The sequence below is a fragment of the Sus scrofa genome, chromosome 10 (assembly GCF_054392235.1).
Source record: "Sus scrofa isolate SSC_HxYL_T2T_F1_AM1 chromosome 10, Sscrofa_HxYL_maternal_Yorkshire_Landrace_v2.0, whole genome shotgun sequence".
Lineage (NCBI taxonomy): Eukaryota > Metazoa > Chordata > Mammalia > Artiodactyla > Suidae > Sus > Sus scrofa.
In genome coordinates, this window is record NC_139392.1 from 52,267,543 (window position 1) to 52,379,527 (window position 111,985).

Sequence of the window (111,985 nt, forward strand, 5' to 3'; positions counted from 1 at the left end):
CCGAGGACTGGCGGGGCGGGACCCTGGAGGGTGTGTCCTGGCAAGTTCAGACGTCGCGCGCTCCCGCGGAGCTTCGAACGCTTGTTGGCCCTTTTGGCAGAAAAAAAATACAAGAGCGGCGACCAATGGCGTGGCAGAAAGGACCCGCGCACAGATCCGGCTCCACCCCGCTCTGGCTGGAAAGGGGTCCAGGCCCGGCCATTGGCTCGAGCGACCTGTCACTCTCCGCCGCGACCAGCGGGCAGAGGCCTCGCGGTGATTGGCCCCGCCCAGGCGCGAAATGTAACGCGGGAAAAACTGGAGCAGGGACCCCGGCGGCAGGTTGTTATTTTCGGGGGCTCAGCGCCTCGCGTCCTGCTTTCCTGTCATCGCAACGCGGGCCGCCTGCTGCTTCCCGCGGCTGCAGCCTGCGTTGGGGTACGAAGAGCGGAGGACCGGCCTGACCCAGGGTTGGGGTCCAGCTCCGGCCGCCTGGTGCCAACCGAGCCGTTCCGCTCTTTCGTTGGCCGCGGCGCAGGAAGGTTCCAGGAAACGTCCGCCTGCCATGAGCCGGCGGGACTGAGAGCCGGCAACTCGGAGCAGCGCGGGCTAGCGGAGCGAAGGGCCAGACCCGAGCTCAGGGAGTGTGGCCCACGGCCGCTGGGGCTGCGGATCCGGGTCGGGCAATGATCCGGGGTGTGGAGGCGCCAATGGCGGACAACCCGCCGCAGCCGCCGCCCGTCATCTTCTGCCAGGACTCCCCGAAGCGGGTGCTGGTGTCGGTCATTAGGACGACCCCGATCAAGCCCACATGCGGCGGCGGAGGGGAGCCGGAGCCGCCGCCGCCTCTCATCCCCACCAGCCCTGGCTTCAGCGACTTCATGGTGTACCCGTGGCGCTGGGGTGAGAACGCGCACAACGTGACGCTCAGCCCCGGGGCTGCCGGGGGCGCCGCCTCGGCTGCCCTGCCTGCGGTCGCCGAGCACTCGGGGCTTCGGGGCCGGGGCGCGCCCCTGCCCACCCCCTCGGCCGCCGCCGCCTCGGGAGGTGAGGACGAGGAGGAAGCGAGCAGCCCGGACAGTGGCCACCTCAAGGTAAGCGGCACCGGCTGGCGGGGCGCGGGGCGGCGAGGGCCCGTTAACGGCGCGGCCGGACAGCCGGCAGCGCCCGCGGACTCGGCGGGTGGGGCGGGGCCGAGTTTAAAACGCGAGGTTGCTCCGCGGCGGCGGGGCGGGGGCGGGTGACAGGACGCTGACGTCACTGCCGCGCGCCAAAAAATTGCTCCTGGGGGCGGGGCTTCAGTCACATGACACCGGCCAGAGGGGGTGGGGAGGCCCAGTAGACCCGAAGCCACTGGTCCGCAGGTGCACTGGGTTGGCGCGCGGCCTGGGGTCGCGGAGTAACGCGGCCAAGTGGCTCTGCCAGTAGTACGGCAGTCCGCTTGGTCCGCTCTGGCGGAAGTGGGAGAGAAGGGCCGCGGGCCTTGAACTGTTCCTCTGGGTGAGGGAAGGGACAGGTTGCCCAGTTTCTGCTTCATCACCGCAGATACCCCGACCCTGCTAAAGATGCTTTGCTGAGATGGCCGAAGAAAAAGAGGGGATTTAGGGGATTCCTCCCCAGCGGGAATTGAGCCCTCGCTGTGTTGTTTCATGCATCCAGCGTACAACTTTGCTAGGTTCTGAGAGCACGCAGTGGAATGGGACGCTGTTGTCACAGACCTGGAATTGCTCGAAATCTTACCGGTTTAGAGCTGGGAAGGATGTGACTACCTGGTACAAACCTACAGTTAAGAAATCGGGCAACTGAGGCTTAGAGGGATTGGTGAAGGGAGCTCCCCAAGGTACACAGCTAGGTAGAGTGAGTGCTGGGATTATAGTGGAAGTTTTGTGACTCCTAGACCTGAGCGTGTTTTGGGAGAGTCTGTCTGCTGACATATACTTACCTCTATAGGCTGTAAGCTCAGGGAGTGCCGGGTTTATTTCTTTCTGGTGGACTTACTCGACTTTAATACCTTGCACTCTGTAAATGCTCAATAAATGTGCTCACTTAAGTATTTGTGTAATGAATGCTGCTAATATAAGGTTAATATTCAGGCTCAAATTTAAATGGCTGTATAAGATGAGCAGTTTGCTAAAGGTGAAAAACAAGTCATCTTGGAATAAGTACATCTATATACTGTATAAATTGAAACAAGTTAGGTTATCATTTTACACGCAAGAGCAAAGATGTTGAAACTCTGTTTGGAGCCCAGAGGAAATTGAGACACTTTGTTACTAATGTCATTGTTATTGAAGAAACAGAAAATTATAAAACCATGTGCCTGACACACTTCAACGCTGAAGCTGCACTTCAGTAAAAATTTGAAAGCACAAGCGTTAGAAATACTCATAATAGCGCTGTTTGTAAACACATTGTGCCTTCTCTAGGCAGTCCTTAGTGAGATGGCTGAGTATCCTAGATATTTTGTGTGTGTGTGTTAACGTATTTACATATTTAGTACTTAAAAAACCCCAACATAGTTGGCTATATAGTTGAGAGAATCTAAAATACATACATGCACAAATACTTGTGGAAGATTTTGCATCTATTATTCTTAATCATAACTGAATCTAATTTTGGGTTATCGAAGAAAATTAATGTTTCCACAGATAAGTGAACTCTATAGGTGTGTGTTTTTGTTTTTGGCCTGAAACAGGCTTATCGTCATACAAACCTTTTATAAAAGTTGCTTAATAATGCATGGATTTGAATTTTACTTCCACTTTGTCTACCTCTTTTCAGAGGTAAAACATACCTCAGATTCTGAAGAACATGTAAAAATGAAAAGGCTTTTATATATTTCACTTTTTTCCCCTCCCCACAGTCATTCATACTGTAACTGTTTCATGTTATTACATGGAATGATTTTAACTTGTCCTTTTATCCATGAGGCAGTCCAAGTACAGCTCCAAAAATTCATTCATTTAGCTTCTCCAGCTTGAGGGGGAAAGATCTGGAATATACCTTCATTTCAGGAAGTTTCCTAGTTTGATCTGTGATCCGTATATTCCAGACTGCAGATAGGGAGTTTCAGTAATTTGTTTTGCTTCTCTAAGGTGCTTGCAGTTCTCTATCTCCTTAAGCTTCATAGGCGAATCATGCTGATTGAGTCTGCTCACGTTTTAGGAAGAGGGGAGACACATTTGTAAAATAGATGCTGCCAGTAACATGCGTCCTTAACCCCCATCTCACTCCCTTCTCTAACCTGGGTTAAAGGCAATAGCTGTGGATTTGAAAACAACATTTTCATTCATTTACTCTCTATTTGTTCCCACTGCTCCCAAAGGAGGCGTTAACATTTAAGTCCTGCACACTTGGTGTCAGCTCTTGCATGTTTTCTTGTTGTTCTGGCCCAACACTGCCTCCCCTGCCTGAGGCAAGAACATCCATCATCTACCAACTTGTTTTGGCCCCTCATCAAAAGATTGTTTAGTAGTATTGGGATAATTGGGATGTAATTCTATATATTAGCACTATCTCTTCAAATTCTGGAAGGGAAGAGAGCAGGTCTCTTTTCCCTCTGCCATAAGATAGTCCAGGCCTCCACATCTTGTGCCTTTGTGCCCTCTACTCAGACTGCATATATGAGATTACTTCACTCTGGAGCCAGTGTGGCTTGGCTTCTCTGCATATCCTCAGGTACCATTCACCCTTCAGGACCTGCCAGCTGCCTTTTCCCCTTTCGATGACTGAACACTTTTCGATATATAGGCACATAGCCTTACAAATAGCTGATTAGTACAGAGCAGTTTTTGATCACCACCGTGTTTAAACATAACATCATGTTAACATGTTATATGAACGTAGTGGCCATCATTTATTATTTATTTCTTTGCAGAGCAAACTACCAGGCTCTGTAGGGTTGAGAGTTCTGAATTCTTTAATTTACCTTGTTTCTGAATTCTTTAATTGTGAATAATACTACCATATACTGGTAAGGCTTCACTAAGTGCATTCTTAGTGAGGGTTCTGAATTCTTTAATTTACCTTGTTTCCCTGATGAAAAAGGATGACTTAGAGTCTCCAAGATTAAGTTTAGGAGGCATCATATGATAAGTAGCGGAACTGATTGGAACCTTTAGAGCCCTTGCTCTTGATCTGCATATACATAATTGCTTCTGAGTATATCATGTGTGAGTTGCCTTGAGTGGTTTATTATTTTTTAAATATTAAGAAGATGCAAGTAGACTTATGAAATAGACGCATAACCACCTATATCTCAATTGAGATGCTTTGTGGGAATACGCACAGTATAATAGACAGATGCAAATTAAGACTTGGAAAGTTGTTCGGAGAGGTCAAGGTGGGGAACAGAGTTAGGAAGCAGCTATGTGAGCTGTAGGAAATTAGGATCTAAACCTGAGTTAATAAGGGAAATAAGATCATTTACTTTTTTTTTTGTCAAGGTGCCTCCCTCTGAGATCTATTTTTCTTTTCCCTCTAGGTTGTGTTTGTACACTTTATTTGAATTTTATTGCATAAAAAATGTGTCAAGGATTTTTCTTTTTTTTTAAATTAAGTTTGAATATAACTTTTCTGAAGCCTAGGTAAGTGTGTACATTGTTCTAAGTGGCTTGAGAAACAACTCAAATTTTATTAAATAACTTTTAAAACTGAAAAACTTTTATCAGGAAATGTTTTAGAGAACACTTTCAAAATCACTAACCTATCTTCTGGAGGTACTGAGATTGCATTCTTCAATGCAAATCTTTTTGACAATTTTAATCATTTTGCTTCTTTCTAGTAGCTAACTTTGCAGCAGTTGCCACATACTAGCAATAGGAGGTCACAGAATTTCTTTTTGACTTTTTTTATTAGCTGAAAGGTGTTCTCTAGTCATCTATTTGGGGTACTAGATGATGCTTTGCTTAATTTTCTTAGTTGAAAGAATGCACTTAGTGAAGTCTTACCAGTATATGGTTGTATTATATTGTATTTTTCAGCTCTTTCTTTCTCTTTTGGAAAATGTAAATATGTGGTTTGTAGCTGAAACAAGATCTTAGAGTTACTGGAAAGCAGTCAAATGGTTAAAAAAAGTTGTTTTTCAATTTTTCCCCCCACTATTAAGCATGCTTGTTAATGCTTTTTTAACCAGAAACAGAGAAAATAGTAATATATACTGTTAAAATTTTGATACTAGATAACTAATCAAGAAACAGAGAAAATAGTAATGGATACTGTTACAATTTTGATACTAGATAACTAATCGGTTATTTCAAATAGAGTCAACAGTATATTTTTATGTATTTAAAAAAATGTTAGGAAAATGATCCTTTCATGAAAGAGGAGTTGTTATCACTAAAGTTTTTAATTAACCTTATTGCATGTTCCATTTCTTTCTTAACAGACTCCATCACCTGTATTTTGAGAACAAAATTTAAAATTAATTCACGATAAAATCATAACCAGCAACATTTTATATAGCTACTGTGGAGAATTTATGAGAACTTTATCCCATCAACAAATGTTTATTAACAGTGTGCCTGAGTCAGTTAGCTTAGGCTAAAGCATGCTCCAGAATGCAACCTCAAAATCCCAATCAGCAAGGCTTGTGTTATGACATCCTTTGAAGGTTAGCAGCAGGTGTGCTCTGCATCCTGTTCATTCTGAGACCCAGAAGGAACATCCTCTTCCTGGGACATGGGGTTCTCAAGGCAGAGAGGAAAGAAATGGTAGAACCTCACGCTGGCTTTTGAAGGCTCAGAAGTCACACATGCAATTTCCATTCACATTTTATTGACTAAAGCAAGTTCTATGGCCAAGTTGACCTCACTGGGCCCACAGTGAGGGAGGGAGAGTGAATATTTTCACAATAGTACAATCCGTTACAGTGTTTTCCCACATTCTTTTTTCTTTTTTTCGTTTGTGAGAAGAAACATGTAACATAAGATTTGCAGTCTTAACCATTGTTAAGTATTAACTAAATGAACATTGTTGTGTAATAGAGCTCCAGAATTGTCTTGCGAAATTGAAACTCTATACCCATACACATGGAGCCCCCGCCCCCTTCTCCCTCTCTATGGCCCCTGGCAAACATCATTCTGCTTTCTATTTCTGAGAGTTTGACCGTTTTGGATAAGCAGGTAAGCAGGATCATGTAGTGTAGTATTTGTCTTTTTGTGACTGCCTTATTGCACTTAGGATAATGTCCTTGAGGTTCACCCATGTTATAGCATATGACAGAACTGCCTTCGTTTTTAAGGCTGAATCATATCACGTTTTTTTAATTCATGCTTTTTTTTTCTTTTCTTTTCTTTTTTTTTTTTTTTTTTTTTAGGGTTGTACTTGAGGCATGTGGAAGTTTCCAAGCTAGGGGTCAAATTGGAGCTGCAGCTGCTGGCCTGTGCCACAGTCACAGCAATGCCAGATCTGAGCCACATCGGCAACACCAGATCCTTAGCCCACTGAGCAAGGCCAGGGGTCGAACCTGCGTCCTCGTGGATACTAGTCAAGTTCATGATGGGAACTCCTCTTCATGCATCTGTCAGTGTTTAGGTTGCTTCTACCTCTTGGCTCTTGGGGGAAATAGATTTTAATGTCTAAGATTTAAAAAAATTTTTTTCTTTTTTTCCTTTTTTTTTTTTTTTTGGCCATACCCATGGCATACAGAAGTTTCCCGGGCCAGGGATCAAGTTTTTTATGGCATACGGGAGTTTCCCGGGCCAGGGATCAAATCCATGCCACAGCAGTGACAATGCCAGATCCTTAAGCCACCGAGTCACCAGGGAACTCCAGGATCTATGAAGTTTTAAAACTGACTTATCCTATAAGATAACTTATCCATGTTGAAATTGAGCTTTTCTTTCAAGGTGAAAATTGATTGAAGGGAATTTTGCTGAAGCTTATTATCAAGGTTTCAGGCTGATGTTTTTTAAGCTTTGGGAAGGCTTTAGGTTTTTGTGCTGAGAGCAGTAAAAGCATCTTTGGGTTTGGATGTAGTTGTACATGATCCTTTTGTGTTTTTTTTTCCTTATGATACTTTTATGATTTTTTTCCCATATAACTTGTATGTGTCAAAATTTAACTTACCTGGGAGTTCCCATCGTGGCTCAGTGATTAACGACTCCGACTAGGAACGATGAGGTTGCAGGTTCGATCCCTGGCCTTGCTCAGGGCGTTAAGGATCCGGTATTGCCATGAGCTGTAGTGTAGGTCGAAGACGCAGCTCGGATCTGGCCCTAGAAAAAGACAAAGAAACAAAACACAAAAACTTAGCTTATTTTAGACTAGTTTTAGATATATAGAACTGTTAAGACAGTATAGAGAGTTCCTGTAAACCACATAGCCAGTTCCCCCACTGCTAGCTGTGAGATGTTAGCAATGGGGGATGTTAGTGTGAGATGTTACATTTGTTATAATTAAGGGACCAAATTGACACATTATTATCAACTAAAGTCCATAGTATGTTTAGATTTATCTTTTCAAAATTGAGCTGAAATTCACATAGTATAAAATTAACCATCCTAGGGAGTTCCTGTTGTGGCACGAATCCGACTAGGAACCATGAGGTTTTGGGGTTGATCCCTGGTCTCACTCAGTGGGTTAAGGATCCCTGAGCTGTGGTGTAGGTTACACACACGGCTCAGGTCTGGCTTTGGCTCTGGTGTAGGCCAGTGGCTGCAGCTCCAATTAGACCCCTGGCCTGGGAACTTCCATATGCTGCGGGTACAGCCCTAAAAAAGGACAAAAGACAAAAGACAAAAAAAAATCTTAAAATATTACATTTATTAATTCACAGTGTGGTGAAATCACCTGTATCAAGTTCCAGAACATTTTCATCACCCCAAAAGAAAGTCCTGTATTCATTAAGTAGTTACTCTGTTTTCCCTTCTACAGGCAGTCTCTGAAATACACCATTCCATTTGCTGTCTTTATGGATTTACACATTCTGGACATTTCATTAGATAGAGGCATATAATATGTGGCTTTTTCTGTCTGGCTTCTACTTAGTGTACTGATTTTGAAGTTTATCCACCTTGTAGCATGTATCATTTCTATGGCTGAATAAATTTTGTTTATATATATTCCATTGTGAATGTATATGTACCTAAGTGTATAACATATATCACACTGTTAGACTTTTCTACAGTGACTAAACCACTTTATAGTCTTACTAGCAATGAATGAAGGTTCCTATTTCTCCACATTCTTGCCAAAAAAACCCCTTTTATTTCCCACTTATTTTCCTTTTCCTTTTCTTTTCTTTTTTTTTTTTTTTTTGGCTATAACATAGTTGGTGTGAAGTGGTATCTCTCTCTCTCTTTCTCTTTTTAAATTAAGGTCCCTCCCCCCACCCCTTAGGGCTTTACTGAGATATAATTGATCTCATTGTGGTTTTGATTTGCATTTCCCTAATGACTAATGCTGTTGAGCATCTTTTCATGGGCTTGATGGCCACTTGTATAACTTCTTTGGAGAAATGTATGTTCAAGTCCTTTACCCATTTTTAAATTGGGTTGTCTTTTTTTTATCGTGTTGTAAAAGTTCTTTATATATTCCGGATACTAGAACTTTATCTCTGATAGATGATTTGCAAATATTAGATCCCAGTCTGTTGTTTCTTGATAATGTCCTTTGACACACAGATGTTTTTAAAGTTAACCGCAGTTTATTGACTCTTTTGTTACTTATGTTTTTGGTGCCACATCTAAGAATCTACTGCCAAATCCAAGGTCATGAAGATTTATTCCTATTTCCTTTTAAGAGTTTTAAAGTTTCGGCTCTGACATTTTGGAATATGATGCATTTCGAGTTAATTTTTTGTATATTGTTTGAAGTACAGGTCCATTTTAGTTCTTTTGCAGGTAGAAATCCAGTACTTCAAAATTATTTGTTGATGAGCTGTTCTTGCCCCATTGAGTGGTCCACCCTTATTGAAAATCAGTTGACCATAGAATAAGATTTTTTTTCTTGATTCTCAATTTGTTTCATTGGCCTTTATGGCTTTCCTTATGCCAGTACCAGATTGTCTTAATTGCCATCGCTTTATAGTAAGCTTTATAATAGGGAAGCATGAGTCCTCCTGCTTTCTTCTTTTAAAATGTTGTTTTACCTATGTAGAGCCTCTTGTAGTTCATTGAGTAGAGGATTGCTTTTTACATTTTTGCAAAAAAGGCCTTTGGAATTTTAATAGGGATTGCATTGAAGACGTAAATCTTTGGGTAGCACTGGTATCTTATATTAAGCCTTCTAGTCCAAGAAATGTATCCCATAAGTTTTAATATGTTGTGTTTTTATTTTCATTTGTGTCAAAGTATTTTCTAACGTTCCATGTTATTTCTTCTTTAACCACTATTTGTTTAAGAGTGTGTTTAATTTCCACACATTTATGAACTTTCAGGTTGTTCATCTGTTACTGATGTATAGTTTCAGTCTGCTTGTGTAAGAGGTTTTGGATGATTTCAATCTCTTGAAATGTATGGATAATTGCTTTGTGGCCTAACATATGGTCTATTTTGGGGAATGTTCCATGTGCACTTGAGAAAAATGAATATTGTGCTGTTTCTGTGTGGAATGTTCTGTATATGTCTGTTAGGTACAGCTGGTTTATAGTGTTAAGTTTTCTGTGTCTTTGTTGGCCTGTCTGTCCTATCCGTTAGTTGAAAGTGAAAGTCTTGAGCTATTTTTGAACTCTTTCTCTTTTCAATTCTGCTTATTTTTGCTTCATACATTTTGAGGGCTCTGTTGTTAGGTGTGTATGTGTTTATAATTGTGATCTCTTTTTCTACCCTCTCACTTTTAAAACGTATTTGTGCTTTTGAATCTATAGTGAGTTTCTCATAGATAGAATATAGTTGGCTCATTAAAAAAAAAAATCCATTCTGACAATCTCTGCTTTTTACTTGTAGAAATTAATCTATATATTTAAAGTGTTTACTTATAAGGAAGAATTGCTGTCTTGTTGTTTTCTGTGTCTTATATGTTACATTTCTCAATTCTTCCATTATTGTCTTTTGGGTTTGATTTTTTTTTTTTTTTATAGTGTACCACTTTCTTTCCTTTCTTGTTTCCTTTTCTGTTTGTTTTTAGTGGTTACCCTGGAAATTTCAATTAGCTTCTTAAATGTAAAACAATCTATTTTGAGTTAATACCACCTTAGCTTCAGTTATACAAAAATTCTACTCCTGTACAGCTCTGTTCCTCTCCCTTTTTGTTACTGTTGTCACAGTTACATCTTATATTGTGTTCCCATTAACAAAAATTTATTAATTTTAAAATACATGTGGCATTTGTCTGTGTGTGTGTGTGTGTGCGTGTCTTTTTAGGACGGAACCGTGGCATATGGAGTTTCCCAAGCTAAGGGTGAATCGGAGCTATAGCCGCTGGCCTAGACCATAGTGCCAGCAATATGAGATCTGAGCTGCGTCTACAACCTACACCATAGCTCACGGCAATACTGAGAGAGGCCAGGGATCAAACCTACGTCCTTATGGGTGCTAGTCAGATTTGTTTCCTCTGAGCTGCGGTGGAAACTGCATTTGTCGTTTTTATAGGAAAGAAAAGAGGAGTTATAAACCCAAAATATGGTATTTCTGGCTTATGTAGTTACTTAGTGTTGTTTATTTCTTTGTGTGGCTTTGAGTTATTGTCCTGCGTCCTTTCATTTTTGCCTAAAGAACTACCTACCTTTAGATTTATTGTAGGGCAAGTCTGCTAGCAATGTACTCTCTTAGCTTTTATCTCTCTGGGAATGCTTAATTCCTTCCTCATTTTTGAAAGATAGTTTTGTTGACTATAAGATGACTGCTTGATTTTTTTTTTTTACCCCTTTCAGCACTTTAAATGTGTCTTCCCATTGATTTGTATTGTTTTTCCGAAAAAATCAGCTGTTAATCCTTGAGGATTCATATGTGCAGTGAGTGAACTGCTTCTCTCTTGCTGCTTTCTAGAGTCTCTCTTTGTCTTTGGATAGTTTGATTATGTCTCTGCATGTATTTCTCTTTGTGTTTATTCCCCATGAAGCTGACTGATGATCTTGGGTGTCTTAACAAATTTGGGAAGTTTGCAGCCATTATTTCTTCAAATGTTTTTGCTGCCCTTTTCGCTGTTGCCTGCTGGGTCTCCAGTTGTGTGCATGTTGGTATGCTCGATGCTGTGCTGTTCCTCCAAAATTCACACATTGAGGAGTTCCCGTCGTGGCACAGTGGAAACAAATCCAACTAGGAACCATGAGGTTGCAGGTTCGATCAATGGGTTAAGGATCTGGCATTGCTGTGAGCTGTGGTGTATGTTGTAGACACGGCTCATATCTGGCATTGCTGTGGCTGTGGTGTAGGCTGGCAGCTGTAGCTTTTATTGGACCCCTACCCTGGGAACCTCTATATGCCGCAAGTGCAAAAAAAAAAAAAAAAAAAAAAAAAAAGCCTAGCAAAAAACCCCAAAATTTGTGCATTGAGATCCTGACCCCTAAAGATGATGGTGTTAGGAGGTGGGGCCTTTGGGTCCATGGGGTGAAACCCTCATGAATGGAATTAGTGCCTTTATGAGGACACTGCAAACAGGTGCTGGCTGTGAACCAGAAAGTAGTCCTTCAGGTGACTGTGCCAGCACCTTGATCTCGGACTTCACAACTCTAGAGGTGTGAGAAATAAATTTCTGTTGTTCATGAGTTACCTCAATTGTGTTATTTTGTTATAGCATCCCAAATGGACCCATAAGACACTTGATGTCCTGTAGGTGTCTTAGGCCCTTTTAATTCCTTTCTCTTTCTGTCCCTCAGACTGGATAATTTCAGTTGACCTATTTGTTGATCCCTTCCTCCTGCCCATTCAAATCTCCCATTAAGACTCTGTAGTGATTTATTTTCATTTCAGTTTTGGGATTTTTTTACACCCAGAAATTCAAGACTGTTTTTTAAAAAAATATTCCAGTTAATATAGCGATGTGGCAGGTTAAGGATCCAGCATTGTTGCAGCTGTGGCGTAGGTTGCAGCTGTGGCTCAGATTCAGTCTCTGGTCTGGGATCTTCCATATGCTGTGGGTAGTGGCCGAAAATTTTTTTTTGTTTCTTTATTTACAGTCTCTGTTGAAATAGTGTTTTTCTGGTTTTCTTTTGTTTGTTCTTTGTCCATGGTTCCCATCACCTCTTTTAGCATGTTTAAGACAGTTTATTTAACATCTTTGTCTAGTAAGTCCAATGTTGGCTTCTTCATGGTCTGTGTCTATTCTCCTGTGTATAGGCTATAGTTTTGTCTTTGCATGCTTTGTAATGTTGTGTTGAAAACTGGATGTTTTGAATATTATAGTGTAGTAACTCTGGAAGTCAGATACTTCTCTTTCGTCAGGGTTTGCATTTGTTGTGTGCTATGGTTTGTGGCTTGTTGACTTTTTTTTTTTTGTCTTTTAGGGCCGCATTGGCAGCATATGGAGGTTCCCAGGCTAGGGGTCCATTTGGAGCTATAGCTGCCGACCTAGACCAGAGCCACAGCATCTCGGGATCTGAGCCACGTCTGTGACCTACACCACAGCCCACAGCAACACAAATCCTTAACCCACTGAGCTAGGCCAGGGATCGAACCCATGTCCTCATGGATGCTAGTTAGGTTTGTTTTGAGCCACGATGGGAACTCCAGTTTGGTGACTTTTCTAAACTGTTTTTCTAAGCTCTATTCTTTGTTGTGTTCATTCTCCGAAATCAGTTTCTTTAGCTTGTGGTCAGCTCCTATTTTGAGAGATTTCCCTGAATGCTTGGACAACTCCTCCTTCCCTGCAAAAAAAAAAAAAAAAAAAAAAAAAAAAAGAAGAAAAGGAGGAAAGAAAAGGGAAACTTTTTCTAACTGTGCAGAATGGCTCTGTGCTATGGCTTTTCATGTATGCTTAGTCAGACCACTGACAACTGTCTTGGCCTTCATTTCCTGCTTGTGTTGAGCCTAAAGATTAGCCAGAGGTGCAAGCTTAGGTTCTTTTCAAGTCTTTTATTTGTTTATTTTTTACTGAAGTATAGTTGATTTAAAATGGAGTTCCCATTGTGGCTCAGCAGTAATGAACCTCTGAGGATGTGGGTTCAATCTCTGGCCTTGCTCTGGGGATTAAGGATCCAGTGTTGCTGTGAGCTGTGATGTAGGTCACAGACACGGCTTGGATCTGATGTTGCTGTTGTTGTGGTGTAGGCTGGTGGCCACAGCTCTGATTCGACCCCTAGCTTGGGAACTTCCATGTGCTGCAAGTGTGGCCCTAAAAAAAAAAAAAAGGAAAAAAGAAAAAAAGCAAGCAAGAAAGAAAAAATAAAATGTTTCAGATGTACAACAAAGTGATTCAGTTTTATATATATGTATTTTATATACATACATACATACATATATTCCTTAGATTCTTGTCAATTATAGGTAATTATAAGGTATCAAATATAGTTCCCTGTGCCATACAGTAGTAGGTCCTTGTTCATCTAGTTTCTATATAGCGGTGCGTATCTTAAACTCAAATTCTCAATGTATCCCTCTCCCCTTCCCCCTTTTTCGGGTCTTTTCTGAGCATGCTTCCTGCCCTGGGCAAGTGTGTGGCTTCCTAAAGTCCCACGTTTAGGATATGTGGGCACTTTTAAATGCCCTAATTTCCCAAAGAAATTATCTCTCAAACTTTTCCTCCCAGGCTTTTGGTATGTCTATGTGCCTTAGTTGAAATCTTTTCCCCCAGGTGGCAGCAAGTCATTACTGGCCTATTCTCAAGGTTTTTGAGAGATGCCCTTTCATGTAGCTGCTTTTCTGCCCAGAGAGAGTTCTGAGTTAGGCCAAGAAAAGACAAGCCTCTTGCATTAGACCTTCAGGTAGCCCCCAGGCTGGTCAAAATAACACACACAGTTATTTCGGAATAAAGTCTTCTCCCTTCTGTCTTGAACCAGGGTCTAGGTTTCCACACTGAGAATGAAGGCAGTTGTCTTCAAAGACCACTGCAGGGAGGGAGAGGGCCAAGGGCAGTAAAAAGCACGACAAAGCTTTCCTTCTCTGTTATGTTGCCTTTTTCTTGATCGAGTGTTTGCTGTGTTGCTATAAATCTCTGATTAGTTTTTGGAGTTGTGGCAGAGCTGATTCTGACAGTTTTTGGCCAATTTTTCAGTGATCTGTGGAGGGATGGACCCTTAGAACTACCTATTGTGCCGTTTCAGTGATGTCACTCAGAAAGATTTTGTTTTATTTTATTTTATATTTATTTTGTCTTTTTAGGGCTGCACCTGGAGCATATGGACGTTCCCAGGCTAGGGGTTGAATCGGAGCTGTAGCTGCTGGCTTATATACTGCAGCCACAGCAATGCCAGATCTGAGCTCCATCGTTGAACTATACCACAGTTCACAGCAACGATGGATCCTTAACCCACAGATCGAGGCCATTGATGGAACCTGCATCCTTATGGTTGCTAGTCAGATTCGTTTCTGCTGAACCATGACAAGAACTCCCAAGAAAGGTTTTAAAAAAGTATTTACAAGCATACCTTGAAAATCTTGTGGGTTCAGTTGCAGACCGCTGCAAAAAAGCCAGTACTGCAGTAAAGCCAGTCACATGAATTTTTGGGCCATAAAAAATTATGTTTACACTATACTGTAGTCTCCTAAGTATGCAATAGCATTATGTCTTAAAACAAGATGTGCAGGAGTTCCCATTATGGCTCAGCGGTAATTTACCCGGCAAGTATCCACGAGGAGGCAGTTCCATCCCTGGCCTTGGTCAGTGGGTTAAAGATCCGGCGTTGCTATGAGCTGTGGTGAAGGTCACAGGTGTGGCTCAGATCTGGCGTTGCTGTGGCTGTGGTGTAGGCCGGCAGCTGTAGCTCTGATTTGATCCCGAGCCTGGGAACTTCTGTATGCAGTAGGTGCAGTACTTAAAAAAAAAGAAAAAAAAAAAAGTACTTACCTTAATTAAAAAACACCTTATTTCTCAAAAATGCACATCATCTAATAACACAGGGTTACCACAAATCTTCAATTTGTAAAAATGCAGTTTCTGCAAAGTACAATAAAGTGAAACCTCATAATAAATGAGGTATGCCTGTATGACATTTTGCTTTAATGAGTAGACTCCGAGAACTTATCTTTATTTTATACAAATTGTTAACAGGATGGAATCCGACGTGGCAGACCCAGAGCGGATACTGTACGGGATTTAATCAATGAAGGAGAGCATTCGTCCAGCAGAATCCGTTGTAACATCTGTAATAGGGTGTTTCCAAGGGAGAAATCGCTCCAGGCGCACAAAAGGACTCATACAGGTAGGTTGAGCAAATTTTAGAGAATCCCAAAAGTGATACTTTACTGAAAGCTCATTTGATGTTTGGGCCATTAATTTTTTAGTTTGCCTTGTCATTTCCTTATTGTAAAGTTTTTAAAACAGGTACTGTGTTGGTCAGTTTCTCTTTTGATGGGAGGAAGAATGGTTTTCTGATCATTGATATCATGTGACTTAGAAAGTTATCATGGTAATTAATGCAGTTGTCACAGGAATGTTACTACTAAATTTGGTATTTTACCTGATAGGCCCTTAAGCTGTCTAATTGCCAAAATGGAATTGTAGGCCAAATCCTAAATCAATAATTGTCAAGTTTTTAATAGAATTTCTAAATTCTTCTGTGTGCTATCAGAGTATTTAACCTAACCATTAAATCTAAGGTGAAGCATAATTTTTCAGAATTAAATGTATTATATAGGCAGCTATCCTAAGACTGTTATACGTCTTTATTTGTGGAGAAAAGTTATATTTGCATTTAAAATACTATACAGAGACCTATATATATGTCATATGGGTGTGTGTGTGTGTGTGTGTATAGAGAGAGAGAGAGACAGAGAGAGAGAGGCAGGGAGGGCCTTGTTCTTTCCATAGAGAATGCTGGCCCCAGAAGAAGGAGCCTAATAATTATGCCAAATAATTTATGGATGAGGAAATGGAAGCACCCAAGGAAACCAGTTACTGCTGACTTACAACTTCTCATACCATTAACTCTTGAACTACACTGGCCAGTATAATAGCACATGTGGCTACTGAGCACTTGAAATGTGGCCTGTCTAAATTGAGATAAGCAGTATGTGTAAAATATATTTAGGAGGGTAAACAATGACCCTGATAATTTTTTTTTTTTTTTTGCCTTTTCTAGAGCTGCTCCCACAGCATATGGAGGTTCCCAGGCTAGGGGTCCATTTGGAGCTGTGGCCACTGGCCTACACCAGAGCCACAGCAAGCCAGATCCAAGCCACGACTGTGACCTACACATGGCTCACGGCAACGCTGGATCGTTAACCACTGCGCCATGACGGGAACTCCATTTTTTTTGGATATTTATTATAAATTGAAATAAAATTTTAGATATATTGGGTTAAATAAAGTATATTATCAATTAACTTCCCCTGTTTCATTTACTTTGTTAATGTAACTACTAGAAGTGGTTCTCATTTCTATTTCTCTTGGGCATTATTGGTCTAGAACTTGTGCTTTTAACCCTTAGTCCCCTATTTGTTCCTCTATATTTGTTTCTTTTTATCTTTCAGTTTTTGAAAAGATACATTTTAATAACATGTTAGAATATCATTTTCTTAGCTAAATCCCTTTTTGGTCTTTTTAGGGCTGCCCCTGCGGCACACAGAAGCTCCCAGGCTAAGGGTTGAATTGGAGCTGTAGCTGCTGGCCTAAGAGCACAGCCATAGCAATGCCAGATCTGAGCCATGTCTGCAACCTACACCATTGCTCACAGCAATGCCAGATCCTTAACCCACTGAGTGAGGCCGGGGGTCAAACCCACATCCTCATGGATGCTAGTTGGGTCTGTTACTGCTGAGCCACAATGAGAACTCCTTGATTCATTATAAACTAAGGTGGCCAAGAGGTTTTGACTTTTGCGAATCTGATTTTTGAGAATTTTTATATTTTTTACAATCTACTTACTCTGAAATAACTCCAAGTAAGTGGTTCACAGCTGTAGAGTACATGTTGCCAGTGTAGATAACATTCAAGGCCAGACAGCATCATCAAAAGGTCCCAGTCCTGAATTAACCACTAACCCACTGTGTGTCACCCAGTACTTCCAGGCGTACCACGCAGTATACCCGGAACTGAGCCCAAGATCTCCATGGTATAGTTACGCTCTAATAGTGTATGCTTTTGAAAAGGTTTTCTCCTACTTTTTTCAATAACTGTATCCTATGTTTTATTCAGTTGTGTCCGACTGTCCCATTCATTTAGTGCATTTCTTTCTTTCTTTTTTTCTTTTTAAGTCGGCCATGGTATGCAGTGGCTTCATGTGGGATCTCAGTTCCCAGACCAGGGATAGCACCTTTGCCACAGCAGTGAAAGTGCTGAATCCTAACCACTAGACCACCAGGGAGCTCCTCATTTAGTACATTTCTAAATAATGAGGAATTTGTGGAAAACTCATTACTGTTCTTTGAATCATATTGGAAGAACGAGTGTATAATCCTTGAACAAAGAAAGTTTATTCAAAAAATAAGTTTGGGAGTTTCTGTTGTAGCTCAGTGGGTTACAAGAAATAGTTTAGTGGTTTCAAGAAATAAGTTTAGGAGTTTCTGTTGTAGCTTAGACCCACCATTGTCTCTCCCCTCAACATTGTTGTGAGGATGCAGGTTCGATCCCTGGCATCGCTCACTGGGTTAAGGATCCTGCATTGCTGCAAACTATGGTGTAGGTCACAGATGGCAGCTTGGAGCTTGTGTGACTGTGGCTGTGGCATAGGCTGGCGGCTATAGGTTTGATTTGATCCCTTGCCTGGGGACTTCCATATGTTGTAGGTGTGGCCTTAAGAAAAAAAAGAAATAAGTTTAATTATGATTGAACATCAACCTTTTCAAGTACTTGCTTGAGTTAGCCCTGTGTTGTGTATAGGAATTGAAATGGAGGACAAGGTGTTATGTATAAGAAGAGTACCACGGCAGTTCCTGTTGTGGCTCAGCTGTAATGAACCCAACGCGTAAGCACGAGGATGTGGGTTCGATCCCCGGCCTCACTCAGTGGGTTAAGGAACCAGCATTGCCATGAGCTGCGGTGTAGATCGTAGACATAGCTCGGATCTGGCATTGCTGTGGCTGTGATGTAGGCCAGTAGCTACAGCTCCAATTCGACCCCTAGCCTGGGAACCTCCATACGCCATGGGTGTGGCCCTAAAAAGACAAAAGAAAGAGAAGAGTATCATGATACATAAACAACATAGGATACCAAGTTAGCGAAGGGATATGTAGCTCAGTCATTTGGAGGTCAGGAGGAGGTAGAAGAAGTTTCACTGAGCGCCTTCTGGAGTGGAAAGATTTGAATGGGCAGAAAAGATAGGGATTTCAAGGAGCAGATGATGGGGTACTGCCTCATAGCCGGAATGACTCTCTAGGAGGAAAGTAAAGATAAATCCTGTCCCCTAACCCAGTAGCTACAGTGCATATATTAAGGGACCACTTAAAAGTCAGCAGAGGAGTTCCCATTGTGGCTCAATGGAAACGAATCTGACTAGCAGCCATGAGGACGCAGGTTCGATCCCTGGTCTTGCTCAGTGGGTTAAGGATCCAGTATTGCCTTCAGCTGTGGTGTAGGTTGCAGATGCAGGTTGAATCTGGTGTGGCTGTGGCTGTGGCATAGGCTGGCAGCTCTGAATCGACCCCTAGACTAGGAAACTCCAGGAGTACTGTGCAGGGAGAGAGACTAGAAGCCTGCTAGGTTTGGAACCAAAGGGCTTCCATTCTGACCAGGAGACATGGCAGTGAAAAAGCAGGAGTGGGAGACTTTTCAAAGAATCTGCAAGAGCTGACTGAATCGTGGGGAGCAAAAAATACAGGATAAGCCACAGATGATAACTTCAAGGATTTGAACCCGGGAACCTAAAAGACTCAAGGCCTAAAGCAATTATTGCTTCCAACTGAACAGCTGCTTGATTTCATGGGAGTGCTGTCCTTGGCACCTCTACCTGCAGCTCTGTAGGGGCTGTGACATGTTTTGTTGTTGTTCAGAGTCATGAATCTCTCTCCCTGCCCCTTGCCTTTCTCACTTTTATTGTCTCAGAAATAATGTATAACGTCCATCTGCTTAGGTGAGCGACCCTACCTGTGTGACTATCCAGACTGTGGAAAAGCCTTTGTTCAAAGTGGACAGCTCAAAACCCATCAGCGTCTTCACACCGGAGAGAAACCTTTTGTTTGTTCAGAAAATGGTATGATGTTAGGAGTTAAGTTTACGGGCTAACCTGTTGTGGGTTGAAAGTTAAAAAAATATCTTTTGCTTGCATTTTGGGGGGAGATTTTTCATGAAGATTTTATAGAGCCTCATCGTATGTTTTCTTCCTTGCTAACTGGGATCCATGCTCAATTTCTGGGAAGTGATTAATTTAAAAAAACTTATTTTTTAGATAAAAATCTTCAAGGGCAGTTAAAAATGCTATATCCAGTTTTGTCGTCAGTAAGAAAAAAAAAATCTGTAAAAGTAAACGTAGCCTTTAGAGTAGGCTTTTACTTTGGTTTTAAACTGTTAAACTGAAGGAAGCGCTTTATGTTCTAAATTTGCAGTACAGGAGGGGTGGCGGTGGGGTGGATTTTACCATCTCAACACTGCTGTCTTTAATAATTTCTTAACATTTTTCTTAAGTGTTTTTTTTTTTTTTAACCACACCTTCTTAAGATGTTTTTCTTATGTGTATCTTTACACTATTGTATTTGAAATACAATGTACTTTTGTTCTGTTGCTCCATGGTCTTCCTGCTATTGTCAGTTGCTACAAGTGTAGCATCTAGTGGATTTGCCTCAGCTCCTACACTGGTGATTGCCTCAATGTTAGATATGGAATATTTGCTTTAAAATTTGCTTGTTACGAAAGTGAGGGGGCATGTTTTCTTACTTAAAGCTTTGTTCACCCTTTGGGATGTTTTTAAATGGTAGATTCCAAGAATGAGATTCCCGAGTCAGAGGTTTTGAACATTTTCGTGACTTGTGCTAATAAATCACTTTCCAGTGGGCTGGAATGCATTTATTTACATGGTGATGACCAGGAGGTGAAAGAGCTGTCTTTACATTTCTCTCAGTAGCATTGATAATACCATGTTTAGGGTTCTATTTTTTTTCTTCTTCTCTGAGTTACAGAATGCTAAAACTCATCATCTTAATTGACTCTTCTGAAATACCAGTGAAGCTGAGTATTTTCCATCTCTGCTGATGTCCAGATTCTGATCAGTGTTTCCTTCTGTGTTTTGAAGGCTGCCTAAGCAGATTCACCCACGCAAACCGCCACTGTCCGAAGCATCCTTATGCCAGGCTGAAGCGAGAGGAGCCTACAGATGCTCTCAGTAAGCCCCAGGCTGTGGACAACCAGGCTGCCGCTGAGTGGTTGGCAAAGTAAGCCTCTGTTGCAGGATATTGCCCAGTGTAGGGGTTGATGTCGGGGGCTTTGACAGTTCTCTCAGTTTAAATAAATTGCTTTTATACACATTTTATAAAATAACTGGAAATGGCACTTTATTTCCTTAAACCCACAGAATTGTTGGGAGTTGTACTTGGATCTGTGGGTGATAGAAAACTATTATATGATATTAATTGGTCTGAGTGCCTAGACCACGGTTTATCTTAAAAGTAAGAGTTTACGCCACTTGAAAAGTATGTTGTATATGTATTGATTGTATTTTGTTTGTCATTAGTGCCAGCCCTCTTCATTTTCTTTATATTGGATTTAGATATGTGTTGATTATGATAGGGATAGAAACTATAGAGTCTCTTCTTTTTTTTATGATTTTTATTGTTTCCATTATAGTTGATTTATTGTGTTCTGTCAATTTCTACTGTACAGCAAAGTGACCCAGTCATACACATATATATTCTTTTTCTCACATTATCCTCCATCATGTTCCATCATAAGTGACTAGATATAGTTCCCTCTGCTGTACAGCAGGATCTCATTGCTAATCCATACCACATGCAATAGTTTGCATCTGTTAGCCCCAAACTCCTAGTCCATCCCACTCCCTCCCCTTCCCCCTTGGCAACCACAAATCTGTTCTCCAAACCCATGAGTTTCTTTTCTGTAGAAAGGTTCAATTGTGCCGTATATTAGATTCCAGATATAAGTGATACATATGGGATTTGTCTTTCTTTGACTTAACTTCACTTAGTATGAGAGTCTCTAGTTCCATCCATGTTGCTGCAAATGGCATTATTTTGTTCTTCTTTATGACTGAATAGTATTCCATTGTGTATATATACCACATCTTAATCCATTCATCTGTTGATGGACATTTGGGTTGTTTCCATGTCTTGGCTATTGTGAATAGTGCTGCAATGAACATATAGGTGCATGTATCTTTTTCAATGAAAGTTTCATCCGGATATATGCCCAGGAGTGGGATTGCTGAGTCATACAGTAGTTCTCTAGTTTTCTGAGGTACCTCTATACTGTTTTGCATAGTGGTTGTACCAATTTACATTTCCACCAGAAGTGTAGGACGGTACCCTTTTCTCCACACCCTCTCCAGTATTCATTAGAGTTTCTTCTAAAGTAAAATCCCCCAAAGCATCCAGTTTAGCTTTTTTTTTTTTTTTAAATGGCAACAAGGAGACTAGTATAAAACATTTTTCTCTAAGGATATTTTGAGTTAAGGAGTCATCTATTGCATACACACCAGCAACAGGTGACTGTACCACTCCCTAGCTTCACTGGCTTCCTCTGCACTTAGGATAAAGTCTAGAGTCCCTCACTTTGTGGATGCGGCTCTACCTCCCTCCAGCGATGTGACTGTCTCTGGCCACCTGGGCTCCTTGTCTCTCAACACCACTATCCGCTGTTTCCAGGCCTTTGTGTTCCCTTCCCTCTTCATTTAGCTCCTCTGCTCATTCTTCATTTCTTTCTTTCTTTTTTTGTCTTTTTGCCTTTTCTAGGGCCACTTCTGAGGCATATGGAGGTTCCCAGGCTAGGGGTCGAATCGGAGCTGTAGCCACCGGCCTACGCCAGGCCCACAGCAACGTGGGATCCGAGCCGCGTCTGCGACCTACACCACAGCTCACAGCAACTCGGATCCTTAACCCACTGAGCAAGGCCAGGGATTGAACCTGCAACCTCATGGTTCCTAGTCAGATTTGTTAACCACTGCGCCACGACGGGAACTCCCATTCTTCATTTCTTATTCAGGTTAAACATCACTTCAGGGAGTTCTTCCCTAGCCTGCCCACTACCCCCCCAAAACCAGAGAAGGTTATTAAACCCACTTGATAGATGCTTGTATAACAAAATGTATGTTCCTTCTCAAAACCTCCATCCCACATTTATTTATTTGCTCAGTGGCTGTCTTCCCTGGGGATGGTCAGCAGGGGTTATATTTGTCTGGAGCACTGCCTCGCTTCCTTCCTCCCTCTTTCTCCTGGTTGGCTCATTATCTTTCATTTTGCCCAATCCAGAAACGTATTAGTCATTCTTGTGTTTATTGTCTTTTCTTCCCATCTACTCACTGACTGACCTATGGATTCTACTTCCTTAACAACTCTCACATTCAACCACTTCAGTCTCCTCAGCACATTCTCCATGCTGCCGCCAGCGGGGTCTTTCTAAAATGCTAACATGATCCTCAGTATGAAGCCTAAGCCCTTTCTTGCAGCATTCTAAGCTTTTTGTTAGCTGATCTCTGCTGACCCTGCTAAACTCACCTTTTGCTTATTTTCTTTTTCTAGTTGTCCTTCAAGTCATACTGAACTGTTTGTATTTCTCTTTTTATGCTGCTGAGTGTTGTCAAAACTCTTCCAGTTTGAATAGTCTGGATTTCTTGAAATCTGGTAGTTGTATTATTTTTTTATATGTAAATTTAAAAACAGCTTTGTTGAAGTATAATTGGCACACAATACATCATTCACATTTAAAGTGTTTATACAAATTATTTTGATGCATTTTGACATATGTAGACACCTATGAAACCGTCATCACAGTCAAGCTAATGAGCATACCCATCACTGTCACAAGTTCCCTCAAGTCCCCCCCTCCCCGCCTTTTTTTGTCTTTTTGCCTTTTCTAGGGCTGCTCCCGCAGCATATGGAGGTTCCCAAGCTAGGGGTCGAATAGGAGCTGTAGCTGCCGGCCCACGCCAGAGACACAGCAATGCCAGATCTGAGCTGCGTCTGCAACCTACACCACAGCTCATGGCAACTCTGGATCCTTAACCCACTGAGCAAGGCCAGGGATCAAACCTGCAACCTCATGGTTCCTAATCGGATTCGTTAATCACTGAGCCACGAAGGGCACTCCCCTCATGTCCCTTTGTAATCCATTGTTCCCGCATCTCTTTGCCCTCCTCTCCAAGCAACACTGATCTACATTCTTTTTTTTTTTTTTTTAATTTAGGGCCATGCCTGTGGCATGTGGAAGTTTCCAGGCTGAGGGTTGAATTGGAGCTGCAGCTGCCAGCCTATACCACAGCCACAGCAACGCCAGATCCGAGCCACATCTACAACCTACACCACAGCTCATGGCAGCGCCGGATCCTTAACCCACTAAGTGAGGCCAGGGATCGAGCCCACATCCTCATGTATACTAGCTGGGTTTGTTACCCCTCAGCCACAGCTGGAACTCCTGATTTACTTTCTGTCACTATAGTTCAAATTTTCTAGAGTTTTATGCAAATGGAATCGTACAGTGTGTTCTCCTGTTTGTCTGGCTTCTTTCAGTCAACATAATTATTTTGAGAGTCTTCATGTTGTTGCATGTATCAGTTTATTCCTTTTTATTGCCGTGCAGTAATCTCTTGTATGGATGCACCTCCACTTGTTTACGCATTCACCTCTTGATGGGCCTTTAGGTCATTTTGGCTATTACAAATAAAGCTGCCATGAACATGAATATATAAGCCTTTGAATGGACATTTTTATAAATAACAGTACTGTCATTTAAATATACTTTTCTTTGGTTATCAAAAAGGTGGACCATCTGCATTTTCTCTTACAAATTATCAGTCGACTATAATAGAATAATGAGAGCACTCTGAAATTTTTGAGTAAGCTCTGTGTGTTCCCCATTTTAACCCATTTTTCACATTTTATGGGTTTAAACTTTCTCCTAGTTAACTCTGTGAGACACTCTCATCCATTTCCAGTTAGGATAAATAGTTTTCTAATGATTATTCTACTCTTTCTATAGTTTAATGACAAAACCATGAGATCAGAGAGTTGAGGAGGAGACCCAGAAGGGCCACTTGATTTTGGAAATCTGAACAAATCCTTCAACTTCCTGAACATGAAATGTTTTTCCTATGTTATAGGAAATACTTGTAATATATGTGAAATTCACTTTATAGCTTTATAAGCTGAAATACCTGAGATAAAATAACACTGTAGTAAAGACCCCTGTCCCTTCTTTTTCCTTTGTTGTCTTTTTAGGGCCGCACCTGCAGCATATAGAGGTTCCCAGGCTAGGGATGGAGCAGGAGCGGTAGCTGCTGGCCTATGCCACAGCCACAGTAACATCAGATCTGCAGGGCATCTGAGGCCTACACTACATATAGCTCACGGCAACACTGGATCCATAACCCACTGAGCGAGGCCAGGGATCCAACCTGCATCCTTATGGATACTAGTCAGATTCGTTTCCGCTGAGCTCCAAGGGGAACTCCCCCCCATGCCTGCCTTCCCTTTTTTTTTTTTAAAAAAAAGAAAAGTGGGAGTTCCTGTCGTGGCGCAGTGGTTAACGAATCCGAATAGGAACCATGAGGTTGCGGGTTCGGTCCCTGCCCTTGCTCAGTGGGTTAACGATCAGGCGTTGCCGTGAGCGGTGGTGTAGGTTGCAGACGCGGCTCGGATCCCGCGTCGCTGTGGCTCTGGCGTAGGCTGGTGGCTACAGCTCCGATTCAACCCCTAGCCTGGGAACCTCCATATGCCACAGGAGCGGCCCAAAGAAATAGCAAAAAGACAAAAAAAAGAAAAAAAAGAAAGAAAAGAAAAGTGAACATTGGCGAATGTTACATGTCCTATATAACCAATGTGGCTGCATTTCATACAGGTATTGGGAAACACGAGAGCAGCGTACCCCCACCTTAAAAGGAAAGCTGGTCCAGAAGGCCGATCAGGAGCAGCAAGACCCTCTGGAGTACCTTCAGTCTGATGGGGAAGATGACGAAAAAAGCGGTGCCCAGCGGCGGCTCCAGGAGCAGCGGGAGCGCCTGCACGGAGCCCTGGCTCTCATCGAGCTCGCCAACCTGACTGGAGCGCCACTCCGTCAGTAGCCTGAACACTGACTCTCCCACTGTACAAAAGTACTGCCCGGCGTACTTAAAAAGTAGATCCTTGGGCATAAGCTAAAGCACCTTATTTGCTTATCATAGGCTGCTATTCTGTAGAAATTTATGAAGAATGTCATTGCCCCAGAAGTTGGGGTGAGAGAGAATTGCACTTTTTTTGTACGGTCATGGATTTGTTGTAAAGTTTAAAGTATTTTGTAAATATGGGATTTCTAGTACAGGGTAGAATACTACATATTGTGGGAAGCTAGATTTTGCAAGTTTAAGGCATTCATTGGAAGCAGTTCTCACAGGAAGCACTTTCTGAGTAAGACACTTGTGTGGAGAAAAAAAAAAAGAGAGAGAGAGAGAACATGGTACATGTAGCCAAAGAAGGTTTAAATAGATTATTTATAAGATCATTTTAAACAATGTATAGTAGTATGTTTAACAATACTGTAAACACTGAAGCAAGCAAGAAAGTATAAGATATGTGTGTAAGATATATATTTTTAAATTGCAAAATAGTGTGCTAAAAATGGAAAACTGACTGTTTTGGAAGACTTTCTAACTTATGGACCTTGGAAGAAAATAGATATTTGAAGAGCTTGGTAAGATGGACAGCAGTTCAGCATTTTCAAAATTGGAGTTAAGTCAGCCTTATTTTATCTTTCTGAGGCTTTACAATTTGCTATGATGTTTCGGCTTGAAAGCACTTGTCATCCCTAGCTTGGTAACTTGGGAACTTTTGCACATTTCATATTTCTCATTTGCTGAAATTGAATGATTAATCTTGCAAAGTCTAGGTAATGTGGTAATTGGTTTTTTTTTTTTTTTTTTAATGTAATGGGCCCTGTAATGAGATTTGGCACTTGGATTTTAATTAATGAAAGGGACACCTACAGGGTTGTTTTGTAGTGAACTGTTGTAGATCTTTTGTTAGCAAACACTAAATTTAAATGTACTGCTTGTTTAGACTTATTAGCAAATGGAAGTCTGTCTATATTTTCAGTGCATAAAGCCACCTTCTAGCTTTACTTCAGAATAACATGTCAAGCTATTTTGTTTTCACTAAATTTAGCAATCAGTTAAACACTGCAGAAAATAGTAGCAACTCAAATAAGCAGGCTTCTGGAATAGTTTTAACTGCAAGTGTGTTAACTTGCTTCTGGAATAGTTTTAACTGCAAGTGTGTTAACTTGTGTGGTGGTTTTAAATCATTTTTTCCAAATAGATGAAGTTTTTGAACACCATTTTATGTACTGAAGCACGAATAGAAAAATCAACAGCAGAGTAGTTCACTTCCTTTACGTAGGCATAAACCTCCATCTTAGCTTTTGTTTTAAGCAGAAACTACATAACATGCATAGCATGGTAAGTTTAGATTGCTTAATTGGAGTAAACCTCAGAATAACAGAGGGAAATATGGCCTCTTCAGCGCCCTTTTTTCTTTTTTTTGGAATTGAAGTGGTAGCCTACAGATGTAGTTTAAACGTTATCTAAAATGTAGGCTTCTTTATCCAAATATCCCAATGTCTCGCAGTACACAGATAGTTTAAAAATATGTAGCCATGGGGGATGGGAGGTATATAAATTCTTGAAATGGAACTAAAGTGTGAAAGATGATAGTGACAAATAATGTGTATGATGAGGACATACTTTAAAAATGTAATTCCTCTGTACAGTAAATTACAAATCTTGAGGGTTTTTTTTTTTTTTTTTGTAATAAGAGAATTTATATTTGTAATGGTCTTAAGAATTTTGTCTGTAATCTGGTATATAGAATTTTAACATGGAGCACTTATGAGAAGCAGAGTAAGAGACTATAGCATCTGGATTTTCTTGTTTCAGTTTCAACATTTTTCTTTAAAATTTTTCCTCTCAAATATGACTTAAATGAATTATAAAAAAGCTTCCTCAGTCTTGGGAAATTTAAAATTTGATGAACTTACCTAGAGGACAGTTAAGAATTTTAAAAATAAAAATACTTGTCTATTCACAGAAAATAAAATTTAAGGACTTCAAAAGTAAGAAAGAGTATTTGTTTCTCCGGTCAGCTTTTGTCAACTATAATAGTTCTGTTCACAAACATTTTGTAATTTGTCACATTGGAAGTTTAAGAAATTATTGCAACTATTTGCTATGGAAATATTTAAAATGTTCTTTTTTTTGATATAAGCTATGTACTTGGACAAAAATACATTGGCATCTAAAATTTGGGGTGTGTTAAGACTTTTTTGTTTTAAAAATGTGGTTTACATTCAAATTTTTGAAGTGTTTATGCTTCATATGGCTAAGTTGTAGTTTGGCAGAGTTAACAGCATAAGAATAAACATGCTGTAAGTTTAAAAAATGCTTTGAATAAAAGTTTATTTTAATTTACAGTTTAAAGTACACATTCATTCTTAAACTCTTTCTAATTTATTTTCCTTTTATTTTTTTAATTTAATTTTTTTTTTTTTTTTTTTTTTTGGTCTTTTTGCTATTTCTTGGGCCGCTCCCGCAGCATATGGAGGTTCCCAGGCTAGGGGTCGAATCGGAGCTGTAGCCACTGGCCTACACCAGAGCCACAGCAACGTGGGATCTGATTTCTCTAATAATTAGTGATGTTGGGCATTTTTTCATGTGCCTGTTGGCCATCTGTATGTCTTTTTTAGAGAAATGTCTATTCAGTTCTTCTCCCCATTTCTCAATTGGGTTGTTGGGTTTTTTGGCTGTTGAGTTGTATAAGCTGTTTGTATATTTTGGAGGTTAAGCCCTTGTCAGTTGCATTGTTTGCAACTATTTTCTCCCATTCTGTAGGTTGTCTTTCTTTTTTTTTTTAAATGGTTTCCTTTGCTGTGTAAAAGCTTGTAAGTCTGATTAGCTCCCACTGGTTTATTTTTGGTTTTATGTCTATTGCCTTGGGCGACTCACCTAAGAAAACATTTGTATGGGTGATGTCTGAAAATGTTTTGCCTATATTCTCTTCTAGGAGTTTAATGGTGTATTTTGGTGCATTTTATATTTCATTCCAGTCTCATCCCAGGCATCTTTAGTTGAAACCATGGTGCGAATTCCTTTTCCTTATTTTAAAATCAGGGCCTTTTTTTGTTTTTCTTTTTACGGCCACACCTGCAGGATATGGAAGTTCCCATGTTGAATCAGAGCTTCAGCTGACACCTATGCCACAGCCACGGCAAGCAACATAGGATCCAAGCTGCATCTGCAAACTGTACCTTTGCTTGCAGCAATGCTGGAGTGAGGCCAGGGACTGAACCCACATCCTCGCAGAGACTATACTGGGTCCTTAACTCGCTGAGTCACAACAGGAACTCCAAATTATGACCTTGTAGACTCTAGTTATTCCTTTAACTTCTTCATCTGTTTCATTATTACAGTATTAAAAATGCTGGTGTTGATAAGGATTAAACTATTGCCAGCCCTAACTTAGATTTCATTTCACTTAGATTCAAGACGTGTTGAATCTGAGGTCACCCCCAGAGGATCCAGTCAGGGCCTGTTTACTTTTCTGAGTCAAGTAACTTGGTTTAATATTTTCATTAGCTATTTTTGGTAGATCGTTAGTTGTCCACACAGTGGCAAAGTTCAGCCCTTCCAGGCTTTGTGCAGAAGACTTCCACAAGCAACTCTTTAGTGTGAGTTGTGGTTTAAACAGTAAGGATGAGATTTTGACAGTGACTTAAGTTCCTAGAAGTATGTACACAGAAGCAAATTAAATACAAATATGATTAAGCCTATTGTTAAAAGTGATTTTAAAATACTGTCTTGCAGCCAAAACTTATTTGGAGGCTAACTGGAAACTTAGTTGATTCTTTTTGAGGAAATTTAGATTTTGGGTTTAACTTGAATATGAATTCATTTTCTATTTTAAATCAGTCTTATATGTATTTATTTGATTCCTGTTTTTGCGTTTTGTAGATTCTTCCTTTCTGGCTTTTTTACTGCTAGTTTTTTTTGTCAAAAGTTGTGCTTTCGTTCTTTTCAGTACTGAAAATGTTCTTGGTTGTTCAGTGCCTCCAATAGAAAACCATTGCATGGCTTCAATATGGTTAGGCTCAAATATATATTTAACTTGACATCTTTAGCTTTTCTAAAAAGCTAGAATTTCAGATTTTTAAAATTATTTAGGGAGTTCCTGTCATGGCATAGCAGAAACAAATCCGACTAGGAACCATGGGGTTGCGGGTTCAATCCCTGGCCTTGCTCAGTGGGTTAAGGATCCGGCATTGCCATGAGCAGTGGTGTAGGTCGCAGCCACTGCTCAGATCTGGTGTTGCTGTGGCTGTGGTGTAGGTCAGCAGCTACAGCTCTGATTAGACCCTTAGCCTGGGAACCTGCATATGCCACGGGAGCGGCCCTAAAAGGATAAAAGACAAAAAAAAAAAAAAATTAGAATGAAAATATGGGACAGTTAATTGAAAAAATTCTAGAGCAAGTAGATGCTGGTCAGAGTTAACACAAACAACAAACCTATCCTTAGATGTACCCATGTAGAAAAGAAATGGGCCCTCAGGGGGAGAACCTGCCATAAAGCACCCAGAGGCAAGAAACCTGGAGACTTTGCACCCATATCATCCCTAGGCATTTCGCAAAGATAAATGAAAGTATACATTCACACAAAAACTTGTACATGAATATTCATGGACCATCTTTGTTTTTTGGCAGTTCCTAACCTGGAAACAACCAATGCCCATCACATAATCACTGAGGAATGGATACACAAGTCGTGGTACTACTCAACAATGAAAAGACTCAAACCTGGCTGAGTCACTAAAATAATAAACTGAGCCAAAAAAGCCTTGAAAGACTACATGCTCATTTCCATGAAATTTCTGAACAGGCAAATTTAGTCTATGGTAACAGAAATCAGAATGAATTGAGGGGATCGATCGCCCTCAGTAGGACACAGTGCACTGGGGGAATGGAAGTGTTCTACGGTTTGGTTTTTTTTTTTTTTTTTTTGTATTTTGGGGGCCTCACCCAGGGCATATGGACGTTCCCAGGCTAGGGGTTGAATCGGAGCTGTATTTGCTAGCCTACACCACAGCCACAGCAACTGCCGGCACCTTAACCCACTGGGCGAGGCCAAGGATGAAACCCACATCCTCATGGTTGCTAGTCGGGGTTCGATAACCACGTAGGGAACTCAGATCTTTTTTGTTCTATGTTTTGACTTGGGTGGTTACATGGGTTACGCATTTGTCAAAACATCAAACTGTGGACTCGATTGCATTTCACTGTATGTACATTATACATTTAAAATTGTCAAAAAAAAAAAAAAAGACAAAAAAAGTCTTGATATTTCTCGCCAAGAGAGCAAAACGGTCTTTAACATTTCTCCCCAGTCTTTGGAGGAAGATGGGGTTTTTAAACTCTGCCAAACCCGTTTCTGTGCTCCTTTCAGACAAGCCATCATCAGAAAGTGGTGTTTTTGAGCCCGAACTCCAGCCAAACCCGCTCTTCTCCCTCCAGTAGCTTCGGGGCGACCGATGGGGCCGCGCTGGCGTGTGGGGTTCCCGCCGCAGCCCTTCCTGTTTCGGCCGCGGGCCGGGGGTGGGGACGGAACTGGGGCGGGGCGTCCCCAAGTGCGGTGGAGGCTGGCGGCCGCTGGACATGACGGCCGGCGGCCAGGCGGAGGGCTCGGGCGCTGATCCCGGCTCCGTGGGGCTGCCTTCCCGGGCGGCCAAGCTGCTGTCCGCGCTCTTCTATGGGACCTGCTCCTTCCTCCTCGTGCTGGTCAACAAGGCGCTGCTGACCACCTACCGGTGAGGCGGGAGCCAGAGGTCCGGGCGGGGTCCGCGGGGGTGCCCGGCTGCTCGGCGGCGACCCACCCCGGGGACCTTCCCGATCCGATGCCGCCCTGTCCCCGCAGGGCCTGGCAGGACACCCCGAGGTCCCCGAGCGGGGGAGTGCAGCCGGGCTGCCCCTGCCCTTGGTGCACTTGGGCCGCCCCCTGCGCAACCGACGGGCGGGGACAGCGAGCCGGGAGTGTCTCTGCTGACTCCTGCGCCGGCGTGGGTGGCTTTGTGCTTGGCACCTGGGCCATGTTTGCACCGGCCGGAACCTTCGCAGCGTTGCATAAACCGAACCACAGTCTAGCAAAGTCATTCCGCTGTCAGTGAGCGCGGACACAGGACCGCTTACTCCTGCAGGACCTTGCGCAGCGGCGCTTGTAGAGTTTTCACGAGCACTAGTGAGCTGAAACAAGTGATCTGAATGTGTTCTGTAAATGTGAACTATTCTTTGTACACATCGAGGTGTTCAACAATCAGAAGGGGCCCGGGTGGATAAGTTTATTTGCATTTGATCATTCAAAACGGGGGAAAACCAAAGTTCATATTTTAGACTTTTTTGATGAGTGTGCAGTAAACCAGGAAACTTGTGGTTCGTTGAACCTGTATGTAAAGACTAGAATATCCTGTTTAGTTATGCTTTCATTGTATCGGCATTGAAAGCCCTGTGGTTTTAGATCCAGCTCCCGCATTTAATAGCTATGCCTCTTGCGCCAGTCTCAGAGTCAGCGGTTTTTTTTTCAGATGTGAAAGTTGGATAATTACGATTATGTTAGTTACCTTCCAGAGCTCTGGCGTGAGCTATCATTAAGTGAGGGCTCTCTTTGTAAATGGTACTGTTGCTATAAGAATGTAAAATTAAAGTTTTATAAAGAACCCAAAGAGCCCTCAGAGAGTATCTTTGGCCTTCTTATTTTGTTTATGCTTGCAAAAGCTTCTATCCTGGAGTTCCTGTCGTGGCTCAGCAGAAAGGAATCTGACTAGCATCCATGAAGATGCAGGTTTGATCCCTGGCCTTGATCAGTGGGTTAAGGATCCGGCATTTCCATGAGCTGTGGTGTAGGTTGCAGATGTGCTCAGATCTGGCATTGCTGTGGCTATGGGTGTAGGCCAGTGGCTACAGCTCCAATTTAACTGCTAGCCTGGAAACCTTCATGTGCCACGGATGTGGCCCTAAAAAAAAAAAAAAAAAAAGCTGAGACCCACAGGAGCTTGGCTGGTTCCACCTCTAAACCTCTAACGGACATTTACTGAGCACCTGTTATGTGCCATGCTCATCACTGGTACCACGGAGGCAGCTGTGAAAACACGAAGCTCCCGTTCTGGAGATTCCACATCCCTGGTGGACTCAAAAAATAAACCAGTAGGCTCATGAATAAGGCGGGTGGTTTCAGGTGGAGTGGTTGGTGCTAGAGCGTTCCAGACAGAATGCTGGAGATATGCTGGAGAGGGCATGAGCTTGACATGCTGGAAGATCAGAGAGAGGGTCCCTGGCTGGAACCGAATGAACATGTGGGAGAGGGTAGGAGAGACAACAAGAAGATAGGCAGGAAAGGCAGAATCAGAGCCTTCCTTCAGTTAATAATATTGTATTAAGCCCTTGTTATGTGCCAGCACTGGGCAGATCCAAACCCCAAATGTCAGAGAGCATATATCCATCTTCCCAGAGCTTACATGGAGATTTTGAGTGAATCAGTAAATAAACTGGTAGAATTTATGTAACATCAGATGCAGCCATGTGTTCAGGAGACAAAAATAAGGAAAGGGAATTAGGGACTGTGAGCATGGGAAAGTATTGCCGTCTCAGTGTGATTGGTGAGGCTTCATTAAAGGAGGCGACATGTGAGCCAAGACTTGAGGAAGATAAGGGAGGAACATTCCAGGCATGGAGGAGTGAGGCGTACAGGTGGCACTGGTACTAGATAGGGTTCCAGAGTCATGGATTTCTAGATTGTGGAGAACCTCTGTGGCCATTGAAAAAGCTCTGAGGGAGATGAGAGCCAATGGAAAGTGTCCAGCAGAGGCGTGTGATCAAACTCACTCTCACCTGCTCTGTTGACAGCAGATATTGGGGGATCAGGGTGGAGGGAGGGAGACCACGATGGTATTTATTTATTTATTTATTTATTTATTTTTATTTATTTAGCTTTTTAGGGATGCACCCGTGGCACATGGAGGTTTGCAGGCTAGGGATTGAATTGGAGCTACAGCTGCCAGCCTACACCAGAGCCACAGCAACACGGGATCCGAGTTGCATTTGCAACCTACACCACAGCTCATGGCAATGCCGATCCTTATCCCACTGAGTGAGGCCAGGGATCGAACACACAACCTCATGGTTGCGAGTTGGATTCGTTTCCGCTGTGCCACAATGGGAACTCCAGATAGTTTTAATTTTAGTTTGCATGCAATTAGAAATCCCTTGGAAGGTTTCAGCATGGGTAGTGACATGACATCATTTGTATGATTAACAGGATTTTTTTGGCTCATGGGTGGGTGGAGAACTGATGGTACTGGAAGCAAGAAGAGGAGCTAGGAATTGATTGCGGTATTCTAGATAATTCTGAGTGATGGCTTGGACTGGGGTGGAGGGTAGCAGGGGCTATGGAGGGAAGCGATGGATTTGGGATATTTTCTGGTGATCCTATGGCTCTTGATAATCTTCACAAGGTCTCCTAGTGTGTTGCAGCATGCTTTCCAGTGTCCATGTGAAACACACACCTGCCTCAAAGAAACTGGAGTGAACACATACTCAAACCTGGCTCATTTAGTATATAAGGCAGGCAAATGAAAGAAAAAGAAAACAGGAGTTCCCACTGTGGCGCAGTAGAAACAAATCTGACTAGTATCCATGAGAATGAGGGTTCGATCCCTGGCCTTGTCCAGGGGATCGGGGATCCAGCATTGCCGTGAGCTGTGGTGTAGGTTGCAGATGTGGCTCAGATCCCAAGTTGCTGTGGCTGTGGCTGGCAGCTCCCATTCAACCCCTCTGTATCCTGAGAACTTCCATATGCCATGGGTTTAGCCCTAAAATGCAAAACAAAACAAAGCAAAAAACCCACAAACACCTACGTATAAAACAGGAGAATGCTATTAACAGAACTTTGGGGCGTGGTTGGGATTCTATCAATTGAAGTTTGAAGATAAGTCTCTACTTTCTGCACTTGACCGAGCAGTGTGCTCACTGATGACGACAATCTGTGCCTCCGAAAACATGTATTTTATTGTTGGAAGCAGAGACCAGTTAGTGGTTAAATGCTTCGAAGATGAAGGACAGTGTCCAACCAGAAAGAATGATATGAAACATCTCATGCTCTAGTCTTTCTGTCTTTAAAATTCTGGGTTCCATGGCTGAAGGAGGAAATCGAGTTTTTGTCTTAGTAAGGCAAAAACCCTTATTCCCTTATAAGTAAAATTTCCACATTTCTGTAATGTAATATACAATTGGAGGAGCTCAGAATGTGTTAGGAGCATGTTTTTAGTGACTTGGTTATAAGAATAAACCTTAGACATCTGATCCAAGCATTAGTTGTTTGAGATTAGAAAACGGGTTGCAGGATAGAGTTTCATATAGTTACCTAATTCTCAGGATTATGAGGATTATGGAAATGTAGCCCAGGAAATATTTTTTAAATTTTTATTCTTTATTTGTTTATTTATTTTTTTATTTATTGTCTTTTTAGGGCCATACCCGAGCTTATGGAGGTTCCCAGGCTGGGGTTGAATCGGAGCTGTAGCTGTTGACCTACGCCACAGCCACAGCCACGCCAGATACTTAACCCCCTGAGCAAGGCCAGGGATTGAACCTGCGTCCTCATGGGTACTAGTCAGCTTTGTCTCCACTGAGCCACAACAGGAACTCCAAATTTTTATTCTTTTTATATTTTATTTTTGGCTGTGCTTGCAGCATGTGGAAGTTCCCGGGCCAGGGACTGAACTTGCGCCACAGCAGTGACCCAAGCCACAGCAGTGACATCATGGGGTCCTACTTTTTTCTCTTCTGGTTTTTAGCAGATTGTGTCTGGTTGTGATATAAGACTGGGGGGGTCTTATTTATTAGTTTTCCTTCATTGAGATGCTAAATATACCTGGCTGGACAGAGAGGAGTCTTTTTGTGTGTGTGTGCTTTTTAGGGCTGCATCCGAGGCATAGAGAGGTTCCCAGGCTAGGGGTCTACGCCACAGCCCCAACAATGCCAGATCTGAGCTGTGTCTGAGACTTATACCACAGCTCATGGCAACACTGCATCCTTAATCCACTGAGTGAGGCCAGGGATTGAACCCGCAACCTCATGGTTCCTAGTTGGATTTGTTTCCACTGCACCATGATGGGAACTCCCAGAGAAGAGCCTTTGAAGGAACTGAACTGTAAGACTCTTTTGGGGGTGAGAGGGAGAAGCAAGAATCTGTGGCCACTCGGTTACGCTAGAGGTTTTTTGGAGTCCTGGTCTTCCTCTCCACCAGACACACTGAAGCCATCAGGACTTTGGGTTCCGTGGACTCAACCATCGAAGTTTACCTTGTCCCACTTTCTGGGGTCACTCCCAGGACTTCGGCTCAGCGTCACCCTGCCAGCAACTCCAGCCCCTGGGCAGGATGTCCACCTGGCTCATTTTTGTCACATTCGCCTTCCAGGCATCCATTCCTTCCTGGTCCAGCCAAAGAGCTGCTCTGGAAGCCACGTGACTCCTTTTCCACTCCTGCCTTAGCTGAGACTTGTCCTGAACAGCCTACCACCAGTATCTTCCCTTTAGTATTGAGCAGCTCTGACTATCCTGGGAGAAAAACCACTTCTGGGCTGGCTGGGTTGACATCATCATCATCATCATCATCATTATTATTATTATTTGTCTTTTAGGGCCGCCTCTTAGGTATATGGAGGTTCCCAGGCTAGGGGTCCAATCAGAGCTGTAGCTGCTGGCCTACACCACAGCCACAGCAACGCCAGATCTCAGCAGCATCTGTAACCTGCACCACAGCTCATGGCAACACTGGACAATGCTGCATCCTTAACCCACTGATCGAGGCCAGGGATCGAACCTGCATCCTCATGGTTGCTAGTCAGATTCATTTCCACTGAGCCACGACGAGAACTCCTGGGTTGACTCTTTTTTTAAAAAAAGAATTTATTTATTAATCAATTAATTAATTTGTTTTCTAGTCCTGGGTTGACTTTAAATTGATGATCACAAACCCCAACCGGCTCTACTCCCACCTGCTAAATTTCTTCTGGGGGCTGCTTTCCTTGTCTCAGAAAAGACTGCACGAGGTCTCTTTCACCCTGAAACCTCCCCCACCCCCACCTTCCACTCTCCTCTGGTACTTCATTGAGGAAATAGAAGCTGTCACCTGGGGCTCTCTTCATGCTCCTCCTGCTATGATGGAGGGAGCGTTTTGCTCCTGTGGATGGTCCAGCTCCCCTCTTCTGGGTGTACACTCTCCCTGCTCCTTTCATTAGCCTCTGTTCTGCATCAGCAGCTTCTATCAGCTTAAACCACGTTCAGGTTTCTCAAGTGAAAAATAACCCTCCCTTGATCCACGTGGCCATGCCTCTCTGTTCCTTTCAGAGCCACTCTTCAATGAGCTGTGTACCCTGCAAAGAGTTGTCTTCATTTCCTTGCATTCACTCCTGGAAGAATTCCATTTAAAAAATTGGGGGTTATTTTAAATACAGAAATGTACAAAGAAGACTCTAATACTTATCCATATTCCCACTACTTAGAATCAGTAGCTTTTTTTTTTTTGAGCCCATGCCTTGGCTCGCCCAAGCTGCTGCAGTGACAATGCCAGGTTCTTAACCTGCTCTGCCACAAGGGAACTCCTAGAATCAATATCTTGAATTTTTTCTCAATTTCATACTTAATTACTAGTGTATAGAAAAACATCTGATTTTTGTATATTTAATTTTTCTCCTGTAACACTGCTGAACTTTGTAATTAAATCTGTTTGGGGGACTTTTCAATGTGGGTTTTTTAGAGTTTTCTATATATAAAGTCATGTCATGTGAAATAGAGGTAGTTTTACACAATTGTATTTATCTTGTGTAATTCCTCTAGCTAGAACCTCTAGTATAATGTTAAATAGAAATAGGAAGAGTGTGGAGTTCCTGTGGTGGGTCAGTGGTTAACAAACCGACTAGCATCCGTGAGGACATGGGTTCGATCCCTGGCCTCGTTCAGTGGGTTAAAGATCCAGCATTGCTGTGGCTGTGGTGTGGGCCGGCAGCTACAGATCCAACTGGAACCCTAGCCGGGGAAACTCCATATGCCGTGGGCATGGCCCTAAAAAGACCAAAAAAAAAAGAAGAAAAAGTGATTCTGTTGTGATCATTATAAAGAAATCAAACAAAAGAAAAATAGTAAAATTTTAAAAATTACTATAATTGATATATTAGGCAATAACTTCAGACATCTTTTTAGATGGATGGATTGTAAACAGATGCATAGACTGTATTACTTTTTATATAAAATAACATTGTAGATGCTACTTATTTAATTTTTTTTCTTTTTTTGTCTTTTTTGAGGGCCTCACCCCCAGGCATAAGGAGGTTCCCAGGCTAGGGGTCTAATTGGAGCTGTAGCTGCCGGCCTACGCCAGAGACACAGCAACGCCAGATCTGAGCCCTGTCTGCAACCTACACCACAACTCACGGCAACACCAGATCCTTAACCCACTGAGCAAGGCCAGGGATCTCACCCTCAACCTCACAGTTCCTAGTCAGATTCGTTTCCTCTGCATCATGACAGGAACGCCTAAATTGTTTTCTTTAATCCAAAAAGGAGTTGGAAAGGGGGGGAGGACTTTCATTTAATTAACTTTTTTAAGGATCACCTAAGTCCCTCCACCACTTTTTATGATGAAAAGTTTCAACTACCCAGTAAAGTAGAGAAAGCGAAGTACAGCAAATCCCCATAAACATACTGGTGAGATTCAATACTTAATATTTTGATATATTTGCATTTTCCTGCCTGAATCATTGAATATAAGCCATGGACATCATAATTCTACACTCTGAAATATTTCAGCTTAGCTCTTTTGAAATGTGGATATTCTCCTACATAGATAGCATCATTTTTGCTCTTAACAAACTAAAGAATAATTTCCTAAAATAATCTAATGCCAAATCTATAATCATCCCCATTGTTCCCAAGATATTTTTATGGTTGTTTTGAATGTTTGAATCAAGATCCAGTCAAGCTTCATCTAAGGCGTACAGTTATGTTTTAGTTTAATCTAGAAAAGTCACCCATCCCATTTCTTCCCCCTGATACTGATTTTTGAAAAGCCTGGAGCAGATGTGTTGTAAAATCTCCCACATTATGAGTTGTGTGATTTATTTTTTGAAGTCTCACTTAACTTACTGTTTTTTAGTTTTCCCTCCCTCCCTCTCTCTCTCTTTCTTTCTTTTTCTTTCTTGCTACGGGTGCGGCATATGGAAGTTCCCAGGCTAGGGATTGAATCAGAGCTACAGCTGCCAGGTTATGCCACAGCCACGGCAACGGCAATGCGGGATCAAAGCTGCATCTGCAACCTACACAGCATCTGGTGCCAACGCTGGATCCTTAACCCTCTGAGTGGGGCCAGGGATCGAACCTGCATCTTCATAGATACTAGTTGGGTTTGTTTCCACTAAGCCACAATGGGAACTCCCACGGTCTGTTTTTTAACTGAAACTTAAATCTAAAGGCTTGGTTACATTCAGGTTAAACAGTTTTTGGCAAGACTGTAACCTGACCCTGTTGACAGGGTTGAACTTGAGTTCAACTTGTATCATATGAGGATTTGGCCCTTTATTAGTCAGACTGGCTGCCTGGAGGCTTACTGGAGGTGAGGACTGTAAGTTGCATATTCATATGAAACTTAGTTTTAACCAAATTGGAGAAAAGAGAAATGAATGTTCAGTGAAAAGAATTGTTGACTTTGAAATATATATTTCTTTAATTTCTGGTTGTATGTATGACCTGTGTGCTTCTGAATGATGACACTTGCCCGCTTCTTCCGTCTCCCCTTCTTTCCATGGCTTCTCTTAAAGTGTAGCATCCTGGAGTTCCCGTCGTGGCTCAGTGGTTAATGAATCCGACTGGGAACCATGAGGTTGTGGGTTCGATCCCTGGCCTTGCTCAGTGGGTTAAGGATCCAGCGTTGCTGTCAGCTGTGGTGTAGGTTGCAGACGTGCCTCGGATCCTGCATTGCTATGGCTCTAGCTGGTGTAGGCCAGCGGCTACAGCTCTGATTAGACCCCTAGCCTGGGAACCTCCATAGGCTGCAGGAGCAGCCCTAGAAAAGGCAAAAAGACAAAAATAAAATAAAATAATAAAAAAATAAAGCGTAGCATCCTTTTGTGTAATGATAATCCTACACTTGTTTGAATCTGTTCTTTTTGAAATGGGTGCAGTAAACAGCACCATCTTATCACCGTGTCTCCATTCCAGAGTTCATTATGATCTGACTCCTAATTGCTGGATTCCAGTGTGTGGTACTATTTTTATGGAGAGTTCATGGCTGCTCTATGAATCATGTTGAACATTCTTGGCAGATTTTATTTTTTTGGTAACAAATGTGCTTTTAGGTCTGGAGAGTTTATTTCCTTATTTTCCTCATGTCAAGGAGACGAATGTGCCTTTTATGTTTGAATTACTCTCTCTCTTTATTGAGTTCTTTAAACTGGGCACAACGATTCGCCCTCCATGGTGGTGTCTATCTATCTTCTATATCTGTTTATCTCTGAGAGTTTCACTGTGATGACCTCGTCTTGGCAATTCAATTTTCAGCAATGGCCATTTAGTTCTGTCTTGTGTCTAAATTATTCATGTGGCGGTTATGTCATTTCGATGCTCTGTTGGTTTCCGTAGATCTGTAGTCTCCCTTTTCACCTTATTTGATTGCTTGATGTCACTTGTGAGCTCGTGTGTTATTGCTATCGTCTTATTGTGGTGTTCTATGGTATTGCTATCATCTTTTTTTCGTTTTTTAAATTATAGTTGATTTACAATGTTCTGTCAATTTCTGCTGTACAGCAAAGTGACCCAGTTAAACATATATATATATATATATATATATATATATATATGTTTTTCCTACATTATCCTCCATCATGTTCCATCACAAGTGACTAGATATAGTTCCCTGTGCTATAGAGCAAGATTTCTTGCTAAGGTGTTCTGTAGCTGGAAGCAATCACAAAGGGTGGCTTTGCTCCCTGTGTTGCATTCTCTGAGTCTAGGCCAAGGTCCCTGTCTTCCTTCTGAAGCCTCTTATTGCTGTTTTACTATTTATGTTGTGGTCTTATTATTTTGCTTGATGTTGTGGGTTGTATCCCACCCCCACCCCCAGCCCGAGGGAGGGAGACTCGCAGATGCAGGGGAAGTGTTTTGGGGAGCGCTGCTCTGGGAATCCACTCCTCTAGGATGGGGAGTGAGGGAGGCAGGAAGAAGCGCAGGGAGAAGCTGGGCTGCGCTGCGGTCACAACAAAGCCTGAGCCCAAGGCATGGAGCAGAAAGGGCTCTAGAGTTGTCCTGAATTGGGATGAGGGGCCCTGGCCTTCAGACCCCTGCATAGATCAGTGCTTGGAACACAGGCTGCTCTCAGGGAAGGGGGATGCTATTGCCAAGGCAGCTTCCTTCCGCTGAGGATGCTCCTGAGCAACTGGGGATGTGAGTGCTTCCAGAAGGGGGTGTCTGGGTGGCACATCCAACATCCACTGGAGTTCATTTTATTCTCATGGTGGTACTGTCCAAACATTCATTTGGTTTTCTCTGAAAAGCTAAGTTGGTTTTCTAAATTTTTTATTTCTTAGGGCCATACTTGCGGCATATGGAAGTTCCCAGGCTAGGGGTCGCATTGGAGTGCAGCTATACTACAGCCATGGCATTGCCAGATCGGAGCAGCATCTGCGACCTACACCGCAGCTTGCGGCAACACCGAATCTTTAACCCACTGACTGAGGCCAGGGATCGAACCTGTGTCCTCATGGATGCTAGTTGGGTTCTTCACCCACTGAGCCACAGCTGGAGCTCTGGGTTGGTGGTTTTTTGTTTGTTTGTTTGTTTTGTTTTTTGTCTTTTTAGGGCCGTATCCTCGGCATATGGAAGTTCCCAGGCTAGGGATCAAATCAGAGCTGTAGCCACCAGCCTACGCCACAGACACTGCAACGCCAGATCTGAGCTGCATCTGCAACCTTCACCACAGCTCATGGCAAAGCCGGATCGTCTAACCCACTGAGCAAAGCCAAGGATCGAACCTGCGTCCTCTTGTATATTAGTCTGCTTGTTACCACTGAGCCATGATGGGAACTCCCGTGTTGGTATTTTATTCTCTTCTTACCCTATGTGAAATGGGTATGTTTCCCTCTGACACACAGATAGAGAGTGGAAGTGGTGTTGTTGCTGGTGGTGGTTTTTTGGTGATATTCCTCCTTTCTTAGTAGCCCAAGTGAATGGCCGGGAACCAGTGAAGGGTTGGACAATGAGTGAGCCTGGTGGAAGGATGAGCAGCCTTGTTAAGTGTGGTATGAGATAGGAGTTAAGATTCTGTCCTGGGAGTTCCCGTCCTGGCTCAGTGGTTAACGAATCTGACGAGCATCCATGAGGATGTAGGTTCGATCCCTGGCCTCGCTCAGTGGGTTAAGGATCTGGTGTTGCTGTGAGCTGTGGTGTAGGTTGCAGATGTGACTCGGATCTGGCATTGCTGTGGCTGTGGTGTAGGCCGGTGGCTGTAGGTCTGATTGGACTCCTAGCCTGGGAACCTCCATATGTTGCAGGTGCGGCCATAAAAAAAAGCAAAAAAAAAAAAAAAAAAAGATTCTGTCCTGTTACCCAATGCCATTTGTTGAAAGACCATCTTTTCCTTAACGTTACATCATCATTGTCATGAATCAAGTGTCTATATGTGTGTATCTGTCCCTATCTCTCTTCTGGTCCGTTGTGAAAATACCACACTCTCTCATTTATTGTAACTTTAGCAAGAATCCTAGTATCCAGTAGAATCATTCCTTTAACGTTGTTTTTCTTCCAGATAACCTTAGATAATATTTGCTTTTTGCCTCTCCATTCAGGTTTAGGATCAGCTTGTCAGTTTCCACGAAATACCTGTTGGTATTTTTACAGAGATTAATTTGATGTGATAGATCAGTTTGTGGATAATGATTCACTACAATATTGGTTCTCATTCATGAACTTTATTTAGGACTTCCTTAATTTTATTTATTTATTTTTATTTATTTTTTTTCTTAATTTTAAAATATTGATATATAGTTTCCTTCCCTCCCTTCCTTCCTTCCATCCATCCTCTCTTTCTCTCTCTCTTTCTTCTTTTTTTTTTGCTTTTTAGGGCTGCACCTGTGGCATATGGAAGTTCCCAGGCTAGGGGTCCAATTGGCGCTGCAGCTGCCAGCCTCTCCACCACAGCCACAGCAATAAAGGATCTAGCCCCTCTGTGACCTACACCACAGCTCACAGCAACACTGGATCCTTAACCCACTGAGCCAGGCCAGAGAATGAACCCGAGTCCTCATGGATTCTAGTCAGGTTCATTACTGCTGAGCCACAATGGGAACTCCGTATATACAGTTTTCTATGTAGAGGTATTTCTTGAAATCTTTTATTAGCTTTGTACCCGGGTTTATTATTTAAAAAGAAACAACAGTGTAATAAGTCTCCATGTAGCCATCATCCAGATTTATCAACTTTCTTATGTTTGTATTGCTCCTCCTCTCAATCCCAGCATCTTCCCCCCGGGTTATTTTGAAGCAAATCAAAAATATATCACCTAAGCATTTCAATATGTATTTCTAAAAGACAAGGACTTCTGTTTTGTTTTGTTTTTTTTTTTAAAAAAACTGCTCCAGTATCATTTCACACCTAAAAAAGTAAAAATAATTCCTTATTAGCATAAAATATCTAGTCGGTGTTATTCGGTGTTTTGGGGGTGCTATTATAAATAATGTCTTTAAACTCTTTTGTGTTCTTTGTGTCTTGCTTATATATAGACATAGAAATTATTTTTCCATATGTTCCTCTTGTATATAATAACATTGCTAATTTATTTCCAGATTACTTTTGGTTTTCTACATACCCAGTTGTGTTGTTTGTTAATATAGTGACAGTCTGCCTCACGGGGCAATAGAACTTTGCCAGTGTTAGCAATGATCAGTTTGAAAAATGGAAAAGAAATGCACAAATGAAAAGTGAACAAATTTTATGTTTTCAGTAAGACTGAAAAAAAAAGTCTAAAGAGGCCTTTTTAATCCCTCGTGGCATTATGTGTTACATAATATCTTCAGATTTTTATCAGTTGCTAAAATTATTTGTTATTCTATATTCTTTGTAGTTTCCCATCGCCAATTGTTCTTGGAATTGGACAGGTAAGTGAAAAAAAAATTAACTTCTTTTTTGTTTTGTTGTGTTTTGTTTTTGTTTTTGGGGGGGCTGCACCTGCAGCATATGGAGGTTCCCAGGCTAGGGGTCCAATTGGAGCTGTAGCTGCCAGCCTACATCACAGCCACAGCAATGCCAGATCCAAGCCAAGTCTGCAACCTACACCGCAGCTCACAGCAACACCGGATCGTTAACTCACTGAGCAAGGCCAGGGATCTAACTTTCGTCCTCCTGGATGATAGTCAGATTCATTTCTGCTGAGTCACGATGGGAACTCCTACAATTTAATTACTCTAAAGCAAGAGAGCAGCAGACTGAAAGCCCTCAAGATCAGCTGGGTAACAAATGTGTGTGCACAGTTTAAACCTCTGTGCCTGAGAGGAAAGGGGTTGGAGAGATGAGGCGATGTCCTCTAGGAATCAAGGAAATCTAATTTTTACATTAAATCTCTCAATTTGTACGTGGTAGCAACACATTCATATTTTCATGAAACTCTCTACGTCTCCCCCCCCCAAAAAAAACATATTTACGGTTTCCTTCTTAAAGTTTGTGATGTTTGTTCTCAAGTGTAATGATAAACATAGATAAACTTTCAGGGGGTTCCCGTTATGGTGCAGAGGAAACGAATCCGACTAGGAACCATGAGGTTGCGGGTTCGATCCCTGGCCTAGCTCAGTAGGTTAAGGATCCAGCGTTGCCGTGAGCTATGGTATGGGTTGCAGATGAGGCTCTGTCCTGGCATTGCTGTGGCTGTGGTGTAGGCAGGCAGCTGCAGCTCTGATTGGACCCCTAGCCTGGGAACCTCCATATGCCATGAGTGCAGCCCTAGAAAAGACAAAAAAACAAAAAAACAAAAAAACCCAAAAAAACAAAAACAAACAAACACCAAACAAAAAAAAAACGAGAAAAACTTTCAGACCAACCCTATTTGGCTGTTACTGAAATTTTCCATTCATATAAATTTGTGACTTGTTGACTTTTTTGAACTTATGTTGGTGATTTCTAGTAGACAAGTGATAACAGGCACCATAGATTTTTTTGTTTTTCCTTTAGTTTATAAGGAGAAAAACTTAAAATTATGAAAATTATTTGTTAACTAAATTTTAAACTGTGAGTCTGGAATTTATATGGTTAAACATTGTTCTGGTTAAATGTTTTGCTAATAAGTTACTCTTCGTACATCATTTTAGGGAGAAAAAATAATGAGGAAACGATATATTTCCTTAAGGTCAGCAAATATATATCATTATGGATCAGTGTGAAAATATGTAGACAAAAGTACTTTAAAAGATCCGAAAATATGTGGTAATGTGCCCTTTGTAATGCACAAGACAAATAAACTCACTGGCTTGTACTCAAGGTAAAAGCCTTTCTGATTTGTAATTTGTGGGGGAAGAAGCCAGAAGACCTAATTTTAAAAGCCTGAGAGTTTCCATTGTGGCTCAATGAGTTAATGACTTGACGTTGTCTCTGTGGAGATGCAGGTTTGATCCCTGGCCTCACTCGGTGGGTTAAAGATCCAGCATTGCTGCAAGCTGCAGCTGTAGGTCCCATACGCAGCTGGGATCCTCTGTTGCTAGGGCTGTGGCTCTGATTGGACCCCTAGCCTGGGAATTTCCATATGCTACAGGTGCAGCTATAAAAAAGGAAAAAAAAGTCTGATTTACAAAATATTTTAAATAAATATAACATATTTAAATAAATATTTTGGAGTTCCCGTCGTGGCTCAGTGGTTAACGAATGGGACTAGTATCCATGAGGATGGGGGTTTGCTCCCTGGCCTCGCTCAGTGGGTTAAGGATCCTGTGTTGCTGTGAGCTCTGGTGTAGGTCGCAGATGCAGCTCAGCTCATGCGTTGCTGTGGCTGTGATGTAGGCCAGTAGCTACAGCTCCAATTCGACCCCTAGCCTGGGAACCTCCATATGCCGCAGGTGTGGCCCTAAAAAGACAAAAGACAATAAATAAACAAACAAATAAATATTTTAAATAAACAGAAATGTTGGTTCATTTCTGTAGGTATTATAAAGTAAGTCATATATAAAGACTTCAATTCTAATTCAGGGTGGGCTTGAGTTATATGAATCTATCATATGTATTAAATTTGTACACTCAGGCTCAAGGCTTAGGGTGATAGTCCTGTTGAAGGAGTCTTTAAATTTTTGCATCCTAATGTGGAGAAAGTGAGTAAATTCTAAAATTTGTGTAGGAAGATCATATTCAAATTTTTTATTAATGCTATGGAGTATTTCTGATATACATCATACATGGTGTACTCCAGATTAATATCTTTTAAATAAGACATTTTTGCAATACTGGCTAGATTGGAGAGAAAAAGAAACACCTTTAAAATTCTTTTCTCTTAATTTATCTTTTTTTTTGTTGTTTATTTCTTTTTGTTTTTTGTTTTTTTGTCTTTTTGCTTTTTCTGGGGCCAAACCCAGGGCATATGGAGGTTCCCAGGCTAGGGGTCAAATCGGAGCTGTAGCCGCTAGCCTACACCACAGCCACAGCAACGCATGAGCTGAGCTGCATCTGTGACCTACACCACAGCTCATGGCAACACCGGATCCTTAACCCCACTGAGCGAGGCTAGGGATCGAATCTGCAACCTCATAGTTCCTAGTCGGATTCGTTAACCACTGAGCCATGATGGGAACTCCTTAATTTGTCTTCTGTATTATAGAAATATTCGACTTTACAAAATATGTTTATGTGTGAAGTTTGCCCCTCCCAACCCACACACTTATGTTATGGGGAAGGTGACCATATGCTTAGTACCTGGGAAGAATGGTCCAGGATCAACAAGTGGCCTCACTGACTGTGGTCACTCTGGCCAGTTTTGGGGACACTGTTCCTTTTTCCCTCTGTTGTCATTCCTTGAGTCCCTTGAGATAACATGTGTATGTGTGAGTCTACTTGACTTTTTGCCTATAGTTCTGATGTAATCCGTACAGTGGCAAGAAAAATAATTTTAATATTTCAAGGAATAATAATTTTTTGGAACCTTAGAAAATAGATTTTTCAGATATACTTGTCTTTTTTGGCTGTGCCTTCCACACATGGAAGTTCCTGGACCAGGGATTGAACCCGTGCCACAGCAGTGACCCAGGCACTGTAGTGACACTGGATCCTTAACTCACTGTACCACAAGGGAACTCCAGATATACTTCTTTTTGATGAATCTCTTTTCTTTTGATGATGTGTTTGTACCCCAAGCAGTCTTTCCAGGTATTTTGCTAACATTTTCCTCTCCCTTTTTCTTTAGATGGCAGTTACCATAATGATACTGTATGTGTCCAAGCTAAATAAAATAATTCACTTCCCTGATTTTGACAAGAAAATTCCTATAAAGGTATGTGATGAAAAGTACATATGGCTATGATGGAATATGGAAAAATACTGTAGAAATTACAAGTTAATCTTAGAGCACAGGTCCATTTCTATCCCTACTGTGCTTCCTGCTGGCACTGGGTAGAAACAACTTCATAAAGATTTTATATCATTCAGTTGTCCATTCATATAACATAATAATAGTAAAAGTGCATGCTTGATAGTGGACATTAAATAAATACTATGTGTCTTCTGAAACGGTAAAGCCTTCTAACAGGAATTGGTGAGCTCATTTGGTCAAGGGCCAGATGGTAAATACTTAGGCTTTGTGGTCGCAACCATCTCTGTTGCAAATATTCAGCTCTGCCACTGCACCAAGAAATTAGATGATACAACAGCTATAGATATAAATGTAGATGTAAATGAATTGGTATAGTTGTGTTCTAATAAAACTTTATTTACATAAATGAAAGATGGGCTAGATTTATCTCTTGGGCTCTCCCAGTTTGCTGATCCCTGCTTTAAGTTTTTGTTTTTAGCTTGGATTGATAAAAGCTGTAAGTGGAATGAAGAATAAATACAATTTGATATATGTAGTTTCTTTCTTTCTTTCTTTTTTTTTTTTCCATGATGGAACTAGAAACACAGACCTCCCATTCTTTCCTGGGATTGTGAAGTGGAACTAACTTTTATTGAACAGCTGCTGGGTGCCAGGCATGAGGCCAGGCATTTAGTTCCTAGAGCAATCCTATATGACAGGTGGATTAAATGGACCATGGTGACATTTTTGGATTTAGGGAGGTTAAATCAAACTGCAGTTCCTTGAGGGTGAGGACCTCACCTGGCGTGTTCCCTGGTATGTCTTTAAGGCCTGGAAAAAATGCTGGCATCCAGCTCTGGGTTATTCAACAGGCTAATTAATCACATGCTTAAGCACCCATAATCAGGGACATCTACAAAAAGAGAAAAACAAAATATCGAATTATAGGAAAGATATTAACCCAATCATCATAAGAATGCTTACACTTAGTTTATTGATATATTATGATTATTATACACTTTATTTATTTTTTAATTTTTTTGTCTTTTTGCCTTTTCTAGGGCTGCTCCTGCGGCATATGGAGGTTCCTAGGCTAGGGGTCCAATCGGAGCTGTAGCCACCGGCCTACACCAGAGCCACAGCAACGCCAGATCCGAGCTGCGTCTGTGACCTGACCTACACCACAGCGCACAGCAACACCGATCCTTAACCCACTGAGCAAGGCCAGGGATCGAACCCGAAACCTCATGGTTCCTAGTCAGATTCATTAACCACTGAGCCATGATGGGAACTCCCACACTTTAAACACTTTTAAAGTGTGAGAGTTCCCTGGTGGCCTAGTGGTTTAAGACCCTGTATTGTCACTGCTGTGGCTCAGGTAACTGCTGTGTCACGGCTTTGATCCCTGGCCCAGGAATTTCTGCATGCTGTGGGTGCAGCCAAAAAAAATTGTGAAATATGATCTAGACAACGGGAAAAAGGTGTCATACACGAATGTATAGTTGAACAAATAATTATGCTTGTAATTATTATGTAGGTCATGAGGTAGGAATCACGAAATCTTCCTTACCCACTATTTTGACTCCTGTAGTAATAATTTTCTTGCTTTCTTTGTAAGTTTTCTAAATTCGTATATATCCCTGAATTATGTAGTTTAGTTTTGCCTATTTTTGGAGATTATGTAAAGGGAATTAAACTCTCTCTATTTTTTTGTATCTTGTTTCTTTCACTTAATATTATGATGGTAGGATTCATCCATATTGTTGGGTGTAGCTGTATTTTTTTTTTATTTTCATTGTGTAAATACACTACAATTTATTTATCTGTTTTACTGTTTACAGTAAATGGGGGTTGTTTCTAGTTTGGGTGCTAGAAAAATAAAAAGTGCTGTTTGGAACATCCTGATAGATGGATCTCGGTGCACGTATATTTGACAGCCAAGGCTCCCAGAACAAAATGCCATAGACTAGGTGGCTTAACAGAAATTTATTTTCTCACATTTCTGGAGGTACATCTTTTTTTTTTTGTTTGTTGGTTTTTTAGGGCCGTACCCGCAGCATATGGAAGTTCCCAGGCTCAGGGTCGAATTGGAGCTGGAGCTGCCGGCCTATACCACAGCCATGGACAGCAACGCCAGATCCGAGCTGCATCTGCAACCTATACCACAGCTCATGGCAACAATGGATCCTTAACCCACTGAGTGAGGCCAGGCATTGAACCCACCTGCTCATGGATACTAGTCAGATTCGTTTCTGCTGCGCCACAACAGGAATTCCCTCCCTTTTTAAAAAAATATTGCGTATATCTTTTAAAAGCAGATTATTTAAAAAGTTAGAGGTATGTATTTTAATCTTTCTTGTATATATTGTCTTTGTTATCTGCAAATTAATGGAATATTAATTATAATTTAATTTTGGTTTCTTTAAAATTTTTCTATATTCACCATCGCGTCCTCTTTAATAAAAATGACAGTTTTGTTTTATTCTTTCCAATGTTCTAACTTTTATTTCTTTTACTTGCCTTACTTTATAGCATAGCACCGCCAGTGTAATGTTGATAGAAACGGTAATACTGGGCATTTCTGTCTGACCTCAATGGGAAAGCTTTTTTTTTAAAATTTTTTTGCTTTTTAGGGCTGCACCCGAGGCATATGGATGTTCCCAGGCCAGGGGTCAAATTGGAGCTACAGCTGCTGGCCTACACCACAGCCATGCCAACAGAGGATCTAAGCTGGATCCTTAACCCACTGAGCGAGGCCAGGGATCGAACCCACAACCTCATGGTTCCTAGTCGGATTTGTTTCCGCTGCTCCACGATGGGAACATCATTAAGTATGTTGTTTGCTGTAGGTTTTTTTTTTTTTTTTTTAGATATCTTTTATCTGTGTTTTAGTTACCTTTTGCTGTATAACTCAATGACTCAAATAATAATTATTGCATGACTGTGGTTGAGGAATTCGGGGAGATCTCAACTGGGCAGTTCTGGCTTAGGGCGTCCATGTAGCTGTAGACAGACAATGGCAGATCTCACACTTTCCATTTTCCTCCTGAAAGAAGTAACTTTTTTTTTTTTTTTCTCTTTTTAGGGCTGACCCAAGGCATATGGAGTTTCCCAGGGTAGGGGTCCAATTGGAGCTGCAGCTGCCAGCCTATGCCACAGCCACAGCAACGCCAGATCCAAGCTGCGTCTGTGACCTACACCACAGCTCACAGCAGCACCAGATCCTTAACCCACTGAGCGAGGCTAGGGATCGAACTTGCGTCCTCATGGATACTAGTCAGGTTTGTTAACTGCTGAGCCACAATGGGAACTCCTGAATGAAGTAACTTTTTTAGAATTAACTTTACTGATGATCTGCTTAAACTCTTAATTTTTGTTTATCTGCAAAGGAGAACAAAAAAACTTTGGCGGAACTTCAAAGATGGCTGCTGTCTTCTGGCTTCAGCTGTTTCTATCTGGGTTTCTGTTCTCCCTTTAGTTTTGACCTAGGAATTCCTCACTGTCTTCCTAGTCCTTTCAGGCTTTTATGAAGGTTTTAAATTATTTTATCTAGCATTTTAAATGGTTTGCAGCAAGGGGAATTAGCAGAAATAATTTAGCCTGTGGTTACCAGAAACTAGAAGTCGGTATTGGCTTCATTTTGAATATATATGGAAACAGGGGCAACTGATTCTTTTCAATATCTAACAGCCTCTAAAGCTGTAATATTACCAGCTGTGTCATTGTTGAGTTAGTTATATGCTGTTAACCAGAAATGTTGTCCACTGGCACATGTACCCGCATGTTCATTGCAGCACTATTCACAATAGCCAAGACATGGAAACAACCCAAATGTCCATCTACAGATGATTGGATTAGGAAAAAGTGGTATATATACACAATGGAGTACTACTCAGCCATGAAAAAGAACAAAATAATGCCATTAGCAGCAACATGGATGGAACTAGAGACTCTCATACTGAGTGAAGTAAGTCAGAAAGAGAAAGACAAATACCATATGATATCACTTGTATCTGGAATCTAATATATGACACAAATGAAACTTTCCACAGAAAAGAAAATCATGGACTTGGAGAATAGACTTGTGGTTGCCAAGCGGGGCGGGGGGGGATGGACTGGGAGCTTGGGGTTAATAGATGCAGACTCTTGCCTTTGGAATGGATTAGCAATGAGATCCTGCTGGGTAGCACTGGGAACTCTGTCTAGTCACTTATGATGGAGCATGATAATGTGAGAAAAAAGAATGTATAACTCGGTAACCATGCTGTACAGTAGAAAAAAAATAATGTATTGGGGAAATAAAAAAAAAAGAATGTTGTCCACTGGGGGAAAAAAATTGCACAACCTAAAATTTGAGAAATGTGTTTTATTTCCTGGACAAAACGGAGGACTTAAGCCCAGGTTACAACCTTTCAGATAGCTCTGAGACTACTCTGAAGAGGTTAGGGAGGAGCCAAGATGTAGCAGTTTTTGCAACAAACCAAGTAGTCAGAACTTCGAAAGACTACTGTTCATTAAAGAAAACCAGATACTTCCAGTTAATGGATTTAGCAATTTTCTATATATGGGAAGATGCAAGAGTCTGGCCTCATTGAAATCATTTCTTTAATATGCACCTTAGTCGTCTAGGAACAGTATCCTGTTCCTGTGCTGAGTCCCCTCAGGGTGCACCATTGCAAGTGGCTGTGGTAGCAGAGGACTTGGCATCAGGCAGCCCGTTTGCCTCCACAATGAGTCCCCTCGGGACTCATTGTGGGAGGGGCACTGTAGTGGCTTGACAGCTGCAACATCCTTTGTTTACTGACTGGCAGCATTTTTCACTCACAATGTTGATGAATAAAGGAGAAGGTCCCAAATCTATTATCTTGCTTATGTTTCTTGAGCAAATTTCCTAATAAAATTCTGGAACTTTTTTTTATAGATGACCCATAGTATTTAAAAATCTTTCAAAGGCTATCTTATCAGAGTTGCATGCTTAATTTTTTTTTTTTTTTTTTTTTTTTTTAGTGGAAAAAGAAATGTCAGACTCACCTTAATGGCTATGGAATATTATGTCAGTTAAAAAGTTCTGGAGTTCCCGTCGTGGCTCAGCAGAAATGAATCTGATTAGCATCCATGAGGATGCAGGTTTGATCCCTGGCCTCGATCAGTGGGTTAAGGATCCGGCGTTGTTGTGAGCTGTTGTGCAGGTTGCAGACATGGCTTGGATCTGGCACTGCTGTAGCTGTGGTGTAGGCCAGCAGCTACAGCTCCGATTCAACCCCTAGCTTGGGAACCTCCATATGCTGTGGTGTGGCCCTAAAAAGACCAAAAAAAAAAAAAAGTTCTCAAAAGTTACCGTTGACCTCATGAATATATATATATATATACACACATTTAAATACATATATTTACTTTTGGAAGACTAGGTCTTATGTTTTGTCTCTTTCTTCAGTCTGTTCTGAACACTTTTTCTCTTAACAACCAGAAAATAATTCAGGATCTCAGAGTCCGGTAAACATAATTCAAGTATAGGGTACCTTGTTTTTTTTTTAATTACTCAATGAATTTTATTACATTTATATGTGTACAACAGTCATTATAACTGAATTTTATAGCATGTCCTTGTTTGATCTTGGTAGATATTTAATTATTCTAGGCCTTTAAGACAAATAAAGTAACTCCAAAGTAATGCGACCAGTATACACAACTTTTTGCATCACCAACAGCGTGACATTTCAATGAGAGATACAAATCTTTGCCTTTGTCCAGAAAAGTGCATGTAATCATAACAGAAGTTTGCACACCTTTTCAACGGCCTTCTGAACCTTATGCACAACTGTAAACACCCATCCTCAACTTACCAACCTAGCCAGGGGGTCTCCACTCCAGAGAGGTGTCTATTCAGAGCTTTCTTTTAGGGAAATTGTCTACTAATGTGGGCAAGATCAAGATATCCATTTCTGGAGTTTCCATCGTGGTGCAGTGGAAACGAATCTCACTAGCATCCAGGAGGACGAAGGTTTGATCCCTGGCCTCGCTCAGTGGGTTAACGATCCGGTGTTGCTGTGAGCTGTGGTGTAGGTTGCAGACTCGGCTTGGATCTGGCATTGCTGTGGAGGTGGTGTAGGCCGGCGGCTGTAGCTCCAATTGGACCCCTAGCCTGGGAACCTCCATATGCTGCAGGTGCAGCCCTAAAAAGACATAAAAAAAAAAATTTCCATTTCTAGCCAGCATTGCCCCCCCTCTGCCCCACCCCCTCTGACTCCCAGTACAAAGATTACGATTAGATTATCGCTGCCCACCTAACTGCTTTGGTCCCATAGAGGAACCGTGTTGGGTTCTGGATTTTGGATTTTGGAGAACTCACAGTCCTTGCAAGGAAAGGAACTCAGAACCATTTGCTTACCCATGGGGAATGAATGTCGCTGTTTTTATCTATAAAAGGAAAATATTATTGGAGCTCTAACCAAATATTCCTTTTTTTTTTTTTTTTTTTAATTGAAGCTGTTTCCTCTGCCTCTTCTCTACATCGGAAACCACATAAGCGGATTATGGAGCACAAGTAAATTAAGGTAGAGTGCAAGATGATGGTTAATTGAAGGTTCTTCACTCATTAGTGTCACAAAGGCCAAGTTTTATTTTTTTTAAGATATTACTTGGGCTACACATAGAGGACAATAATATTTCATAATTAAAAAAATAAGGTGGAGTTTTGAATTTAACCTGATAATGCTAAAGTCATGTTAAAAAACTGATATTTTTTTTCTTTATGTCCAAGTCTGAAGATAGAATGTAAGATCTGTAGAAATCAAGATAGAGAAGGTGTGATTTATGCAGGAAGATTTATTTATATGAATATGGTTCTGCCTAACTTTTGGTTTCATCGCAGTTTTATAAAAGCAGGACTATTCTATCAGATTTGGCAGAAGTCAGGTTAGGTACAGGGAAATATGAATGATAGATATTATTTTCAAATGTGTGCTATATGCTTCTGATATTTGCCTTTGCATTTATTTTATGGTCCTTTGATTACTTGTGTTGAAAGACACTATAAAAATGAAAATGAGAAGTTCCTGTCATGGTGGTAGAAACGAATCTGACTAGGAACCGTGAGGTTTCAGGTTTGATCCCTGGCCTCTCTCCGTAGGTTAAGGATCCAGTGTTGCTCTGAGCTGTGGTGTAGGTCGCAGACGTGGCTCGGATCCTGTGCTGCTGTGGCTGTGGTGTAAGCCGACAGCTACAGCTCCGATTCCACCCCTAGCCTGGGAACCTCCGTATGCCGAGAGTGCAGCCCTAAAAAAAGAAAAAAAAAGAAAAGAAAAATGAAATGGAAGTGTATAAAGACTAAGCCATCCTATAAACCAGAAAATGTGGTGTGAAATATGTAGCCTAATGAACACACATGAGGCTCACCAACCTTATGACAGAGACATGAATAATGAGAAAATTTTGTGCAAGGGGTGGCAGAAGTGGAAGAAAAGCTGTTTGTATGGGGAGAGTGGAAAAGAGGCGGGTAGGAAGTAGACCAGAGGGAGAAAGGACATATAAAACGGAGAAAGGTGAATTAGGCCTGTTGCCTTTCCCTCTTATTGAAAAGGACGGATTGTGGTTAATTGCAAAAAACAAAATATGCAATACTGTTTCTAGTGACACATTTTAGTTGTTTTGTTGTTTCCTTCTGGGATTGCACCAACCAGTTTTCCCCAGTTATCTCACATTTGTATTAAAGCTTCCTGGGGTAGGTGTTGCCACGTTTCCTCCTGGCAGTGGTTCACCTGCAGCGGTGGAGATGGCTTCTGTTAACCCTGAGAGCTGCCCAGCTCTTGCATTGGGGGGTCTCTGCTTCGCAGAGAAGGACTCCTTTTTTAGTGATCTTAGAACCATCTTTATGACAAGTGTCCTTCCATACTTCCTTCCCTAGCAGAAGAGGCAAGACAGGGGCTTCTTGGGTACCCTGGGGGCTTTCAGCAAGTGAGACTGAGGAGGAAGGAAGGAAGGAAGGGAGATTGCTTATATGTGGTGTCCTGTAGTGTGCTCCTCTATCGCTCATATTTTCCAGAAACTGGCAGTTAGTTTTCGAGGCTTGATCTGATTCAGATTCCATTTTTTCAGGCCAGATTAGTTTATTGGTTCTTTTACTGCATCACCTCATGGAGGACACACTGTTTTCTGGCACTTTTTTCTTTTTTCTTTATTTCTTTCTTTTTTTTTTTTTTTTTTTTTTGCCATTTCTTGGGCTGCTCCCGTGGCATATGGAGATTCCCAGGCTAGGGGTCAAATTGGAGCTGTAGCCGCCTACCTATGCCAGAGCCACAGCAACTCGGGATCCGAGTCGCGTCTGCAACCTACACCACAGCTCATGGCAATGCTGGATCGTTAACTCACTGAGCAAGGCCAGGGATGGAACCTGCAACCTCATGGTTCCTAGTTGGATTCGTTAACCACTGCGCCACGACCGGAACTTCATCTTTTTTCTTTATTTTTATTGAAGTGTAGTTCATCTACAGTGTTATATTAATTTCAGGCATATGGCAACGTGATTACAATATATCTATTAATTACATATATAATATAATATATAATAATGTATATAATAAATATATATAATATACAATATCATATATAGTTATATTGGTTATATATAATATAATATATATGTCATATATAATATTATGTATATATAAAACCTGTAATGGAATTCTGAATTTTCAGATTCTTTTCCATTACAAGATATTGACTGTAGTTCCCCTGTGCTATACAGTACGTCATTGTTGTTTATCTATTTTATATACACTAGTGTGTGTATGTGAATCCCAAACTCCTAATTTACCCCACCTCCCCACCCCAACCTGCTATCCCTTTTGCTAACCATAGGTTTGTTATCTGTGTCTAAGTCTAATTCTGTTTTGTAAATAAGGTCATTTGTATCATTTTTTAAGATTCCATATACAAATGTTGGAGTTCCCGTCGTGGGAGTTCCCGTCGTGGCTCAGTGGTTAACGAATCCGACTAGGAACCATGAGGTTGCAGGTTCCATCCCTGGCCTTGCTCAGTGGGTTAAGAATCCAGCATTGCTGTGAGCTGTGGTGTAGGTTGCAGACGCGGCTCGGATCCCGCGTTGCTGTGGCTCTAGTGTAGGCCAGTGGCTACAGCTTTGATTTGACCCCTAGCCTGGGAACCTCCATATACTGCGGGAGCAGCCCAAGAAATGGTAAAAAGACAAAAAAAAAAAAAAAGATTCCATATACAAGTGTTATATGTATATACATATGATATCAGTCTTTCTCTGGCTGACTACTTCACTTACTATGATATTCTCTAGGGCCGTCCATGTTGCTATAAATGGCATTTCGTTCTTTTTTATGGCTGAGTAGTATATACCACACCTTCTTAATCTGTTCAAATCTGTTGATGGACATTTTGGTTGCTTCCATGTCTTGGCGATTGTAGATAGTGCTGCTGTGAACATTGGGGTGCATGTATCTTTTCAAGGCATGGTTTTCTCCAGATACATGCTGAAGAGTGGGATTGCTGGATCATGTGGTAACCCTATTTTTACTTTTTAAAGGAACCTTCATACTGTTTGTCACAATGGCTGTACCACTTTACATTCCTACCAACAATATGGGAGGGTTCTCTACACCATCTCCAGCATTTGCTATTTGCAGACTTTTTTTTCCTGCACCCATGGCATGTGAAAGTTCCAAGGCCAGGGATCAAATCTGCGCCATAGCAGCAACCTGAGTTGAGTCACGGCAGTGACAACTGGATCCTTAACCCACTGAGCTACCAGGGAACTCCCTATACACATTAATTTTATTTTACTTATTTTATTTTTTTATATTTTTCTTTTTTTGATCTTTTATTTATTTGTTTATTTATATCCTATAGACTTTTTAGTGATGGCTATTCTGACTGGTGTGAGGTGATTTGATTTGAGGTTTTGACTTGCAGAACTATGATTAGCAATAGTGAGCCTCTTTTCATGTGCCTTTTGGCCATCTCTTTGTCTTTGGAGAACTGTCTACTTATGCCCTTTGCCCATTTTGTTTTTTCTGTTTTTGGCTGCACCTGTTTTAGGGCCACACCCAAGGCATATGGAGGTTCCCAGGCTAGGGGTCTATTCAGAGATGTTGCTGTAGGCCCACGCCAGAGCCACAGCAACGCCAGGGCCACAAGCAATGCCAGATCCGAGCTGAGTCTGCAACCTACACCACAGCTCAGGGCAACGCTGGATCCTTAACCCACTAAATAAGGCCAGGGATCAAACCCACAGCTTCATGGTTCCTAGTTGGATTTGTTTCCACTGTGCCAGGGTGGGAACTCCTAAAAGACTAGTCTTTCTTCATTGAATTGTATTTGCTCCTTTGTCAAAGATCAGTTACTATATTTGTGTGGGTTTATTTCTGGGCTCTGTATTCTGTTTCATTGATCTATTTGTTTCATTTACTTGATGTTTTAATACATTATATAAATAATTTTTTGACGTTCAAGTTGTATCATTTCAGGTCAGTGGGAGCCTCTTTGAGCTGGCTCCCATGTTCTAGGGCCCCAGTAGTCTTTGATTACTTCCTTGTTTTCTGGCCCATGAAATCCCAGGCTTATCTTGAACTTTTCCTGCCATTTCTCTGAGGATCCCCTGGTTATATTTAGTGTGAGGTTGAGGCCACAATCTGGGTGTTTGGATATATTTCAAAGGACGGACTAACACAGTATCCGGATGAATAACATGTCGGGTATGAGAGAAAGAAAAAGATGATTTTTAGTCTGGTGAAAGAACAGAATTGCTATTGACTGGGTCTATGCCTAGTAGTAGGATTGCTGGCCATTCTGTATTTAACATTTTGAGGAACTGCCAAACTGTTTTCCAAGAGTGCTAAAGTTTGATATTACAGAGTTAGCTAGCATATAATGTTCCCTCAAGTGGATTTATCATAATTTTTTTTTTTTTTGTCTTTCTGCTATTTCTTGGGCTGCTCCTGCGGCATATGGAGGTTCCCAGGCTAGGGGTTGAATCGGAGGTGTAGTCACTGGCCTACGCCAGAGCCACAGCAACGCAGGATCCAAGCCGCATCTGCAACCTACACCACAGCTCACGACAACGCCGGATCGTTAACCCACTGAGCAAGGGCAGGGATCAAACCCGCAACCTCATGGTTCCTAGTCGGATTTGTTAACCACTGCGCCACGACGGGAACTCCATCATAATTTTTTTAATCATTACCTTGTTGTCTGATATTTAGATTGGTGCTGATGTTTTCCCCAAAGATACTACTGCCATGAACATGTTTTTGCACATGGTTTTTTTTCTTTCCTTTGGCTTATTACCCTGGGATAAATTTCCCAACAAGAAGTAATTAAGTCCAAGGGTAGGACCCTTTAAAGACTGTCCATCCATAGTCCCAGCTTGATTGGTCAAAGCTACATTGGTTCACATAGCGTATAATCTTTAGCACCATCTTTGTGGTTTCAGCCACCGTCTTTGTTGCAGTTGGATAATAGGATGTTTTAATTGCTAGTACGTAGAAGTGCATGAGCTTATTAAATCTCTACTTTTTATTATTTCATATGACTTGTTAGTGACATATGTGAGAAGTCGGGTTGATTCCTTATGTTTAATTTGGACAATGAATGGGCTTACTTAAAACGTAAAACATTTAAAAAATGCTTGGTGTCTGATGTTACTATACCTGAATCTTTTCCTGACAGCTTACCGATGTTCACCGTACTCAGGAAATTTACCATTCCACTTACTTTACTCCTGGAAACCATCATACTTGGGTGATTTTTTTGTTTGTTTGTTTTTCTTCTTCTCCTCTGGTGTCCTCTTCCCTCACCCCCTCATTATTTTTACTTAGAAAATCCTCAACATCTAGTCCTCTTGCCAGATAGCTGATTTGAAGTGCTGGTAGCAATAACTTAAGGACAAATGATTTACTCATTTAAAAGAAGTGTCCTATCATAAATCCCTAAGAATATAATGAGTAGTTTTTGATGATAATTTTCCATTAGACAAAATAGTATATCATGTGGTAGAAAAGTTTTTTAAACCACCCCACAATAGATGTGAATCTTTTTCCTGAGCCAGATGGATTTGACACTGATTATGGAATACAGGAGGAAGCGTTGTCCTTATAGGTAGAATAGGATAGGAGTGCAGAAAATCAGGGATATTTGTTCGGATGCAATGATTATGAGGTAACATCATAATAAATTAATTTTTATAATGTCTCATACAGGATAAATTAATTTTTATAAAAATGTTTCATAGAGATACTCAGTCTGACATCCAAAAAGGTGATTCTTGATTTTGATGCGAGGATTATTTAACAAGGAAATTTGGATGATGGCCCAATGTTTTAAGTTGTGCTATTGAATTTTATCTTAATCTTTGGTTGCTTGATACCAACCAGCTAGACCTACGGCCATAGCTCTTATGCATTTTGTCCCAGCGTCTCTCTAGTGAGAACAGAGAAATATGTTTATTATTATATTAAAACAACTACTAAAGATGTAAAGAAAATTTGTTCTGATCTACTAATCTACCTGCAGATACTTGTAGCGCTCTCTTTATGTAAAGCATTTGTCCATTAGATTTTAGCTTTAAAACGGTTAACAGGAGTTCCCATTGTGGTGCAGCGGAAACGAATCTGAAGAGGAAGCATGAGGTTGTGGGTTCAATCCCTGGTCCGGCTCAGTGGGTTAAGAATTCAGCGTTGACATGAGCTGTGGTGTAGATTGCAGACGAGGCTCGAATCCTGCGTTGCTGTGGCTCTGGTGTAGGCTGGTGGCTACAGCTCCGATTGGACTCCTAGCCTGGGAACCTCCACATGTCGCAGGTGCCGTCCTAAAAAGATAAAAAACAACCCCCCCAAAAAAAACTGTTAACAATGTCTATTTTCAGTTTATTTTTAAAATATAATCTATATTTTTCCTCCCTTCCCTTCTTCCTTTCCTATCTATCTGCCCACTATTTATTTGTTTATTACAGGAAGCAGTATTCCTTGAACATCATTGTCAGTGTCTTTGCCATCATTCTTGGTGCTGTCATAGCAGCTGGGTAAGACTTTAGACTATTTCTGCTCAATAACTCCTTTGTGTCTTTGACAATAGGCCCAGCCCGGTCCTCATTTTTTTCATTTTCCATCTGGCTGCAGTTGAATGGAGCAGCCAAGAGACAAATCTGTTGATGTTAGTGGGATCTCTATGTGTTCCTGTGAAAGTTAAACTGGGTTCCAAGGTGGCCAGAACATTTCTGAGAAATAGAGAGAGCGTTGCAAGATATTAATACTGCTCTTCTTCATAAAAGGAATGAGCCGTGTACTTGTATTACTGAATGTTTGTCTTCAAGATAAAAAACTTACAAAGAATTTGCAAAGTTCTTGGGCATTTGACTAAGAAGAATAACAGATTTGTAATGCCCTTGCATGTTGATTTGTTTCATCATCCTCTGTGAGGCCTTAGTGGTCAATATTTCCAAGGGTGGAATACTCTCATTAAATGTATTTTTGAGACTTGAGCCAATGCCATTGCACGACTAATGTCTTATTCATTAATATGCCTGACCAGGAATAAGGACTCCAGGTTTGCATTTGAAAGCAGGTACTCAGAGTTCTTTGTTTTTGGTTTTGTTTTTAATAGACCCTAACCCGCAGCATAAGGAGGTTCGCAGGGTAGGGGTCTGATTGGAGCTGTAGCCACTCACCTGCCACAGCCACAGCAATGTGGGATCCATGCTGCGTCTGCGACCCACACCACAGCTCATGGCAACGCCAGATCCTCAACCCACTGGGCGAGGCCAGGGATCAAACCAGCATCCTCATGGATGCTAGTCGGGTTCGTTAACTGCTGAGCCATGATGGGAACTCCCAGGGTTCTTTTATAGCATTGTGGTTAAAGCATGTGTGCAGTTCCATTCCTTGGGTTTGAAAGTTAGCTCTGACAGCTATTTCTTAGCCTCTTTTTGCCTCGGTTTCCTCATCTATAAAGTATAAGCGATACAGCTGGCCCTCTGTATCTGAGGCTTCTGCACCTGTAGATTCAATGAACTGTGGATCAAGAATATTTTTGAAAAATCCCAGACAATTCCCCAAAGCAAAACTTGGATTTTCCATGTGCTGGCAACTATTTATATAGCATTTACATTGTATTAGGTATTATAAGTAATCTAGAGATGATTTAAAGCATATGGGAGGAGATGCATAGGTTATATGCAAATACTACACATCATTTTATATAAGACAATTGAGCATCTGTAGATCTGCGTGTCTGCTTGTAGAGGGTGTGGGGTGTGGGGTAGGCTGGCAGCTGTAACTTTGATTCGACCCCTAGCCTGGGAACTTCCACATGCTGCAGCGTGGCCCTAAAAAGCAAAATAAAATGAAATGAAATAAAATAAAATCAAGTAGTAAAAAAATATATATAGTATGCTAGATGGTGACAGATAGTAGTAATAACAGTGATGTTTATTATTATTATAAATGTGTTTAGTCCTTTGCCTAGACCAGGGTTTATTATTTGTGTTTTCATCCGGAATGGCCACTTCTCCAGTTCTAGCTGTGGCTGAGCTCAGCCACCTTGAAAGCTGGCCTCTTTGGTTTCAGCGCTGTCTTTCACGCCTGGTGTGGTGCTTGCTGGTGCGAACACTAAGCTGCCACACTTAGAGCCTGTTTTGGTCATGAAGACTTCTGTTCAAACAAAATCATATGCGTAAAGTAGCTTTTAAAAAAGGGAGGTGCTCTGTTGAAAGTGCCTTGGTTTCTTCGAGCTCGATTTGAAAACCCACTGACTTAGAGCCAGTTGAAGACGTTCACACAAAGTGGTTTCTAAAAATGTAAGTCTTTGATGAGGAATAGACTGCAGATGCTGTTATGTATGGAGGCTCATTTCCAGGAGCCGTTAGTAGGTGTTGAGCTCATATTTAATGTATGTGATATCCTCATGAGCTGAAAGGGTGCATGGTGTCTCCCCAAACATCTAACTTTTACCCAAGAGCCAGCTTGGACTAGTAATTCTTGGCTTCCCCCTTCCTTAGCACCCACAGAATAGAGCGCATGCCTGTGGGTGACCAGCACAGTTCTTAGCTGCGGGCCAGCTGTGACCCCACCCTTCCCTGCTCGGACTCAGATTAACTCATCAAAAGCAAGTAACTGTAGAACAGACTCAGTCAGATGGGCCAGTTTAGGCTGCTGTAACAAGGAGCCCCCACATCTTGATGATTTAACATCCTAAATCATCTGCGCACTCTCCATCTATGACTCACCATCCGTTGACGCTGTGGGAGTGCGCTGCACACGGTAGCTGCTCAGCGACCCAGGCTGATGGAAACCCTGCTTCAGAGGGAGTTTCCGGGGTCATCTGGAGGGAAGAGGGCATGTGGGGAGCGGTATGCTGTCTCTTTGAGCTTTTCCCTGGAAAGTGACCTGTGTTTTGTCTTCTTACATTTAATTTGCCGAAGCAAGTCACGTGGTCAGCAGAAGTTGAAACAGAATGCCTGTGAGCCGCCCTAAATGACGATCACAGGGGTTAACCCTGAATCGGTTCCCATTTATCACATAAGTAAATTCTTTTTTGAACTTCCGTGCTTTCACTACTGGCCTAAATGATGTTGGGAACCCCTGGCCCCCTCAGGTGGGAGACCTGAGATCTCCGAGAATTCCCCCTTAGGCTTTCCGAGGAAGTGAGCACCTCCTCCTTTGCATTCTTCTGGAATTGTCGCTTTTCGGCTCATTCAGCTCTTTGCCGTCTTAGGGGTGGCACATTCTTCAACTTGAGTGTAGGTAGGGAAGATTTGGAAGACTCTTATTTTGAGAGGTTCTATTTTTGTGATTGAGCTGGAGAACTCTGATTTATGATGATCTAAAGTTAATGTATATTCTCACAAATATATTTGTAGGAAATAATGCCGGTGGAAGCCTAAAGCAAAATCGGATTTAATTTGCATTCAGATTTTGATGCAATCTTTGCCTCTGCATTTCCTTCTTCTTGGCTAGAAATACTCTTAATTTGATATTGAAGGGGATGAGGACATACCACTCCAAAATATGCCACATTGGCATAAACATTATGGAAGTTTATGGAGTGGAAGGCAATTGAGAATCAACAGATGCGGGAGGAGTTCTCTGCCCTCCCCTTTTCTGCCTAAAAACAGACATAAATTTCCCTTCGAGGAGGTGTCCATGGGTTCCAGACCAGGAATAGGACGGGGGTTCTTATCACTGGAGAGAGATACATCCTCAAGATGAGTCTGTGAAAAGAAACTTTACTAAAGTAAACATCATCTTCCATTAGTTTCCCATATATATGTGAGTGTGTGTGTTTCCCATATATAGATACACACACACACACACACATATACATACATAGTATGTATGTATGGCTTTTTTTTTTTTTTTTTTGGATTTTAGGGCTGCACCCAAGAAATATGGAACTTCTTGGCTAGGGGGTTGAATCGGAGCTGCAGTTGCCAGCCTATACCACAGCCACAGCAAAGCAGGATCCTAGCCACATCTTCGACCTACACCGCAGCTCATGGCAATGCTGGATCCTTAACCCACTGATAGAGGCCAGGGATCGAACCTGTGACCTCATGGATACTAGTCGGGTTCATTACCACTGAGCTACAAGGGGAACTCCAAGTTTCCCCTATATATTTCTTAGTCCCTTTCCACAATTCACTTGTTCCTTGAAGCCCAGACCCTTTCCTTTGTTAAAATAGATATTATATAAGCCACAATAGATGCAGACTATTGCCTTTGGAATGGATTGGCAATGAGATCCTGCTGTGTAGCACTGAGAACTATGTCTAGTCACTTATGACAGAGCATGATAATGGGAGAAAAAAGAATGTATACATGTGTACATAACTGGGTCACCGTGCTGTACAGTAGAAAAAAAATTGTGTTGGGGAAATAACAGTTAAAAAAAAAAAAAAAAGAAAATGCTGAAAAAAAAAGAAAAAAAAATGTATACATGTATGTGTAACTAGGTTGCCATGCTGTACAGTAGAAAAAATAAATAATGTATTGGGGAAATTTAAGAAAAAAGATATTATATAAGCCACAGAGTCTCAACCACTTCTTTGAGTTTCATTGCTTTTCTGTGAACTCCTGTGAGTGTAAAATACTTAATTCAATTTGTCTTTTTTTTTTTTTTTCTGCTGTTAGTCTGTGGTCAGTAACATTCGCAGACTCCCAGACACTGACCCAAAAGAGGGCAAGGGACACCTTCTTGACAATATATACTTATGAATTATGACATCTGGGCTTAACTGTTGTTCTCTCTCCTCCCTTTGCCTTGTCCCACCCCCAGACATTTTTATTCTAGTGTTATTTATTTAAAATGGAAATTGAAGAGAGGATGCTTCAAAGAACGGGAAGAAAGGGCGCTTAGAGGAGTAGCAGAGAAGGAATGGATTCCGGCCTTGCCTTTTTGATGGACAGGATGGTGGGGGTGCTAGTGGATAATGTGACTGTTTGGGGACCAGATGGAGGTGTCAGTTCCTCATTGGACCCCTTTTGCCCTGTCACTGCCCAGCTGTCCCCACAGGGTTGTACTCTGGGGATGGCCCTGTTTCCTACCATAAGAAAAGCCCACAGGGTGAGTCGAACAAATCACTCCCCTTAGAAAAGCAGAGCTCACCAATGATCATGGCAATTTATCAGTTAGCAAAAGAAAGGGCTTCTCAGTTAAAGCGAGGTGGTTAATGGTCCTCTGGTTTTAAGTCCCTTGTGATTAAGTGGAAGCCTCCCGATGGCCTGGTTTTGTTTTTAATCTGGGGGCAGACAGAAGAATTAACCGTGCACCAGCACACAGGGGAAAAGATGCCAGAGAAAAGGTAGTTACTAGCATCGCAAATGAATTTGATTAGGGTAAGATAAAACAGACCAGAGAGCCTCAGAGGCCACATTGTGAGTTTCTGAATAATCATATGCCTTTGCGTCCCCTCTCTCCCAGTTCTGACCTTGCTTTTAACTTGGAAGGCTATATTTTCGTGTTCCTGAATGATCTCTTCACAGCAGCCAATGGAGTTTATACCAAACAGAAAATGGACCCAAAGGTACCAGATCTTCACTCCTATGGTTTTAGGCTCTGTCATCTGGCCCCTGAAATCACATGAAAAAATAGAATGAACTTGTAAAGCCAGCATGTAATTTAATTTACATATTACGATCTACACATCACTCATTTCTTTGGAATTATCTTGTTATTCCTTTTCTTGCAGTTTGGGGTGAAAACTAGGTAGGAAGGGAGAAGAGGGCACTGTTTCAGATGCAAAGTCAGGATGGAGAAGGGATTATTTTGAAAGGCAAATTAAAATTAGATTTTTTTTTTTTTGCTTTTTGGGCCATACCCGAGGCATATGGAGGTTCCCAGGCTAGGGATCAAATCAGAGCTACAGCTGCTGGCCACAGCCAGCCACAGCCACGACAGAAGCGAGCTGCATCTGCGACCTACACCACAGCTCATGGCAACACGGGATCCTCAACCCACCGAGTGAGGCTAGGGATCGAACCCCCATCTCCATGGATCCTAGTCAGGTTTGTTAACCATTGAGCCATAAAGGGAACTCCCTAAAATTGAATTTTTATTTTTTATCATCCTCATCAATGACTGAGATGAAGTCGGGGGTACTATGAAAGAAGCATGGTATGAGAGTCTGGAGATGTGGGTTACAGATACAAGTTTTGCTGCTGACTTATTATTCTGAGTGGAACTTTCACTTCTCCAAACCTCAGTTTCCTCATCTGTGCAATGAGATGATTGGAACAGATAATTTATAAGATCCCGTCCAGCAGTAACCGCCTGTCCCTGTCATGGGGGCGGGCAGGCAGATAAGCTTTCCTTCCGTGTGGCTGCCCCCATGTCGGGTCTCCCAGCCCTCACCCCCACCCCAGCTGTTCTGGAAGCTCTGAAGGATGAGCCCGGCATATGTTTCTTTGTTTCAAGTTCTTTGTGTCGAGTGAGGGTGTTTGCTCTGATGGACAGGCTCATTTCTCCAAGCTGTTTTTTTATCTGCACCGTTCTTTCTTTCTTTTTTCTTTTTTCTTTTCTTTCTGCATTGCCACTTATTTTTTAATGATGGCAGTTTTACAAAACTGGGTTTGTTGCCTTTTTAGAATCACAGTATGTCACCCTTTATGGAAAGTGGTGGATATAGTCTCTTTTACAAAAAGTAAATGTATGCACAATTGGAAAAAGGAGATACCTGGCGTTTGAACCCTGCTGTTCCTCCATAGAAAGAGCAGATGTGTTTAAGGAGTTCTGTTTATATTAGCATTTTAAATGTTATTTATTTTGTTCCAGATTTCCCATTTTGAAAAAAGAACAATTGAAAATTGGAGATGGGTGGAATATCGGAGTCCATCCATCTCCATCCGTTTTATCTGTCATTTTTGGGGTAAAACACTTTTTTTTTTTTTTTCTGAAATCACAGTATACTTGAAATGAAGCATATGTCAGAAGTTTGCTGAAAGTATTCCAGTACAGAACTGGTCAGAATGCATATTCCAACTCTGTAATTCCATGGTTGTATAAATAGCCCCAGGGGAAAATAAAATAAAAATAAATGGCTCTAGGAATTCTGATGCTTCATATTCCTAAAGTTGAGTGGAGTTTTCTTTTCTTTTTTTCTTTTTTTTTTTTTTGCAGGAGTTAGGGAAATACGGAGTGCTTTTCTACAATGCTTGCTTCATGATAATCCCAACTCTTATCCTTAGTATCTCTACTGGAGACCTTCGACAGGTAAGCTGATGCAGTCATTACATTCTTACTTAGTAGTCTTTAAAAATGTTAATATTTGGAGTTCCTGTCGTGGCTCAGTGGTTAATGAATCCGACTAGGAACCATGAGGTTGTGGGTTCGATCCCTGGCCTCATTCAGTGGGTTAAGGATCTGGTGTTACCATGAGCTGTGGTGCAGGTGGCAGACACGGCTTGGATCTGGCATTGCTGTGGCTCTGGCATAGGCCAGTGGCTACAGCTCCGATTCAGCCCCTAGCTTGGGAACCTCCATATACCACAGGAGCGGCCCTAGAAAAGGCAAAAAAAAAAAAAAAAAAAAAAAAAGTTAATATTTAACCTGTGATACTCGGTAACATAAAAAGTGTGTAAAGGTAACTAGGATTACATGACAGCAAGATGTGTGATATGCCCAATAATACCTTTGGCACTTTCCTTTCATTGGCTTTTATCTTTAGACCCGTCAGAAGGAGCAGAAAGTAGGCAGAAGAACCCTGGTCTTGAAGCTTTTTGAAAAACAACAACAAAAATCTGAGTTTGAATCTCACCTTCCCTTTCGCTGGTATGGGGACCCTGGGAAAGCTAATGAACTTAGAAGGGGATTTTAATCATTTAAAAACAAATTTATTTATGTATTATCTTTATGATAGCTATTTGGAAGCATACACATAAAGTAGAATAATTTAACGAACTTTCATCTACCCATCATATAGTTTCAACACTTTTTGGCATTTACCCAATCTTATTTTATCTATTCCCATCTGCTCTCACTCCTCTCCCTGCCCGCCCCCTGGAATATTTTTTTAATTTTTAAAAGATTTTTATTTTTTCCACTATAGTTGATTTATAATGTTCTGTCCATGTCCGCTCTACAGCAAAGTGACCCAGTCATACATAAACATATACATTCTTTTTCTCACATTATCCTCCATCATGTTCCATCACAAGTGACTAGATATAGTTCCCTGTGCTATTCAGCAGGACCTCATTGCTTATCCACTCCAAATGCAACAGTTTGCATCTACTAACTCCAAACTCCCCATCCATCCCACCTCTTCCCCCTCCCCCTTGGTAACCACAAGTCTCTTCTCCAAGTCTATGAATTTCTTTTCTGTGGAAAGATTTATTTGTGGTGTATATTAGATTCCATATGTAAGTGATATCATGTCCTTCTCTTTCTGACTTACTCCACTTAGTATGAGAGTCTGGTTCCTTCTAGTTCCATGTTGCTGCAAATGGCATTATTTTGTTCTTTTTTATGGCTGAGTAGTATTCCACTGTGTATATTTACCATATCTTCTTAATCCATTCATCTGCTGATGAACATTCAGGTTGTATCCATGTCTTGGCTATCGTGAATAGTGCTGCAATGAATATAGGGGGTGCATGTGTCTTTTTGAATGAAAGTTTTGTCTGGATACATGCCCAGGAGTGGGATTGCTGGATCATATGGTAGTTCTGTATTTAGTTTTCTGAGGTACCTCCATACTGTTTTCCATAGTGGTTGTACTGATTTATATTCCCACCAACAGTGAAGGAGGGTACCCTTTTCTACACATCCTCTCCAGCATTTGTTATTTGTTGACTTGATAATGATGGCCATTCTGACTGGTGTGAGGTGGTACCTCACTGTAGTTTTGATTTGCATTTCTCTAATAATTAGTAATTTTTTTTTGTCTTTTGTCTTTTTAGGGCCGCATCTGTGGCATATGGAGATTCCCAGGCTAGGGGTCTAATCGGAGCTATAGCTGCCGGCTTACACCACAGCCACAACAAATCAGATCTGAGCCATGTCTTCCACCTACACCACAGCTCATGACAACCCCAGATTCCCAACCCACTGATCCAGGCCAGGGATTGAACCCGAAACCCCATGGTTCCTAGTCAGATTCGTTTCCACTGCACCACGATGGGAACTCCGATAATTAGTGATGTTGAGCATTTTTTCATGTGCCTGTTGGCCATCTTTGTATCTTCTTTAGCGAAATGTCTCTTCAGGTCTTCTGCCCGTTTTTCGATTGGGTTGTTGGTTTTTTTGCTGTTGAGTTTTATGAGTTGTTTGTATATTTTGGAGATGAAGCTGTTGTAATTTGCATCATTTGCAGCTCTTTTCTTCCAATCCATAGGTTGTCTTTTCGTTTTTTTGTTCTGCGGTTTCCTTTGCTATGTGAAAGCTGGTAAGTTTGATTAGGTCCCATCGGTTTATTTTTGTTTTTATTTCTGTTGTCGTGGGACCCCCTGGAATAGTTTAAAGTAAATCCTAGACATTACGGTATATGTCTCAAAATATTTCAAGATCTATGTTTGAATTTTGGAGGAGGTTTTGTTCTTTTGGTTCACCTGCTTACCTTATCTGCAGAGACAAAATGGTAAATTAGTAGAAGGATGGGAGACCCAGTTATGTGTGTGGAGGGGGTACCACTTAGGAAGGGTGACTGTTCATCCCATAACATCTGCAACAGCCACCTCGAAGTGTGCTGCCTCCTGCCAAATCCTAGTTCCTAGAAAGTTGCTGGATACACCACTTTAGCTTCATGTGAGAAATGAGGTATGCTGGGCAAAATCCTGGTCCAGTGTGGCCCCTGACCTCTCCCGCAAATGCCCGCCACCACTACCACTACTGGCTAGGCTTAACCCTCCTTAACTCTGTCATACATTGCCGGTTAGGGTGGGGTTCACAGCACTTCCCCCCAACCCTTCCCCTGGCCCCCCATGCAGCAGCTGCTAACCCACCACCACAAGATAGCATTTCTGTATTTAACAATCAGCATGGTTGTGTGGTGCACACTGGTTGAGTGTCAGTCCCATTTATTGCCTTTTAGGGCTTTGAATGTCTTCAGAAGGCTGTGGCTCCTGGGGACTCCTGGGGTGGATGTCAGGGTTTATTGTTCTTGCTCAGAACTACACTGTGTGTCTCTCTTCTACAGTTCCTTCCCAAGAACAGGCTTGGCAGCCACATGCCCAGGGAAGTGTTTATATTGAAAACTGTCAAGAAACACCTGTTTCAATAAAGGGTTCTCATTGTATGAAGCTGAGCCTCACTGTTAATTCAGAATATTGGACAGTAAAGCAAGCACCCCGCACGTCTCTAGCAATGGTGAACAGAGCAGAATATCTAAAAACACAACATTTATTTTTCAGCTGCCATCAACTAAACCAATCTAGGGTCAGTGACATTACATAAAGTGAAATTATGAACCTTCAATGAAGTAGCCCTAGCAGCTTGTCTCATTTCATTGTCATAAAAATGAGTTGTTCTGGAATTCCCATTGTGGCTCGATGGGTTGTGAACCGGACTAGTATCCATGAGGATTTGGGTTCGATCCCTGGCTTTGCTCAGCGGGTTAAGGATCTGGTGTTGCTGTGAGCTATGATGAAGGTCACAGATGGGGCTCGGATCTGGCATTGCTGTGGCTGTGGTGTAGGCTGGCAGCTGCAGCTCCGATTCGATCCCTAGCATGGGAATGTCCATGTGCTGCAAGTGCAGCCCTAAAAAGACCAAAAAAAAAAAAAAAAAAAGAAAAACAAAACAAAATGAATGTATTTATAACTGTCAGAGAAAGCCTATAAAATGACAAAAATACCAAAGTCATAAAGTTAAAAATTTGCCTCTAATTTAAAACTATTGTATGATAAGAGATATCAAAAGAGATGAGACACTTTCTGTAATCAGTAACTGTAAAAACCCTATAGGAAAAATGATAAGGTTTTTCACTGCTAACATTGTTCTGCTCTGCATTCATTGAGCTGTCATGAATTTCCTCCAGTTGGTCACTTTTAACCATGACTGAATCCATTTCAGAGTGTGAACCAAATATAATAAAGATGAACTTATGTGATTAGGAGTGTTAGTCTGCAATATGAAATTACATTTTTTTTGCCAAGTTTGGTTTGATTGTATTAAAAGTTGAGTGATGAGGTAAAGTGAAAGGTTAACTTCTCTTGTTAATGGAAGAAATACTTTGATGAGTCATTTTTCCTGGTTGACTGAAGAGGGTCAGAGATTGACCTTGTGTGTGACTCACTGTACTGGGGGTTCATTCCTGCACCTTGGCCTTACAGTCACCAGGTCTGATAATAGCACCTTTAAAAAAAATTTATTATGGCTGATTTACAGTGTTGTCAATTTCTGTTGTACAGCAAAGTGACACAGTTATACATAAATACACATTCTTTTTCTCACATTATCCTCCATCATGTTTCATCACAAAATAGCACCTTGATTCTATCTACCTCTGATTAACAAAGTCAGGAATGCTGGCTCCTCTTATTAACAAATTAGGCCCTTGGAAAATAGTGGGTGAACTTTCTTTAGTTATTTGAATCACTCAATAAGTTCAGAGTACATTGAGTGTATTGCACTTGATGAATACAAATGCTGCAGTTGATGAATAGGGATAGGACTTTTTTTCTGATTAAGAAAACGCATTAATGGAGTTCCTGTCGCAGCTCATGGAACGAACCTGACTTGTATCCATGAGGATGCAGGTTCGATCCCCGGCCTTGCTCAGTGGGTTAAGGATCTGGCGTTGCTGTGAGCCGCATCTGCAACCTACACCACAGCTAATGGCAACGCCGGATCCCCAACCCACTGAGCAAGGCCATGGATCAAACCTACAACCTCATAGTTCCTAGTCGGATTCGTTAACCACTGAGCCACGACAGGAACTCCAAGGTTTTTTTGTTTTTCTTTTTAGGGCTGCACCTGTAGCATATGGAAGTTCCCAGGCTAGGGATCAAATTGGAGCTTCAGCTGCCAGCTTCCATCACAGACAGCCACAGCAACTCCAGGTCTATTGCAACCTACACCACAGCTTGTGGCAATGCTGGATCCTTAACCCACTGAGTGAGGCCAGGGATTGAACCTACATCCTCATGGATCCTAGTTGGGTTTGTTATAGCTGAGCTACAGTGGGAAATCCTTACCCAGGAATTTTGAAACTGCATTTTCTGTTTGGAAAAGTGGTTCCTGTTCTAGCCTGTACAAATTGATAAAACCAGTGTTATTAATCTAACCATTAGTTTTCTTTTTGATGATAGGCCACTGAATTCAACCAATGGAAGAATGTTCTATTTATCATACAGTTTCTTCTTTCCTGCTTTTTGGGGTAAGAAACCATAGATGAGAAGCGTTTATCTATGGTATCTCTTGACAAGTCAAATCAAAATATGCACTCTGTCTACCCTGGTAAAATCCCTTTGCTTGTGTTTTCTCTGACTTTTTCGGGAAAGTACCCCTCCTTTCCAGAAGAGTAAGTTGATGGGACCCTATGCTACATGTGAGCTCCAAAATAGGATGTTGCCTATTGACTTCTGAAAGTTAATTTGAACTGAAGTCAGCTACCTATCCAATTTGAATGTGCTTTTTGTCTTTGTCACAATGTCCCAAGTTTCCTGAGATCTTTCCCTCACATAAGGTTGTGGAAATAACAACACACTTTCTGTAGTGTTGTCCCTGTTATTCCCAGAGTGTTTTCTGAGAAGAGATGGTGAGGCCCATTATCTTGCCCAATAATTTTAGGCTTTTCTTAGAATTTTCCTTAGGTATACCTTCCCATTGAGAGGCTATACAGCTTGTGTCTTTTTTTTTTTTTTTTTTTTTTTGTCTTTGTGCCTTTTCTAGGGCTGCTCCCTTGGCATATGAAGGTTCCCAGACTAGGGGTCTAATTGGAGCTGTAGCCGCCGGCCTATGCTAGAGACACAGCAATGCAGGATCCGAGTAGAGTCTGCAACCTACACCACAGCTCATAGCAATACCGGATCCTTAACCCACTGAGCAAGGCCAGGGATCAAACCTGCAGCCTCATGGTTACCAGTCACAGTGATCGAAGCCATTGCGAGCTTCTGAGCACATCCTTGGCTTTCAGACCAGCTGCCACTGGACTTGAGCTGTCCTCTCTCTGTGATTTGTGCTCAAGGAATGCCTCAGGGTAACGTGTGCACATCCCAACCCTTGACTCCATAGGACTCTTCTCTCAGCTCCTTTCTTATTTTCACTGCTTTCAAGTTTGCATTTCAGTCTTGTTTTTTTCTGACCACCAAACCTTTATCCGTAGTTGAAAATATAATTTAAAAATTATGACCCTTTAAAAATGTATGTGAAGATGCCAGTGAAATGGTGAAAAAGGCAGACTTTTGAGGTATGGGGAAGGACTCAGCTTTAAGAAATGCTGTTTGTAATTAAGAGTTTGTAAACAAAGCCTATCTATAATGAGATGAAATTGGATCGGTCAGGTAAACTGGATTGTGGGAGCCGTGATAATTTAATGCGGGCAAAGGTAAAATAAGTGACATTGAAGTTGACAAACTCGATTTAAAAAAGCCAGCTCTGCTAGTCTTTTGAATCTTGCCAAGAAACGACAGATAGGTTCTGGTTCATTCACACCAGCAGCTGGCACCAGCTCCCAGGCCCTGGAGGCAATTATCCTAATGTTTCTGCCCCAGTAGCAGCCTCTTTGATTCCAATGAAGCAGTAATATATTCCTTAATAGAAACACAAAAGTATCAATTTCCCCACTCTCAGCATAAAAAAAGGTTCTGTTCTTTGAACCTTTATTGTTACTGCCAAGACGTAGGGTCCAAGACAAACCAGGCTTCTGCTCATTGCTTGAGTAAAGGGGTGACAGAGACTTCAGAGTGCAGACACGCCCATCATTTTCCAACACCCCAAATTATAGTGTAAAATGGATGTTCCAGGAGAATGAATCATTTTTATCCCATGGCTCTGGCTTCCTTGGCACACCACTGAGGTCTTGGATGAGAGTGAATTCTTAGCAGAGATGAGCAAGATGAGATTACTTAAAAGCCTTTGAAATCTGAAATGAGAGAAAAATGTGGTTGGTGGGAGTATTCACGTGGCCTTTTATTATCTGAACATTTGTGTTGGATTTCTTTTATATGCTTGTACATGGAATGGTAACGAGCAACAAGGGCCTTTGAGTTCTGCTTGTGACTGCCATGAGTGTGCCATCCAGCTTTGGGTTAATCAGTTATTTTTTTGGTGTTATTTTTAGAAACAGGAAGAAACCTTTGAACAAGGGTTCTGGTCCAGGGGTTTCCACATGGGCACCGCCATCCCTTGAGGCCCTTATAAGCCAAAACACCAGCTGGCATCTGTTGTCAGAATAAATGTGTGTCATTTGTATGTGCCATTATTTTTCAAAGGTACTCAGATGATAAGTACGATTTTAAAGAGTATAGAAGGGCACAAAGCTACTGAGCATTCAGCAGTGCTTTTAAAAATTATTTTATTTTTATTTATTTTTGTCTGGGAGTTTACATTTTATTTTTTTTTATTAAAGTTGATTTACAGTGTTCTGTCAATTTCTGCTGTATAGCAAAGTGACCCAGTTATACATATACATACATTCTTTTTTTTATATTATCTTCCATCATGCTGCATCACAAGTGACTGGATACAGTTCCCTGTACTATACAGCAGGATCTCATTGCTTACGCACTCCAAATGCAATAGTTTGCATCTACTAACCCAAAACTCCCAGGCTATTCCACTCCCCCACATCCTTGGTAATATCTTTGTGTTTTTAAATTTAATTTAATTTTTTATTTTATTTTATTTATTTATTTTTTGTCTTTTTGCCATTTCTAGGGCCGCTCCTGCAGCATATGGAGAGTCCCAGGCTAGGGGTCGAATTGGAGCTGTAGCCGCCGGCCTATGCCAGAGCCACAGCAACGTGGGATCCGAGCTGCGTCTGCAACCTACACCACTGCTCACAGCAATGCCGGATCCTTAACCCACTGAGCAAGGCCAGAGATCGAACCCACAACCTCATGGTTCCTAGCTGGATTCGTTAACTGCTGAGCCAGGATGGGAACTCCTGTTTGCATCTTTGTAATCCACAGATGCTAAAATCAAAACTGTCACGTGGAGGTTGGCATTTTTGACGTTAAAAGTGGAGGGTCTCTTAGTTCAGAAACTTGATCTTAGCCAAAGGACTGTATAGGTACATATTTGTATATAGAAATAGATTGTTTCTTAGAAAAAAAATTTTTAATATACTTTGATCCTAGTCATTTTGCAGTTAACCTCTCTAGGGACACCCTGTGGGTAGACGAAGCAGTGCAGCCTTTCTGTCAGCAGAAGGTGGCTGTTCCTGTACCAGATGTCCTCTGTCACTTAAGAGGGTTGCTGCTAATTCAGACCCCCCAGGAGGCTGCAGACAGGGACGCCTCCCCTCGCGCAGCCCAGCTGGTGGCTGAGTGTCCTGGTTGCCCACACTCATGGTGGATGGAGATTGGCCAAGGTGCTTTCACAAAAATGTAGAACGAAGAAAACATTGCATGATGAGGACACTGGAGTCGAAAATTTTAAGCAAAACTAGAACATAAAGGACATCTGTGATTGTCCTGGGTTTAAAACTGCACTCCAGTGTAGGAAGCCTGCAGGGAGCTTTTCTGTGTCCTGGAAATTAGGTTGGGCCCCTCCCATGAGCTGTAATCTCTGTTATTTTATTAGACTCTTAGCTCCTCCAGGATAGATGCTGAGGTTATATACTCCAGGCCCAGCAGAACAGGGAGCCAAGTAATATCAAGTTGATGTTCATTTTATGCATGCATAGGATTATTTACCGTTCCCTAAGGCTCTTAAATTAATGTTGAATTTATTAAAATTGTAAAAAAAAACCCAGATTTTCTTAAGTCATTTATTATTTTTATTTAAAAAATTTTTTTAAATTGTACACTTTTTTGGTGGGGGGGGGCATGGTGTATAGAGGCTTGACGTGCAATCTCAGTTCCTGGACCAGGGATCAAACCAGGCTGCAGCAGTGAAAACGCTGAGTCCCAACCAACGATCACCAGGGAAGTCCCTCTTAAGCCAATTTATAAATGCTGTTGCTATATTTATAAAGCTAGTAATTTTTGTGTTAATAGGAATATTCACTTTCTTTCTTTTTTTTTTCTTTTTTTGCCTTTTTGTCTTTTTGCCTTTTTCTAGGGCCACTCCCGCAGCATATGGAGGTTCCCAGGCTGGGGGTCTAATCAGAGCTGTAGCCGCCGGCCTATGCCAGAGACACAGCAACTCAGGATCCGAGCCAAGTCTGCAACCTACACCACAGCTCACAGCAACGCCGGATCCTTAACCCACTGAACAAGGCCAGGGATCAAACTGCAACCTCATGGTTCCTAGTCAGATTGGTTAACCACTGAGCCAGGACGGGAAGTCCTACATTCATTTTTTGATGAATGGTTTGTTAACTCAAGTTTAGCTGATAGAAATTTCCTAAATAGTCTGCTATGAATCAGTCTCATTTACATCTTAGGGAATTAAAAAAAATCAAGCATTTAAAATGTGATTTACAAATTTAATTTACATGATTTTTCCCAGCAATTCCAAGCCCTGGTGGAGCCCTAGAGAAGCTAATGGGCCAGGTTGGAGGCCTAAGCAACTCTTTGAAATCTATTAATAAACCAAACTCGACAGTGTGGTAAATCAGGGTCATTTAAACATTTGAATACCATGTACAGACTTAGATTTTCTTATTCATTTCAAATGAAAATAGCAAATTTAATATCAATTGCACATTTCAAATACAAACCACAAAGGCTGGGATGCTGGAGTCTCTAACTTATCAAATTGTTGTAATTACCTTAGTAACAAAGACATACGGTATTGTGAAGATTACAGAATTTGTAATTGAACTTATTCCTCAACTTAAGGTAAAAGCTTGATGTGCCCTATCTCTAATATTTTTTTTTTCTCTATCATCCCTGGTAATAAACAGCCAGGACAAAAGCAGTTCTTGTGTTGAATGCTTGTGATCTAGATTCTGTTACTAGCAATCAGAAGTGTGGCCCCGGACCTTAGACTGGGTGCTAAATTGCTGCAGGAGAATCTTCCTCCTGCTCAGAGGCTGAGCCTTTTCTGAGAGTACGATTCCCAAGCTCTACCTGGGATTTAGATTTAAAATCAACACATCTTTTTTTGTTTTTTGTTTTTTTGTCTTTTCTAGGGCCGCACCCACAGCATATGGAGGTTCCCAGGCTAGGGGTCCAATTGGAACTATAGCTGCTGGCCTACACCACAGCCACAGCAACACGGGATCTGAGCTATGTCTTCGACCTACACCATAGCTCATGGCAATGCCGGGTCCTTAACCCACTGAGCGAGGCCAGGGACTGAACCCGCAACCTCATGGATGCTAGTCAGATTCATTAACCACTGAGCCACGACGGGAACTCCTAAAATCCAACACATCTTATGCTCTGTCTGTATCTTTCCAATTTTGTTCTCAGCCAGTTTGATTGTCACTCTATTAAATGTTGAAAGAGGCTACTCTTTCAACATTTAATCACCTGATCTGGTGAATGAAATTTTGCCCCCCACTTAGGTTAGAGCTAAATTAATTTCTTCCTTCCTTTTCTTTCTTTCTTTCTTTCTTTCTTTCTTTCTTTCTTTCTTTCTTTCTTTCTTTCTTTCTTTCTTTCTTTTTTTTGAGCTAAATTTCTTCACTACTTGAGTGACATGAATATATTTCTTTACCTCTGATTAGATTCTGCATTCTTTCCTGTGTGTGTATATGTATGTACACACACACACACACACACACACACACACATTCTTGCGTGGTGCTTGGTCACAGTTCTGTAGTCATTGTGTTGACAAGTAAGGGTCAATGTTGAATGCCTGTTGAATTAACTTTGGCAATAGAGTACAGGAGGGAGTTCCCACAGTGGGTCAGCAGAAACAAATCTGACTAGCATCCATGAGGACACAGGTTCAATCCCTGACCTCGCTCAGTGGGTTAAGGATCCTGCATTGCTGTGAGCTGTGGTGCAGGCCAGCGCTACAATTCAACCCCTAGCCTGGGACCCTCCATATGCCTTGGGTGTAGCCCTAAAAAGGCCAAAAAAAAAAAGGGGTACGGAAGTGCTATTGGTGTGTAGAATCCATTATTTAAATTTTCTATGTCCAAAGCTAGTAATTGTTCAGCTGATTTTCCCTGCTAACACCAGTGGTTCTCAGCACTGGTTGCACATTAGAATCATTCATAGAGCTTTATAGACACCGGCGGGGGCCTCACCTTGAACCAGTTGGAGACCCTGGGCCAGGCATCGTCGAATTCAAAGTGCACCAGGTGATTCTGAGGCATAGAGAGAACTGAACTCCACTGTTGGTTTTCGGTTGCTTATATTATAGCTGTTAAACAAAAGATTTCAGATCATTTACACAAAATCTCATTGTCCTTACCTCCTTTTTTTTGTGGAAATGCTGATGAGAAATCACAGACAAAATGAAAAGGAGGAGTTCCTGTCGTGGCTCAGCAGAAATCAATCTGACTAGTGCCAATGAGGACAAAGGTTCGATCCCTGGCCTCACTCAGTGGATTAAGGATCTGGCATTGCCTTGAGCTGTGGTGTAGGATGAGGCTAGGATCCTGCATTGCTGAGGCTGTGGCTGTGGCGTAGGTTGGCAGCTACAGCTCTGATTCCACCCCTAGCCTGGGAATCTGCATATGCCGTGGATGCAGCCCTAAAAAAGACGAAAGAAAAGAAAAGGACACCTAGAAAGTAGAAGGTTTGGCTAATGCATGACTGGACCATTTTCCTGTAAAAGGCTGGAGTTAATAAGATGTTTTAAGATGCAGATTTTAAAATCTTTATGGTATGTTTTTCTTTTTTTATTTGTTTAAAGTACCTGTGTGTGTCACTCACTGACTTTTCTTACATTTTTTTAATTTATTTTTTGAAGTATAGTTGATTTATAATGTGCCAATTTCTTCTGTATAGCAAAATGACCCAGTTTTATATATATATATATATATACACACACACACACTCATACATATATATATGTCTTCCTTTTTGTATGTTATCTCCCATCATGGCTTATCCCACAAGACTGGATATGGTTCCCTGAGCTATACAGTCCTGTTGACTTTTCTCAATCTGTTATTATTACCCAGCACAGTAAGGCACACACTCAAGTGTTTGCTTCCTCGCCCCAGGTTTCTGTTGATGTACTCCACAGTTTTGTGCAGCTATTACAATTCAGCCCTGACCACGGCGGTAGTTGGAGCCATCAAGGTAAGTGGTTGAAGCCTTGGAATGCACAGCCACATTGGGGACGTGACTGATTTTATTGTCGTTGTTATCAGCGCTGTAGTAAAATGGAGGCTTGTGATATTTTTGGCTGTGCCTAGATGACCCCTTCTTTTATCTTCTAATCTCCTAATCCATAAAATAGAGAGAAGACTTGCGAATTTAAAAAGGAAGAGACAAATCATGACTTTTAAATTGGGGGAGTTCCCGTTGTGGTGCAGTGGAAAAAATCTAAGTAGTATCCATGAGGATGTGGGATCGATCCCTGGCCTCGCTCAGTGGGTTAAGGATCCGGCGTTGCCGTGAGCTGTGGTATAGGTCGCAGACGCGGCTCAGATCTGGCGTTACTGTGGCTATGGTGTATGCTGGCAGTTGTAACTCTGATTCGACCCCTAGGCTGGGAACTTCTATATGCCATGGGTGTGGCCCTAAATAAAATGAAAATAAAATAAAGTGGGGATGATGGGAAAACCAAGTAAAATAGCTGAAAAAAAATTCCAAATTTTTGTGTTCCGATACCTTGTGATCTCCATTTTGGTTTTCTGGAAGAACCGGCTTGCTAAGAAGGGGAAATTTGTGTGAGGGACAGTTTTCAGTGTAGATCTATGCTCAATTATAAGGTGACTAACTCTTGGATTGGTGAGTGTGTTGTGTGTGTATACAAGCATCTGAACACATACACTAATGAATAGGAGGTTGGGGGTGTTCTAAATTCTATTCTGTAGTTGGTTTTCTTCTTTTTTTCTTTTTAGGGCTGCACCTGCAGCACATGGAAGTTCCCAGGCTAGGAGTTGAAAAATCAGAGCTGAAGCTGCTGGCCTACACCACAGTTCTCGGCAACACCGGATCCTTAACCCACTGAGCAAGGCCAGGGATCAAACCTGTGTCCTCATGGATACTAGTTGGGTTCATTTCTGAAGAGCCACAATGGGAACTTCTGATCAGATATCTTAATCTGGTCAAGTTTAGGATTAAGGTGATTAAAATTCACTACCCAAATGATGGTAAAGAGATGGGATCTGGAACACTGATGATTTCATTTTCTTTTAAAAACCCTATGTAATGGTTTTTATCCACTCATTCAATATTCCACTAACCCCTACTATATGCAAGTCTCTGTGAAAAGTAACCAAAATGCTAGTGTCAGATTCCACCATATATATATATACATACGCACACACACACGCACACACACACATATATATATACACATTTCCCCCCTGCCAAAATCCTTTACTTTTAAAATGACTAATCCTTGGAGTTCCCACTGTGGCACAGCAGGATCAGTGGCATTTGGGGAGCACTGGAATGCAGGTTTGATTCCCGGCCCGGTGCAGTGTGTTAAGGATCCAGTGTTGCCGCATCTGTGGCTTAGTCACAGCTGTGCCTCAGATCTGATCCCTGGCCCTGGAACTCCATATGCTGAGGGATGGCCAAAAAAGAAAAAAAAAAAAAGTAAAATAAAAGGACTTAAAATCACGAATCCTCTCTTTTTCTACAGAATGTGTCCATTGCCTACATTGGGATGTTAGTTGGTGGAGACTACATTTTCTCTGTGTTAAACTTTGTGGGGTTAAATATTTGGTAAGTGGGATTTTTTTTTTTTTTTTTTTTTTTTTTTTTTTTGTCTTTGCCATTTCTTGGGCGGCTCCCATGGCATATGGAGGTTCCCAGGCTAGGGGTCGAATCAGAGCTGTTGCTGCTGGCCTACACCAGATCCACAGCAATGCGGGATCTGAGCCCCGTCTGCAACCTACACCACAGCTCACAGCAATGCCGATCCTTAACCCACTGAGCAAGGCCAGGGATCGAACCCTCAACCTCATGGTTCCTAGTCGGATTTGTTAACCACTGAGCCACGATGGGAACTCCTGGTACATGGGATTTTTAAAAACTCATTTTAGTAAAATAATGAATTTTTAGAAGCCTGATTAATATGTTAGTGAAAGAGCAGGAGGTGTTGTGACATGACAGTATCTTGCATAAATTTCACTTAAGTCATTCCATTCATCTATTTTTAGGACAACTCCCTCATGTGGCTCATGGGGACATGTGTAATGAAAATTCAAAGGGTCAACATCTGAATTTAATGCATGTGTCCTCCTCACAGAAAAGCCCCTAAGTTACGTCTTCCTTTTGTGAATGGGCTTCACTAATCTGTGCTCCATCAAAGCACCACATGCTCAGGGTATTAGGGGGAGTGACTGAGATACCTTTGAAAGGCATTTTGGGGTTTCAGAGGTGGGACACCTTTTCGGAGTATATACTGTATTCAAATAATAACCAGGTGCTTATAGTTTCTCTGAGTTTCTGTGTGAGATTTGATCTCTTTTTTTTGTCCCCAAGATTTGTAAATAAGAGGGTTAATTCTCATCAATGAATCCACAAATTTGAAGAAATAAAACTGGGGGCTCAATTATTCCCTTCAAATGGAGTTCCTGTGGAGTTCCTGTGGCGGGATGGTGGGTTAAGAATCTGACTGCAGTGGCTTGGGTTGCTGCAGAGGCATGGGTTCGATATCCGGTCCAGTACAGTGGGTTAAAGGATCTGGCATTGCCACAGCGGTGACCTATGCCACAGCTGTGGCTCAGATTCAGTCCCTGGCCTGGGGAACCCATATATCAAGGGTGCAGCCATAAAAAAAAAATAAGCTGACTATATTTATAAAGATGTCAGTAACTTCAGTGGTACCACCTATGGGATTTATTTATTTATTTTCACTCTTTTTTTTTTTTTTTTCCTTTTCCTTTCAGCATGGCAGGGGGCTTGAGATATTCCTTTTTAACTCTAAGCAGCCAGTTAAAACCTAAACAACCTGTGGACGAAGAAAATATCCCTCAAGACTTGAAGGGCTAGAATGTGGGGCAGAATTGCCAACTGGCTTGCAGACTGGGGGCATGGGAAAGGGTTGCCAGCTGTTCTGGTTGTGGCTTCCTATGCCCCGCCCCCGGCCCCGCCCCTGGCCCCGCCCCCGTTAGGGCGCAACAGAAAGGTCTGCAAAATACAGAGACAATCTACCTCATGTGCTGCATAGGGAGCCATCCTGAGCCCTGAGAAATGCGTCTGGGCGAAGCCTTACCAGCTGAAAGTGTATCTTCTCAAAGAAGCCATTGGTGAAAGGGATTGTTTCCAAGGCACTCTGCATGGGCAGAGCCCCGACCACACGTCTGTGCTGTCGCTGCTGTGACCAGAGTGCTTCAGAGGAGGTAAAAGACTGATACTGTGAGGGTGCTTATCCGCACCTTGGCCTTAATTTCAAAGGTCCCAGCCAAAGCAGCGTGCCAGTGAGAACATTTTTCCAGTGTAACCAGACATATCTTTAATACAATCAGCTGCTGAACTGCCAGTAAAGTTGTTAGCTTTGATTTGATCCTCTATGTTGATCTTTTCCCAGTCATCAAAGTAAAATAAAAGATAATTTATTGGCATGCCTCATTCTGTGATAGCATTGTGGACAGGCAGAGAAACAGTATGTCTTAAAGGGTAATACTCCTTTTAAGACTCAATGTGCAAAATTATGCAATAATTCAATGGAAAAAATAATACTCGGTGTACCCTGTCAACATTTAATCAGTCATAGTTCTCTCCTATTTTTGTTCAGGGGGCTTTGAAATTCAGATCACGTGGACTTTAATCAGGGTACATTTTTTCCTGGTTGTCTGACCTCCCAGACCAGTGGTGTATGGGAAGGAGCCCCAGATTGGATAAGGGTTATTATCTCCATCAAGAAATGGACTGTTGGAGTTCCCTGGTGGCTCAGCAGGTGAAGGATCTGGCATTGTCACTGCTGTATTGCAGGTTTGATCCCTGGCCTAGGAACTCCTGCATACTGCAGGTGCAGCCAGAAAGAAAGAAAGGAGGGGAAAAGAAAGAAAAAAGATGGAAGAAAGGAAAGGAAAAAAAAAAAAAAAAGGAAAGGAAGGAAGGAACTGTTCCTGCTGCTGAGGTTGTGGTGCAGGGTAGGGTCCCAGTCTGGGAATCAGGAGCCATTTTTCTAGTCTTGTCTCCACTACTAACCCCCCAGAGACCTTCACTGCCATTTGGCTTCCATTTTTTAATCTTGATAATGGAACTAGATGTCCAAATTCCCACCAGCTCTAACTTCCTAAGTTAATAGAAGCTGGGCCAGATGGGCAGGGCAGCAAATGAAGGAAGGATTGGGTTGATGTGTTTCAATTTATTTTACAATTAAAAACGTTTAATTGTAAAATACACATAACGTAAAATTTACCATCTTACCCCTTTCTAAGTTCAAGTAGTGTTAAGTATATTTACACTGTTGTGTAGCTGCTCTCCAGAACTTTTTCTTGCAAAACTGAAACGCTCTACCCATTAAACGGTAACTCCCCATTCCTTCCTCTCTCCAGCCCCTGGCACCCACCATCTCATTTTCCGTCTCTGTGAGTTTGGGGTTTTTTTTGTTTTTGTTTTTTTTTTTTTGCCTTGTGTCCTTTTTGAGGGCCGTACCCACGGCATATGGAGTTTCCCAGTCTAGGGGTCTAATCAGAGCTATTGATTGCTGCCAGCCGACACCAGAACCACAGCAACGCCAGATCTGAGCGGAGTCCTCGACCTATACCACAGCTCACAGCAACGCTGGATCCTTAACCCACTGAGCGAGGCCAGGGATCGAACCTGCAACCTCATGGTTCCTAGTCAGATTTGTTTCTGCTGCGCCACGATGGGAACTCCTGTCTCTGTGAATTTGAATACTCTAGATAACTCATGAAAGTGGGGTCACACAGTATTTGTCTTCAGTGGCTAATGTCCTCAAGGTTCATCCGTCATGTATCAGAATTTTCTTCCTTTTTAAGACTGAATAAATATTCCAACATATGCACACCACATTTTGTTTATCCATTCATCTGGCAATGGACACTTGGACTGCTTCTGCCTCTTGGCTCTTTGTGTATAATGCTAGTATGAACATAGGTGTCCAAATATGTCTTTGAGACTCTGCTTTCAGTTCTTTCAGATATTCAAAGGTAGAGTTCTCATCATGGCTCAGTGGTAACAAACCCTGACTAGTATCCACAAGGACGAGGTTCGATCCCTGGCCCCACTCAGTGGGTTAAGAATCTGGCGTTGCCGTGAGCTGTAGTGTAGGTCACAGACATGGCTCGGATCTGGTGTTGCTGTGGCTCTGGTGTAGACTGGCAGCTGCAGCTCCAATCTGACCTCTAGCTGAGGAACTACCGTATGCCTCGGGCACGGCCGTAATAAAAAAAGCCCCCCCCCCAAAAAAAAAAGATATGAAAAGGTAACATGTTTCCTCACCTCTTGATGGGAGGTGTTAGAACACTCCTAACACCTCCCATCAAGCAATTCTCCAATTCTCTGGACACCAGCTGAGGATCCTACAATTAAATTCTAACTCTTAACTACCTGGAGTTAGTTTAGACTCCACAGGTTATGGGCTCGGTCCCCCAAGACTGATTCTTACTTCAAATGACAACCCCAAGTCTCAGGTTGTGACTGGTGCTTCTGACCAACTGGCCATAACTCTGGGGTTCAGTGATGTGCTAGAATGGCTCACAGAACGCAGGGAGCCAGTTCGTTACCAGTTCGTTATAAAGCATCCAAATCTCAGGAAGAACCAGAGGAAAGAAATGCATAGGACAAGGTATGTGGGAAATGGTTTGGAGCTTCCATCACTCCTCCAGGCGGGCCACCCTCACAGCACCACAATGTGTTCACCAGCCCAGAAGCTCTCCAAACCCCTTAGTTTAGGCTTCATTGCTGCTTTTTGCAGTAATACGTGGACCACAGCCACATCATTTCATATTCCCACCCAGTGTGCAAAAGGGTTCCAAGTTCTCTACATCCTCACCACTTGTTCTTTCCCTTTTTTTAGGGGGGGGGTGTGGGGAGCAAATCCACAGCATATGGATATTCCCAGGCTAGGGGTCTAATCGGAGATCTAGCCACCAGCCTAGGCCAGAGCCACAGCAATGCAGGATCTGAGCCGTCTGCCGCCTACGCCGCAGCTCATGGCAACGCCAGATTCCTAACCCACTGAGCAAGGCCAGGGATCGAACCCTCATCCTCATGGTTCCTAGTCCAATTCCCTTCTGCTGTGCCAATGGGAACTCCGTTATTTCCGTTTTTGGTAGTGGTAGTAGTAATAGTACATGTCCCCATGGGTGTGAGGTGGTATCTCGTAGTTTTAATTTGCATTTCATTGATGCTTAGTGATATTGAGCATCCTCTCAAATGCTTATTGGCCATGTGTATGTCTTTGGAGAAACATCTGTTCAAGTCCTTTGCTTATTTTTGAATCGGGTTGTTTGGTTTTTTTGCTGATGTCTTGTAGAAGTTCTTTGTTGTTTCAGTTTATTTTGAAAAGGCTTCAAGGGTATTACCTTGGGGCTCCCCAACTGTGTAACCACCTTTTCTTGCATCATTCACATAATTTCTGAAACCCAGAGACCCAAAGTGCTAAGATTTGCAAAGCGTGAGCATCAATGTTTCATTTTTTTTTTTCAGTGACAAAACGAAACAAAAACAAGATTTGCCCAAATGACAATGAGGTACCACCTCACACTAGTCAGAATGGCCATCCTCAAAAAGTCTACAGATAACAAATGCTAGAGAGGGTGTGGAGAAAAGGGAACCCTCTTACACTGTTGGTGGGAATGTAAGTTGGTGCAACCACTATGGAAAACAGTATGGAGTTTCCTTAGAAAACTAAAAATAGAATTACCATATGATTGAGCAATCCCACTCCTGTGAATATACCCAGACCAAATCATAATTCAAAAAGATAACATGTACCCCTATGTTCATAGCAGCACTGTTCACAGTAGCCAAGACATGGAAACAACCTAAATGTCTATAGACAGATGAATAGATTAAGAAGATGTAGTATATATACACAATGGAATACTACTTAGCCATAAAAAGAACAAAATAATGCCATTTGCAGCAACATGGATGCATCTAGAGATTATCATACTAAGTGAAGTTAAGTCAGAAAGAGAAAGACAAATACCATATGATATTACTTATATGTGGAATCTAAAATATGACGCAAATGAACCTACCTGTGAAACAGAAATAGATTCCCAGATGTAGAGAACAGACTTGTGGTTGCATAGGGGGATGGGTTTGGGGAAAGAATAGACCAAGAGGTTTATGTTAGCGGATGTCAGCTATTATACATAGAATGGGTAAGCAACAGGGTCCTACTGTATAGCACAGGGAACTATTTTCGATATCCTGTGATAAACTATAATGGAAAAGAATATTTAAAAAATATAAAATAACCTCAAGGTTTGCTTTCTTTCAATTTTTTTCTAATTTTCATTTTTGCAATTCTTTTTTTTTTTTTGGTCTTTTGTCCTTTTAGGGCTGCATCCGTGGGATACGGAGGTTCCCAGGTTAGGGGTCTATTTGGAGCTGTAGCTGCTGGCCTATGCCTGAGCTACAGCAATGCCAGATCTGAGCCGTGTCTGTGACCTACACCACATCTCATAACAATCCGGATCCTTAACCCACTGAGCGAGGCCAGGGATCAAACATGCAACCTCATGGATGCTAGTCAGATTTGTTTCTGCTGAGCCAGGATGGGAACTCCCATTTTTAGAATTCTTAAAGGGAAAAGTTTTTGTGTTTTCCTAAAGTCTTAATATGATCCATCTTTTGTTTTAATAGCCAGGATGCCTTGGGGTGGGAGTTCTCATTTAAATATTTTTCTTCGCCTTTAATGACCAAACACCTTTCTTGGCTTTTAATGACCCATTCTTTGTACCAGTGTGGAAAGACTTCTTCGCTGGCTTCCATGTGTGGCCAGCAGAGGACACTCTAAGAGCAGCCTTGTAGCAGAGTTGAAACTTGCAAATTCTGCTATTCCTCTGAAGAACCAGATTCCAGAGGTGTGGGGTTGATGGGAGCGCCAGTCTGGCTTTTGAATTAAGGTTAGTTGAGCATGCTGGATGCATAGAGGTTGTGCAAAAGGGATCTGTGAGCTCCAAGGAGGCTGAAGAAAAAATGTAGCCCAGTGCCCCAAGTCTCCAGATTTCTTGTAGAAACCATTCTGGTTGGACAAGGAAAATTACTTTAATATCCTTGATACTTTGCTTAATTCTGGCTATTTTCCTGCTAATAAAGTGGCATTTTTAAACTTGGACTTTCCTGCTGTTTTAGTATTTTTTATATATATTAAAGTGTATGTTACAAGGGAGTTTTGTGACAGCTGAGTTTGCCTAAAGAATAAAACCTAGTTTAGAGAAGTTATATATTTTATATATTATGATGTATTAGTATAGATTACTATATATTATTTTTATTTATACATACTTTCCCTGCCCTCAGGAAAATGGCAAAGGTATATGTCAGTATTTTCAGAGCCTTTGGTGACTTTTTTCCTTCTGCATGATCACTTCGACTTTTCAGTCTTGGTGAGTCATTTTTATGACTTGTGAGTGCCTTTTGTTTTCTGTGAATGGATTTGTGTACTTGTGCATACTTTGGAGTGCTGCCACTTGCCAAGGTAGTTTTAGGGAAACTGAAAGTGCCCAGCTGCTCAGAATCTCCAGGTTCCCTTTCTGTCATTAGATACTAAAGCACATGGTAAGACAAAGCATGCCCCTTTAAGATGAAGCCAGAAACCACAAGCCATTCCTTGGACTCTTAGGGTCAGGAAACATCATCCGTGTGCCTTCTGACTCTCACCTCTGCTCCAGGATAAGCCCCATGATAAGCCTCAGAACCTCTTCTCTGCCATATGTGGCACCTGGACCAGAATATCAGCGTTATCTGGGGCTAGTTAGAAATGCTGAATGCCAAGCTTGCACAATGAATCCGAATCTGCATTTTAACTCACGCAATTGGAGAAGTACTACCCCAGGCTTTTGGTCCAGACCAGAGTTTTATTTTTTTATTTTATATTTTGTCCTTTTAGGGCCACACCCACGGCATATGGAGGTTCCCAGGCTAGGGGTACAATCGGAGCTGTAGCCACTGGCCTACACTGCAGCCACAGTAACGCAGGATCCCAGCCGAGTCTGCGACCGACACCACAGCTTATGGCAACGGCAGATCCCTAACTCACTGAGCAAGGCCAGGGATCGAACCCATGTCCTCATGGATGCTAGTCAGATTCGTTAAACACTGAGCCATGACGGGAGCTCCCAGACCAGAGTTTTAGGACCTAGGGTTCCTAACCTGAAATTCACAACATTATTGGGCTGGGAAACTTGGATAGGGAAAGACTACATCTTGATTTTCCCCCATGGAAACTTAGCATTTCTTTTCCTTTGAGTGTGGGCAAGACCATAGGAATACTGGCTGTACTTGTGACTCTGTTAATGATAGAAGTTGAGATATTTTCATATTACCTTATAGTTTTTGCAGGAAATCATGCATGCTCTGTTCAGTATTCTAGTAGTTATTAGTATCTCTGCTAGCTCTTGTTATTTAATATGTTCATAAAGAAGAATATTTTTAGTACATCATATTTAGAAAATATTGCCATTAACTTTCTATGGTAATGGGTTTTCTTTATAATTTTTTAATAATTTCTTTATAATTTAAACTCAATACATTTTATTGTATTTATAATTGTACATCAATCGTCATAACCCAGTTTTACAGCATTTCCATCCCAAACCCTCTGCCCATCTCTCCAGCCCCTGAACCTGTCTCCTTTGGTAACCATAAGTTTTTCAAAGTCTGTGAGTCAATCTCTGTTCTGCAAAGAAGTACATTGTATCCTTTTTTACGATTAAGTGATAACATCTGACATTTGTATCTCACTGTCTGACTTCACTTAACATGATAATTTCCAGGTCCATCCATGTTGGTTTCCTTTACAATTTTGTCTTTTCTCTTTTCTTTTCTTTTTGTCTTTTGTCTTTTTAGGGCCACACCCATGGCATATGGAGGTTCCCAGGCTAGGGGTCTGATCGGAGCTATAGCTGCCGGCCTACACCAGAGCCACAGCAATGCCACATCCGAGCCATGTCTGTGACCTACACCACAGCTCATGGCAATGCCAGATCCTTAACCCACTGAGAGAGGTCAGGGATGGAACCCGCAACCTCATGGTTCCTCGTCGGATTCGTTTCTGCTGCGCCATGATGGAACTCCAATTTTATGTATTTTCTATCATGCATTTAAAAACATTATTTTCCAGTTTCCCTGTTGGCCTACTAGTTAAATGATCTGGAGTTGTTGCTGCTGTGACTTGGGTCACTGTGTGGCGTGGGTTTGATCCCTGGCCTAGGAAATTTGTATGCTGCTGGTGTGGCCAAAAAAAAAGCAAAACCAACAACCCAACAATTATCTGGAGAAGGAAGCTGTAGCCATCCTTACACTGCCATTGCTGTTCATGGCAGTGAAAAAAGTAAGAACCCCTGCCTTAGCAGGAAAGAAAATTCCAGATGAATACATTTCCTCAGGAAGTTGTTCCACTTTTGGCCTTGGTAGCAGTGGATGGGTATAGAGGAGCCCAGGGGCATTTTTTACACCTGCTACCTGGTGGTGAGGTGGGAGGCAGATGGGCCCCTGGGCTGAGAACAGCTGGGACTTGTTAGGCCAAGTAAACTGGGCCTTGTTTCTCTTTGCCACCTCAAGGAAAATGTTAGTTGCTGGAGATGAGCTCTGTTGGAGTAGAGAGATAAGACTGTTAGAACTGTGGGGAAGAAGGAGACAGAAGCTGGAGCAATGAGATTGCAAGTGGGACTTTGTTGAGCCATGTAGTCTGTGGCCTCGGGGGTATCTTTGTCTTTGGGAACTCATCCGTTGCATGGGTCTGTTTGATAAGAAGGAGTCTGTGTCCTTTTAGGCCTTGTTTTATTTTCTACCTAAGAAAGATGACCACTCCAATCACTCCTGGGGTCAAGGAGAGTTCCCCAATTACATGTTCAATAAGACTCCTAGGGGTCAGAAAAAGAGGGGGTGCCGGGCCATAACAAGTCCTGATACCATCCCAGCATCCTTTGCTCTGGAATCCATCTTTGTCAAAAAATGTGCACGCATGTTGCAGAGGGTCCTATGTCTAGACGGGTGTGAGAATTAAAACAAGGTAATTGGCTAAAGGTTAACAAAGACCCAGAAGAAGTGTCCTATATGTAAGTGATTTAAATCGCCTCTGGTGCCCTTCTCAGTCAATGGAAGGCCCACACATGGTCTCCTCTTTAGGGTGTGTATTCTTCTTTGCTTCTGACTTAAATAAATTACTTCTCTGTGTGCTCTCCTGCATGTTGGACTGTGACTCTAATAGTAAAATTATACCTGTTTTTATAGTCGTTGCCTCCTTGAAACATGCCTGCTTTCAACAGGGGGCAAGAATCAGGTCCATTCTGCTTCTAGCCATTAGTTAGTCTAGTGGCTAGGATTCCTGGTTTTCAACCAGGCTGCCCAGGTTCAATTCAAATCAGGTCCATTCTGCTTCTAGCCACTAGTTAGTCTAGTGGCTAGGATTCCTGGTTTTCAACCAGGCTGCCCAGGTTCAATTCCTGAGCAGAAAATTAAGATCTCGCTCCAAGCCATCACTCACTGCTGTCTCTCTGAGATCAGTGGGAAGGTGTCACCCTCCTGCCAGTGTGGTCAGCTGTCTGCAGCTGGAAGGAGAGAGAGGAAGATGCAAACAGGGGAGGAAGAGGGGAGGGGGAGGGATAGCTGGGGCTCGTGGCCACATCCTCCTTATTCAAAGGTCAGAACAAATATGTGTCTTGTCAATTGTGCCACCGTCCTCAAACCGTGTTCTTCAAATTCTGCTTACCTGGAGAGTGAAGTTAAGTCTGTGGAAAGGTGAGATGGCAGCATGAGGTGCTCTGTGAGTCCACTCTCCAAGGAAACAGAGAAAGTAGAGAAAACTATAAAAACTGTCTCAGGTCTCCGGAATTTGTCTGAGGGGTGATTAGAGATAAGAGATGTGTTTTATTTAATCGATGCAGTGTTAAAATGTTTTTTGAGGAGTTCCCGTTGTAGCTCAGTGGTTGAAGAACCCGACTAGTATCCATTGTTGAAGAACCTGCAGAAACCATGGCAGCGGAGACAAACGGCACTCGGAGGTGCAGAAAAGCAAAGTTTATTCAGCACCAGTGTGATGCAGGCTCAGAGGAGTCACCTCCAGAGTCTGAGCACCAGGTCTTTGTTCTCAGCAAATTTTATACCATACAGGGTCTTGGCTTTCCCATGTAAGCAGCCCGAACTCCCTCTTCCCTGAGCAGACAGTGTTTCTGCCTAAGAAACTGAGCAAGGTTACAGAGGCAAAACTGATAAGCAATGCTTGGAGCAGGGTTAGCTGGGCTGCTGGCTTGGATATAGTGCATGTAGTTGCTGCATAATTACAAGAAGGATGGTATGAAGGGAGCAGAACTGAAAAGACATGCAGCTGCTTTTTCAGACAAGGGGGGTTTATGTCTTTTGTTTAAATCTCCCACTTCATTCCCCCTTCTTGATGGTCAGGGTGCACCTGTTCCCATTGGAAACCATCATCTGTCAGTACCAGTTGGTAACCTTGGATGAGTAGCAGGTGGGAGGCTGTTTTTCTTTCAACCATGGTTTCCATCAAACCTTTTATAACATTTATCAGGAGAGGTATAAGGCAGGGAATAAGTCAGCACCCCACGAGTATGACCATGATTATTCCAACCACTGCCTTAATTTCTCCAGCCAGGAGAACCATCCATCGAAAAGACTTTCTGTGTCCCATCCCTTCCAAGTCAGTAAAGGCACATGTGCCATTTTAGTCATGCGATCAGCAATTTCTTCTATCACCTTTCCTGTGTCATCTATTCATAGACAACAATTACTCAGGGTAAACTTTCCACAAACCCCTCCTCCAGAAGTAAGCAAATAATCCCAGGTCAAGCAGTTTTGGCAGATGGCATTATGCTTTTTAGTTTGCTGCTGGGCTGGTAGAGTCAGGACCCTTGCAGTGTCGTTTGTTATAAGTGCCAACACCAACTGATGTCTGATGATGCGGTTCAGCATATAGATGGGGGGTGATATCCCCAAGAGCCATCTTCTGCCCAAGTGGCAGGCCCATGATATCGAATTATCCATTCTGGGGGCCATTCATCACCCTTCCAGGCTGGAGAGCCCTCCAGTCTCTCTGGGCACCCTGTGTCCTATATATAGGGACTCCCAGTTGTTCCCCTAATGACAGTGGGATCAGAAAGAAGGACAGTCTGATTGTCCCCAGGACACACGCCCCGGCGCTACTGGGGGCTGGGGGGAGTATGGAATATGCCATTTTCCCACAAATCCAACATAATCCCTTTGGTGCTCGCCATTGGATATCTGCACAGATATTGTCCCATGCCTGTCAGAGGTGAGAAAAGTTAGATAGAGGGTTAGGCTTGGGCTCCGAGAGGTTGATGGATGACCACTTTTAGGTCTTTGGGGCAGTCAGATTATAAAACCTTAGGCCTAAACATGTTAGGCTTCTAACTGATACATTGAACCATCCTCCCCACCACGCAAGAGAGTTTTCCCCTATAATGGCAGTTTTGAGGAGCCATAACCCACTGGCGCATTGAGGGTATGCAGTCTCATTGTGGGGCTCTAACTGCTTCAGTTCCCTGGCTTGCCAAGGCCAGTGGTCTTCTTCGTTCGGTCCCCCACATACATAACAAGATAAGACCTTGAGGGTTTGTGCAATCGTTTCTGCCAGGGCCAAAAACAAGTTCTCAGTTGTGGCCCAAATGGGAGGTGGGGTGTTCTTTATCTCTTCATAAAAGGAATGGAAGACCCTGTGAGAGGCAGCTTGAGGCATCTGCCTGACCTTCTGGAACTGTAACAGAGCTCCAGGGTCAATGCCTCCTCTGTTAATGCGTATGTCAGTTATGAGACCCTCCTTCCACTTGGGCTCCTTGGAATTGTAAAGAGTGAAATTAACTGGGTTGTAAGCCTTAGTCTGGAGGGGCTGTGCCCTTTTGAAGGACAGCTGTTCTGTCTCCCTCATCCCAGGTTGCTCAGGTTACGCAGCTGCAGTAAGTGCACTCCTGGCAACCGCTCCAGGGGGTCCCCCAGCACATATGTTTATCTTGGAGCCTATAGTCTCTTTTTCATGATGGGCTCCCACATGGTCTGGTAGAAGTCCATGACCTGTTCATAGCTTCATAGGCATCAAAGAGTACTGATACTGGCAACTCAGCCTTGGTAATTTGGGTCCGCTTAATCAGATGCCCTGTTTTATGAGAGCACCGGACCTCCAACCATACCTCAGTTGGCGAGTATTGTGGATCAAAGGAAGTGTATTTGTTCCCCTGCTGACAGAGGGAATAAGTGGTTTGGTTGTGGGTACAACGTCCTTGAATTTCTCCCAAACAGGAGAAACGAGTGGAGCAAAGCAAAGTCCATGTAACACCCTGATCTGATCGGGTCACTTGAATTGCATGGGTCGCATGGGGAAATGGATCCTGGCAGGGCCAAGGGGGACCAGATTAATAAGAGCAAACAGCAACCTTACATGTTGGATATAGGATAACAGGATATGACAGTAAGGCAGGCTCTTATGGGAAATAAGGCAGTCTATTTGACCGTGCATCTGATTCTTCAAGCTTCAGCCGTGCGTTGACTGACCGGCTTCTGGTGTGGTCAGAGCAGGGCTTTGAGATCTTTGTCTCCTCCTCTGTATTGACAGGTGTAGTGGTCTCTCTGGATCAAGGGCAGTTTCTCATTCCCCTCAGTCATGATCTGGGCCAGCCTGTTGAATTCTGGAATGATGGATCCAAGCCTCTATTCCTGTTACTTTGAGAGCAGTGGGGGTGGTTAGAATTACAATACAGGGGCCTTCCCATATTGGCCTTAAAGCCTCTTTTTTTTTCCAGTCCTCTATTCATACTTGGTCCCCCAGCTTGTGGGGATGCGCTGTTATGCCTAAAGACACAGGTATTCTATCTGTGACCCATCTATGTATTTGTGAGATAGTGACCCCTCCAATCCCTGTCATTGTTTATGTAATTCCAAGTCTCCCAACTCTCTGGTGTTTCCTCTCAAACTGATCAGTGGAGGCGGCCTCCCATATAAGATTTCAAATGGCAAGACTCCTATTCCTGCTCAGGGTGAGCATCTCACTTGTAGGAGGGCCACCGGCAACCTGTCTAGCCAGGGCAAGCCAGTCTCCTGACATAACTTTGCCAGTGTCTGTTTAAGGGTTCAGGTCATGTGTTCTACTTTGCTTGAACTTTAAGGGCAATAGGCAGAGTGTAACTTCCACTGGATCTGTAAGGCTTTTGCCACCTGCTGCACTGCCTTGGCCACAAATGCTGGTCCATTGTCTGACCCGATGCTCAGAGGCATTCCGTATCTGGCAGTGATGTCTCTCAGGAGTGCCTCGGTGACTTCCTTACCTTTTCAGTTTGGATGGGGAAGGCTTCTACCCAACCTGAAAAAGTGCAAATAAAAAAAAATACCAAGTATTTGGATCCCTTGCTTGGGATGACTTCAGTGAGGTCCACTTCCATATCTTCAAATGGTTGTGTGTGTCCTGGCTGGTCTGCTAGGACCCTGGTGAACATTATTTTGCAAATAAGTTATGCACCAGGGGAAGATGGTGGAGCAGAGTGTGGGAAGATATGCAATGAGATAATACTGGCCCAGTAAGGTCTCCAAAGCAGTTTTGCCCGTGTGGGTTAACTCTTGTTGCTGGTGGGCTAGTTTGTAGGCCAGTTGTTCTGGAACATAAACCTGGTGGTCTTGTGTGACCCACCATTCTGTTTTAGTTTTGGTTCCTCCTTCCTCCCTCATCCATTTTTCTTCCTCTGGAGAATATTTGGGGACAGCTGGCACTTCTGGGGCCAGCAAGACCTTAGGTTTGTCTGATGGTTGTCCTCGGACTGCTTGTCTGGCAGCTGTGTCAGCACTGCGGTTTCCTTTTGCCACTGGGTCACCCTCATTTTGGTGGCCTTTGCAGTGGAAACTGCCACTTCTTCAGGCTCCCATACTGCCTGTAGGAGCTTTAAGATTTCAGCTTGGTTATTGATCCATTTTCCTTCAGCAGTTAGGCATCCTATTTCCTTATATAAGGCTCCATGGACATGCAGAGTTGCAAAGGCATACTGTGATCAGTATGGATATTAACTCACTGGCTGAATTCTAGCACCCTGATTAAGGCCCATAATTCTGCTCTCTGTGCTGACCAACCTTGAGGAAGCACCTCTGTTTCCATCACTTCTAAGTCAGACACCAGAGCATAACCTGCCATCTTTTTTCTATCCTCCATGAAGCTGCTGCCATCAGTATATATAAAACCAGGTCTGGATTTTGGAGTGGTTTTTTTGGTCTTTTTGACTTTTCTAGGGCTGCTCCCATGGCATATGGAGGTTCCCAGGCCAGGGGTCTAATCGGAGCCATAGCTGCTGGCCTACACCAGAGCCACAGCAACATAGGATCTGAACTGCGTCTGCAACTTACACCACAGCTCACAGCAATGCCGGGTCCTTAACCCACTGAGCAAGGCCAGGGACCAAACCCGCAACCTCATGGTTCCTAGTCAGATTCGTTAACCACTGCGCCACAACAGGAACCCCTGGGTTCTGGAGTAGTTTATCAGGCAAGTCAGGCCTGCTGGAAAACACCTCATCTAGGACCTCTAAACAGTTATGATATGGGGGCCCCACTTCATCTGGCAGAAAAGTGGCTGGGTTCAGAGTTCATACAACCTCCAGTTTTACCCAGGGGTTTTCCTGAGTCATGTGTGCATGCATGAGCCAGTGGTGGCCCCTAGTGTCCATTAGGGTTACAACTGAATGCAGGACTTGAGGTTTTGTCCCCAAGTCAACTTGTCAGCCTCTCTTACCAACAAGGTGGTAGCTGCTAGCGCTTGGAGGCAGGGAGGCCATCCAGCCACAACTGAGTCGATTTGCTTAGACAGATATGCTTCTGGCCTCTGCCAAGGCCCGAACTTTGGGTTAGGACTCCCAAAGCCATCCCATTTTTCTCATGAACAAAGAGGTTAAATTCTCTGGTTACATCAAGAAGTCCTAAAGCTGGAGCCTCATTGAGTTTGGTTTTGATTGCCTGAAATGCTGCCTCCTGGCTTGGTCCCCATTCAAGGGGAGCCTTTTCTTCCCCTTTTAAAGCCTCATACAGATGTCTGGCCAAGTCTGAAAACCCAGAGATCCATATCTGGCAGAATCCTGCTGCTCTAGGAGCTCACGAATCTCCCGGCAGGTGGTAGGAAGAGGAATGGTGCAAACTATCTGTTTTCGTTCGGTGCCCCAACATCTGTCAGCCCTGCATAATGTTAAAGCCCAGACACTTAACTCATTTCTTACAGATTTGTGCCTTTTTCTTCGATACCCAATACCCTGCCTCCATTAGTTGGGAGAGGAGAGCTCTTGTTCCTTCTAGACACTGAGCCTGCATGGTGCTAGCTAGCGTGGTGCTAGGTCATCAATGTACTGTGGCAAAACACAGTCCAGTTTTTGTCCAGAAAATTCAGCCAGGTCAGCAGCTAGGGCACCGCTGAAAACAGCGTGAGAATTCTTGAATCCTTGTGAGAGTCCAGGTGAGCTGTTCCTTTGTCCCTGTGTGTGGACTTTCCCATTCAAAGGCACATAAGGGCTGACTAGCAGGGGCCACTCAGAGGCAGAAGAAGGCATCTTTAAAGTCCAGGCCAGTGAACCACTCAGCAGTGAAAGGGATCAGCCCCAGCAGCTTATACAGGTTAGGGATAGACAGGTGTAACGTGACTGTTGCTTCATTTATGGCTCTCAAGTCCTGAACCAGGTGGTAGTCTTGTGTTCCCAGTTTTCTTACAGGCAGTGGGGATGTTCCAGGGTGACTGACACTTTATCAACAGTCTGATCTGTAGTAACCTGTTCAGATGAGCCTAGATTCCCAGTCGAGCTTCTCAGGGAATCAAGGACTGCCACAGCTTTTCTGGTTGAGCTCTGGGTTTCAGATCAATCAAGATAGGGGTGTAGCATTTTGCCAGTCCTGGAGGGTTCCCTTCAGCCCAAACCAATGGGCACTCGATCTCTAGTTCTGGGGGAAATGGTCCCCATTTCTGAAGGGGAGGAGTACAGGGGACGGTCCTCTTCCCTTCTTACAGCAAGGGACTTGATTAAAGGAGAGGGGGATTCTGCTCATTTGAGTTTGGCCGATCCATCAGCGGAAAAGGAAATTTGTGCCCCCATTTTAGCCAGCAGGTCTCTTCCCATCAAGGGGACTGGGCAGTCAGGGAGGTAAAGAAATTCGTGTATTACTTCATGGCCTCCTAACTGGCACCACTGGGGACCACAGAAGGGCCTGCAGCTTTGGTCACCTGTGGCCCCAACGATCGTGGTTCTTTCCCCAAGAGGGGAGCTACAGGTTGTGTGACCACTGAATGCTCGGCACCTGTGTCTACCGTAAAGTCTACAGGGTGGCCCCCTATTTGAATTCTGACCATGGGCTCTCAGGCCCCAGTTGGAGAGAGCCCTGTCCCCCCTAATTGGACTTGGCTAGGTGGATCAGATTTGTGCTGGATGGCTCAGATTGGTACCGGCTAGGTAGGGGTGCTGCTTTGGTCCTTGTCTCAGGGAGGTTGGGGCATTCATTTGTGCAGTAAGCACACTGATCATGGGCTGGGGGCTCCTTTTTCCTGGCCTTGGGTCCCGTGCCTTACGGGGTGGTCCCACTGGGGGAACCAGTTATGAGAGAGCGGCCCCAGATATGTCACTTTTTGTTTCATTCTCTTTTCTGCATTGCAGCAGGCCACCTGATCTCAGTTAACAAAAACCTATTTCTAACAAATTCAGTGGCATTTTTTTTCCTGCAAATCCTTCTAGTTTCTGTAGCTTTTTATGGCTACCTGATTGGGCTTGTCCCACAAAGGCAGCATTTATCACCTGCTGGTTCTCAGGGGCCTCGGGATCTAAAAGGGGGTGTAGACTCGATAAGCCTCACATAGTCTCTCATAGAAGTTGGCTGGGCTTTCATCGGGCTTTTGTAATATCTCAGTGGTCTTAGCCATGCTAGTAGGCTTTTTTTTACCCCTTGTAGGAGGGCCTGCCAGTACCTTTCTAAATTATATCTTCCCCCTTCAGTGTTGTGTGTGGTCTCAGGGGGGTTCTTCCTCTGGGAAGGCTTCCCTTGCCCAGTTTTCCACATCTAGTAGATCCCCTGGGACATTGGCCTGAAGGCATTTCTGGGCTTCTGTTACACTTTCTCGCAGCTCTTTGGTCTTAAACAAAGCAAGTAGGAGCTTCCGACAGCCTAGCCAGGTGGGATGATGTGTCTGGAAAATGGATTCTAAGAGGCTGATCAGCACCTGAGGCTTTTCAGAAGATGAGGGAGTTTGGTGTTTTCAGTTGAGGAGGTCTGTCATGGAAAAGCGCTGGTAGTAAAAGACTGGTCCCTGCCCCCCTCTTGAATGGTTCCATTGGGGGTGATTTGCTGCGGTCCCTGTGTCTCCCATAGGGCATTTGCAGTTCTGGAGCTGCTCCCTGGGCTGACCAGAGACACCTGCTCACTGGTTCCGGTGAATCTGGCTGTGGCAGTCATATGGCCTTGGGGACTTCAGGAGGAGGAGGAGGAGAAGGAGGAGAAACAGAAGGCGGTGCTATCTGGCCACTGGGGACCTTCAGCCCCCAAAGGAGGGGCTGGCCGCACATACAGAGGTAGCTCAAGGGGCGAGTCCTTGGCATCCCCTTGAAAAATAGGTGGCTTCTTTTCTCAAGGCAAAATTTTCTTCTTGGACTGGGCTACTAGCACCTTACACTGCCCCTGGCCTGTGACACAGAACCGAACCCATGGGGGCCTCAACTGGGCAACTTCTAACCATTGATCAATGTATGGGAATTGGTTTGCGTGTCCAGGGTCTCCTGTTATAATATTATATACGGCTTGAACTGTGGGCACATCTACGGTCCCTCACGGAGGCCATCTGACACCAAAGGAGGGCCACTCTAGAATACAGAGAGTACACAGTTTTCCAGGACCCCGTTCAACACCATAATTTCCAGAAAATCCTTTCTTAATATTCTTAGCCATACATTCTAAGACAGTGGGCTTGGAAGCTGATTTACCCAGTGCGTGAAGTCCCACCCTGTGACGGTGAAACAGGACCAACAGCGAGGACAAGGCCTCAGGGAACAGTTGCTTTGTCCACCTGACGGCTCCCCCGGAAGAGATATTTCAGGTGCCTCTTAGCATAGGTGGGACTTTATAAGCCCCAAGCCCCAAGAGGGCCACCACAAGCCATAGGAGGGTCACCACAGAACTGCAGGTTCGGACTCACTCTGGCTCCGCAGTCTGAAGATGGTGAAGCACAGGCTCTCATTCTCTCCAGTCACTCACTCACACACACAGACACACAGACACACACACACACACACACACCGGAATTGACAAGCCACCCCACCCTGAGGGAAAAAACCCGACCTAAGTGATCCTGATCAGCTAGATTCGTTTCCACCGAGCCATGACAGGAACTCCCATTTGAGTTTTTGGTCCCACTTCTAGAGGCCCAGTTCTTAAACTATCTTATCTTCTTACTGTGTGGCGTTGCTAGATATGTATGGCAAAGAAAAAATTTTATTATTATTTATTGAGCTGTAAAAATAATACATTTACAGATAATATATGGGTGGTTGCCAAAAGGGTGGGGCAGGGGCAGGTGAGATGAGTGAAGGGGGTCAAAAGGTCAAAACATCCAGTTATAGAACAAGTCATGGGCATGTATTGTACAGCTTTGATGAGTCTAGTTAATAATATTTTTGGGGCTCCCGCTGGGGCTCAGCAGTTACAAACCCAACGCGTATCCATGAGGAGGTGGGTTCAATCCCTGGCATCACTCAGTGGGTTAAGGATCCAGTGTTGCCATGAGCTGTGGTGTAGGTCACAGAGGTGGCTCAGATCTGACATTGCTGTGGCTGTGGTGTAGGCCAGCAGCTGCAGCTCCAATTCGACCCCTAGCCTGGGAACTTCCATATGCTGCAGGTGTGGCCCTAAAAAGATAAAAAGAAAAAAAAAATAATACTACTGTATTTCCTATTCGAAAGTTGCTAAGGGAGTAGATCTCAGCATAGGAAAATTTTTTTTAAACTTTGTAAGTATATATGGTGGCAGACATTAACTAGACATTATGGAGATTGTTTCACAATGTCTACACATGTTGAATCTCATTATGTTGAAACTAATATAATGTTATATGTCAATTATACCTCAACAAAAAATCAATTGTTGGAAAAATTTGCTGCCATAAGTATACTTATGATGGCTTTCCAGCTTATAGAGTTATTTCTAAAATAAAAAAATATATAATAACTTTGTTTAAAGACTAAAAAATAATGTATTCAAAAGTTTCACAGTGGAGTGATGTCTCTTGCATTTCTCTAATGGGAAAGAAAACAACAGCTAATGTAGAAACTGGAAAAAATAACATGTCTTCACATGGAAGAATTTAATTTTCCAAGGCATGGAGGTATCCTTGTGAGTCATAAAACACAAATTTCTTTAAATCTGTTCTGAATTCACAGTCAGATATTGTCTTGTAATTTCTTAATCTATTCAACAGAGGTGACTACATTTTTTTTAACTATTGAAAAGAAAAAGTGGGAAATTTGATTTAAAACCAAGCATACTAGTGTGTTTTTTGTTTGTTTCTTTTTTCTTTTCTTTCCTTTTTTTTTTTTTCACCATGCAACAAAACCTTTCTTTACATTTTGGACAGGTTCAGCTATTACTGAAACTGGTAATTTCTAAACTTAAATTGGGGCAAATGGCTAGAGTGCAGAGTAATGCCATCATCAGGCATTATGAATGCAAGACTGAAGGATTAGCAGCCACCCCTCAGACGGAGGACCAGATGGAGGGTGGACTCTTTCTGGAGTGGCTTGCCTGCAAAGATGAGCCTCTGCCGGTCGGGGGGCAATGCCTTCCTTATCCTGGATCTCGGTGGTGCCACTGGGCTCCACCTCCAGGGTGATGGTCTTGCCGGTCAAGGTCTTCACAAAGATCTGCATTTTGACCTGTGAGCAAAGGCAAGATGCTGTGAATCCAATCACACTGAGACATGGCAACTAGCCAGATGAAACCTCAGTTATCCACAATCTGAAAAATAACTGCAGGATAAAATTTGTTTCAACTTGAGGTATGTTTTTACCTTCAGTCAATTACACAGAACTTAAGTGTACCATACAGGGAGTTCTGATAAAGGCACACTCCCATTTACACAGATGCTTATTAAAATATGCATCATCCTCATCACCATGGAAAATTCTTTCTTTTTTTTTTTTTTTGTCTTGTCTAGGGCCACTCCCGCGGCATATGGAGGTTCCCAGGCTAGGGGTCTAATCGGAGCTGTAGCCATGGCCTATGCCACAGTCACAGCAACGCCAGATCCGAGCCTCGTCTGCAACCTACACCACAGCTCATGGCAATGCCGGATCGTCGACCCACTGAGCAAGGCCAGGGATCGAACCTGCAACCTCATGGTTCCTAGTCAGATTCGTTAACCACTGTGCCACGACGGGAACTCCATTAGATGGAAAATTCTTTATGACCCCAACCAGTCAGGCCCCACACTGCTACCCAGAAACCAGCGATCTGATTTATTTCACTGAAGATTGGATTTGCTTCTAAATGGCATCATATAGGAGTTCCTATTGTGGCAAAGCAGAAACAAATCCGACTAGTATCCGTGAGGATGCAGGTTCAATTCCTGGCCTCTCTCAGTGGACTGGAGATCCAGTGCAGCTGTGAGCTGTGGTGTACGTCACAGACATGGCTTGGATCCCGTGTGGCTGTGGCTGTGGCTGGCAGCTGCAGCTCCAATTTAAACCCTAGCCTGAGAACTTCCATATATCATGGATGCAGCCATAAAAGGACCAAAAAAAAAAAAAAAAAAAAAGGCACTGTATATTATGTACATGTAAAAGGGTGGCAGGTACTTTCTGAAATCGATCTCAATGCCTGCCTCCTTACATTCACTTCCCGTGTAATTGCTTCCTTTTGCACATGGGCTGGACCTAGCATGCAGGCTGGCTTCTCATGTATAGAATACAGCAAAAGTATTGAGAGGTTCCTTCCAAGATAAGTGATGAAAGAGCGTGGCTTCTGACTTTATGTCTGACTCTTCTCACGGGCTTGCTCTGATGAAACACGCACCCATTTTGTGAACAGCTGTCTCAATGAAGACAAATGATGAGGCTCATGTGTCAAGGAACAGCTTTTTGGGATGGGGTGGGCACTACATCCTAGCAATGAACATGTGTGTGAGCTTGAAATGCATCTTTGAAGGTCTGGAAAGTTTTCATAGAAGAAGTATCATCTCAGGTTGGCTGAAATTTTAATTCATATTTATGATTTTTTTCATCACAAAAGAAACATATACTCATTACGGAAATTTTAAAAGCATAGAAAAGGGCAAACATGCAAGTTTAAAAAAAAAAGGTTATAAATTCCACCACTTCAGTATAAAAATAGCATTAACAACCTAAGAAAGTATCTGTTTAAAATTACTATTAAATGCATATTTGAGTATTATTTCTTGGAACATTAATCAGACTAAAAGAAATCATGATTTCCAACAAATGAAATTTTGTTTATAGCTAACCCTTTAAAAAAAATAACATTTTGGTGCACATCTTATCAACTTAAAAAAAATTTTTTTTTTTTGTCTTTTCTAGGGCCACACCATGGCATACGGAGGTTCCCAGGCTAGGGGTCAAATCGGAGCTGTAGCCAATGGCCTACACCACAGCCGCAGCAATGCGGGATCTGAGCCGCATCTACAACCTATACCATAGCTCACGGCGACACTGGATCCTTAACCCACTGAGTGAAGCCAGGGATGGAATCCGCCAGCTCATGGTTGCTAATTGGACTCCTATCAACTTTTTTCTACTAATCATCACATATGGAAAAACCACTGGGACTGTGCTATTTAGTCACCTGCATCTTAATAAATGTTATTTCATTTAATCTTCACAATAGCCCTACAAAGAAAGATAATAAATCCCCCTTTTTTTTTCTTCTGTTTTTCTTTTTACAACCACACCTGCAGCCTATGGAAGTTCCCAGACTAGGGGCTGATTCCAAGCTGCACCTGCCAGCCTATGCCACAGCCACAGCCACACTGGATCTAAGCTGCCTCTGTGACCTAGGCTCATAGCTTGCAGCAATGCCGGATCCTTAACCCACTGAGCAAGGCTAGGGATTGAATCTGCATCCTCACGGAGACTATGTTTTGTTCTTAACCTGCTGAGTCACGACAGGAACTCCTCAATCCCATTTTATAAAAATAACTTGAGAGTCAGAAAATTTGTCTTGTCCAAGTCACACCAAAGCCAACACGCACATCCAGAATGTCTCTCTCGAGAGCACATGCTCACCCTCTTCCCAGCTGCCTCGTGGGTGGTGCGTGGAGATGGCAGGGCATGAAAAGGAAAAGTCATTCAGAGGGGGTGTTTGTAATGACGGATTGGGTGGTTGCTTCTATCCTAGGGCATAAAGAAAAGGGAGATATTTTTAAAAGACTCTCATTTTTCTAAGCTGAGGAGGAGGGGAAGAAGGATGATGCCACAAATGATACCAATTTCATAATGTGTTCAATAATACACATAACTTCGGTTAGGCAAAAAGTGGTCCCTCGGGGAGTTCCTGTCCTGGCACAGCAGAAACGAATCTGGCTAGTATCCATGAGGATGTGGGTTTGATCCCTGGCCCCGCTCCTTGGGTGGAGGATTTGGTGTTGCCCTGAGCTGTGGTGTAGATGGAAGACTTGGCTCAGATCCTGCATTGCTGTGGCTGTGGTGTAGGCTGGTAGCTGCAGCTCCGATTCAACCTTTAGCCTTGCAACCTCCATATGCCTCTGGTGCGGCCCTAAAAAGACAAAAGACAAAAAAATTATATAGCTATAGATATATAGAGATATAGATGTCGTCTCTGGGTTGCATGTTCCTGGCTTGACTTATGTCATTTACGTAACTGTGATTATTATTTATTAGCATAGCACAGAGAGTTTCAGGCAAGGCTAGAAATGCTAGCCTAGAGTTTTGACACCGAATGAAGGGGAAGGAGCATGGGGTGTAAGTGGATCAGGAATGGCTCTTCTGAATCAAGCCCTCAGCTGCCTGAGCCTCCTAAGCTGCACCCTGTCCCCCAGACAGGGAAATACAGCCACAGACAGGGGGAGAAGGACTTTTAGACAAAGAAGGAAGTGTAGGCATATGTTGCCTGGGACTCTTGGGATCCTCAAACTCTTTGGAGTTCTGACAAATTCACCTTTGATGAACTGATTCACTGGACAAACGGTTCTGGTCCATCTCCTGGCTGAATTCATGGCATCCAGCTCCACCATCAGTATCCTCCAAGCCCAAGATAATGAGTTTCTTTTTTCCTCTCAGGTTTTCTTTTTTTTTTTTTTTAATTTTTATTTATTTATTTTTTTGTCTTTTTTTTTTTTTTTTTTTTTTCATCTTTTTGCCATTTCTTGGGCCGCTCCTGCGGCATATGGAAGTTCCCAGGCTAGGGGTCTAATCGGAGCTGCAGCCGCTGGCCTACTCCAGAGCCACAGCAACTCGGGTTCTGAGCCGCATCTGCAACCTACGCCAGAGCTCACGGCAACGCGCGATCCTTAACCCACTGAGCAAGGCCAGGGATCGAAACCACAACCTCATGGTTCCTAGTCGGATTCGTTAACCACTGAGCCAAGATGGGAAGTCCCTATTTTTTCATCTTTTGTCTTTTTTAGGGCCGCACCCATGGCATATGGATTTTCCCAGGCTAGGGATCTAATCGGAGCTACAGCTGCTGGCCTACACCACAACCACAGCCACACCAGATCCAAGACAAGTCTGTGACCCACACCACAGCTCATGGGAAGGCCGGATCCTTAACCCACTGAGCGAGGCCAGGGATTGAACCTGCAACCTTGTGGCTCCTAGTTGGATGCGTTAACCACTGAGCCATGATGGGAACTCCATCTACTCTTTATTTTTTATTAAAATTTTTTAGGAGTTCCCGTCGTGGCGCAGTGGTTAACGAATCCGACTAGGAACCATGAGGTTGCGGGTTCGGTCCCTGCCCTTGCTCAGTGGGTTGACGATCCGGCGTTGCCGTGAGCTGTGGTGTAGGTTGCAGACGCGGCTCGGATCCCGCGTTGCTGTGGCTCTGGCGTAGGCCAGTGGCTACAGCTCCGATTCGACCCCTAGCCTGGGAACCTCCATATGCCGCGGGAGCAGCCCAAGAAATAGCAATAACAACAACAACAACAACAAAAAACAAAAACGATAAAAAAAAAAAAATTTAAATCACAGTTGATTTACAACATTCTGTCAATTTTTGCTGTACAGCAAAGTGACCCAGTCATACATATATGTATATATACCTTCTTTTCCTCTCATTATCCTCCATCATGTCCCCTCATAAGTGACTAGATATATATATAGTCCCCAGTGCTATACAGCAGGATCTCATTGCTTATCCACTCCAAATGCAAGAGTTTGCATCTGCTAACCCCAAACTCCCAATCCATCCCACTCCCTCCCCCTCCCCCTCGGCAACCACAAATCTGTACACCATGTCCATGAGTTTGTTACTTTTCTGTAGATAGGTTCATTTGTGCTGTATATTAGAGTCTTCCTGTGAATTTCTCCAGTTTCCCACCCTTTTTTCTCCCTCCTCGGCATCTTACCACCTTGTGTCCACCTGCTGTGTCCTCTATTGCATACAGATAAAACACCAAATATTTCATAAATGGGGGCGACTGGAGTTCCCGTCGTGGCGCAGTGGTTAACGAATCCTACTAGGAACCATGATGTTGAGGGTTCGGTCCCTGCCCTTGCTCAGTGGGTTAACGATCTGGCGTTGCCGTGAGCTGTGGTGTAGGTTGCAGACGCGGCTCGGATCCCGAGTTGCTGTGGCTCTGGCGTAGGCCGGCGGCTACAGCTCCGATTCAACCCCTAGCCTGGGAACCTCCATATGCCTCGGGAGCGGCCCAAGAAATAGCAACAACAACAACAACAACAAACAACAACAACAAAAAAAGACAAAAGACAAAAAAAAAAAATGGGGGCGACTGTGAAGGAATCCGATCTTTCCATCTTTGCCTTTTTCATTCTTCTTTTTTTTTTTTTTTTGCCTTTTCTAGTCACTGACTCCATATTCTAAGGGCTTCCAGTTGAGATTTACTGAGAGGCAATTTGCCAGTATCTCTCACCTCTTTATCAAAAAGTTCTTAAACAAGACAAACTTCATCACACACCACTAAAGGCTCCCTTGCCCTTTTTCCATTTAGTATTTACTGAAGGACTCTTTATTGACTACTTACTTTTGTTCTAACAAAGTCCCAGCCCAAAAGAGTGTCCATTGCAGTGGTGGGATACCCAGCAACAAGCAATGTATAAGATAAGCCAATAAATAATATGCGCAGAAGAAAAATAAAGCAGAGTCATACTGAGGCAGAATCATAACTCAGATAGTGTAGGAGCATGGGCTTTGATGCATTCTTTGATATGGTTATGGATTAACATTTGTGGCTTAAGGGCTCCAGGGAATAACATCCCCACAGGCCTTGTTTGCTATAGGGAGTGTATCTGTGCCAAGATGGACATTAATTTCTAACCCACTCCTCAACTAATAGAATAGGAATGAGAGGAATGGTGACTCCATCTAAGGGAAGAGAAGGGCAAGGAAACCTCAAAACTTATGGGACATTTCCATCCCTAAGATATTTCCATCCCTTGGACAAGGACTGGAATAGGTAACTTGGGCAATGCCAATGGGAGAAAACCACATTTCTCTGGAGCCCACAATGGGACCCCCTATCTTTAAGGGATAAAACTCCTATAGAACAATAGGGAAGGGGACTCTTCTTCCCCCTCCCAGCCTGTCCTGGGAGCTGTTTGTTTTCCTGTAATGAAGACTTTGCTTGCTTGCTGCCTGTGTGTTCCCAAAGTTCGGTCTTTGGCTCTGTGAACAAGAATCGGGATTCTGGTAACATCTTTATGGCATCAATAGGACAGTGTGGTGGGAGTTGGCAGGCCTTTTCCAGGCCTTAGTGAAAACAGTAATTATTGTTTTCATATTTGTCCAACAGCTCTCTCATTCTATTGGCAACAGATGTGGAAGCACTGAGGTGGCTGATCTACAATGTCTGCTTCTGCCAACCAACTCTGAGATGGAAAGAGTACTAATTAAACAAGACAGGTAATCCTTAGACAAGACAGGTACAGTGATTAATGCAGCGTCTTGTACATAGAACATACTAAATAAGGAGCCATCAGAAAAAATGGGAAGGAGAGGGGAGCTGCCCCTGGCAAAACCCATCTCCTTTGCCCTAATTTTAATCTCTGCATTGCTTGTGCTTTCTTCAGCCCATAGCTTTATGAGTAATTGGCCCTTGAACTGGGAAGCTGCTTAGGATAAGACCAAAGCTGAAAGTGACAGGGTAGATAAAAGGCATCCTTTAGAGACGATTGCTGGCTAAACTTGACACCAGTAGCTGGTGTCTCTCACTTTCCTCCCTGGGGCTCCTCTTCACCCACAGGAACCCATTCATCATCTAACATCTGAGCAAACCTGGAAGTGAGGAAGGGTAATACCCCCTGGGGCATCCATAGCCACTGAGCCTGGGAGTTACTCAACTTTCATGCTTAGGGCAGAAGAGTCTGAGGTGCCTTCTACAGTTTCTCAGAGGCTTTCCCAGAAGGACAGAGCCTCAGTCGCTCAGAGCAGTGACCAGCTCAATGGCACATTCATGTCATTATGTCTGTCCCCTGTTCAATCTCCTGGTCCCAACCCAGCTCCTATCCATTGGAATTGCTTCCCAAAATAAATATCTTCACAAGGTCCTCATATCAGAAAGAACTCAGGCTAAGATGGTCACATTATCTGGGCTTTGATCTTTCTTTTTAGATCCTACCTCCCAATATTATATGTATACATATAATATAATATGAATACATATATCATACATATGTACTTTATGTGTATGTATATGTGTATATATCTCCATATACACATACACATATATATGAAATTGTCTATAATCTCATCTCTTCAAATTAGAAAGTTTTGATCATCAGATAACTTGACAGTTTCTCTACCAAAGATCTCTTAGGTTGCTCTTTCAGTATGTATTTGGCCCCAGCTTGGCTAAGTTGATCATTACTGTTTCTATATAGGTGAACAAAACCCAGGGATCATATCCCTTGTTGCAAAAATTCTCTTTGACTCACAATACTTACATCACCTCTCTATAGCTGGTGGAAGCAAGATCTTAACTTTTTTCAAGTTGAAAAACTGTCTTTTGGAAGTTCCGCTGTGGTTCAGTGGGTTAAGGATTGGGTGTCATTGCAGCTGTGGTGCAGGTCACTTCCACATAGGATTGCAACGAGCTCTGTATTTTAGGGAGCAGATTTTTTCGATGACCCTTTTAGTAATGCAGATGCATCTACCATTCCCCCCTCCACATTATATGTGAAGATGCTTCAAGCTGAGATTTACATATCCTGTTTGGGCATATAAATTGAGTATAACTAGCAGAATTATTGACAGGCCACATTAGATTATTTCCCCCTAAATCTAGAGTAAGTTATAACTAAATTTCCCCATCCTCCTGGGAAGAAGCAGAAAGACAACAGCCTAGAGAAGCAACAGCATAGTGTTGTGGTCTCTGCACACAGGTGGAAAAAGAATTTTCCAGATTTATTTCATGTTATTTTTTTGTCTTTTTTTAGGGCCCCATGCACAGCATATGGAATGTTCCCAGCCTAGGGGTTGAATCAGAGCTATAGCTGCTGGCCTACACCACAGCCACAGCAATGCCAGATCTGAGCCATGTCTGTGACCTACACCACAGCTCACAGCAATGCTGGATCCTTAACCCACTGAGTAAGGCCAAGGATTGAATCTGCATCCTCATGGATACTAGTCAGATTCATTTCCACTGAGCCATGATGGGAACTCCCAAATTTTCTGGATTTAAGCCGAGGTATAGAAAAGACAAATTTAGGGAGTTCCCGTCGTGGCGCAGTGGTTAACGAATCCGACTAGGAACCATGAGGTTGCAGGTTCGGTCCCTGCCCTTGCTCAGTGGGTTAATGATCCGGCGTTGCCGTGAGCTGTGGTGTAGGTTGCAGACGCGGCTCGGATCCTGCGTTGCTGTGGCTCTGGCGTAGGCCGGTGGCTACAGCTCCGATTTGACCCCTAGCCTGGGAACCTCCATATGCCGCGGGAGCGGCCCAAAGAAATAGCAAAAAAAAAAAAAAAAAAAAAAAGAAAAGACAAATTTATTGAAGCAAGAGACACTGTTAACACAGTGGGCTGACTACCTGACAATCAGGGAGAGCTGACCCTGGTCAAGTGTGTTTTTATAGACCAAAGACAAAGGAGTGGGAGGAGCGGTCTTGCCATACACCTGTTAACCTGCTGATTGGTTGGAGTCTTCTGATACACTTGCTGGTTGGTTGGGGAAGGATGAGGTCTTTGGATACACTTGCTGGTTGGTTGGGGAAGGATGAGGTCTTTGGATACACTTGCTGGTTAGTTGGGCATACGTTGCCTTTATAGGGGCAGGGTGAGGAGTGGGCTACATACCTTTTCTAGGAGGGGGAAGGAAGGAGTAGGCCAAGTTGATGGGGTGGGGAGGTCCTTGGGAACATTTTAACAATTACAGTGAGACAGGTGGGCTGATAAGGGTCTGGCAGTTCTTATCTCAGCTGGAGGCTTTTTGAGTTTTATCTCCTTGGAGAAGTCTTGACATCCCACAGATGGCAAGAAGTGACCAGACCCAGAGACCAGATTTGCTTGGATAGAACAGGAGGATTTGGGTAATAGTTTCCTTAAGGGCTCCCCAAAATTACATGAAAAGGAAAACCTAGTAAAACACTGAAGTCTTATACCACCTCACACCTATCAGAAAGGCCATCATTAATAAGTCTATAAACAACAAATGCCAGAGAGGGTGTGGAGCAAAGGGAACCCTCCTACAATGTTGGTGGGAATGTAAATTGGTACAACCACCATGGAAAACAGTACGGAGATTTCTCAGAAAACTAAATATAGAACTATCCTATGAACCAGCAATCCCACTCCTGGGCATATATCCAGGCAAAGCTTTAACTCAAAAAGATACATCCACCCCTATGTTCATAGCAGCACAATTCACAGTAGCTAAGACATGGAAACAACCTAAATGTCCATCAACAGATGAATGGATTAAGAAGATGTGGTACATATATATACACAATGGAATAGTACTTAACCATAAAAAAGAACAAAATAATGCCATTTGCAGCAACATGGATGGAACTAGAGACTCTCATATCAAGTGAGGTAAGTCAGAAAGAGAAAGACAAATACCATACGATTTCACTTATATGTGGAGTCTAAAATATGACACAAATGAACCTATCTACATAAAATAAACAAACTCATGGACTTAGAGAACAAACTTGTGGTTGCCAAAGGGGAGGGGGAGGAGGGATTGGGATGGACTAGGAGTTTGGGCTTAGTTGATGCAAACTATTGCCTTTGGAGTGGGTAAGCAATGAGTTCCTGATTGGAACTCTATCCAATCGCTTGTGATGGAGCATGATGGATGATAATGTGAGAAAAAGAATGTATATTTATATGTATATGTATAAATGGGTCACCTTGCTCTATAGCAGAAATTGACAGAACTTTGTATATCAACCATAAGAAAAAATAAAAAAAATACTGACCTCAAAAAAAAAAATACTGAACTCTTTAGTATTGAAATAGAGACTCAGATGGCAGTGAAATAGAGACTTAGACTATTGTCCTTATGGCACTGATAACCTCTGAAGACTGCGGAAGATGGGAACATCTTAATTATCCATGGTTTCCAGTACTCCTGTACAATTTTCTCCCTTTAAAAAAAATTCAGTCTTTTCAAACTAAAAACAGGAGTTCCCTTTGTGGTGCAGTGGAAACAAATCTCACTAGCATCCATGATGATGCAGGTTCGATCCCTGGCCTCGTTCAGTGGGTTAAGGATCCGGCATTGCCGTGAACTGTGGGGCAGGTCACAGTTGTGGTGCGGATCTGGTGTTGCTGTGGCTGTGGCTCTGGCTGTGGCCAGAGGCTACAACTCTGATTTGACCCCTAGCTTGAGAAACTCCACATGCTGCAGGCATTGCCCCCAATGGACAAAAACAAACAAACAAACAAAAACCTGAAAAATAAAAGACAAAAACAGTTCACCAATTCATTCCCTCCTGCCCCCGCCCCACAACCACCAATCTCTTTTCTGTATCTGTGAGCATATTTACATATAACTATCATATATATATTTTTTTAAAAGATGCCACATGTAAAGAGATCATACAGTATTTGTCTTTCTTGTCTGGCTTACTTCACTTAGCACAATACTCTTGAGGTCCACCTTATCCTCACAGTTAGCATTAAAGTACTTATGACTGCTTTGGCACCATGATGGTCATGGTCTTTTTTGCAACAGAGACCACTAAACCCAAAATAAAATCCCTATTCTCAGGCCCCTTAAAGAGAAATTTTGCTGGGAGTTCCCCTGTGGCACGGCAGGTTAAGGACCTGGTGTTATCACTACAGTAGCTTGGATCACTGTTCTGGTGTGGATTTACATGTCATGGGCAAGGCCAAAGATTAAAAAAAAAAATTTAAAAAGAGGAATTCCCATTATGGCTCAGTGGTAACAAACCTGACTGGTATCCATGAGGACACGGGTTTGATCCCTGGCCCTGCTCAGTGGGTTAAGGATCTGGCCTTGTGGTAAGCTGTGGTGTAGGTTGTGGATGCAGTTTGGATTCCGAGTTGCTGTGGCTGTGTCATAGGCCAGCAGCTGTAGCTCTGATTCAACCCCTAGCCTGAGAAATTCCATATGCCACAGGTGCATCCCTAAAAAAAAAAAAAAAAAAAAAAAAAAAAAAAAAAGAGAGAGAGAGAAACTTTGCTGATCCCTGCTGTAGATTTAATAGTTTGTTTATTTATTTGGCTGCTCCTGCAGCATCTGGAAGTTCCACAGCCAAGGATTAAACCCATGCCAAAGTATTGACCCAAGCCATAGCAGTGACAATGGCCAGATCCTTAACCTGCTGAGCCACGAGGGAACTCCTAGATCTAACAGATTAGAGGAAATATAGGGGGCAGAGGAACATGTTAATCAACAGATGTTAGTCATGCAGATGTGATCAGCAAAATTCAAAATGTGGAAAATTCTATAAGATAAACAACTTCATCTCTTAAACAATTAATAGTAAACATTTTTTAAAAAGGTAGGAGAGAAAACCTATAGGATTTATGAGATATACCAATCTAATGAAATGTGTAGTCTTTTAAGAAAAATCAAAATGATTCACAAGTCAACTTAGAAGTATTTATGTAACAATTAGGGAAATTTAAGTAATGCCTGAATATTTGACGGCATTAAAGAATTACTGCTAATTGTTAAGTGGTAATAACAGCATTGCTTTTATGTTATTCTTTTAGAGTCCTTCCCATTATGGGGGTTTGGGAGCAAGGAAAGTAGGTATATGCAAAGTAAAAACGGACATGAAATGATAATTATTATTATTTTTTAAGGGCCACAGGTGCAGCACATGGAAGTTCCCA

At 42.5% G+C, this 111,985-nt stretch overlaps 2 protein-coding genes and 1 pseudogene across 21 annotated transcripts; 2 read left to right on the forward strand and 1 right to left on the reverse strand.

Moving 5' to 3' along the window:
* The first annotated feature begins 291 nt into the window (after nt 1–291).
* Nucleotides 292–27,552, forward strand: ZNF367 (zinc finger protein 367). 4 transcript variants are annotated; one of them, XR_014818333.1, is made up of 5 exons: nt 292–1,073; nt 15,067–16,097; nt 18,079–19,144; nt 20,180–20,318; nt 24,952–27,552. XR_014818333.1 is itself a non-coding variant. In XM_021064593.2 (5 exons), exons 1-5 carry the CDS (start codon nt 666–668, stop codon nt 25,172–25,174), a joined length of 1,041 nt encoding a protein of 346 aa, XP_020920252.1. In that variant the 5' UTR covers nt 292–665; the 3' UTR covers nt 25,175–27,552. The 4 variants fall into 4 exon arrangements, 2 of the variants coding, with proteins under 2 accessions (XP_020920252.1, XP_084837079.1); XR_014818334.1 differs by having other exon boundaries at nt 15,067–15,849; nt 24,952–25,526; XM_021064593.2 differs by having other exon boundaries at nt 15,067–15,217; nt 19,025–19,144.
* A 3,193-nt stretch (nt 27,553–30,745) lies between these two features.
* SLC35D2 (solute carrier family 35 member D2) lies at nt 30,746–82,022 on the forward strand. 17 transcript variants are annotated; one of them, XM_084978755.1, is made up of 15 exons: nt 30,746–30,936; nt 43,290–43,323; nt 44,527–44,564; nt 46,602–46,688; nt 50,501–50,673; nt 51,714–51,833; nt 53,193–53,260; nt 58,398–58,469; nt 59,680–59,748; nt 64,644–64,746; nt 66,339–66,431; nt 71,468–71,535; nt 78,394–78,472; nt 79,989–80,071; nt 81,241–81,915. In XM_084978755.1, the coding sequence occupies exons 6-15, from the start codon at nt 51,822–51,824 to the stop codon at nt 81,341–81,343; spliced, it is 750 nt and encodes a 249-aa protein (XP_084834881.1). In that variant the 5' UTR covers nt 30,746–30,936; nt 43,290–43,323; nt 44,527–44,564; nt 46,602–46,688; nt 50,501–50,673; nt 51,714–51,821; the 3' UTR covers nt 81,344–81,915.
* An 18,042-nt stretch (nt 82,023–100,064) lies between these two features.
* On the reverse strand, nt 100,065–100,407 carry LOC106505121 (ubiquitin-like; annotated as a pseudogene).
* Between the last annotated feature and the right edge of the window lie 11,578 nt (nt 100,408–111,985).

Coding starts and splice junctions, on each gene's coding strand:
- SLC35D2 (XM_021063996.2), top strand. CDS start 30,785: ATGACGGCCGGCGGCCAGGCGGAGGGCTCGGGCGCTGATCCCGGCTCC. Junction 46,689..53,192: donor ACAAGAAAATTCCTATAAAG/GTATGTGATGAA, acceptor TTTTAATTGAAG/CTGTTTCCTCTGCCTCTTCT. Junction 78,473..79,988: donor CGGTAGTTGGAGCCATCAAG/GTAAGTGGTTGA, acceptor CTTTTTCTACAG/AATGTGTCCATTGCCTACAT.
- ZNF367 (XM_021064593.2), top strand. CDS start 666: ATGATCCGGGGTGTGGAGGCGCCAATGGCGGACAACCCGCCGCAGCCG. Junction 1,074..15,066: donor CGGACAGTGGCCACCTCAAG/GTAAGCGGCACC, acceptor AATTGTTAACAG/GATGGAATCCGACGTGGCAG. Junction 20,319..24,951: donor GCCGCTGAGTGGTTGGCAAA/GTAAGCCTCTGT, acceptor CATTTCATACAG/GTATTGGGAAACACGAGAGC.